This window comes from Simochromis diagramma, unplaced genomic scaffold, assembly GCF_900408965.1.
Source record: "Simochromis diagramma unplaced genomic scaffold, fSimDia1.1 OVJJ01000612.1, whole genome shotgun sequence".
NCBI classification, from domain to species: Eukaryota; Metazoa; Chordata; class Actinopteri; order Cichliformes; family Cichlidae; genus Simochromis; species Simochromis diagramma.
The window spans coordinates 505,179-628,594 of NW_024387419.1; the positions used below are offsets into that span (position 1 = coordinate 505,179).

The 123,416-nt window shown below is 41.2% G+C and overlaps 1 protein-coding gene across 1 annotated transcript; it reads left to right on the forward strand.

Moving 5' to 3' along the window:
- The first annotated feature begins 9,919 nt into the window (after positions 1 to 9,919).
- Positions 9,920 to 107,287, forward strand: shroom4 (shroom family member 4). Its single transcript, XM_040012579.1, has 12 exons — positions 9,920 to 10,232; positions 46,263 to 46,414; positions 79,098 to 79,316; positions 86,635 to 89,527; positions 94,327 to 94,388; positions 96,948 to 97,727; positions 99,220 to 99,876; positions 101,322 to 101,451; positions 101,552 to 101,653; positions 103,324 to 103,494; positions 103,621 to 103,763; positions 104,295 to 107,287. The coding sequence occupies exons 1-12, from the start codon at positions 10,110 to 10,112 to the stop codon at positions 104,455 to 104,457; spliced, it is 5,595 nt and encodes a 1,864-aa protein (XP_039868513.1). The 5' UTR covers positions 9,920 to 10,109; the 3' UTR covers positions 104,458 to 107,287.
- Positions 107,288 to 123,416: the final 16,129 nt, after the last annotated feature.

A 123,416-nucleotide genomic window follows, 5' to 3' on the forward strand; every position in this document is an offset into this window, starting at 1 on the left:
TGAGTGCTCACAGTTGTTCTCACAACTAATGAATAAATAACCTAAAGGAGATTGCATTGAAATGTTGATTATACCTTTATGTGAAGAGATACTCAACTATTTAATTAGACATTAAAGCACAAGTAGAGGATAAAACACTTTCATTTCCATTTCGCAATATAAAACCTAGAAAGACATAGTCAGTAATTTTCTGCTAACAAACACATACACACCCCTGTAGAGACTCCGTTTGTAGCTTCACTTTGGCTCCACCTAAAGGCACATTAAAACATAGTTTAAAAGGGAAACCCCACCAGTGAATTAATGAAATTGTTGTTTCTTCTGTTCATGTAAAAGAGAAAGTAAACTTAAAATTCTCACAACAAATTATTACTGCAGGTTCAGACTTGAAGTCAACCATCATGCCAACATTACAAAACGCAGCAACTGCAGCAGTAAAATGCAGATAAAGTATCCTAAAGGAAAGTTTCTTCATCTTCCACTGAGCAGCCTCTGCGCCAAGATGTGCTCACATTTAACAGGTACTAGTTGTTGTGTTATAGCCTATTGTGATTGGTCAGAATTGTGATAGTGATAATTTAATAAATGATGCTTTTTACTTATTTAGAAAGAAAAAACACATCTAGTCATGTGTTTATTTAAATATTTATTTTGAATACATTGAAAATAAAACCTATGAAAATACTTCTTGTGGGAAGTAAAGGTGGGCTCTGGCCATAGTAGGAGTGGTGTTGCTTCATGTAATGAGTAGCTCTGAAACAGGTTTACATGCGCCTGGATTAATGCATTGCTTACCACAAATATATTGATGAGTCAGAGTCAGACATTTGATCAAGAGACAAATTCAAGGGCTGAAAATGAAACAAACACTGAAGTGCAAAAGTCTGCAGCTGTTCAGTTGGAGACTTGAGGCAGTGTGGAAATGAACAACTTAAGACCAGATGTAAACATGTTTACAGCCTGGTATCAAATGTGCCATTAGGTGGAGCCAAAGTGAAGCTACAAATGCAGTTCCTACAGGGGTGTGTGTGTTTGTGAACAGAAAATTACTGAGCATGTTACGTTTTTCTAGGTTTTATATTACAAAATGAAAATGAAAGTGTTTTATCTTCCAGTTGTGCTTCAGTGTCAAATTAAAAGTTGAATATGTTTCAAACATTTTAATGTGATCCCCTTTAGGTATATAATTAGATGCATATATCAAATTGTTTTCTGTCTGTTGTTTTAATTATTATTGAAGCCAATTACACTTAACAAAAATATAAACGCAACACTTTCGTTTTTGCTCCCATTTTCCATTAACTCAAAGATCTGAAACATTTTCTACATACACAAAAGGCCCATTACTCTCAAATATTGTTCACAAATCTCTCTAAATCTGTGAGACAGCATGAATATTGGACAGGTGTGCATTAGACTGCCCACAATAAAAGGCCACTCTGAAACATGCAGTTTGGTCACAATGCCACAGATGTTGCAACTTTTGAAGGAGCGTACAATTGGCATGCTGACTGCAGCTCTGACTGCAGAGCTGTTGCCCATTGCTGTTACCATAAGCCGTCTCCAAAGGTATTTCATAGAATTTGTCAGTACATCCAACTGGCCTCACAACCACACACCAACGCAGGACCTCCACAACCAGCATGCTCACCTCCAGGATCATCTGAGACCAGACACCTGGACAGCTGCAGTAACAATCGATTTGCATAACCAAAGAATGTGTGCACAAACTGTCAGGAAACCGTCTCAGAGAAGCTCATCTGCATGCTTGTTGTCCTCATTGAGGTCTGGACCTGACTGCGGTTTGTCGTACCTGACTTGAGTGGGCAAATGCTCACATTCAATGGCATCTGGCATGTTGGAGAGGTGTTCTGTTCAAGGATGAGTCCTGGTTTTCACTGTTCAGAGCAGATGGCTGACAGCGTGTGTGGTGTCATGTGGGTAAGTGGGTTGCTGATGTCAGCGTTGAGTATTGAGTGGCCCATTGGGGGGGTTCTGGTATGGGCAGGCGTATGTTATGGAAAACAAACACAGGTGCATTTTAGTGCTGGCACTTTGAATGCACAGAGATACCGTGACGAGATCCTGAGGCCTGTTGTTGTGCCATTCACCCACAATCAGCTTTGAATGTAAGAATTTTCTAAATGAAATAATAAGGCTCGTTATTGTTAGACAAAAGCAGTCTGTGCACAAGTTTAAACATAACATTCTTTCTGGGTTCAGCTCGCGGAGGCAGCAGTCTGACCAGAGAAACCCAGACTTCCCTCACCCCACCACCTCCTCAAGCTCATTTGCAGGGAAACGGAGACATTCCCAAGCCACCCGAGAGATGTTAATCTTATCAGCAAGCCCTGGGGCTTCCTCCTGGCAGGGGATGCCAGGAATACCTCACATCCGAGCTTCCAGGAGTTCGAGTAGTCAGATGCCTGAACCACCTCAACTGGCTCCTTCAGTTGTGGAGGATCAGCAGCTGTACTCTGGGCCCCTCTCCTCACTGTATCTCAAAGGGAGAGACTCATAGCCTCGGCCAAAGACTCATACCCTGGGCTAGCCTAGCCTACCTACCTTGAAGAGGTACACCGGAGAGATAGAAGGCAGGAGAATAAACCAGTTGTTCTCCACAGCACCAGCCAAGGTGTACTCTCAGTTGCAGGGGAACAATATGAGAACAGCACCACCAAGGCTGGAGACGGAGCAATACTGGAAGCGTTTATTGTTTATTTATAAGGAACCCCATTACCTTCCACAACAGTGGTTGCTAGTCTTCCTGGGGTCCAAACCATCAAATAAAATATCGCACAATAAAGTGGATCCAAAATATCCACATAATTTGGCTCTTATATCCACAGTGAGGTTTTACAATTGTGAAAATATGAGCATATAAATATCAATAACACAGAGACAAAATACACAATTTTCCATTGCAAATGACATTGCCCTCTTACAATATTTACAATAATTAAAAGCTGTGTAAGTAGGCTTTTAAGGGTTTTTTGAAATTATGAATAGAAGCCAATTCTCTAATTGCACAAGGCAACTTATTCCACTTAAAAGATGCTCTAAATATAATAGAGTTTTTCAAAAGTTGCTTTTAACTCAAGGAATTACTAAATTGCGATTTGCTGAAGATCGTGTAGTATGATTATGTATTTCATCGGGATACTGCAACTGAGCAGAAAAAGAAATGTGGTGTGTTTAACTGTATTGCTTTCTTTATAAATACAAGTAAGCCATAGTATAATTTAGCTTGTACAGGAAGCCAAGAAAGTTTATCATGCATTTTATCAATATTTGTATGGCATGAACACCTTAACACTAATCTGGCTGCCTTATTCTGGATTAACTGAAGTCTGTTCAGATCTGTCTTCTTAGCTGCTGACCAAATGATTGAACAGTACTCTAGATGAGATAATACTAGTGCATTAATGACATCTTTCATAATTGAAAAAGTAATATAAAAGGAGCATTTCCTAGCTATAGCTATGCCCTGTCCCATTTTCTTAATAACAGAGTCTATGTGCTGAGACCATGAAAGATGCTGATTTATGGTAACACCAAATAATTTAATCTGGGTGACCTGTTCTAATACCGATCCAGCTATGGAAAGATTTAGTTGTGGGCTGTTGACTAAGCGTCCTCTACTTCCTATTAACATGGATTTGGATTTAGACACGTTTAAAATCGTGTTGTTTTTACTTATCCAGTCAGACACGTTCAGCAAATCTTGTTGTAATACGGTGGTCAATTCGGAGTTGTCACTGGCTGAATAAAACATGGTGGAATCATCAGCATACATTACAAGATGAGATTTATCCAGGACGTACTGTCATGGTCCTGAGTCTGAGGACTCGGTGTTTTGTGTTTCTTTATATTATTCTTTGTTCTCGGTTATTCTGTTTTGTCTTTTGTTTAGGTTTGCTATGTGTTAGTGTTTTTGTTTCATGCCTGCCTGTGTTCCCTCTGTCTGTCCATGGTGTTATTGTGTCTGCTCATGAGTCTGCCTGTCAAGTTCAGTGTCCTGTCTGGTTCTCTGTGTCTGTTAGTTTCCTGTTTTATTCTGAAAGTTCATGTCTCATGTCAGTGTGTTCAGTTTTACCTCTCCCCTGTCTCGTTAGCCTAATTGCTCCCAGCTGTGTCTCCCTCCTGTGGCCCATTCCCTGATTACTCCCCGTGTATTTAAGCCCTGTGTTTTCCTGTGCTCTTTGTCGTGTCGTCTGTTTAACTCCATGTCAGTCTGCATTATTCTATGTTACCTGGTACTCATTCTGTGTCTCTCTGCCATCTCTCTTTGTGCATTTTGCTCCTCCTCCCGTGAGTGTCTGGTTTAAGTTTTGTTCGTTAGTTTTCCCAGTTTAGGTTTGTTTACTCCCCGCTCTGCTCTTCCTGTTTTGTCACCTTCTCACCGCTGTAAATAAACACTCACTCGCACCCCAGCCAGTACCTGCATTTTGGATCCTTTTTTCAATACACCACACGACTGCCCCCAGCCGTGACACGTACGGCAAATCATTGAATCCGATTAATCTCAACAGCTACAAATGACAACATTGCTGAAGTCTAAATATTAATTCCGGGGTTCGGGGACCTTGGTTTAACAATTAATTTGTCAGATTTCAGGACGGCAATATCACCTCTGGCCGCTCTCAGCCGTGGTAACAGTTCTTTTCTCTTTTTCCTGATGGACTGAAAATCCTCGTTGATGTAAAGACTGGTATCTTTCAGCTTTCTGGCAGATGAGAGAATTAATTGTCTATCTTTAAATCGTTGTAATCTGACCATAATCTGCCTGGATCGTCCATTTTCCTTGTATGGACCAACTCTGTGAGCGCGTTCAATTTGAATGCTATCACTGTCCAGGCCCAGCTTGTTCTTCAGCATGTGTCGGACTTTCTCCTCTGATCCTTCCCAAGTTTCTGCTTTTTTATCTATTAATCCATCCACCACAATGTTGTTCCTCCTCGATTGATTTTCTAAATAATCCATCTTGGTTGTTGATTCTTTGCGTTCCTCATGTATGCTACGGACTGCCGATTCAAACTCTTTTAGCTTGCTTTTAATGCACTTCTCTTCAGTTTGCAGCTCAGTGAAAACCCCATCCGTGAATTGCAGGCTGGATTTAATTCATGTACACGAATGCTAAATGCTGTCCAACCTTTTGTTAGTTCCATCCATGATTAATTGGACAAATATCTTAAAGCTATCTTGCTGTTGGTGAATCAGATCTTTATAAAACTCCTGTTGCTGTTCCAGTATAGCGTTCAGCGTGCTAACACTGACATAGCTGTCATCCTCTGCCGGTAGCGCCATAACGGCCTTCGGGAGCATATTTACCAGGTCGTTTCACCTCCCCACCAGTGAAGATCGCTGTTTCCAATTCCAAAACTCAAAAAGGTCCAGTGACAGGTAAGAGTGGCTTGCTTGTTGTTCTTCTGAATACAGATTGAACAAGAGCAAAAGGCACGTGTCAGAGTATGAAAGATGCTGAGGGAGTGTGCAACAAGTGTCACTTAGTGTATATGGGAGAAAGACACAATCCATAACAGCAATGCTCAGTGGTTAGTGGATCTGAGAGCAGACCACTGCAACTTCCCTGAACAGGGTCCAGTAACCAATGAACCAATGTATGAAGAGTTGGACAGCACCAGGCCCCGATATGGTTCAAGCCTACAGGCTGAAGAAGCTGACTGCACTCCATGAGCATCTGGCAGCACAAATGAACCAGCTGCTAGTTGATGAGAGACACCCAAATTCATGGGCTGCATCCTCCTGAGGACCCGGCCTTCGCGGTCTACGTGGGCCAGGTCCTCAGAAGGTCGGGTAGGCCAGAAGTAAACGGCTGGGGAAATTGGACGGTCTAGCCTTCTGATTAGCGTCACCGCTGTCTCGGTGGAGTTTAATAAACCCGGCCGTCTGCTCCTTGCTATCTAAAATATAACAGGTCACTGGCGTAAATTCTCGACTGTCTCACACTTCGGTTTAATCAGTTTTCTGTTTGATGTTTATTCAGCTGTGTAAAAACCAAGGAGGAGGGGGATTAATAACGTTTTATTTTATCTAATCTAATAACTTTAATCTCAGCCAAACAGATTTACTCACAAACAAACAAAACACTGAAAAAAAGCCCAACTATAACATTTTAAGGTTGTCTAAGTGACTTATATATTACGTTTAACCCGAGTAGCGAAAGTCTGCGGTGATCTGAAAATGATGTGCCGGGAGTTGTGCCGTTCTCGGCGGCTTCAGTGACCCTCGAGCTCCCGGCTAGCTATCGAGCTGGTGGGTAGCAGACGTCTCCGAAAACATCGAAGCACTTTTGCAAATATGCAATATCTTGATAAACCGAGCAGATATTTGATGTTTACACAGCTACTTTCTCGCCTGAAAATATGTTAAAAGTTTATTTTGTGACCCAGAAAGAATAGTATAAGTAATTTTAAAACTTAGTAGCGGTCGCCATTGTTGGAAACTGGAGTTTGGCTGGGCCACGCTATGAATTCTGGGATATGGTGGGCCACGAAGGACACACCCGACCCATCCTTCAAATTCGGGGAAAAGGACGCATTTGTCGGCTGCATTCAGAGGAGTCTACGAATTTGGACAGCCTTCGGCGCGTCGCTGTGACATAATCGGTCTACAAATGCGGCCTCAGGAGGATGCAGCCCATGAATTTGGACATGACCCCAGAATGGTTAACTGAAGGCCGGACAGTCCTGATTGTCAAGGACCCCCAGAAGGGACCGGTCCCATCCAACTAACGGCCAATAACCTGCCTCAGCACCACGTGGAAGCTCAGATAGATGGATATATGTAGAGAGAGAGAGAGAGATATTACACACTTCTGAGCGAGGAAAATCTGAATAATAACATCCTGTTTCTGTTTGAGCCTCAAACGCTAAACCCACTAGAATCAAAATAAATGAAAGAAACACGCACTATAAACCATCTCCACTTGCGCCTTCTGTTTTTTAAAAACTTGACCTCACATGAAAGCAGCACTTACCACCAAACCAAATATTCCAGCTCAGAGTTTCTTAGAATAAAACAAGGCCGAGAGGAATCTGACCAAAACAAAGTCCTCGTGGTCTGGATGAAAGGTGGGATGTCTGGGCATGTCCACATCTGTTGCCTCTGTTTTCTTTGATTCTCTATCACTTCTCCTTCGTTTGTTCTTTCTATTGAAACACAAAGATAGAGACTCATACACACATGTAGTTAAATGCGTTGCAATTTGGTGGCATTCCACAGCTGTGATTATCTATAGTCCAATTATTTCTGTCTGCAGGGAGAGAGTGGGAAAACTTCAGGCTACGGGGAGCAGATTGGAGACAGGAGCATGGCTGCGAGATCAGACAAGAGCGCATTTGTCCAAAATAATTGTTTCTTTTCAAGTTAAAATACAGAAACTCTGCAGAATAATATAACTGTATAATACATTTTATGTGTTGGAGCTACCAGTTTTGATAGCATGTACACTGAAAACCCTGAAAAAATACTGTACAGTGTACTATTTCTAAAGTAAATACATTTTTTTCTTTTTTAAAAATATTTTTAACCACAGATTCAATTTTTGCAATTTACCATACACAGAAAATCTCATAAACTTCTGCAGGAAAAAAGATAATGTACTCTTTTTTGCTGTGTAGTTATTTTCACCATGTGTGATACCTAATGTAAGAAACTTTGGGGATTATTTGAGAGCACAATTATTGTTTGGGTATTGTGTCAATGAGGAATAAAAGTATCTAAATGCAGTTCATTAGTATAGTTTTACCCTTCACTTAACTTAACATTTCAAACATTTTTCATGCCTTTTAGTGGCTTCTTTGGCTGTTTTCATCGCTTTGTATGATATCTGTTAGACATTTTCAATACATCTGACTCAAACTAACACCCAAAGACGCATGGGAACATGTTTATTATATTTACAACAACTGTTTATGTATAATATGCTAATTTTAACCTTTAGATGTGTAGTTAGGTGTATTTTCCCCCATGCTAGACTAGGCTATATACCAATGTCCATGTGTGACATTTTTTCATGACACACTTTAACAAGATGTTAAACAACATGCTGTGTGTTGTTCTTACACCACAGCTTTGACTGGTGGTGTTTTCTTGACTGATTGTGTCTTAATACAGCTGTTATATAAGAAGACTGGTAAGAATTTAGAAAAATGTGGGATGTGATTAAATGTTATTGTTGGCCTGCAAACCAGCATAATTAGGTGCTCGTGTAGGTCTGCAGAGCTTCAGGGTGGAGGGTGGAAAGTCTTTGTTGTGATAGGAATAGAAGTCCGTGAACAGAGTTAAGATCTTTTCATAACAAGCCTAACTTGGAAGTTACCTCTTCAACTATTGATATTGAGCAGGAGTGTCTGTATGTCTGTCAGCATAATGCAGAAACACAACGGATAACCTGTAAGTGTTTTTAAACTGCACTCAGAGATTCCTTTCATAACTTCAAAGGACTGATGACTGAAAATAGTTTCCTCCAGCTGCAGATAAGAGGGCTTTTCAATATCTGGATTGAGTGCTAATTCACACTTTTCCCATTCCTTTAGTAAGCTCAGCCTCAACGGGAACAAGATTTTAAATTATAATGTGCAACTTTTTCTACACTAAAACAGAGAAAAGGATATTTTTTAAAAGTTATTAATTAAAACATATTATTAAAAAAACATATTTAACTATAAAAAACTCATTAAATACAATGTATATTAATAAAATAAATAATACATATGATTAAATATTTACTTTATTAAATTAAATATATATTTATTAAAATAAATAGAACTTTATTAAAATATCTCAAATGTTTCCAGCAATGTCCAGACCACATAAAATAATATATATATATTTTTTTAAATTATATTCACTTCATTATGGTATAAAATATGCTTTATTATGTCACCCACCTGCCCATGACTTTCCTCTCACATTGAGGAACTTTGCATGTCACTTGAATGAGTGACTAAACGTTTCTCCTGCTAAAAACGCTGCATTCAGACGAACAAAATCAACTTTATGGGATTCCTTGGCTAGTAAATCAAGACAAATTGAACTTAAAGACGTCTGTACTTTTTCTGTCTTTCTCAATATTTGCTAAACAAAAGTGTTTTACATAGTTAAAAAAAAAAAAAAACCCAGCTTGGTTGAAAGCCACATCGCCTATGACTGCCACAAACATTTATAGGCAGAAAACATATAAATCTGTAGTAATCTTATTAACATAGTCCATAATAAGTAAGTCTTAGGAGTGATTTCCTTTGATATGGCTACAATCTGCTCTTCAGAGGCCTGCAGTATTACGTTATACAGCAAAATTATAGTGAAGCAGCTCTCTTGCATTAAATCATGCAATTATATGTGGAGATGGCGGCTTAAAATGAGCTGATAGTTTTCGCAGCGTATCTCCTGTTTCAAATAAAAGCCCAGGACTGTCCTCTCGTTCTGCTGCTTACCGCCTGATGCTGTTAACAATACAGCGGGAGGCGCCCTCACAACTTCTGCCTCTTTGGCCCATCGTATTGGAAGATACGTCCGAAAGCCGCTCTCTCATTGGCCGAGCTTTCCATCGGTCAAATCGAGGCGTTTGGCTAGTGGGAGAAGTCCCCGCCTACCTCGCGTTGTAAAAGTTTTCCCAAAGTTTGTTGCCGTGGGAATTTTGTGAATATTAGACCGGAAATAGGTTGTGTGGATATAAAAATAAAAGCTAATTTAATGTGAAATCTTCGCGTTAAAAGCTAAGTATATGAGGTGGTATTACCAAAAGATGATTATGATACGTTATAACACAAATCTACCTTTATAAAATTCGACTAGAAGTCACTTTGTGGTCAAGTTAAACATTTTAACCGGAAATAGAAAGCGACATTTCACTGTAATTGTTGCTAACTTTGAGCCCCGCGTGAAAACTTTCTGCCCTCCCCCTTTTGCACTCCCTCCCTCCGTCCTTCTTCCCCAGCCAATCCATCCGTTCCTCGTTGATGTTACAGCGGTGATGGAGAAGCGGAGTTACCGCCACCGGCGCCGCTAACCTCAGTAACAACACAGACAGCAGGACGAAGAAAACGAGAGGGATAACGGATACACGGAGCGGAAGGATAAGGATGGAAACCGTGGAGCAGCTCGTCTCCTTCCACCACATTCAGGTCCAGTTGAGCGGGGGCGCGCCTTGGGGGTTCACGTTGAAAGGAGGGCTAGAGCACGGGGAGCCGCTCATCATCACCAAAGTGAGTGACCATAACAACTGACAGCGTATATACGTGTGTTTGTGTGTGAAAACTCCCTGTTTGGACGGGCTGAAAGTATGTGTAAAGTCGCTTATGCTGCACTGTGTTAAATGCACGATGCGTTCTGTAAAGTTTTCTGCACAGATTTAGACCCTTGGCTTGTTACTCGTATGCCACTGCACTCTCATTGGATGTAGGGACTGGATTTCATAAGGATGTGGCTGTTGCAACAGGCCTGACCCAACAGAGCAGCGGTTGTGGTGGTTATTGTCGCAGGTCTGTGTAGCTGCTCCCTGGGTTGCTGGTTTGAACTTTCCACTGAAGTGATTGTGCACAGCTTAGTTTAAAGTCCTGCTCTTTTTGTGAAGGAAAAAAACATGTGATTCTCCAAGGCTAAAGCAGATATCCGGTGCAGGTTGATGTTTCTCAGCTGTCACTGTCTTTGATTCCCCCCCACCCCAACACACACACACACACACACACACACACACACACACACACACACACACACACACACACAGAATGTAATGCCACTGTGCTTTCAAACCTGGAGGTTAAAGGTTCCTGCCTGGGGGGATCCTGGATGAAAGGAGACTGTTCATCTTCTTCTTACATCATTTAATGTGAGGTAAAGACGCCCAAGTGTTGACAGATGTCATACTTTAGATGACTTGGTCTGGGCCATAAATAATCCAGCGTGAGGCTGTTTGTGGGATGTGGGAATCCTTGTAAATGAAATCCTGTGATTCTCTGAGCTCATTGCATGTTCCTCACATGGTTTCTAAGATGCTTTTACTTGAGTTTGCACTGGTGCGGTGTGATGTTGTGTCCGCACAGATTCAAGAAGGCATCTAAAAGTATTTGGTTGCGTTCCTGCATCCACAACTTGTGATATAGCCCCAGCCTAAATCACAATACTTTAAGGAAGTTTGTTACAATGATATTTATGAGGATATTTGTATGTTTTTGCAAACAAACAAAATAAAGGGCATTTTATCTTTTTTAATTTATTGCCTCGCCTGCAGCAGCAGTATGATATACAGTGACCCATCTAACCATCCATCCATCCAAAGTCAGATCGCAGTAGCAGCAGGGTATTCCAGACATCCTTCTACCCAACTAAACTTTCCAGTTGCTCCTGGCAGATCCTAAAACGTTTCCAGGCCTGACAAGCGATATATAATATCTCCAGTGGGTCTACCTCAGGATCTCCTCCCAGTTGGGTGTCGCCAGAAAAAAGAAAACCTCTAAAAAGGAGGCATCCTAACCAGCTGGCTCCTTTTTGACACGCCCTCTGGACATCTCTAAGGCTTAGCCCAGTCACCCTATGTGGAGGAAACTTTTCTGCGTTACTCTCTTGGTCAATACTCAGACTTCATGATCCTCGGTTGGGGTTGGAACGAAGACGGCCTTTTGGCTCAGCTCTCTTAACTGCTACGGCAGTCTGCTATGATGTCTGGTTTACTGCTGACACTGCGACAATCCGCCGGTCCACCTTCCCATCCCAAGATGTAGAAAGCTACTCTGTAAGGTTTGTGCACTGAAAGCTAATCAGCTAAGTTCAGACAGTTTAATCCATTTGCTTATTCTTAGGCACAGAACAACAGTTGCCTTTTTCCCCCCCAAAGCACATGTCCCCTCTGAAGAGTCTTAATGCACTACAGAATCTATTACTTTGTGCTGTCAAGTAAGATGAACGAAAATGTGTAATAAATGGTGGCGGGCTGCATCATCGCCGAGAAACGCCACCTATCTGAAAGAGATGTTCAGCAAGCTAAAAACAGCAGTTTTACCTTCAGGCTTTCAGAAGCTGATGTGACCTCATGCTGCGAGATCAAGTCGCTCTGTGGGGGCAAGGTTTCCTCCCAGCCTCTCGTCTCACAGTTTGATGCCACGGGTGGTGAGCCGGTAGAACCGAGGAGGGCGTCTTTGAATTACTACAAGCAATTATTGCTGTGTGTTCTGCTGGGGGTGGTCCGTGCATAAGTAGGACATGCAACCTCTGCTCCCAGTGCCTCTCGTGCTCTCTCTCTCTGTCTCTTTCCCACTCTGCTGAGAAGTCACAGCAGCAGCAGTGGTAGTGGTGTAAATGTTGGCTGGTGTGCGTCTAGATTGACCACAGTGGGGGAATGGAAAACCTGGCTCAGTCATCTGGAAACACAGTAACATAGCCCCTGGGAAAATGTGACTGAGACCGCTAAAGGAGATAAAAATCAAAGCTGGGCTCTGTGGCTGTTTTGTGTCTGGTGGCGAGCTGACACTCACACACAGATGGATACACAATAAAATCAGCTCGGAAGGTGAGTGACGGACAGGGAAGTGTGGTGCTGAAATGTGTTTGGGATGTTTAATGATTAAGTGTTAAGTCCTTGAAGGAAAGGGGAGAAGGACAGGCAGAGCGAAGGTGAAGCTGAGGTGTGTGAAAGGCGTGAGTGTGGAATGTGTTTTAGGGTCAGGGAGGGCCTGCACACAGAGCGTTACGGTGTCTGTGTGGACCACAGATTTAGAGGGATGAGCACTGTGTGAGCCTGTGACTTTCTTTATCTTATCTATTTGCTGTCTACAGATTTCTGTTTTACAAAATAATCTTAAGTCAAGGTCCCATTCCAGCTTTCTAAGAGTGATAACAGCCTGTGTTGTGATTGTGCCTCAGTACAAAGCAGCAGGTTACAGGCTGATAAATGAAGCCAATGCCTAAAGACAAAAACTGCAATTCTTCCAGTGGCCACTTGAGGCTGCTTTGAAAAGTGTATAAATCGCCATAGACTCCCATGTTAAAATGGAGCAGAGATAAGTAGATTAACAGCGTCACGTGAAAACTGGTTTGATCTTTATTGCTAGTTTCTTCCTTTGTAAGAACTCTGAGGGGGTGATTTGTTCCTTTTGTTAACGCAACTTAGATTTTGTTGAGGCTTAAACGTTATTGATCACCTTCGCTGAACTCAACGTCGCTGTGGCATTTTAATGAAATTACATTGTTGATACATTGATGCGTTGAGCATGGTGCAACTCTGGCAATCTGTTGCACACTTTAGAGTCACACCAACCAGATCCTGAAGCAGGTGGAGAGCTGGGACTCGTGCTGCACAGAGCTAAATGCTGGCTCCGTGACGTGTGAAGCGGGCGTCTTATCTGTACAATCAGAGGCTCACTGGAGGAGAACAAGAGTTCAGTTGTAGTAGTCAGCTACAGTCCAGCATGGTGGAGTTGGAGTTCGTCTTTGGGTTGAGGAACTTGGTGGAGAGGCGGCTGATCACTGTTTTGATATATGTTGTCAAAAAGCGAAGCATGGGTGCACCTTCTTTCAGTTTGCTTGCTTTTATGCTGAATGCTGTTGTCCCCACTATCCTCAGCTCCTGCTTGGGGAGGGTTCCCAAGGCGCTCCCAGATCGGATGAGATAGGTAATCCCTCGGGTGTGTGTCGGTTACAACAGTATACCTATATTTAACAAGCAGTTAATGAAAAACGAGTGAGGCAACAATAGGTCATTAAAGCGTTGTTTGTTTCAGTCGGATCTTCTTACAGGCTTCTAACATTTAGAAAGTTTCCTTTTCTCAGGATTTATGCCTGAAAAGTTTTAATGTGGATACAAGTGTCATTCAGCAGCGTGTCTTTATGGAACAGCCTGGTGCCCTTTTCACAGTGTCTGTGTTTTGAAGAATGTGTGTGTGCTGCAGGAGGGGGAGGGTTGGCTTCTCCAGTCTGAGACAGCAGAGGGATGTAAGCCATTTGGTCAACATTTCACCAGGAGCATAACTAATTACTACTCTCTGTGGGTGTGTGTCTGTGTGTGTGTGAGTGTGTGTGTGTCGATTTCCCAGACTGGAATACTATGGTGTCCTTTCAGCCAGTGATCAGCTGTGTGATGACACGGTGAGTTTGAGGTTTTGTTTAAAGTTGGTCGGTCACTCGTTGGCTTTGCTGCTCGCTCAGCCGTTCAGCGACTTGGTCTTTGAGCCTCTTACCAGTGCTTTTCAGCCAGTCGGTCAGTCGAGACATAAACATGCTTTGGTGAAAATAGAGGTGAGGAAAAATGAGTCACGGTGCATCTGGGAAAGCCTAAAGGCGAGTCAAAAGCACTTTATTAGTTTGTTTCTACATCTTCATGTGTTTAATTGGGGCCAGGGCACTGACGGTGATGGTTTCTGGTTATGTTGGTAAGTAAATCAGATTTTTGAGAGCCTATAGCTCAATAAAGGCTTGCATGTTTTGATTTGGATGACATCCAAAGAAGACCTGTTTGTCTCTCTATCTGGAATCAAACTTGCAACCTATTGCTATAGCTCAATGAAGTAGAGGGAAATGGTGAAATTAAATAAAATCTCAATAAGTGATAAAATGCCATGTAAAAAGCTCAACATACTACAGTAAGGAGTGAAAATAGGAACAAAGTAAACAGAGGTATTTTAGTTTGAAGCTGGAAAACGTCCTCCATGTGGTAGGTGAGCTGAATCGGTGTGCCAGAGAGGAAGGGAAAACAAAAGCTTGAACGGTTAAAAGCCTTTTCACCACCTCATTATTTTAATCTTTCCACTCGACTTTTAAAATAAATACAAAGCCCGTGAAGAAGTCTTAAATTAGCACCTGTTGGCTGCGGACATGATTTAACTTGGCGCACTTCAATGGTGCACAGAAGAGAGAGTTCAAGAAGGCCCGCCAAGTCTTCGACAAACACACTGGTTATCCATTAAAACGACGTATTTCTGACAATAAAAATCCAACATCAGACACTTTTTCAAACTTTTTAACATGTTGACAGAGCGTCGGTTTATTGCCAAGCTTCGTTTTTCAGGTATTTTTAAATATTGTTTTTCAAACAAACCACACGTCATAGTTTCCTGAGAAATGTAATAATAAAATTCAGTTAGCGGAGATTAAACTGAATAAAAATGCACAGAACGCAGCCAAAGAAGCATGAATTTTATTGTACAAATGATAGAAACTCCTACTTACAGTCACACAGGTGTGTTTTAGGGTGACGTATCATTAAAAGCCCTACTGGTTGTCAGACCCGTATGTTGTGCGACATTTGTTATGTCCTTTGTAGTTTTGGAAGACTAAGTGATGAGTTCCTTTCATTTTTGTGTTTGACAGAGCAGCTGCCGCGGCGCTGTCAGCTCGCTTTCATGTGTGGTTTTATGATCTACTGCGAGCTCTCTGCTGTTTCTGTCTCTGTGCCTCCTCAACAGGTTTTTTTAGGCTGCTCTGCGGTGGCTGACCGTGAGACGACGCTCCAACGGGATCGTTGCACATCTAAAAGAAATCCATCTTTGGCTTTAAAGATCTTGCTTTGGTCACAGTTTGAGGGGCGGTTTTAAGTTATAGTGGCTAATTGAGTCTTTTTGCATACAGCACGGTAATTGGTTATGCTCAGAATTAAATTTAATGGCTCATGTTTTCAACTCTGCTGAGGTTTTTAGATGGATACCAGTTGCCCACTTGACTGCTGTGCTTTAGATTGTTTTTCCCACCGAAGCTCTTGCACACCCGACATGTTTGCTATCTAAAAGATCTCAGACTGCATTGTGCAATTTAGCATTTTTACCCAAATGCCTCCAAATTTTGACCTTATATCAGGTGCTCCATTGCAGACTGTGTAAGTCAGGAGGGGCCAAATACAACCAGTGAAACTCTCCTTTCTGTCAGTGCAAAGAAGATTAACTACACATTTAATGCCTGAGAAATCTGAATGTTACCAAAGGAAGGGCAGCAGTTCATCTGTTTTTCTGTGTGATAAAGAAATCTTGCTGGAGAAATAAATCTCTCAGCATGACTCTTTGAGCTTAAATTTTAAGAAACTTGTTTTCTTTGGACAGAAAAATGTTTGTATTGTCTTTCTGAAATTTGACTTTTTTCTTTGAAAAAAACTTCTATAAAAACAGAAATTTCTATAGTAGATAGTGAAGAAACATGAACTTTACCATTATTTAATACTACTATTACTACTAACTACCTACTACTTAATTACTTTGGTGTTTACTTCATGAGGAGGATGTTTCAGTTACCGTAATTGTCGGGCTATAAGCCGCTACTTTTTGCACAAGCTTTGAACCCTGCAGCTTTTAGTCAGGTGCGGCTTTTCTATGGATTGTCCATGATTTTTGTGATATCGTAAGAGGATTTGTTTTGTTTGTTCCGCTGTTGTACGGCACTACGTTGCCTGGCGGAAGGGCATGTGATCAGACACACAGTATCGGGGTTCAAGAGTGGTATGTTGATCACATGTCCGTCTGCCAGGCAACATAGTGCCGTACGAAGTAGCGTGAAAAACAAACTTCAAAGTAGCGCTATGCGTTCAGCGGGAGGCGTGGATGACGAGCGGCGATAAACTTGCGAAAAGCAAGTTATGCTCAACTCCACCAGTGGATTCTGACAGCGTGGAAAAGTGTGAAAACATCCACGATCACCAACGGATTTCGAAGGGCTGGACTGCTGCATGATGGAGAGGAGGACACCGCCACGGCCCTTCAGAGGGTGTTCGACTCTGACACTGACAACGAGGATTTCTTTGGTTTTGAAAGTGACAACAAAGGAGAGAAGCGGAGAGTGGATGACGAAGCCATCCTGAGCCTGTTCGTTTCCAACACTGGAGAAGAGGACTTTGGTGGTTTTAGTGCGCAGGAAGAAGAGAAAGATGGTGGTGAATGACTGACTTTTCTTCTTGTTAAAGCCGTGTCACTGCACCTGAGCCTAAAAGGTAGTCCAATCTATTTTTCTGGTGTGCTGAAGGTTATTGTTATGTACCACATTTGTTACTCATTTATGAAGCACAGTACATGTTTCCTACTTGTAATTACCGCTACTTGTACGTATACCTAAAAAGTTATGCAAATATGTACCCATAACTTGTTCTTCAAAATATTAATAAAAGGGGTGTGTCTCCAAAAAGCCATCTCTTTCCTGACAATTCCCTTTGTGCATATTCTCTTACATATGATAAGTCAACATTGAAACACCTGCGGCTTTTAGTCAGGTGCGGCTAATGTATGTACAAAACAGGATTTTCCCCTGATTTTTAGCTTGTGCGGCTAATATTCAGGTGCGCTTTGTAGTCCGGAAAATACGGTAATTTATAAAGCAAAAAAAGAGCAAAAATGTCAAAAATTCATTGTTTACTGTCTATCATATACAAATATTAGCTATTTTTTTGAATTCATAGCGTAATCTGCTTAATGTTTTGACCGTTTTTCAGACAAATCTGTCTTAATGAGTCAAACCAGACTGGTTGCAGTTTAAAAAACAAACTCTGCTCATTCAGGTGGTATTTCTTGATAATAAATGGAAGCTTTCTTTTAGCCGGGGGGGGGGTCTTCAGTTCCTTCAAAAAAACACGGTCACTGAGGGTGTCTTTTACTCAGATGTACAATAGTTGTACCTTTTAATAATAGAATTTGGTCATTATAAAGAACACCTGAAGACCGGATTCAGATCACAGACTAAAAGCTACTTTCAGTTGCTCCCTTATTCACAAGGGGTCACAGCAGCAGGTAGCTCTGCATATTTGATTTGGCAGTGAGTTTTATCCCGGATGCCCTTCCTCACGCAACCCCAAAGGGATTTGTGTCTCCTCCCGAGATCGAACCAAGCTGTGGTCAAAGCGAGCAGACATGATGCTTTCTGTCTCCTGCTGTCGTTACGCTCGGTGTAATGCTAGTTTGGAAACTTTTACTGGAACATAATGTGTTGTCACCAAGGCCATTAACATTATTTCACTTCATCTGTCTCTGGTTAGTTCCACACGTGACGTATGCGTGAGGACAAGTAACAGGAGGTGCACTGAGACTGAGAGAAGGAGAATCTAGCCTGAATATAAATACAGTAACAGCAGGACGCAGCAGCGGAGATGCAGGGACAAATAAATACACCGTGTGCCAAATTATTATGCAAATTGTGTTGAAGTGTCATAAAGATTAAATAAGTTGTTTTTCAATTAAACCCATGGGTGGAATTGTGTCTCGGGACTCTTTGTATCACTGAAAACAATCTTGGACACCTGTGATCATTAATTGCCAGGTCAGCCCAATTAAAGGAAAAACTACTAAAGAAGGATGTTCCACATTATTAAGCAGACCACCATTTTCAAGCAACATAGGAAGGAAAAAGGATCTCTCTGCTGCTGAAAAGAGTGAAATAGTTGAATGCCTTGGACACGTAATGAAAACCTTCGATATTTCACGAAAATTTAAGCATGATCACCATAATGTTAAGAGATCTGTGGCTGAGCCAGAGCACACATGGGTTCGTGCAGATAAAGGCACAATGAGGAAGGTTTCTGCCAGACAAATAAATCAGATTAAGAGAGCAGCTGCTAAAAGGCCATTACAAAGCAGCAAACACATATTTGAAGCTGCTGGTGCCTCTGGAGCCCTGCGAACATCAAGGTCGGTTGTTTGTGACACCGCCCTCTGGTAGCACTTAACAGCTACAACATGTAGATAATGGTCTACAAAACTGTGTGTAGACCAGGTGTCCCCAATCCCAGTCCACGAGGGCCGGTGTCCCTGCAGGTTTCAGATGTGTCCTTGATCCAACACAGCTGATTTAAATGGATAAATTACCTTCACAACATGTCTTGAAGTTCTCCAGAGGCCTGGTAATGAACTAATCATGTGATTCAGGTGTGTTGACCCAGGGTGAGATCTAAAACCTGTAGGGACACCGGCCCTCGTGGACTGGGATTGGGGACACCTGGTGTAGACTCAGCAAAGCATAAACGCACAGCCAGGTTTGAGCCATTACAAGTGCTGATTGGAGTGACCCTCCAGCTCCCAGTGAACAAAGATAAAAAAGGACTTGAAGTTGTTGCTTACGCTATGAGAGACTTGTGACTGACATCACTGAAATTGAGGACCTTCAAAGCAACAACCTAACCAGGTTAATTTTGGGAAAACACTAAATAGGAAGGACCTGAGTGAACAGATTAGCAGTTACAAGTCAATAGCCTTGTCCAAATATATTTTACAAGATACAGTTGGTCCCAAATACCTTCGTCAACAAGCCCTCAAAGATCTTAACCACCATCAGGGTCCATCTCACCCTGTCTTCCTCTGTCACACCAACCCTCTGCATGTCCTTCTTCACTACATCCATAAGTTTCTCTGTGGTCTTCCTCTTTTTCACCTGCCTGGCAGCTTCATCTTCAACACCCTTTGTCAAATATATCCACTGACACTTTCTAACTTTGTCTCCAAACTGCTCGACCTGAGCTCTCTCTCTTACATGCTCATTACTGCAAAAAAACGAAAAACTGTAGAAATAGTTTGAAGGAAACGCTCTCGATTAAAATTTTAAGAACGAATCATGTGAATAAGCAGCTGGGGTAATACATGACCACAGTCTATCACTTGAGGGTGAAGCACGCCAAAACAAAGAGTAATTCAAATTGCACGTTCAGATTGGTCTGGTGTTCCTTCAGTTGTCAGCCTAGGAAAAGAGTTAAGAGCCTGTACTGTTCTGGGAGCTGTACTCTTGCTTGTTTACGGTCCATTTTCATTGTGGTCCAGGTGTTGCATAAAGCTGGGTCTCCATTCCCATCACCATCTCCAGTCTCCTCTCAGTCAGCCCGCAAACTCTCGGCCAATCTCCCAGGCCGCGCAACCACAGAAACCAGCAGCGCTGCACTGACCGGCAGCAGGAGGTAGCTTTGGTGCTGTTTTTTCCAACGGCTGAACTCTGACCGAGCTGTTTTTAAGTTGGGCTCCCTCAGAGTAAAATTATGCGGAGCTTTGTGGAGTCTTCACAAACCCAGCGAAGACCATGATATGACTCCTGCAGTGGAGAAAATTTCATTGGGTGTTTCTTTATTTTTATCTGATTATCACCCTACTGGCTGGTCATGAACTCGTGCCTGTTTTTGCACTAATGCCTCACATTTTTGTGGATCTGGATGACTTTTGAAGTTAATCAGGAGTAATTAACAAAGTTTGGCATTAGCACGGTAGTGTACTTAATCTGCTATTTTCACAACAGTTGAGATCATAAGGAAATCTGGGAAGCACTTAACTGATCCACGATGCTTAAAGTTGTTAATCTAGTGCAGTTGAAGCAGAGCAGGCAATGGCACATTGTTGCAGGGTTTTTGGCGCTTTAAGACCGTCTCATCTTAATCCATACTGTAAATCAGTACATGTTGGCACAAAGGGGTGAGCCTCCAAAAGAGTTTGATGTTTTTGATTTGTGGCTAAGAGGGATTTTTCTCCTTCTTCTTCTACTGCTGGAAATCAAGCTGCGTTTCTTGTGGGGAGCATTCCAGCACAATGAGTTTCAAAACAGCAAGAATCTGAGATTCCCAGCTGATATCTTTCTTGTTTTGCTTTTTATTTTGCTGACGACAGAAACAGAAAACTCAGGGATTTTTACAAAGGAATGTTTTGACATTTGGTCAAAGGTATGCAGCCAGCTGTCTTGGGGTTGTAAACAGCTGGGGTGTGTGTGTGTGTGTTTTCCCCCTGCATTCCAGTAAAGGTAGCCTCCAGTAGCAGTCTTCTCAGAGGGGGGTAGATAAAGATGCCATCAGATAGAGATGCTATTGTACCTACTCTGTGTGTGTGTGTGTGTGTGTGTGTGTGTGTGTGTGTGTGTGTTTTTTCCTGTCCACTGCCCTGCTTTGCTAACTGTCCTACCTAACCAAAAACATATGTTGTGCAGTAACAGCGCACAGCAGCACAGTAGAGTGCATTGATGAGAGGGCGGCAGAAAAAATGTGGGAGTATTCATGTTTCCAGCAACTTGTACTGAGCTTTACTTTATGAGGGTTTTTTTTTTTCTTTTTTGTTCATTTATGAAGCAAAAGCAGAGCCAAACAAATCCACTTTTTACTGCCTATCAGATATGAATATTTTTTGTTGGTTTTCAGCTTTTCTTCTTAGTTTTTGGACCATTTTTCAGACAAAACAAAACTGAATTGAGTCAAAACCAGACCATTGTAAAACCAAACTCTTAACATTATGAAAAAATACGCTATAATTAGTGAAAATGAACAACATGTTTTAATTTGACACTGTAACAGTTTTTTCTTATGATTAGTTGAGTTTCCTACATATAAATGCATGCTTTCAGTAACTTTCCCTGCAATTCTTCCAACATAACATGGCCACTGATGGTGCCATTCCACCAAAGGTACACATGACATGATAACTTAAAAATCAGATTGAGAGAAGGTGAGATAACTTTGGCTCTGTGTAAGCACCTGCACACACAACATGCTAAAGTAAAGCTAGCCAAGAACTCTGAGTGATTTTAAAGCTGAGTGCATTCAGACTCCAGTCCAGCAGCTTGGAAAGGAATCGACTTGACTTAAAGTTTCATAAAGACATTTTCACCTCTCATCCTCTCACGACAGACTGCCACATTTCAAGTGTGTATCTAATGATTAAGGTGCAATAGTAAGGACACAGCATGAGTTCACCTTTCTGTTTCCTCTCTTATTTTCTCATGCAGTTACTTCAGCACTGCATTGCTCGCTCTGATATTACGGGACGAATTCTTGATATTCACTCGAAAGCTCATGCAAGAAACTGGTATAAACACCCCGGTTTTCATGCCTTTTTTTCTTTGTAGGTTATCGTGTTTCACAGATGACTTGTAGCCACACTGTGAGGCCTGACCACAGAAAAGAATCCAGATGGAGTTAACACATGAAATGTTTGAGATAAACGGTTGGTTGAGGGAAACATGTAGCTTTTGAGTAGGTGAAGTTGTAGACAGCTGTGTGCATGTGTTTGGGCGGGGCTGGAATGCTTCTGTCTCTGATCTGTGGAGCCTTTGGTGGTTTCTTTTAGGCTACGTCTGGAGGCGCACACACACTTTGTAGATATGTGAGGTTCTGTGCTGACATAATGAAGCCCTTACCTTAAGCATCACAAATAAGTGGCCAACAATAACCTACACCTGAATCATAAAACAGATCCCAACGTAAGGGCCTGCTAATGAGACCAGTGCTCACAAAGATACACGAAGAAAACCCCTGTTTGTGTAGTGAAACTTGCCCTCGAGCAAAATTATATCATTGCAGTTTCGAGGCTGCTGCAATTCTTGTTATTTTTGTCAGGCATTCCCCCTTTTAGCCCCTCACTTGAGGGGCAGGACACACACCCACACACACCTCAGTCATCTTTTCTTAGCTCAGATTACACATGAAATGTTGATATGATGGAAAACAGTTTTTGACAACAATCAGTTGAATTATAATCCGCCTTATTAGTTTTATTTTCACAAATGCCAGCAGGCTTTACAGCTGCAGTGTAAAAAGCTTTTAAATCATCATTCTCACAGCTCACCTTTACGTTCACCTTTATAGAGCTTCAGTAAACTTCAACACTATTAGTGCCCTGTCACCTTAAACACGTCATGCCTACAATCATGAGGAAGTCACAGTAACACTCACTCCTCTCCTGTCAGGGCCCTGAGAGCTCAGCGCTCCTCTGTTTGGGGAAAACACATGCAAATAGACGAAGCACAAGCAAATTAGGCTGTTCTCCAGTTGCAGCGCACCCTCAGGGTGATTGCAGTCTTTATCGCTTACCTACAGCAGTCTCATTTTAGTGACTTTGTTCTTGTTTAGGATGCTCAGAGAAATAAAAACAAAATTTTTAAAGTGTGCTCTGTTATCAGAATTCAGTCATAAAATCATAATGCAGAGCCCGGAGTTAAGCTAACTGTGCTGAGATTCAGCATCAGAGCTGAGACTGAGGTTGAAGCAAACAGAAACAAGTCACGTGCTCACAGTGCACGCAAATGTGTTTCCTTGGCATCTGGATCCCACAGAAGAAGACACAGCAGTGCTGTTGGTGAAAGAGAGAGACATAGGTCATGTCCAGATTCATGGGCTGCATCCTCCTGAGGACGTATATGTAGACCGATTACGTCACAGCGACGCGCCGAAGGCTAGGTTACTTGGTTACTTGGTTACTTGGCCCACGTAGACCGCGAAGGCCGGGTCCTCAGGAGGATGCAGCCCGTGAATTTGGACACGACTATAATGAGAATATACAAATGAGGGGAGCACTGAGTCATGCCTAACCTTGTTTCTGAAACAACACACACAAAAGGGCACAAAAGTATGCCCTCCCAAATTTAACCCCTCACACTGCAGATAAACTCCAACACTGTCCTCATGCACTGTGGCCAGCGGTAAAGCAGCAGCTGGAGAGCTGTCCACCTGCTGCTCGTTCGAGTCACTCTAAAATGACTCTAAAGTGAGACAATCAAGGATCACCATAACAACGACCTGGCCAATGAGACAGCTGATAGGAAAAACATAAGATGGGAAGGGCTGGGACTAGCTTGTTAGAAGCTCCTGAACTTTGAAATTAAGTGTAAGGATGGTGACATTCTAATTGATTGATTATTAAAAAAGAAAAAAAAAAGTACTTAAATGCTGCCTGAGTAGGTTTGGCATTTGTTTAAAGCAAACTGTGTGTAGAAACACTAATAATAATGTTTAATTTAAATTACTGTCAGCACTGAACGAGTGGACAAATATCAGCTGAACACATAGGGGGTAAAGACTAATGTTTACCTGTTTGTTTGTTTGTTTTGTTTTTTTTTCTTCAATTTTTTCTTTGGTGTTTAGCTAAAAGATCCACCGTGTCACCCTCAAAGTGGTGATGTCACCATTTACTCCAATGCTGCAGTCTGCTTCCGGACGATAGTGGTCACCACGCAGACAAAACCTTTGCGTCAGCCAGAGCATCAGCATCAAGTCAAGAAGTCAAAGAAAGTCTCATCTGTTGTGATTTAAAGAGCACAGAGATTCTCTGAGCTTCTGCACTGACATATCCTTAAAAACCAATCATACACACTGAGGTCCAGGACCAGCTGAAACAGCACCAGCAAGCGGATGTGATTTCTGGTATGTACTGCTGTTTAGGAAGGCAACAGCAGTAGGTGGCTTCACTGTGTACTGGTTAGTACATTCGTTGAACAAGCAAAAGTTTGATTCAGTTTGGAGACATAAATCAGTCAGGAAGGGCGTCTAGCATCAAACGAAACTGCCAAATCAAACATGTGGTGCTATCCTCTGTGACGATCCCCTGCGAATAAGGGACCAGACGAAAGGGGTTTGTCACACAGACAACATTAGTTATTTTAACAGTTGGAGCTTCCCATGTCCCAAAATATAACATCTAATATTCTGCATGCAGTCATCAGGTTTTTGTTGTTTTTTTTTTTTAAAGCAAGTTTTGGCAAGCCAGTTTTTAGCTCCTCCAGTGTTGGCAACTCAAGGCCCACATATTATTATTATTATTATTGGTTTTTTTTCAGTAACATGGTTAACCCTGGAGAACCCATGGGGTCAAATTTGACCCCATGGGTTCCCTAGTAAACGAATGGGGCCGGATCTGACCCCTTGGGTTCTCCAGGGTTAAAATATGTTTATTTTTGGAAACATGACCTGAAATTAGAAGCTGGAGATATTAGTGACACCATTAGCTTATTCTAGCCATTCATTACTGCAAACTGAACCCTTGTAAATGTTGCTACTTTAAATGGACAAAACAGGATATTTATAGTGACGAGTTGCATTTGATTATCTTTTAACAAAATCTGATTAACTAACCTATTTACTAAACTAATCCGATTTTTAGTTTATTTTAGGCTTTAGTAAAAAAAAAAACCCACTGTAAAAACATGTTTTATGATAGTTATGGTGATTTCCCTTCCTAACCCTGGTGACATGTTAACAGATCCAGCAGTTAACTGGCTTTTAACAGTAAAAAAATTAAACTTAAACGACTCGTACTTCTGGCGCTGACACACAAAACTCTTGTTCATTAGTTGATTAGTTGCTTTCTGTTATAGTCATTGTGGACAAACCAAGACACTGAAAGTGGTGAGAGATATTTTCTGATCTTCAATAGACCAAACACTTGATTGACAAATGAGTGAAACAATGGTCACATTAATGGACAGCTGCTTTCTGATCGCAGTCCCAGTTGTTTCTGGTTGCGGTCCCAGTTTACCTCATTTCACAGTTTATTGAAGTGGATTGCCTTGATTACCGCGTTCCTTTAATCCCACCTTGTTCTTGGCTTTCGGCTCCTTTCTATAACATTTTCCACCGACCGCAGCGCAGCTATTTTCCTCAACTCTTAGAAGCAGTTTCCGAGCTATTATGTCGGATTAAGAAGGGCTGTTACAGGAATAATTTGTGTGCGTTTCTCTGCGTCTGTGTTTATATGTTTACAGTTTATTGCAGCGTAGCCATGCCCCAAACCGAAGAATGTACCCCACACACAAATTCCACCACGCAATGCGGTCCATACTTGTAGCTAGCCCGGCGAGGCGACTCCAGTTTGAGGTCTAAAATGACACAAAACTCTCTTTGTGCGATTGCTCCTCCATCGTCGTCCCTCCTGTCTCTCATCGGTGGCGTCTGAAGGAAAAGTCCTTTCATCCCTTCGTCTTGCTCCTCCGTCCTTGTCAGGCAACGTGGGTTACTTAGAGGGATGTTAAGTGGGATTTCTCCCCTCATGTTCTATCTTCATTGGAAATGGGACGAGTGGAGCTTCTGAGCAGGGAACCAAAGTCTGTGGGTGCAGGGTGACAGTGGGTGTGTTGCATTCCTCTAGGTTAGATTCATCTGCTGGGTTTCAGTTGGAGTCTGGTTTCTGAAAGCTGATTAAAGCTGCTGATAATCAATATTCGCTGTCACTGTGCCCAAACAGACAAATGAGAGGGATTGTGGTGTCTCAAGTCTATCTTTCACATTAAAAACAAAAATGCCTCAGACAACATTTGGACCATTGTGGGAGACAAAATAAATACTGAAACAACTCCTGCTGACACTAAAGCTACAGCTGTGATAAATTTAATGACTAAAATAACCAAAACTTGAAAATATTGCAGGTTCTGTTGTTGTTGTAGTGGGAAAAAGTGGTTTTTGAATGTTAATTAAATCAACCAGTCATATAAATACATTTTTTAGAGGAAAAGATGAAAGACTACACTAGACTGCATCTTAAATTATGTAGTGGTGTAAAAACAACCTTGCATAACTGTGAAAAATCTCCATCTAATGTCTCCTTTTGTGTGACAGATGGTGCAAACGCCCCAAATTTAAATTATTCCTTTTGGGAACTTGTCTTGAAAAGGGAGTTATTTGCTGATTAACTCATCATTGCAACTCTAGATAAAATTTAAACTTAGCTAACTGCCTCCATGAGCCTCAAAGAGCAGGTTTTAGATGTAGAATTATGAGTTCAGTCATTTCACTTGACAGTAAAGCTTGCACATGTACCAATTGTAAGGTTGGACAGGGATAAGAATGATAAGAAGTGATGTATATGGGAGTGAAATGTAGGAAAGATGGATAAACTGGACCAGACAGATGCTTAGAAATGTAAGAAGGGAGGAAGATGGTGGATTAAGGAGGATAAAAGGGTGAATGAAGAGTAAAGACAGAGGCAGGATGTGTCATGCCTACAAATATGTCAAAAAAGACGTCAGCTAAGAAGAGTTGATTTAAGTGGAAAAAGGGGGAGACCGGGGTCGTCTGCAGTCCCTTTAGCTGTAGGGTGATGAATGGATAACAGACGGATGGAGAGATAATACATCAAAAGATAGAGGTGGAGAAAACTGCAGAGGAAGGAGCTGAAGGTTTCAGGTTTCGGGATACACTTTGCTAACTATCTACTTCTATGAGTCATTGAACACATCTCTGGGAAACTCACATAAGGTTTGGTTTGTGTCTCTGAGACAAGAGTTTTTTTTTTTGGACCTTTAATAACATATAATAACATAAAATATTTGACTTTAGCACTCAACTCATCTTTCAGCCACAGCAGCTGTACTTGATATTTTGGATAAACTGAGGATTAACTGTTATTTATAATTGCAACATCCCCAGCTTGCAACATTTGAATGTAAAATGTGTACTCAAAAAGAAAGTTAGAAGCCACATTTGGTTAAGGCCTTGGTCACACAGGCCTAGAGACCTGTAGGCAACCATCTGGCAACCACCAGTTGCCAGGGAAACATGTATTCCCTAACCTGTTGCAAGTGGTTGCTGGAGGTTGTTCACAGTTACTGGCTGTCAGAGTGAAATCTATCGCTTAAATTCACAGAGTCCTAGAGATTGGTTAGTTGCCTCCTGGTAACCACCTGCAAAGTGTTTATTCCCACTGGTGGAGGTTGTTAGCGATTGCTAGCATGAAGTTATCACTAAAGGATATACAGAGCTGAACTGAAAACCTTCTTGTGATTGCTTTGGTCAGTTTACCGTGGTTGGCAGTAGTTTGCATTGACGATGCTTACCTGTCAGTAAACACAAAGTACCTGTGAAGTGTGGCACCAGAAGTGAAGAACTGATCTTCAAAGTGGGCCATGTGCCCCCCTGGTGGGCTGTGGAGGTACTGCAGGTGGGCAACAGTAATACCAGAAATATTCGTTAACTGCTGGTAACAGTAGGTGCTTAGTTTGTGATATTGCTCATTATTCTGACCTAATATTACTAACCTTGCATTGAAATTTGTATCCCATGGCAGGTGGGTCACACAACACTTGCATATTCAAGGATGGCATCACTTTTATTTTGATGAGAGTGAAGATTTCAAATTGGATGGTCCCCAGGGGATTATCTGGTTGCCAGAAGTATTTGCTCGTCTGCCTTTACACTCATATGAAACCACCCTTTGCCTCTATAACAACTTCAACTCTTCTGGGAAGACATTCCACAAGGAAATAACCAATTCCGTGAAGTTCTCTAAGCTCTCTGTTGAGCAAATCTGAAGGCTACGTGAAGTTTGGAGGTCTGAATCGATTGACTCTGCAGAAAGATGGTGACCTCTGCACATTGTATGCCTCATCCACTAACCCTGCTCTGTGATTTTAAGTAGCCTACCACTTCATGACTGTCATTTCCAATGCTTCCACTTTGTCATAATACCACTTACAGCTGACTGTGGAATATTTAGTAGTGGAAAAATTTTCCGACTGTTCTTGATGCAGGTAGCATCCTATTACGGTACCACGCTGTAGTTCCCTCAGCTCAGAGAGCGATCCATTCTTTCCCAAATGTTTGTAGAAGCAGTCTGCATGGCTAGATGGATGTGATACACTTGCAGCCATGGTTATGACTGAAACACCTGAATTCAATGATTTGGATGGGTGAGTTAATACTCATGTCAAAAAATTGACATTGACAATGAGGACTCAAAAACTTACCTTTTTAGTTCTTAAATAAAATTGTAAAGGTGTTTTTTCTTACCCTGTAAGAACATCTCATGCTTTATCAGATATCCAACAAACATAAAAGTTATGATGTAAACTCATGCATGTTAGATGCCACCTTAGACATTGCTGCTACCCCATGATGGAAACAGAGTGTCAGTGCTCCTAAGGAAAAACAGAAAAACTGAGGTGTTGTTGGCCTTCAAAACAAATAAACAGAGCTGTGGCTAGCTATCAAAAAAAGTTTCCAAATAGTTTTCCATTGGTGGTTTTAAAGCAGTAAGTGTTAATTGGAGATGCTTTAAATCTGTCTTCAGCTGTTAAATGAACTGCTCGAGACTGTTTTGTTGATTTTTGAGGTTTGTTTTAATCCCCTGATGACAGGTTTGCTGTGAGTAAGTCGTTGCCAGCTAATGATCGTTTTCATTTCCAGATGAAGGCAAACAAAAAGAACCATTATTCCTCCCTAATAACCTGGGACTTAATACGTATAAGAACTCAATCTCTTCTACTTGCAAGATGCCAAAAAGCTTCTTCATCTGTGATCAAACAAAAGCTTTTGTGATTTTGATCTGATCGTCAGCGAAACAACATGTTGTGACTTCTATAAAATCAATCAATCAATCAATCAATCTTTATTTATAAAGCACTTTTCATACAGAAAAAATGTAGCACAAAGTGCTTTACATAGTTATACAAAAAGAATACTTGACTGGCAGTCCAGAGAGAGAAGCAGCTTTGATGTGACAGGAGTAAAAGCGTATACAATACACCCTCTATCTGTGGTGCTCGTAAACACACAAAGCACATCCAGTGCAGAGAGTGAGGAATCGCGGGTGGGTGTAGGTAGGTGGGGGTTAGAGGCAGGTTTCAGTGGAGAAGGGCAGGGTCGTTTAGTGCACATTAAGAAGTTAATCTTTCACTCATATTTAAGTGTGTGTATGTCAGAGAGACACAAAGAGTCTCTTTATGACACTGATGGATCAAACCGGCCGGCCTCTGGTCCCACCAGGCTGCCGAGCCCTTTAACCTTTGCTGCTGTGAGCGCTGGTCACCGGAACTAATGGCTGCCATACTCCACCAGAAACACACAGCCAGGGGGGTGTGTGTGTGTGTGTGTGTGTGTGTGTGGACAGTTTAAATATCAAAACTCCATAAAGACAGAGGAATAACCTTTCTGTGAGTGTGTAGAATATGACAATCAGAGGTTAAATGTATCCATACAGATACAGTGTGTGTATTTAGGAAACATTTGAAACGGCCAATCACACTTTTCATAAATTGAGTCGTATTTTATAAATGTGTCTGGGATGTGCAGCACCCTGCACTGTGTGTATCATTGCACACACACAACATCAGATTAGATTGCTGAACGAAGCTAATTTTAATCTGGTTATATGGCGGTTTATTCTGACATAGCCTGCATAGATTAGTTCATTTTCTACATCAGGGGACTGGTTGTCAATGGTCTTACCTTAGAGGCAGAGGCGCTGCAAACAGGAAAAACTGTTTTTCCCGTGGAAGATTGCTGTGGATGTATGCATGGTTGTTTTAAGTCTTGCATTTAAAGCAGTCTGCAGTGTCACAGTGATTACTGAACACCACGCTGACCTTCTTATTATCTTCTTTTTTTTCGTTTGCTGGTGTTTAGCTTGAGTCTCAGTTTGCCGTTCAAAATTGTGTGCATGTCTTCCAAAAGAAGAGTTGAATGACCAGAGGAGCCACACTCTGTGCTTTGTGTATGTGCTATCACCAGTGTGAGGGTGTCCTCATAAAACCTCTGAGCTGAACTGTTTTCATTTGTTTATCTGTGTCATCCCCATATCAACCTGAGCTCAAATCCCCATCCCCAAAATGGACTTTCCCCCGTTTTGGTGTGTACATATACACACACGTGCCTCCGTCTGTTTATACATCTTTGTGAGGACCAAAAATTGGAATGCTACCATACTTGTGGGGACAAATTGCCCATCCCAGGAGTTTGAAGGCATTTTTAAGACTGTGATTTTTAGTGTCAGGTTTACAATTAGGTTATGGTTTGGGCCAAGAGTTAGGGTAAACGGAAAGTATTTTGCCAATTAGATGTCCCCACTAAGATATGGAAACGTGTGTGTGTGTGTGAGAGAATCCTGAAGGTGGCACAGTCACAAAGTTTTTGCTGTTTCTTTGTGCGTGACGCTGTCACTTCAGCGTGTGAGTGCCTTTAAATGTGATAGTTTGATTGTCAGGATTGTGGTGGATTATGGGATTTGGAGGCTTGTTGTGCTATGATGATGTATAGATGTTGATGACGACTGAGGGTTAAAGTTCGACAGGTTGGGTCGGGGGTTAGCGTGACGCTGCTGGGCTTCCTGAGGATTGTTGGGCCGTGGAGCTTTGATGTGGTTCACAGCTCGGAGACTGTAATGAGGGGCTTGCTTTCCCAGATTAGGCGAGATTATGACGGCTTTACTGGAGTTTAAAGTGGTAAGAGCATCTTTGGTGTAAATGCTTGTGGGGGAATTTCCAGAAGTCACCTGCCAGTCAAACATTATGGGCGGCACATTTCTTCTTGTTGTCATCCTGTTTACCTAACAGCACTGGCACTTTCTTTTGTTTAGTGATCCTCTTGGTTTAGGTAATTTTTTTTTATTTTTATTTTTTTTAAAGGAAAAAAGTTCAAATATTTATGCAACAAACTACCTCAAACTTTAAATCCTAAAGCAGCTCTTTAGTGCAGCCTTTTATGGGTGAAAACTGTTTATAGCCTCATAAAACTCATAAGAATACAGTTTCCCCCCATTATTTATGCACTTTTCCTCTATTTGCCCTTATAAAAAGTGAAATAACGTGAATGTTAAAGCTTCTGCAGAGACGTGGGACTTGATGATGACATTTAAACATCCTGCACGCTTTCCACTTTTTGTATTTTATTTCTCATCATTTTTAAGCCATCGCGGCGCTCGAGCTGGTGACTGTGTTTTCGTCCAGTCACATCTTCTTGGCATTTCTTCAAACGTGAAGAGTTGCTCTTTTTTTTTTTTTTTTTTTTAATTTGAATTTAAAATATTTAGTCTCCTCGCGGGAGTACAGCTAATAAAAATATACGAGTGGGGAGACCCACCAGAAAGTGGCTGCGGCACATTATAAATAATTACTGAAAACGTTCTGGATTAAAAACAAACAGAAGAAGCCACCAAGTCGGATCACATGTACATATGTTTGGATGTAAGTGGAGGAATGTGCCAACTGGTTTCAATAAATGTCACAGACGCACATCTCATGGCACGGCAGAAAGTCCACAGTGTTTTGTTTTCCACAACCTGTTACTAACGTGCTCCACCGTGAAAGCAATTTAGCCGCAACTGCGGTTATTTGGTGGGTTGTGTGGCGTATACGGAGCAGTGTACTGGACCACAGAGGTCTTTACAAATGAGTGAAAGAATGAGCTGTTCAAAAGAGCTCATTGAATTCGAGCGCACTGCCGCTGTTGCAGCAAGGCAGTTTGTGAAACTAGGTACTCCAAAATCAACTGTGAGAGGTATTATTGCAAAGTGGAAGCGTGTAGGAACCACAGCAACTCTGCGAAGTTACGCAGAAAAGTTACTACGAAGTGACAGGTCACGTTAAGTCTGCAGAGCGCCAAATTCCTCTGGAATTAACATCTGCACAACAACTGTGCGCTGGGAGCTTCATGGCTGAGCAGCTCCTGTCTGCAGTGTGTTGGTGTCCCAGTGCTATTGTCAACATTATGTATTGCAGGGGTGTCAAACATAAGGCCCAGGAGCTAGAATAGGCCCGTCAAAGCCTCCAATCTGGTCCACTGGACAGCTTTGGAAAATGTGAAGGAGTGCATAGCTTTTGAATTTTTTACAGCTTTTCCTACTGATAAAGAATCACAGGAAGTTCCCGTTTTTCCTCTATAGAAATGACTGTATTTTATATTGTCGGCCACTTCTGCTTCCTAAAAAAGGTGAAGATTCAAGCCTGCCTTTGTGGTTCAACACCGACTCTAGCTTTCATCAGGCCTGCAGATGCCTGGAGTAGGTCAGCATGAGCCTCTCTGTGATTTTTGGAGGACTTCATGCTCTGCTCCAGAGACTGAAGTGCGATGACAAAAGGAAAACTACTGAAGCCATAATTGAAATTAGAGCCTCGTAGGATGACGCAGAACTTTGGCACATGGAGGAAACTTGAGGTTTAACGTTAATTCTCGTTTTTGGTGTTTTGAAGGTGATTCAGTTGTTGCGGAGGTTTCCATGGTAACTTGTGGTAAATGATAAATCAACAGGTTTGAAATCACAGTTTCTAAAACTCTCTTACACACTCACATGCACAAGCAATAATTTAATGGGATAACAAATATAATCCAATAGATTCTCCCGTTTCTTAATGATAGACTTGTGACACTGATAAGTCTGCTAACTTACTCAGTAAGCATTTTTGTTGGCTTCCTTTCCGGCTTCAGCTAAAGCTAAACCTTGGTTAATGCAGCTCAGTCTTCCTGAGCAAAGAGCTTAAAGTGTACACACTTCCACAGAGCTTTAATCCTCTAGTTTCACTCACTCACACGGCTGCACTTACCGTTTTCACTCTGCATTGTATGTTTAATCTCTTCATATTATTGTAATATTATATTTTTATTTTCCTTTGCTTCTAGAAGATGTATTCTTGTTGGGTAAACACTGGCCCGTAAACGTGGCTTGTAATCAGACTGCTTAACCCTAGGTGATTTTCACTTCCTTTGTTGCACGGGGTCTACATAAATAAATTCAGGTGCATCAGTCGATTGGCCAGTTTCCAGCTGATCGTCCGTGATTGGCCAGTGCCTTCCAGACAAGATTGCAAATACAGGGATGAGGATTGAGCAAAAAACACCAGACAGGGAGAAGATGAGCCACATCTTTGTTAATCCACTGATTAACAAAGATGTGCGTGATTCGCTTCCTGTCTGGGCTTCGTCAGGTCCAGGTCAGTTAACCAGAGTTTGTCCAGGACTCGAAGAAGCATTTCCCCTCTAAGAGAAGCACAGAGAGAGAGACGACTTATGTTCACAAGTGAGAGGGCGTTTGCTCACATGCTGCAGTTCATCCATGTGACGGAGCTCGCAGGATGTTTCTGTGGTTTCGAGTCTTAATTCAGGATGGCAGTGATTAGTCAGTGTTCAGATTTTGACTGACTTAAAAATAACCCAAAAACGCATTGGATTTCCTTTTTCCTTTCTTTTACCTCTTTCTTGTTGCCTTCCTCTCACTCTTCTCTTGTTTTTCCTTTCCTCTGCTACCTTCTCACTCTTGTTTTGAATTTGATCCAAATGTGTCCGTGACCCAGGGCTCCCTGCTCTCCTAAACAGGCCAAATCAGTAGAACCTCACCCATAAAAGGACGTGCCTGACTGGGGGGGCATTGTCTTGTTTGCGCCCTTGGGTTCTTCCATGGAAAAAAGGCCATTTAAGGACAACACCACGGATCAGTGGAGCTAGACTCCCGTATACATCATGCAAACGCACACATACGTGTGGCCGTTGGCGCTTTCGGTGTGAGCGTGGGAGCTATTTTTTTTTCCATCCCTGCAGCTCCCCTCCTCCCCACCCTGATAAAGGAGGCCTTGTGTGGGTGTGAGGAAGGGAGGAGAAGCTCACAAGGCTCAGAGTGGAGGGCAGAGGTTGATGAAGGGTGTGTGCAGCTGTATGAGAATGAGTGAGGGGAAAAAATGAACATAACATGAAGTGCTGGGGACGCAAGAAGAGAACTCTTAAATATGCTTGTAGTAGTGCTTTAAACCTGCGGGACTCACTCTGGGGTCACAACTTGAAAAGGAGGGGTCCTAGAATAAGAGTTTTCATGTTTTCTAATGCATTTTCTTCTATTCCACTAATCCACGAGTTAAAATATTCAAATATAGATTTTCTTCACACTGCGTCGTTAAAAAACCCATCAGCTGGTGTTCTCCTGACTCTAATGGCAGTGGTAAATGGAGAACAAGCTTATTGATGCTGTTTGAGGGTAACTGAAGCTTCAGTGTTCCACTTCACGTTTATAGAGACAAAGAAACAAAGAGAGGGCCTAATGGGAACAAAACCGTAGAAGTTCATGATGTTACTTGGCTGATAAGGAGAAAATGTTTGTGGGTTTCTCAAGCTGCTTTATTCACCACTGCCTAAAGGTTAGCTAATGGTTGTTTTCATCATCATTCAGTTTTTCAGCTGTTTATTGATTAATTAGTTCCTCATTTGTCTATAACAGTGATCAGACTTACATGTTGGGTTAACTGGTGATTCTAAGTTGGCCACAGGTGCAGATGTGTGATAAAGAAAGCTTTAAGTGGTTAGTAAGACAAGAAAAGTGCTGTATGAAAATCAGTGAATTTTCCCAAAGTATGAATAAGTAATAGTTAAAGTATATAATATGATTGTATACCTAATTTTGCACTTGTATTAAAAAGGTGCAAATTGTCAGCTTGAATAGCTATTGCCTGTCAAAGGTAGAGGAGCAGTTCTTTGGAGCAGTGATTTCCAGTGTGGGGACTGAAAAGTCACATTTAAATGAAAAAACTTTTAATTTTCAATTCTGGCATTTAGTTGAACATTGCTAATAAATATTTAAGTTTTTAATCTTTAACTTGTTATATATGTTGTCAGTAGTGCAAAAGAACAAAAAGAAGCATTGTCAAGTGGTAGTAAAGCTTTGAATGGAAACATCATAACACCAAAATGAATCAAATGAAAAAAAAACCGCAATGAAATAAATTCCTGGATTTATCCTGTGCGGTTGCTCAAATGACAACTTGTGCAACTCAAAGGCACCAGAAAAGGCTTTATTCTTTATCTTCTGTGAGTGTTGGGAGTTCTGGAGTCTGTAGCGTCTTGCTTATTTTCTTCACAGTTCTTGATCTCGTTGCGGAGGTCAAACACAGAGTGACTCAGACTTGTGGCTGTGAGCAGCCCCAAGTAGTGGAAAAGAAGGTGGATTCAAATGTTATCATAACAGGAAATGTGGGAGAAACTGGCCTCTACCTTCAGAACTGCAGAAAGAACTGGCAGCTCCCTCCGAGTCATGTTTCCACGTTTCAAACTGCTGTTTCCAAATTTACTCCTCAGTGCATCCGCAGGCATTCGGCTTGGGAGATGGAGGAGTAAACAATAGCAGAAGCTCAAAGCTGGTGCACAGCAGGAGGTCCTGAGAGGGGGTTTCTCGTCCCAAACACCCCCCACCCACTTCCAGGGTCTTTGTCCTTGGGATCCACTCAAACATGATTGGGGGGGCATGGTTCATGGAGGGTCTTGTGTTTACCTGTCATGTTGATGGCTCTATTTAGGGCCTTGACACGGAGGAGACGCACCACTGAGCATCATTCAGTGCGTTTCCATGCTCACAAGAAACCAGCTAAATCATCGCCTTTCCTGCCATGAGGAAGCAAAGTTTCTGCTCTGATCAGTCATAAATGGAATAGAATAGAATAAAACAGAATGGAATAGACAACTAGTAACAGTAACAACTAGTAACAACTAGGAGAGATTTGCTGAGTTTGGGCAGCATGTCAAAAAACAGGTTGGACAGTTTGACAGATGACTATGTTTGCAGACGACATTGTGCTCTGTAGTGAGCGTAGGGAGCAGGTAGATTATAGTCTGAAGAGCTGGAGGTATGCACTGGAGAGAGGAGGAATGAAAGTGAGCAGAGGCAAGAGAGAACAAATGTGTGTGAGTGAAAGGGAGACAGGTGTAACAGTGAAGATGCAAAGAGTAGAGGTAGTGAAAGTGGATGCGTTAAAATACCTGGCGACCATCCGAAGCGTCAGACAGTGCACACGGTAATTTGTGACAGAAGGACAGCAGGAAGAGTGAAAGGGAAGTTTTACAAGATGGTAGTGAGTATGATGTGTGGTTTAGAGACAGGAGGCTGTGCTGGAAGTGGAAGAGTTTAAGTTTCTCAGAGTTTCATTGGGAGTCAGAGAGGAAAGGCTGAGATGGGTTGGACATGTGCAGAAGAGGAATAGCGGATATATTGGATAAAGGGTGTTGAAGATTGAGCTCCAGGCAAGAGGAAAAGAGGAAAACTACATGGAACGAGAGCATGCAGAGGGTTGGTGTGACAGATGCTGGGGATAGGGTGAGATCCAGGCAGACGGTCTGCTGTCATCATCATAGTTTTTACAGCTATTCTTTCATTTTTATAACTCCTTTATGAAATTGGCCTATTAAGCCTATTGGCTATATTAAGGCTAGATGCCGGATAAACAAGACAATTATCAATATATTGCATTACATAATTGGAAAAGCGACTTCGTTGTTATCATTATTTGTCCTCCTTGCAAAAAAAGTTTTCAGTCACAAAATATTTTCCATCTTTAAGTTAAAATTCTAAAAGTGGCATATTATAATCACACAATGACCAACAGCACCACACTAAGACAAACGTTTACAGGTCATTCTGCAAAAGGATTTCATCAGGCTCGTTCAGCTTCATGTTTGCGCCCTCATCCTCTCCTTGTGTGTGTTCTTGCATGTGAATGTTACATGCACCTCAAAACCCAGCTTCTGTGTCATTCAAACATATGACACATCCACTCCGCTCTCAGTCCTCCCTAAAAGCAAAAAACCTTAAAAAAACCCTGTTTTATTCTCTCTGGACGTCTTCGTGTAAACAATCGAAGAGTGGTTTCCTTCTCTCGCTTCTGTAGCCAGCAATGAAAGAAATGACACAGCTTTTCCCAGACTCTGCTGCTGCGTGCCAGCGCTTGTTTTTTTTTCTTTTTCGGAGCATCTTTGCTTTTACACACAAACTTTCTTAGAGCTGCTCATTTTCTCTGTCTCGTCCTTTCTGCAATTTGAGGTTTTAAATGCACGTGTTCCTGCACCGCCTCGCCCATGGTAGGCGCACAGGCCTGCTTTCAGAGGACCCTGCGTTGACATCTATTTAACGGTAACCACCTGCAACATTAAACCAAGTCTTCCCCATAAAAAACCGTAATGATTAACATGATGAGGCCAAAATAAGCCCAGTTATGCCTCCACGACTCGGCTAATACATGTGTTTACACATGCACATGTGTCTCCTGCTGGTTAATATTGAAGTGCACATGTTTGCTGTGTTAATCATCTCACACACACACACACACACACACACACACACACACACACACACACACACACATGAACAATTTTGCAGTTAATGATCTTCAGTCTGAAGCTAATCGTTCCAGTTTTTGATAAAGGGACTGTTGTTCAGCGCAGTCAGGTGATAGCCGAGTGATGACAACCTGTGACTAGCATGTGGGGGGATTTCCGTCTTTTTCCAGGGCACAGCAGTGGGCACTGTGCCACTGTATAAACACACACATACATACACACACCTCGAGGCTGTGAAGTCACCACTTGAATCTAAATATAAAAGGGTGTGTCTGACCTGTGTGTGTGCGTGCGTGTGTGTGTTTCAGCTCACAGAGAGGCCATTCTTCTCTGACTCCTCAGTGCTTGGAGTGACCTCACCCTGTCTGGACATCCCACAGCAGTACACACACACACACACACACACACACACACACACACACACACACACACACACACACACACACACATACACTGCAGACATGTAGGTCAGACTGGAGTGAAGCTGAGCTGTGAAACAGCTGAGAGGAGGCGTATAGATACATACAAAGTGAGGGGAAAACCCTTTATCGAGCAGGGTGTGACAGATGAGAGATGTTTTGGCCTTTGTGTGCAGAGTGTGTTTCTGGAGCTGTTTCACTTTGTTTTGGTTGTTTTTCTACTGTTTGGCACATGCATGATGGCACGCTGGATCATCATTTCAAACAATTATACATGAGTAAAAGTTATTCAGCTGCGGGTCTTCTTCTAGACCTTGTCAAAGTGGTGACAAACCGTCACCCTCGAATGAGAGGAAATTGGTTCGGATGTTCAGGAACAAAACAGAAACCACCAAGGTTTCTGTTTTTAAACAAACAAACAAACAAACAATAACACCTTCTGTCCAGTTTCTATGAGGGAGAAACTGTCCAAAGAAATCAAAACGGGGACCACACTATAAATGTGTATTTCTGCAAGAAATTAGGACATTTTAACATTGAAGTCTATGGTGCCTCAAGTGGCCACTTGAGGAACTGCATTTTACAGTTTCGTTTTCCTCCCTCTTCATAGCTCATCGTTTGCTACAGCTTCTGTGAAGGACTGAGAGTCACTCTCAGACAAAATGAGAGCGCCGCTGCAAAGAAAGAAGTGCAGCATCAATGTCAAAGCCAGATTTGTATTTTAAGTTGACATTTGATTAGAGATTATCAAGCCAGCGCCTTGTATCTCCAGGAATGTTGCCTGAGTTTGTCTTCATGAACTCTCGATTAAGGCGGATCCTAAAGCCGACGTCTTCGTGCTGTAAATTTTTGCTACCGATCGTCGGTCAACCTTTGTGGAAATTTGGCTCTCTGGCAGGATGACGTGAAGCACCTAGAACGAAAAGCTTGTCATGAAACGAGTTCTGGGTAATGACTTCAGCCTCCCACACATCTGCCTGCTCTGTGCGTCATAAACTCTCTTAATACCGCTCTCTAATTATGCCCCACAAACCCACGTGCTGGGGTTTAGTATGTAAAACCCACAGGTGTGCGCGGCAGATTACAGCACGCCGCCCTCAGGTCGTCTCCTCCCTCCCCTGTTCCTTTTCCTCCTGCTTCCTTTTGCTCATCCAGCCTCTTCTTCCTACCTTCCTCATACCTCCTGTCCCCCCTTACTCCTTCTCTATCTACATAGCCTATTCTCTTTTTAAGTTTCTTCCTTATTAATTATCCTGCTGTTATCTGTGTATTTTTCCTTCTTTTTCTTTCATCTTTTTGTCTGAGTTCCCATCATCCCATTTCTGTATACTTCTACATCCTACATCCAGCTCTCATGTCCCTTCTTCCACATTTCTTTTTTTTCCCCAGTCTTCCTCCCTTATTCCTTCATTTATTCCTCATTTTTTCCTTAATCTTTCTCCTTTCCACCCAAACCTTTCTTCTTCCTTCTACTGTTACCTTTGATTACATCCTCCTTAATTCCTTATTCCACTTCCAACACACATCCTTCTTTTAGTCCTTTCTCTATTCTCTTGTAAGTTCCCTTCCTCTGTTGTTTTTCCTTGTTTTTGTTTCCTCTCTTCTTCATCATGTTTGGTTCTGATCTTAATCATCTTTTCTTCCTGCCCTGTTTTTCACTTCTGCTCTTTAGCCTTCATAAGTTTCCCTCCTTTTGTTGTTCTGTCCTGCATCTTCTTTACTTTGTGTTTTTCTACCATTCCCCCTAAGCTATTCCTTCAGGTTTTTCCCATTCATTCCCATCTTTCTATTGCACTTCCTCTCTTCTTCTTCTCTGTTTTCCATCTCCCTTTCCTTTGATACTTCTTTATAACCCTCTTTAAACATTAACCTCATTAGATCTCCTTCTTCTTTTGTTTTTCATGTAGTTGATTTTTTTCCCTCTTCATCTCCTTTCTGTTTGCTCTTCATCCACCCCTTCCCTCCATCCACCTCCTTTCATTTATTCTCTTTCTATCTATACATCTCACTTTATTCCTCCTTAGTTCCCCTTCTGTTTTATTTCATCTGTCTACACTATTTCACCCTCTTGTATATCTCCCCCCTCATCTTCATCTCTCTTCCTGTTTATATTTCTTCAGGCACTTACCTTTTGGCTTATTTTAAAAAAAAAAAATCCTTTTTCCTTCCCTTTTTCAGCGCATGCTGCCTTGCTTTCTCTAAAAATCTTGTCTTCTTCTTCATCATATTCCCATCCTACGTTTCCCCCTTCCTCCTTCCTCATTACATTCCTCCGCTCCTCTTTCATCCATGGGAAAATGACAGATTACTCCTGAAGCTTAACGGCACACTGATAGTTTTAGCAGAGCCAAGCGTCGACCAGAGTGTGTTTTAATCTTCCACCAGCACTGTTTATTTCATTAGAGTCCAGCATTTATTACATTGCTGGATAATTAGGGGTCATATTATTGCTGTGTATTTGAGTTCCTAAACCATGCGTGTTGTGCTTTGGACTGTGTGTGTGTGTGTGTGTGTGTGTGTGTGTGTGTGTGTGTGTGTGTGTGTGTGTGTGTGTGTGTGTGTGTGTGTGTGTGTGTGTGTGTGTGTGTGTGTGTGTGTGTGTAACAGTGATCCTCATTGTAAGCAGCGTTAAACATCCCAGCACTGCAGCCATTTCTGCCCCTGGTTTGTTTTCATAATGAAAAACTCATTAGAAACAAGCGAACATAAGTACTGTGTCACATGGGTTCAACACAGCCTGGCGGCCTTTTTGCATACGTGTGTCTGTGTGCGTGCATGTGTGTGTTCTGTATTTTACAGTAATGTGTGTGTGGAAGTGGCTTCAGTAGACACAGTTCAGTGTGATGTACATTACATTTCACCGCTCCCTGTGAAAATGTTTGGTGTTCTCACCTCTGTGTAGGGGTCAAAGGTTAACTTCAGCTTCAAAATGATGTCCTGAAGCTGTTATTGTGGTTTTAGCCGCTTATTAATTAATTGTGCTCTTTATTTTTTTGTTTACAGTGGTGCTTTGCTGTGGCATAAACTCTATAAACTATTTATGTTTCATAATCAGCTTTTTATTAGCACGGTTCAAGCGTAACACACTTGAGCTTTTAACAGCCCAGGGCTCAGATGTTTTTAAAATGTTAGACTAGGTAAGAGTCAGTCTGTACCTGAAGTCTGGATTAGTTTTTCACTGTAAATAATCCAGATCAAAATCTTGTCTTCCTTTCATTTAATGATATTTATCCCTGTCTGTCAGGGATGCTCAACATGCTTTTACTGAGAACAGTTTAACATTCATCCTACAGCTTCCCTGTGCCTTACTTTCCTGTAACCCTAGTTTTATAGGGTTAGGCTAGTATAAATGATCTAACCGAGTTTCACTAACCATCCGTCTTTAGCTGTCAGTGGTGCCACAGGGTTTGTTTGCTTTTTGGGGACTGAAGAAAAGTTTCAGTGGTTATAGGTCGGGAGGTAGAGTACGTCATCTGTTGATCACAAGGTTGGTGGCTCCATCCCTGGCTTCTCTAGTCTGCGTGCCAAAGTATCCTGGTGCAAGATACTGAAGTCCAAGTTCTTGCATCCATCAGTGTGAATGTGCGTGAATAGAAAAAAATGCTTCCGTGAATGTGTTTGAATGGCTAATTGAGACATGTTGTGTAAAGTGCTTTGAGTGCTCACGCTGAGTAGAAACGTGATGTATAAGAACCAGTCAATTTATCATTTGCCCTTCCTTTGGTCTTTCTGTGAGGAGTTTGCATGTTCTCCCCGTGTTTGCGTGGGTTTTCCCCGGGTACTCCGGCTTCCTCCCACAGTCCAAAGACCTGCAGCTTGTGGGGAAAGGTTAATTGAAAAATCTAAATTGCCCATAGGTGTGAATGCGGGAGTGAATGTGAGCGCAAATGGTTGTCTGTCCCTGTGTGTTGGCCCAGTGACAGACTGGCGACCTGTCCAGGGTGTACCCCGCCTCTCGCCCTATGACAGCTGGGATAGGCTCCTGCACCCCCCGCCACCCTGAAAAGGATAAGCGGAATGGATGGATTTATTGAAACGTACATGGAAATACAGGTAACAAGGCACAAGCAGAGTTTGTAGATTTCTATCCAGTTTGAAAGTCATTATTAATAAGTCAATAATACCTTTGTTCTTCAACACAGCCCAGACTCTCTTAGGCAGCTTTCTTGTAATTTCTTTAAGTAGTCTTCAACAATAGTTCTCCAGGTTTCTTAAAGGACAGTCAAACCTTTTCTTTGGATGTTAGCAACGTTTAGATCAGTGGTTCTCAAACTTTTCACAATGAGTACCACCTCATAAAATATGGCTCTTGAAGTACCACACTTATGACCCACCCAACTCCCCGTTGCTGGCCGCGAAGGATTACCGCTCACTCGCAGAAGAAGTGGATCGGATTCTCCTGGCTACCAGGAGTTTCGGCATCCAGGCGATAGTTCCCGACTTACTGATGGCATCTCCCGCACCCCCACCGATTCTCCTGGGGGCCTTTGACTCATCGATGGTGGCTAGGATCTCGGCACGGTGACACTGTGGAAAAGGGCTGCGTTTTTACCATCAACTTAACAGCGCCGTGCTGCCTTTGCAGTTTCAAGGCCCAGGGAAACGAGCCCGCAAGCACTCTGTAGTGGCCACGACAGCTGGCGATAAGCAAAGGCTGCTCTTCATAGAGGACTCAAAGCTCTTGTGTAGTCTTTGCATACCTCCACAATGGTATATTATTTAATCTTTAAAAAATGGAGACTTCCTGCACACCACCAGAGAGAGTTCAAGTACCACTAGTGGTACACCTACCACAGTTTGAAAATTACTGCTTTAGATGATCCCAAACAGCTTCAGTAATGCTGAGGTCCTGGCTCTGGGGAGGATAATGTTTCACAGTGTTTTTCTTTCCAGTTATGTTTCTTTAATGCACTGGCAGTGTGTTTGGCAACTAATCAGATAGTTTCAGCATGGTATTACAGGATGGGTCACAATCTGTTGATGTTTTTGTGACAGGCTGCTAATAATAAAATGCCTAAAGATACAGTTTAAAATTGGTTTCCTGTGAAGTTAACTGTTATGTGCAGAATTAAACAGGTTCATCTCTTGAGTTAGGTGCCCTTTGTTATCCTTGAATGATTAATAGTTAAATATTAAGTCATAAAATTATCCCTGGTCAGGTACAAGGAAAGGACTGAAAGTGAGTGAAAAAAAGGCAGCCAATGCCAAAAGGCTTGAGCACTGTTGCTTGAGACAGAGTCCTTGGAAGCAAATACAAAACAGTAAGGAGTGTCTTAAGACATTTGCACGGTATAATTTGACAGCCAACCTGGAAAACCCTATATAATACTTACCTGAAAAAATTCTGACTTGAGAGAGTAACACCTCAATCTGCCGACCTGACCCAACCTTCATCACCATTGATGTTACTGTTTTAGGTCCTTCCACAACAACTGTTAATAGATGCTCCAGCAGGGTTTTCCAGGGGGGTGTTTTTTGTCATCTGTTTGCTATAATTAGGGGTGATGATAGAAAACAATTTCTGGCATTGTTCCTCTCAGGTATGATAAATGGACACAGGCCAATGCATATTAGAAAGACCTGATGACTTACCCTAAGTCACTAAGTCATCATTCTTAAATTGGACTCTTAAAATAGTTTTAAAACAGCACGGAAACAGAGTGCTACCAAAACCCAAAGTTGTGATAAAAGTGTCCCTTTCAAATGTGACTAACTGCTTAAAGTTTTTCATGTTTGGATGAAAATATTTAACCTTTGAAGTCGATGACAGCATCAGACCCAGGAGAGCTCGGCAGAAAGAATGAGTTAATATGTGAAAGATCTCACTTTATGTTTGAGTTGGCTCACAGGGCCGAGTCCCCCGCTGCGTGTCTGTAAAATCCTGAAACCGTGAAATCAGACCTGTGTTTCCATGACACGCATTCCTTTGATTTTTTTTTTTCTGAAGCAGTAAAAGCAAAAAAGTGAATGAATGAATGATTAATAAAAGGAGGGGCAAGTCTGCTCTCCGTTTCCACCCTGGAATATATTCCTTTACGTTTGCCCCGGAGACATCTTTAAAGAGCATTTATTCTGGGTTAATAGTGGAATTCACCTGGGGTTGATATCTGAAAGTGATGGATAATAAAACCAGCTTCTAGCTGCCTGGTGACCTCTGACAAAGCCAAAGAAGAAAAAGGATTTCAGTCACTATTTGAGGGTTGTGAAATTTGGGGGTGGGGGGCGGCCCGGGATTATTATGTATCTAATGATTATTATTAGATACATACCAACAGCATTTTATCACTTATCTCTGAAACAAAGTTTTGTGTTCCCAGATTACCCAGTATCAGTGTCTTTAGTTTAAACACATTTAAATTAAGACAGTGGTTTGTGAACAGAAATCTGTTGCCACCCTCACTTGTGCTTATTGGTTTGTTTGTTGTTGTTTTTTTGCAAAACGGTACATTTTTAAAACTGTTTTAGCTCAAGAGGCAGTGAGAGAAAAAAATGCATGACAGTGCCAACATACTTATAAAAGATGACAAAGTGTTTGAGTTGACCGATTAACACACAACCCAAAACTTGACGACCTCGCCTGTGCATCACCTGTAACAATGGTTTTTGACACCTCAGCATACGTCAATAAAGATGTGGTTTAATGACCTTTAGAATAGTTTCCAAGGGTTTTCCAAGTGTAGCTGCATAGGCAGAGACCACCCTCACTTAACTTCTGAGGCACACCCAGTCATTTTGTTGTATAAGCAGGACTAAAATATGACAAACCAGATTGGCCAACAAGTTATCCGGTTGAGAAAATGCAAGATGAGATAAACGTTCAAACTTTCAAAATAAAGCTTGTCCACTGATTCTGTTCTGGCGCGTTGGATTGTACATGATGGTTGGTCACTAAAAGACTTCCTCCCCCTCTAATGCAGCGGTTTCTGTGAGGCATGCAGGTGTGGATGCAGACAGTCAGCTGAAAAATACGACGTAATCATTAGAGTGCGTTCACACCTGCACCACTTTCTGTTTAAAACGAACTCGGGTTTGTTTTACTCCTTGCTGTGGTTTGTGTGTGGAGATCGGACAACGGCGACTGCACGGACTCTGTCAAGTTTCGAATCTAAACTCTAAAACGGTTCGTTTATAGAGAGAACGTGGTCCAGCCTCGACTAAACTACCAGGTGTACGTCGCAGGTCTGAGCAGAGTAGCAGGTATGCGTTGCATCGGGGATGCCACAGAGTACTGCAGACCTGGAGAGTACACACACTGCAGCAGTAAACCATACAATCAACCAATGACTTCCTGCATTTGCTTTGTTCACAGCTAGCCAATAAGCAGACATTCTCATGTGGTTTGTAGTACAGATATCATGAGAAGCGATCCGGTACTTTGTGATGGAAAAGTTCTGACAACTTGATGGTTTGATACTTTTTGATGTTTTAAGAGAATTTACAGTAATGTTTCCGATGATCGAGGAAACAACTGTTTTATTGATGCTCCCAGGCTGCAGCATTTTTAAGTGTAGGTAAACAGCGCGCATTTTCCACCCTGCTTTTCCAATGAGCTACTGTCACTGATGACACACTATCTATGTGGAAGCGTTAGTACTACTGAAACGAGGTGCCAGCAGAAGCGTTATAGTGCATTTGCAGTGACATGCATATTTCTTCTTTGGATGCATGAGCATGTTGTTCCAGTACTTCTCTAAATGTGGGAATAAAACCGCAGCAAAAATAAATGACAAAAAAAGATCCGTCCTGATTTTTCTGTCATTGTTGGCCTGACTGTCTTCCTGCCGGTGGTCCGCTCAGTAAGCAGGTCATTTGCCCCGTCCGTCTGTGTGTTCCTGTCTTTTATTTCTTTCATGCTTTTTCCTCTTCGTGTGTGTGTGTGTGTGTGTGTGAGATTTATGGCTGAACTGAAACCTCTCACCACACTGCACCGCACAATCGTCAATGTCTCACTTCTCTGCAGCCTAAAAAACACCCTGAAACATCCCAGCAATGCATTAACGGCACAGCCTTCACCACTGTGTGACCCGCAGTCACCTCTGTGCCAAACACACACACAGAGTCTATTACAGGGGAATGTGATGGGTTTCTGTGGGATGTTTGGTTCGGGCTGTTTTTGGAGATGCTGTTTAGGGTGAAGTTGCCAGGGGGACAAAGACAGTTTAACAAAAAATGTCTTCAAAATGGGCTTTAAAGGAGTCGTTCTGGCAGCGCTGATGTGTCTTTGAGTGACTTTTTTATTATTAGAATGATTTCTTTTTTTCTTGAATGTCCTTCTGTTTGCCTTCCAAGTGTCCTCTTTCATCTCAACCAAATCGTGTCTTTGTCTGCAGATCGAGGACGGAGGGAAGGCTGCCCACTGCAAGAAGCTGAAAGTTGGTGATGAACTCATTAACATAAACGGATCCCCCCTCTACGGCAGCAGACAAGAAGCCCTGATTCTCATTAAGGGATCCTACAGGATACTGAAGCTCACAGTCAGGAGGTAAACGCTGTGAGAACTACACAGATCCACGAGAGGTTCATGCTAGGGTTAGCAGACAGAGCTGTGGGTGGAGATGTCATTTGACAAAATCAGAAGCTACGCATACCTCTCACACACACTCGGATTCGGCGCTGCTGCAGAAGCAGCTATACCAGCATTCGTGAGAGTTCATTTATTTATTTAGTTCGTTTATTTAAATAAAAGTTTGCAACGGTGAGAGGAACTGAACAAGAACAAGCTGAGATAATATTTTAATGTGTAATTACCTCTAACAAAGAACCTCGGCGAACGGGCTCACGAATGAGGTTATCACTGCAACATCGTCCAACAAAGTCCCCCTGCAGTTTTGGTAAAGATAATGACTTTGCTGTGATTCTTGGCTGTATTTACATGTGAGATTGTGCTGAGAGAGAAAGTCAGAAGAAACAGAAAGGCTCTTACTTTGTTCTCAGAGCGAGGGCTTCATGTGTTTGCAGCTGCTGAGCAGTGGGAAACCAACGAGTGCAGGAGATCGGTTACAGAGCAGCACTGTCAATTTTTTTACCCGGTGCTCCTTTTCTGGGGAAGAAAGCTCTAAAGGGGAAGGAAAAGGCACCAGTTGGCAACAAGGAGGTGACCTGAAGGGTCATTACTGAGTAAGGTTTGTCAAAATAAATCAAGACTCAGATACTAATTGATTTAACTAGTTTATGTCAACATCATTAAAGTACTGAACAGTTACCACAACTCTTAACCTGGTCAGTGCATATTTTTGAAGTCAGTACACTTCACCTTTAAGGTAAAGACCCTACAATATTAGAGAGAAACCCCCAACAGTCAGACTGTCCCCTATGAGCAGCACTTGGAGACGGTGGGAAGGAAAAACTCCCTTTTAAAAGGAAGAAAGCTGTGGCTGAACCAGGCTCAAGGAGGTGTTGCCAAATGTTGTGACTGGTTAACTATTATCAGTTACCCGATAGCCACATTATAGTATCGTTAAGATAGTGTGCTTCGGCTGCGGTTAATTTACAAAGGGTCATTACAGCAGGTACCACATGTTTCATTTGGCTCGTTTTATACGATATTTAGATTGTAGTATTGGTATTTTAACCTTGTACAATGTACATTCACGTGCTTTGCAGACTGCCGTGTGCATGCTGTAACAGTGTACTATCACCAGGGGGCAGTGTCAAAGGAGTAATGCGGTTCACTCTTATGATATTGCCGGGCCTTTAGTTTGGTCTCTGCAGCAGGGGCTAATGTTCTTCGTCTTAGAAATGAGATGATGTGAAACTCGAGCTTAAAAACATTTAATACGTCCTCTTCAGCCGCTGTCATTGCCCTTCGAGGCACTTCTTTGTGTTTGTTTTTGTTTTTCGGCTTCTTTTTCTTCACGGTGAACAAAGTTGTCGCTTCCTTTCTCTTTTATTTTTCAGCCATTCAGCATTCGGCCTATTCACAGCATCATTCCCGTCAGCCTCTCTGCTTTTATTTTGAGGCATGTCAAGCTCCCAAGCTGAGATTGCAGATTTCAAAAAATAATAATAGTTTAAAAAAACAACCATAATAGTTAAATCAACGGCACTCGTACATAAACTTCATCAACAAGTAATTTCGTGGCTTCACAGTGAACGTTGGCTCATTCGTCTTCTTTGACTTGTTGACCCCTAATATCGTGTTTAGTTTGATTCTCAGCATTGGGAAGGAAGGTGAGGGAGGAAGTCGCCGTCCTTTTCCCCGGTTCATCGGCACCTAAAAGCCGCGTTCTCACACTTAAGATGTTTTTCACGGGAAGTCACCTTTGACTTTCAGGGTGTCTGAAAGGAAACCGATGAGCAGTGAGGGCTGAGTATAGGTGACTCTGCTTGTGTGTGTGTTTGTTGACATCTACACCAGCAGTTGTATATCCTTAGTGCTTTATTTAAAAGTCATAATTGCCGTTATTCAAAAACTCACAGGACTGTGTACACATCCAGAAGATTTTAACTGACACTTGCTCTGACTTGGACTTTTGCATTCACTTCATGGTTGTAACTCTTGACGTCAACTCTCTTTAAGCACCGTTTATGGTCCTTTCCAGAAAGAACAATCTTGCTCTATAGCAGATAAATCCCACCTGTGTTTTCTGTTTATCATTTAGGTACTTTGCGTGCTTGTCAGAGCTTTCTGCTAAAAACAGCTACGCATTGTTTCTCCTCAGAACTTTAATGTTTGATTCATGGGATGTGTGGGGTTGTGTGTAGTCTAAGGCGCAGGCTCCAGCGCAGCTCCTGTACCCTACACTGTAGCTTGACGTGCACCTTCACAGAAGTGTAACTGCAAGTTGAAGTGGTGCACACTCCTCAGCAGCTTGAAAGGTCTGTTTAGGAGTAATATGCAGTGTAAACACGCTGTATTGATTAACACAAGGATACACCTTATTGAGACATAGTAAAAGGGTAGAAATTTGTGCACAAAAACACACAGACACACAAAGGGCAAAAAAACATTGTTTGTGTTTTGGCTTTGGAGCTGGAGCTAATGACGGGAACAGTTTCAGCCCGTCAACTGAACTCCAGTTGGCATCTTAATGTGGATTAAAAAAGTGCAGGGGGAAAAGAGCAGCAGATCTGAGCTCTGGCATTTAAATTGTCAGGAGCTGGACTCAACCGATTGCTGCTTTGATTGAACTGTGAACTTCAGCTATTTATCAAGTTCTTTTACAGTGAGTTCAGATATGAAATCTAATTTAATTTGCGTGTCAGGTTTTTGTTATCACTGACGTTTTGACAGTTTTGAATATCAGTATAATAAATCGACGCAATGACAGGAATTTTAACTGTAATTACATTTGAATTGTAATTATTTCTAACAAAAATAGTTTTAATTCTGAAAACACACCAGGGATCAGCGTGCTCGAAACTGTTTTTAGATGCTTGCTTTTGTGCTTGTGCTGCACAGCCATCTGTCTTTCGCAAGAACCAACAGTAGTCCGCAATCACGCCCGGATCAAAATCTCCCTGATATCAGTTCTCCATCACTTTTCTATCTTACATCAAATCTGTCCTGCCTGCTAACATCTTCAAGATTTGGTGGAAAAACACTTGAGGTAAGTGCGTCTTCAGTGTCATTCTGGCACTCATGAGCTGCTATGTTTTCATTGTGTTATCCACAAGCTCAGCATAATTCTCTGCTCTGTGATTGCCAACAAAATTCTGGATAACCTGTGTTAATGCTTCCCATTGCTGCTGATTCAGGACCAACCTTACCTATACTTGGCGTCACTTTCCTTGAGACCAGACTTATTTCTTGAATGCTGAAGGGCATCGCTATTTCTGTCCAGCCATCCTAAGTTGTCCAACAGTTGGCATGTCATAACTGGGGAAAAAAATAAAACAAACCAAAAAACAGGTAATGAAAATGAGTTCGCAAGTGATGTCAGCAAGTAAAATTTGTTAAAGTACAGTTGACTCCCAGCAGCAAAATACTGGTTGATCAGTGTAATAAAGTGTTTCAACAATGGGCGCTCTGTTACGGGGTCGTTCGGGGAGGCCGTACCTGTTTCTATGACTGCAAACAAGCAATTAGTTCAGAGCACACAGAATGAGTAACTGGAGTTGAGTTAATGGCTGGCCTGATACTCTAAAATGTTTTGACAGATTAGTAATAGTCATACTACCATTTGTATTGGTAAATGTCATTAAGAATACGTTCATTTGAAACCTTTTTAACTTTAATACTTCTGACCCATGTGATGACACGTCACAGTCTTATCAGCGATTTGATTTGGGGATATTTATTCTGGTACTTTTGTTGGCTTGATTGACTTTGAGCCTACTTTGAATAACCCTTGTTTCTCTCTTCCGATGTGAGTAGTCTCGCTCATATTTCAGGCCTGCTTTTACAACAAAATGACCGGGTGTGAATTAGTGGTTAGTGAGAGTGGTCCCTGCCTATGCAGCTACCCTTGGAAAACCCTTGGAAACTGTTCAAATCGTCATCAAAGCACATCTTTATTGATATACTGAGGGTTCAGAACTCGTCTTTAAGAGTACAGGGGAGCTCATCTTTATAGGGGAAAGGGTTAAGGGCTATTTGTATAGACTAAACCTATATGTTTCATCTTAAATTGCTGCTCAGACCAATTTAGCAGCTAATAATATCAACCAGAGCTCTGAGAATTGCATTAAAACAACAAAAATCGGACATTTTGCCAAATAAATGAAGAAACGAGCTGCATGTTTTTCCATAACATCTGAAAAAGTTTTAAATTTAAGCTGTAAATATCCAGAAAGTCTGAAGCTGCTAACTTGGCAGTACATCTACAGCGTATCTATGTAACCGATCAGACTGTTAGTGTTGAGTGTTTAGCATATGTGTGGACACATGTCGGCTCTCACACAGCTTTGGGAAAGCCCCAGCAGTCAGACATGCAACACATACCAGACACCAGCACCCACTGTGGGTTTCACTGGGAGAGTTCTCATCGCCAGTTGCATTCCTAAAGACATTTCTGTCTGTCCACTGGTCGATCTGTCAGCCTGAGCCTGCTGAATATGATGTACAGTGTAGTACGCATGTGGGTGTAAATACTGTTGTGTGCATGCCTAACACAATTAATCCGCCTGCTGCAGAAACAGGAGCAGAAAACCCGGAGGTGCTGGACGGCTGGTCTGGTTTCAAGGCCAGAACAAGGCGCGTTGCTGCCAAACAGCTGTCCGAAGCTGTCCAAGGAGACAAAGCAGTAGTTGTAACACCACTAATATCTTGGATTTACATCTTAAGTAAGTTAGGTAGTATGGAAAAATCAACGCCAGTGTGAGAGAAAAGTTGATAAAAACAACAAAGCGTACGGAAACAGGGAAAGCTTTTTCTTTTCTCTCCCTGCAAAAAAAGAAACTATTATATATAACCATGTGTTAGATTTCAGCCTTCATCCACTAAGTTGCAACAGTAAATGTACACTTGGAAAATTTGCACATGAAGATGTCATTAAACTGAACAAAACCTATGAAGTAATCCTTCTATCTAAAGCTCAGATCCTACTCTTATTTGTTATGAAATTTGCATGAACAATATGTCTGCAAGCTCAGTGTGGATTGTGAGTGAGACTGGACAGATCGGTCTAGTCTGGTGACAGAAAGAGATCTGAGCCTGAAAGCAAGCATTTCATCTACGTTCCCACCCTTGATTTATCATTGAAAGAATGAGATTGCAGATACAAGTTGTGGCAATGAGAACTTAGAGGCAGGATGCGGAGATTGGCCATTTGGTAGGGGCTCAGAGTCAAGCGTGTATTCCTCCACATCGAAAGGAGCCCGTTGGGGCGATTCACGCATCTGACTAGGGTGCTTCATGGGTGAGGTGTTTCAGGTCATTTTCTCTTGGCTGATTTGGGGAAACACCTTGGCCTCCCATCAGAAGGGCTGGAGATTAATCTTGGCATCTGTTGGACTGTTGCATGTTGGACCTGGATAAACGCAGGAAGATGAAAGGATAATGTTTACAGTGTGGGTGACGGCATAATATGCAGCAATTGGCAGGTGGAGGAAATGATCTTCCTCTACAGGCGGTCTGTGCTCAGAATGCACATGATTTTTGCCGTTACAATGGTCACCATGTCTGAGGAAGCAATTATAGTCAGAAAAGCTCACCGTTTTATATCTGAGAGATAGACTATACATTAGTGAAGAATGGCAAATTAAACCAAAGTGCATGGAGTCTTTAAGAAGGATTTCTCTGCAAATTATGTACAGCAGCTAAAAGAAAAAAAGTTCCACCTAAACTTATGTCCACCTCTGTTTTTGTATGAGTTAGAATTATAAATCGTCGTTAACAATGGCCATCCTCCACTGCAGTAGTATCATGCAGTCTGCACCCTCTGTTAGAGCTGGTCTCCTAATTGGTGGGAACACTTTTATGTCCCAGAACAGCTGAAACTGTGGCCAAGAAATAGGGAGCCTTCGGTTAGAAAATGGATGAATTAACTAACTGAATGAACTTTAATTAAAGTTAACGTTAAAGATTTCCCCCCTCACCCTCTTCTCTGACTGTTTGGAGCTCAGGTGGTTAAAAATGTGGGCGCATCTCAGCTTAAAACTCATAAAACAGCATAGCCTTGTAAAGATGACATTCAGTATTATAACCTCCTTCAATCTGTGCAAGCTCCTCTGTATGAATCAGCATTTCTGTGCCATTAGCCTGCGTGTTTCTCTGTCTGTGCCCATAAAGAGGTATTATTTGTTTTTTTTGGCTGGAGTGCTCTTATTTTGGTCGCCCACACATAAATTAAACCCCCTGTGATTGACACGTTACTGACACTAATGACCAATCACAGCCTCTGTATTAGGTGGGACTGTGTTGCACTTTGACCCTGACGCTGTGCCAGTCACGTCACCCGCCTGCCAGTCTGGTTTTAGTCATTACTGTACAGGAACAAGGAACCCTCTGAAAGTACTGCACACACACACACACACATACTGGCTGGCCAGGGATGATGAAATGCTCACATTTGCACACTTGGCTCTGCTTGTATACTTTTAACAGTGGAAAAGGGCCCTTAGTCAAAAGCCAAAACTCATTACCACCTCTTTTAGTAACACATAGGGGCTGTTGGTGCAGAGATGTAAATGGATGGACGTTCGTGTTCCTTACTACTTAGTGGGAATGTGTAAAAAGCGTGACATGCTGTGGTTTGGTGGGACAGATATTTTTGGCTTGGACTCGGTGATGCCAAAAAGTGGCTAGCTGAACAGAAAGTCCCTCTTTTGCCATTAGATTCACATCAGACTAATTTAGTAGCGTTAAAGTGTTTGTATGAATACTTGAAACTGCAAAATGTGGAAGATTAGTTCACAGTTCATAAGTTTACAGTTTCAGTTAACTCAACACCCATTTTTTGTGTGCTTTCATTATTAAAAAAAAAAGAGCAGAACAGCAGTGTTTTCCTGCACATAGATGTTGCTTCGGCTGGTCACCAAGGTATATAAAGGCCTACCATTTATTTATTTTGTGTGGCACATTTGGCATTTTAGCATCTTTTTATCCATTGGTGCCACTGGTGGTGCAGTGGTTTGCACAATTATTGGTTTATTCTAGCTGGAGACACAAATCCACTTTGGGGTTGCATCAGGAAAGTCATTCGGTAAATGAAACATGCCGAGCTGCTAGCTGTGGTGACCCCTTGTAGCAAGGGAGCAACCGCAAGTAGCTTATAACATGTTTTTATCCACCAGAGTTACAGGTAGTGTAAAAGTATGGACGTAGCCACTGTAACGTTACATAATGACTTTTGGACACATTTTGAATCCTCCATGTTAGTGTTTTGGTCACAACATGTTAGTTTTTAGAAGCTAGAATTTACTATATTTGGATAAGAAGCTATTGTGCTAATCCAGTGGTTAGCTAGCTTGCTTATGTCCCAGTTACACAGACCTCGAGACTTGCTGGCAACTACTTGGTAACTACTGGTCATTTTGGAAAAAATAAGTACTGCTAATGGTTGTAAGTAGCTGCTGTAGCCCCATTCACATGGGCCTAGAGATCAGTCAGTTGCAAAGAGGTATACGAACTGTATGTGTCGTTTGCATTGAAAACGACACGTTGTAAAAACGAGCAGTACTTATAAGAAGCTGTACAAGCTGAGAATGACAGCTGAATAGTTTCTGAAGTTTGTGTCTTTTTCTCCATACAAAAAAAGATGAGGGCCTCATCAAGCACAGGAAATGTTTCAGGTTGATCAGCGCTTTACAAGCTCATAGTCTGACAAGGCCTGAACAGCGCCCTCTTCTGGAACCTAAGCTTGTGCCCGTTTTGTCTTTTTGCTTGGCAACCTAAAGGGAATCTTTCAACCAATCATCTTGTTTTGTAAAAATTTGGCAAGACTACATATAATTTACATTTCATTTCTTTTTTCCCCACCAAACTAAAGCACTGCTATGTTTTTACATCTGTATGCACATGTGTATGTGTTTAATAAAGGTGAGAAATTATCCTGCACACTCGTTCTGTTATTCTAAGCTCAATTAAAGCTCAAATGGTCTAAACGGCCTTACATGGGGAGTAATATTGTGGATTATAATGTGCTCAACACGTTTGCCTGTGGAAACATCAGGAAGTCACTCACCGGGGGTCCCCTGTACAGTAGTGGCCTCTGAATAAATGGTCTTTTCAGCCGATGGGGCCTGTGGGGAAAATGTACACACTGTGGATTTAATTATGAGATGTAAATTCAGTGGAAGGAAATGTGGAGTTGGCGAGGAGAGATGATGATTTTGATAATAGTACTTTTGTGCAACTTTTTTTGCACTACTTCTTTTTTTCTTTTTCTTTTTTTTGCTAAACTCTGCTTGGAAAGCTTTGAAATAGAGGCTTGTGTATGATTTACAAAAGGGCGTATTGTGTCTGACAGCTTTCCATTGCATTTACAGTAAGGACTTCACTCTCGTGCCTGTCGGCTGCTACAGAGATGTTGCATTTAGTCTGTTTTCTATCTGTTTCTCGCCATTCTTAGCGCCATTGTTTATTCTTTAAATAAAACACATTCAGATCAGACTTACTACATTGTCCTGTTGCTGAAAGAGGAGCAGGCCAAAGGAAGGCCCACAGGCTAAATCTGGCAAACCGCAGGATTTTACTGGCCTGCCCAGCAGTTCAGTGGAGGGTAAGAAAAGGGGAGTGTGTTTGGGTCCATTTTAGCTTTTATTTTCAGGAGTGATGCTTTATGGCTCCTTTAACAAGCCAGCTGAGGGTGAAAGAGACCCACACTGTTGTTAACTGCTGCTGTATTTTCTCTTAATTAAGACAACCACTGTCTTAAAAATGCTTCTTTTAACAGAAAAGCAAAAAAACATGAATTTGAACATTATTTTATGAAGGACAGGGCAGTAAAGAGCATTTTTGTCCTTAATTACCCCAAAACAGCCCCAGAATTAGCCACACTATATAATAAAAATCACACTAGCATACATGAAGACATGCTTATGTAGATATGATCATCTGCAACATATTATATAGGGGAGTTCTTCATGTGAATTCGATATGACTGACATATACTTCTTTTGATATGTCAAAGGAGGGAAATGCCAGTGTAAATAACAACGCTAGCTATCCATATGGAAACAGTTTGCTTTATAATCTATTTTACATAAATGTGAAAATAATTTTCAAAGTGAGCTCCATGTTGTAATGAGCGATTTGGATCATAAACTCACTAGAAATATTTTTACAGAGATTATAAATCAAGAATGAAGCCAGTAATTTTCCCAGACGTCCGTACAACCTGAAGTCTCTGTGCAGCTAGGGGAGTCGCCCCCTGCTGGCCATTCAAAAGAATCCAGGTTTAAGGCACTTCTGCATTGGCTCCACTATGTCTGTCTTTTATGAACAGTCTGTAAATATCACCTGTTCCACCTTCCACTGTGGAAATTACCTGCGCCTCTGTACACCTGTCTTACTGGACTTTGATGGCTTTCAGTAGACATTTTGAAGCTCTTTTCTAACTCACAAATATGTTTTGCATAAAAGGTTAGCTTCATACATCTATAGGAACATCATTTCCTCTGCTGCGGTGTTGTATCTCTTAAAAAATGAAATGAACATCTCATTCACACATTTTCCTACATAAATGAAACATAAGAGCCTTTTTTAAGCGTCTGTGTTCTCTGATAAGAATAGTTTTCCGTTTCTACGCTTGCCAGCCCTCTGCCCTCCTTTTCAAAGTGTTGTCACCTCGGAGTATTTTTGTCTCTTTACATATTTTGGGGTGTTTTTAAGCGAGGGATGATTTTTCCAATATATTTCTGGAAGTGAAGTTTGGGGATGTTTTGTTGGCCCGACCTGGAAATGTCTCTTCTATAGTACTTCCTGTTTTCAGAGACCTTTTGTTAATTTCAGCTGCAGTGTGTGTGAGTGTGTTTTGGCTTCCCTCAGTGGTGGGCAGCCACGGAGCATGCAGGAGGACATTCTTCAACTTTTGGATCATTATTTCCTGTTCTTCCCAGAGTTTCCCGTCCCTGCTTCCTGTCCAGCTAATGTGTTAGCAAGATTTGTGTGTTTACTTGTGTGAAAAGCAGCGTCTTTAATGGGAAGCGGACAAAGATCAAACAGTTTATTTACAGCGACTGATGGAATAGGAAGCTCCTCTGTACATGCAGGTGTACATGCGCCTATGTTTATATTACATTTGCCAGCCATGATAACAGTTACATGAACCCGGAAGAAGCATTTAAAATGTTAGTTTTATTCGACCATTTTGATGTGTGCAACTGTAAATGGAAGCACCAAATCTTTAGAACTTCAGTACCAAAAAACCCGTTTAGGGGGCGCCAGTGAACTACACATAGCATGAATCTTAACTGGTGCGAAACAGAAGCGATTAATTCCACGTCAGTATTTATAGAGTCAAACTGCTTGACTTTCTTTGTTGCATCTCACTTAAGCTATTTTGAGTGATTCCTGTACGAAGAATATGTATCTGTGTGAATTTAAGAGGAAAAATCATTTAATAAATGTGCAGCAGTAACAAAATATTTTGGTAAAAGAAAGTACATTTTATCTGTAAACTCACAGTGTCTTCAAAGTCTGGATAAACCAGTGTCACAACGTAAAAATGGATGTAGTCTGCCTGGTCTAAAAAGTGAGCCTGCATTCTTTTTCATGCCCAGCAGGGGGCGACTTATCTGGTTGCAAAAAGATGGGGAACGTTCATTATTAGAGTCTAAAAGCACAATTATCCAAAGTATACTCAGTGACTAATGAATGGTACATGACTAGTTGTTACCCAGTGAACACGCTGTGTCTTCAGTTACACGTAAACCTCTCATTCCACGTCAGGTTTAACAACCAAGCTGGTGAAGGCAAAATTTGGTGCTTTTTGCTTTTAAAACACTTTAATTTAGATTCTGCTGCTCAGCGGGTGGCTCAGCTCATCCCATATAGCCTCCCCCACTTACTCTGCAGACAGCTTTGCAACCACCTCCCCCTCAGGCCCGCCTTTCATACAGTTGATGGCTTATCTGTGCTGTGCTCCGGTCTTACTGCTGCTTTCCACGTACAGGTTTCCCTTTATCAAGCGAAATATGGGAGGTCTCAGTATAGAGACATAGAGCTCTTTTTCTCTATGATTTTGTAATAATGAAGAAGACTAATATGCACTGTAGAGCAGAAAGAGCCAAAGAAGTAAAGCCTCGGTTTGGGTTCAGGTCTGTAATTTGGCAGCTTCGGTTGGGTCTGGGTGCTCTGGTTTCCTCCCACAGTCCAAACATGAATGTTAGTTTAATTTAATTAGAAAGCCATTGGTGTGGATGCAGGCATGAGTCTGTCTCTCTCTGTGTTAACCTACCTTTTGCTCAGTCTCTCCGCACAGATCAAGGTTATCTCGCTCTGTCATACCCAATTTCATTTTTATATACGTCTCTATAAATGCTCTGTCATACTCTGTCAGCAATCTGGTAAATGTCTAAAACTCATAGAGATGAGGCGACAGAACAACAGGAAATACCCACCGACTCAGCGAGGCAAAGGCTGGAGTTACGTGGCAGAAGGAGAATACGTAAGGAAATTAAAATGATAATTACAAGAGAGCCTGACATCACGTTTGATGATTTTGACAGCGTAAACACGACTTTATGACAAAGCCCTTTCATCTCGACTCACCCTTTCATCTGCGCTTCACATTAGTCAAACATTTGTTTTTAACCGAAGGCCGCAGTGGGGAGGAGGGAGAGGAGATGAAAGAATGGAAACAGGGAAAGTGGTTGGGGGAGAAAAGAATCCGGGGTTTGTGGGACTTCTCCGGTATTTAGGTGAAAGAAAATGCTGACATGTTTTGACATGATTCCTGACTCAGATAGGAACGTGAGAAAAGATGACATGTAGCAAAGCTGCAAGGTTTAGGCCATTAATTTAACACGAAATTAACTAGTAGTTAAATCAGGTCATATGAGCTCAGTTTGTGTGCATTGTCCCTGACAAATAAATGGATGGATGGATTAACGGGGTGGCTGTCAGGAGGTAGAGCAGAGCATCTACTGATCGGAAGGTTGGTGGTTTGATCCCTGGCTCCAGTCTGCATGCCAAATTGAGCAAGACCACAGATGCATTGGGCATTAAACCAGATGCTTCCATCTAGGTGTGAATGTTAGCTAGAAGGTAAGTAAATAACTTACTCTTCTAGAAGAAAGTGCTTGTTTGAATGGGTGTGAATAGCAGGTTGTAGAGAGTAGAAAAGCACCAAGTCCATATGTATATCAGTCTATTTACCATTTACAAATAGACAGGTAGATCTGTCAATAGACACATAGTTGATGCATGGATCAATGGAAAGATGAAGTGATCAATTGATTGATATGGATATAAATAGGTAGATGAATGGATGAATAGATGTTAGCTGGATCGGTTAGACTGATGGTAGATGGACTGATAAGTAGGTAGGTGATGATATATGATAAGTGGGTTGATATAAATTAATAGATATATGGATCAATAGATCTAGATGGATTGATTGATGGGCTGTAGGGCTGCCACGATTAGTCGACTAGTCACGATTACGTCCACTATCAAAATCGTCGACAACTAATTTAATAGTTGACGCGTCGTTCGAAGCTTTGTAAGATCACAAAAGACGCAGGAATAAGTAGTAGGATTTAAGAGTGTAATAACGGACTGAAGCAGAAGATGGCAGCACTGCATGTACAAGGATGCCAGCTGCCGTTAAACCCCGAAGAAGAAGAAGCAGTGTCCCAGAATTCATAGCGCAGCCCAGCTCAGTTTACATAAATGGCGGCCGCTAGTTAGTTTTAATATTACTCTTATTATTCTTTCTGGGTCACAAAATAAACGTTTAACATATTTTCAGGTGAGAATGTAGCTGTGTAAACCTCAAATATCTGCTCAGTTTATCAAGACACCACATACTTTCAAAAGCGCTCCGACGTTTTCGGAGACGTCTGTTACCCACCAGCTCGATAGCTAGCCGGGGACAAGGCTCACTAGAGCCGGTGAGAACACCGGACTCCCAGCTAATTGTTTTCAAACCCACCACTGTCTTTTGCTACTCAGGTCAAACATGTAATATAAGTCACGTAGATAACTTAAACATGATATTGTTTGGCATTTTTTAGTATTTTATTTGTTCCTGAGTAAATCGGTTTGGCTGAGATTAAAGTTATAGTTTTTACACAGCTGAATAAATGTCAAGCAGACAACTGACCATCAGAAGTGTGAGATGCTCGAGAATATACTCCGGTGTCCTGTTATATTTCAGATAGCAAGGAGCAGACGGCTGAGTTTATTAAACTTCATCTAAACAATCTGCAAATTTCATTAAAATTTAATAAACTATCATCTTGTCTTTATTTTTAGTTAGCACATACCTTAAACACTTAAAGCTGTAAGCTAATGATAGTTATATAAGAGCAGATGCTGCTGGTGCAATAAGCTGTACGTTTTACGTCCAATGGATGATGATCTGATTAGTCAACTAATCGCAAAAATAATCGGTGACTAGTCGACTATCAAAATAATCGTTTGTGGCAGCCCTAATGGGCTGGTAGATAGGTTGAGGTCCGTAGATTATGAATGGTTGTAAATGTATGTGAATAGGTTGATGACAGCTAGATAGGTCGATGGCTAGATAAATCAATAGATCCGCGAATCAATATATGGATTGATTGAACTGGATGTGTGGATGGATGTGAAGGTTGATGGATGGATTACTAAATATCTCTAACTGTGCATAGAAGTGGTAGAGTGTGCCGAGCCTATAATTATATTGTTTTATTTTATTATTTGACTAAGCCTCTCCACAGCCGCACTGCACATCAGTTCATTCACATCTATGAGAAGATAATGGCTTCAATAAGTGCTTGTTAATTTGAACCAGCTGAAACCAGGTTGCCATCTGCTGGCTCCACTGTGGTTGTATTATACATAGTGTCTCTTACTTTCTTTAATAATCATTTTTTACGTCAACTGTTCACAAACAGAAGTCAAGTTTGGTGTACTTTCATGTACATCAGAAATGCTCACATGGGAAATGAGTGAATTATCAAATTTAGGTTTAGAAACTAACTCATGCAGAAAATGAGACACAAAATTGTTGCAGATTAAACTATATCCCGAATTCGAAGAAAAACTCCAGGAAATGCATCATTTTTAAACATTCAAAGTTTGCAAGATGATGAGGAGCAGAGGATATGTGAGGCACAAAGTGCTTGGTGATACTCCAACCTCAGAAAATTAATGGAAAATGTAATAGAGAAAAATAATAAAGTAGATGTGGTGAAACTTTTTACCTAACTGGTAAAAATAAATAAAAACTAGAAACTTTACAAAAATAGAGAAATGAAACAACGTTTTTGTGTTTAACTAACTACAATAAAATAAAAGTACAGAAGAATTTTAGTCTTTGCTGGTTTCAGTTTTGTTATCACAGCGTGCCTCCACTGTGAATCAACCTTTCCCAATATGCCTTTACTCTGAACTTCTTATGTTTCACCCTTCAGCTAATACCTTTATATTATAAGGTTTAAAAAGATTAAATCTAACATTGAAACTAGTACAAACTAAGCTAAAACTAAACATTTTTAAACAATAAAAACTAAACTGAAACTAGCAAACCTACCCTGGAAAGTACCTGAAATAACTGAAACTAATGTGAATTGAAAATTTAACAAAAATAAAACAAATATTTTTTGCAAAACTGTATTCACTAAGGCCTCAGTCAGGTACGTCCAGAGACCCTTGACAATCTCTAGTCAAAAAAATGCTGTTTCCAATGACACTGGCAGGTATGGTTGAAACATTACGGTTCTTTGTTGTGCAATACAATGCAATTGGCCCATATCCTGCTCTGTCTCTGCTGTGGGTTTATTTTTCCAGATGAAACCTTCAGGATCATTTAACTCCTTAAAACGTCAATATTAATACCAGAATCGATGTGCTTCATCAGAGTACAGTTAAATAATTAAATTTCAGCTCACAAAAGTGCCTCTAATTGTGAGTATTAAGCTCTATTAGTCTTGATTGTTTTGGGGGATTGTAATTGAAGTGTGTTGACGGGTAAAAGAGGACATGATTACCTGGACATTCCCAGTTAAATTAGCTGTAATGTCAGTGATATCCTGCCTCACCTGTATATTTAGTCTAGCTCAATCAGTTGTAGTGTTGTCTGAATGTTTTACAGATTAAAACAAAATCTTAAGTTAAACATTTCGCTTCCTGCCTCGCACTGCTGTAATCTCTCTGATTTTGTCCGGGGCCGGCTGTTTTAGCAGTGCTACTCTATTTCGCAGTTTTGTTTGTTCGTGTTCATTTGAAACATTCTTCCTGGAAGAGAGTTTCTCCTCTGACAGCCCGGCTCATCTCGCTCTACACAGCGAGCGGTTTTGTTTCTTTTGTTGTTTTTCTTGTTAGTGAACGCTTGTTTGACTCTGTCACAAAGGGATTTGTGGGCCCAGACACACACACACACACACTCAAACATACTCTATTCTGAGGGGGAATTTTCCACAGACAGATAGCTGGTTAAAAAGTACACTCACACACACACATCCCGTTGTTTTCCTTTTTTTTTTTTTTTTGTACCACATGGCCCCTGGAGACCGGCGTAAGACTGAGATCTGCAGTGCCAAGAACCGTGAAACACAATAGTCTGCCCCCCATCACTCCTTCCCAAACTGAACAATAGACATTCCTGGCATTCCTCAAAAACCTCTTCCTCACACGCACATAAACACACACATACATACACTCTGGGTCTGATTAGAGCCCCAACTGCAAATGATTTTGGATCTGACACTGTTTAGCATGAAATATCGACACTGTGAACAGAAGAGAGCGTGTGTTTATGTGCTTTAGTCTGAGGGTTACTGCTCTCCTGCAAAATGTTAAATCAACAGGATGGACACCACCTTTTAGGTTGGAGTTCACTTTACACGAGCAGAGTGGCATGCAGAGCTGGGACTGAAACTGAAAGGTCTTTGTGACAGTGATGGTCAGATTAAAACAATTATAAAAGTAGCGCCCTGCAGAAAACTGCAGGTAATTGTGACAATCTGCCAGCAGCCCTAGCAGCTGGTGGTTATATCACTATCAGAGTAGCTTTGTGTAATCCACTGTTAAAAATAATCCCTATTTAACCAAAATGTGGTTGTTGTGAAGCCCGTCACTTAATCATTTGTTTGAAGCACGTCGTTATACCTTCTCCCGCTGTGACCAAAGTATATTCTGATTGGCTGCCCCTCGCAAACAGAAGGTTTAAACAGGAGGTGTGTGTCGCTGCTGTGCTTCGACAGCATTCAGAGTTCAGTATGGACTTAAACAGAATATTCAGAGCAGTCTAAAGCCTGATTCAGAGAAGTATGTTAATATTTTCTCTTTAACCTGTTTAGACGCCAGTATGCTATGAGGCTCATTTGGTGGCATGGGTTCAGTACGCCCCAAGCTACTGCTCTCTCTCCTACTTTTCCTGCCCAGGTAAGAACTATATCTTGACTGATTTGAGAACCAGTTTAAAATAATTTCCAACCAGTCGGAGACCCATGTTTTGGATTATATTCTAATGAGGTATTTCTCTAATATCTCTAATGAGATATTGGAAATGGTGATTAGCTGCCCTAACACTGTGTTGTATCAGCATTAACATGTGGTTGAGTCTCTCCTAAATGCGTGTGGTCTGCTACAGTTTATCTGTCTCCTCCGGCCTGCTTTTTATTAACTGGCCCATTAAACTGTGATACATGACACTGGTTTGACTCCCGCCAACAGACACACACACACACACACACACACACACACACACACACACACACACACACACACACACACACACACACACACACACACGCAGATGTATACACACATACACAGATGGACAATGTCGTCTCAAATTAAAACAAATTCCTAGGGGCCAATGTGGACACACATGAACCAAGACCTTAAGTGTGATCAGCTCAGCTCCAAACTTTAATTTTGGTGATTTCCCATAGCTCCTAAAGTTTATGTTTAGTCCATCAACAGCCAGGGAGGTAGTGGTAAAAGATGGAGAGACACTGTGATTGGAAACAGGTTAGAAATGGAAGTAAGAAAGCTCAGGTTGTACAGGAGCCATACTAGTGAACATGATGCTTTCAGGCTTTGGCTGAGGCAGCTGAGACTCGAGTAGGTTGAGTGGTGTTCATTGACATGCAGTGACAGATGAGCCATAATGTAGTATGTAGTGAATTTACTGTTTTCATTTTTATTTTGTAAAATCCCTGTTTTACTTCAGTAAAAATAAAATGTAAATAAAGTAATAATAATAATAAAGTAGTAAATAAAGTGAATCCAGTTAAAAACGCCACTTGATTCAATTTAAAGATGACTTATTTCTACTCATTTTCTGCTCCATATTTTTTTATTCTTGCACGCTATCAGAGAAGCTTTGCATCAGTCCAAAATAATCTGTATTCATCTTATACTGGGTCATGATGTAACTCCACCAGTTCATCCTCTGAAACAAGTCGTTCCTCTCCTTTAAAGACACTTTCAGCCTGACTAAGAGTGTCAGAAGACTCACAAAATAATCCTACAACTATTCCTAATCTCCCTGCCTAAACACTGACGTCAGAAATAAGCCCCTTATTTCAGTTTTTAGATCTGCACATACTTATGTTGTCTGGTGTCTGTGGCATCCTGCATTTAAGTAATTATGTGCAAACTTGTTGGCTTTGAAAGTGACGGTGGAGCTGCTGTAATGTGTGGCAGTAGAGAAGAGCAGCCACACTCCTGACTGAAAAGATAAGCCTGACTGTCATTCACAAGTTAGTCTGCTGCAGAACACATTACAGAGCCAAAGCTTTTTCACATACTCATTAACTCTCAAATTTAACAATCTGATGCTGATTTCAGTTAATTTACATTTCCTCCTTGCCACTATGGATATTTGCAGATATGGGGCATTGTGTTACAGTTTGCAGGATAGCGCAAAAAGTCTGTCATCAAAGCAAACTGTTTTCTTAAGAATCTGCTGTAGAGGAATATTTTTTAAATGCACACCCTCCTTTACCCTGCTTGACTCTAATGGGGAGCATAATTTACAAAGTTAACTTCCTGTTGTTCACGAAGACTTAAAACTAGAGACTGAAACCAAAAGCTTTTAAGGTCTTAAATGATGGGAGTTAAAGGCTGTTTTCCCATTCATCTCTATACAGCTGGACTTTTGGAACCAGAGCCATCACCTGGTCGCCATTAAAAGGAGTGCAGGTTTAATTCACTTCCATAATAGCTTTACTTTTAGATCTGGAAGCTACGTGCTCTTAAACGCACATTATGCTTTGACAAATTGAAAAGTACTTCTCCATTGGTTAATTACATGGCAATACAAGTTAATGTTTAAAAAGCAAATCTATATATTCAAATAGTTATTAATTGAATCCCCTGAGCATTCATTCATACGAGGAAATGGTTTAAAAACTGCCCATAAGTTAAAGATAAGCTAATGTACAGAGCAATGATTTTGATAGGGTGCAAGTGTTTAGGTGATAAATTGTCATGGAAAGATCAGAGGTGATAAAACTAGTCTTATCCTTTCATTCACAGTAAAAAACCTGAATTCAAACAGGAAATGTTCTCATTTTCTGTGGCATCAGTTAGTGTGTCTGAGGGGAAAAAACAAGTGGAAATGCATTTTGTAACTTGGAACAGGATGTGTTTGACGCAGAAGAACTTTATACACGTAATCGGTTGTATGAAGACACCTCACATGGTTGTTTTCTGATGATTTCTTTCCTTCGCTGTTCTTTGCTTGAAATATAAATACAACAAGTCAGCTAAGAGTGATTTCTGTCTCTTAAGGTTTAGGCTAGCACTATATAAGCTACTTTCAGCACTTTCATTTGAATTAACTGCTGCGTCTTTCAGTATTTACTGATAGTTTCAGATCTTATTACCTGAACTTTCAGCATTTCAACCACTTTTCAGATTATACTTCGTCTGACATTTCGACTCTCTTTGGCACTTAAACAGTGTGAGTACCAGACAGTTATTCAGTGTTTAAACTTCAGCTCCCTTATATGTCTTATCTTAAGCTGTTACTGCCATTCGAACACATTTCATAACATAAGAATCTGTCATTTAAAGTTTTACTGTGCATCAGCAGGAAGGACCTTTTACTTCTTAGTTACAAACCACCAGTGTTGGTCAAGTTACTTGAAAAAAGTAATCAGTAACTAATTACTGATTACTTCCCCAAAAAAGTAATCCCGTTACTTTACTGATTACTTATTTTCAAAAGTAATTAATTACTTAGTTACTTAGTTACTTTTTAAAAACACGATTTACAACCTGAATAGGTAATAAAGCGATAGATCTTTCAGCCCAATTCTACTTTTTCTACATAATCCATCATACAAAATGTAATCAAATGGAAACGTCTCTTTTTAAAACTTGTTTTGTTATTTTTAATCTTTTGACTTAATTAAATTTTTGCTTGATGCATAAAATGCAACATTCTCTGACTGGAAGAAATTTGTTTAATATTTAAACCTATTTTCTGCACATTCCAGCACATAATTATTATTTTTTTTTTTGTTACACTCACTCTTTCAAATAGATGCAAGTAAAACACAGCAGAAAATAAATAAAATCAAAGACTAGCGGTCCTTTTGCTCTATTTTCACCTGTAAAGCAGGAGTGGGGTAGGTGGAGGTTTACCCTGGTGCAGGTGTGCCGCAGCGGTCAGTGGAAGAATCCGTGAGTTTCTCTGTGAATTTCCCATTACGTCGTTGCGCACTCGGTGCTTGCTTGGAAGTTTAGGGTTGTTTTTTCGCTGTAAAAAGAAGTTTTCTTCCCACGCACAAGGGACACTAATGTTTTTGTCACTTTTTATGGAATCAAACTGAAAGTAAGGTCAGTACTTCCACGCTTTAAACGGTGCACGCTCATACTCTCTCCCGCACTCGATATATGATCCATTGTTGATCTGCACACAGCTGTTGTCACGAACGTCGCACTCGCTTACATCACTGTCATGAGACATTCTCGCAAAAACATCACGGTTTTAGTAACGCAGTAACGCAGCGTTCCTATGGGAAAGTAACGGTAATCTAATTACCGTTTTTGCAATAGTAATCCCTTACTTTACTCGTTACTTGAAAAAAATCAGATTACAGTAATTTGTTGCAAGTAACGCCTTACTGCCCATCTCTGCAAACCACAGTGATGTTCTTTAAGAAAAATGTTGCTTAAACTTTTCCAGATTGTTGAATGTAGTAAATGGTAGCATAACGCTGATTTCAGAGACGTTTCAGCAATATACACAGGAACTGAAATTAACGGTGTTTAACTTAAGGATTGCACCACTTAAATGTACATCAATCAGATAAAACCCAAAGCCATTTGTTATTGGGATGGACTTAAAATGACAGTAAAACTGATAAGTCTGCATGTAGCTAAGGCATTGAGCCTGCGTCATTATTTACCAGAAGCAGATTTATTTTCATATATTTCTGAACATTAAAAAAAAAAATCAAAATTTGAGTTGGCACAGTGGACTAAAGAAGTCAGAAATTAGTCAAGGACAACATTCAACTCTTAAAGCTCATTTTCTGTTCAGTAATTCATGTAAATAACTGTAATTTGGCATCTTAATCAGAAAATAATGGTCTTTACTATGTTTATGCTTTTTTTGGGAAACTGGTAATTTGAACATTCATGGATAACATAATGGTACAGTCCCAAACAAAAGTTTAAGACCACTTGAAAAATGGCAATGGGTGGATCTTAACAAGGTTCCAAGTAGAGCTTCAACATGCAACAAGAAGAAATGGGAGTGAGATAAAAAAAAAATTGAGCATGCAATTTATTGAAAACAACACTTAAACTGAATAAGGCTGATTTACTGCTGATGTCACACTGTCATGACATTCTGATGGCAAAGGCAAAAAAATGTCCCTTTTTGAACATGGTTGGGTTGTTGAACTGCATAAGCAGAGTCTCGCAGCACACCATCGCTTCTGAGGTGGGACACAGTAAGACAGTCACTTGGAATTTCTTAAATGATCCTGAGGGTTATGGAACGAAAAAGTCAAATGGAAGACCCAAAAATTTCACCATCACTGAGCCGGAGGATCCAATTGGCTGTCCGTCAAGACACTGGATGATCCTCGACCCAAATTAAGGCCGTTACTGGTGCCAACTGCAACCCCATAACCATCAGACAGCATCTGAGACTGAAGGGCTTCAAAGGCCTTATCTCCTTGAATGTCAAAGAACTGACTGTTTGGACCAAGGAAGAAAGTTTTATTCTCTGATGAGAATTTTTTTTTACCTTGAAGGTCCTGATGGTTTCAAACAATACCTGCATGAAAAGCAGATCCCACCTGAGAAGTTTTCTACGTGCCACAGTGGAGGGGGCACCATAATGGTCTGGGGTGCTTTTTCCTTCAGTGGAACAGTGGAGCTTCAGGAGGGCTATGTCCAGATGTTGCAGAGAGCATCTCTAATGACTTAGGCCCTCATCTGTGTGGTAACGACTGGGTTTTTCAACAGGACAGCGCTACAGTACACAATGCCTGCAGGACAAGGGACTTCTTCCAGGAGAATAACCATCCTGCATGTTCCCTTGATCTAAATCCAATTGAGAACCTTTGGGGATGGATGGCAAGGTAAGTTCACAAAAGTGCACAACAGTTCCAGACAGTGCATGCCCTTCGTACGGCCGTCTTCACCACTTGGAGAAATGTTCTCTCTCACACCTCATGGAATCACTTGCATCAAGCATGTGATCAACAATAATGGTGGAGCTACTCAATACTGAGTTCATATTTGGAACTTTGATTAATTTTTGGGCGGGTTTACAGGATTTTTTGGAGGTGTGCTCTTAAACTTTTGATCATAGCCTGTTTAAGCCTGTTTAAGCGTTGTCAGTTTAAGTGTTGTTTTCAATAAATAGCATGCTTAAATGTTCTGTCTCGCTCCCATTTCTTCTTGTTGCATGTTGAAGATCTACTTGTTAAGATCCAACCATGCAAAATATGATTTTTTTGCTATTTTTCTAGTGGTCTTAAACTTTTGACTGTATTTTAGCTACTGGTGAATTAACCATTAAAGAAACATAAAATGGTTTTGATAATTAGCAGTACTGTTAATTGAGGCCCACTATAGCATAAACCTTCACATTGGATGGTGACCTAATAAATGCTTCCATTCCAGTCACTGTTATGACCTTTATACCTTCATGTTTTCCAGGTTTCAGACCATCATGTACATGGCGATGGGTTGAAATTTGGTGCTTTTTAACTCCTTCAAAGCTTCACAAGTATATGAGAGTGCTACAATCTGAATCTTTTAGGGCAGAAAAAAATACATTTAAGCTCAGTTTGAAATTCTGCTTAAAACTGTAGTCAAATCAATTTTATACCCCTCTCAGTGTCACAATCTAAAGGGGGTCACAGTTTTGTTTTTCTATGACCAGTTTTGAGTACATATATCATGGGATACATCGGGGTTTCAATAAGAAACTGCAGTGGTTTCATTTCTTTAACAGAGAGTAACAGAAACCAACATCGGTACCTTGGATGTTTTTTCTGTTTTCTGATAGTTTCACTGGAGAAAACTTTGTGAAGTGCATGTTGGATAAACTTTACAAGTTCATACCACGACGTGAGATGGGTTACCAGTAGGGCTGCTCAATTAATCGAATTTTAATCACGATTACAATCTGGGCTTTCAACGATCATTAAAAATGACTGAGCCGATTATTAGCCCCTCCCTCGTGCTTTACTCTCGCGCTGCTCCGTGTGGCAAATCGAGCGCACCTCTCTGCATTTCGAACATGCATTGCAACAATTAAGAGGACCCGAGGGAAGCTCGGAAAGCTAAGCAGAAGTTATTTGGAGAGGAGAGTGACTGCCATTGGTTGAAAAGAGAGGTAAAAAAAAAACTTCAGTGGTGTGGAAACATTATGGGTTCGCGGAGTCAGACGTGGATCAAGTAGACATAGTGTGTAAACTTTGCTACGGTGTCATAGCTGCACCACAGAGCAACACTGCAAAGTTCACTAAACATAGATGTTTACATTTTTCATTTATTTTTTATATTGCAAACATTTGCACTGTTATCAGTATTTGCACACTATTTTATATTATTTTTTAAAGTCATTATTCAATACATTGTTATTGTTAACCCTTTAAATCCCTGTAGAACCGGAACCCCGTAAACTAGCGCAATAATTTGTTTTGCATATGAAACCGGAGGAGTTGTACTTACATCTTATGCCATCAGCTTGTCCTAGGTCACGGTTTCCTTCCACATAAAGCTTTGCAAAAATTGAATAAAAAGCGCTTGCAGGAACAAAAACATAATATTCCAGAAACACGCTTTGCCGATCCGATCAGCTGTTCGTAACACTTCCCACATTGAAAAAGACGTCAACGCGAACTATCGCATGTCCACCATTTCTTGTCCGAAACCGGAAGTGATGTCATTTTCGCGGAAAATGTAGTTTTTTTTACTTGTAGGCCTTAAAAGCCTATACTGGTGTTTTTATAAGTCATGTTTGACTCTATACTTTTCTGAATAGTTTCTGTGATGCTTAGAACTCGAATTGCACTGCTGGAAATAGTTTATTTTGATGCACATGCTGTTTTCTTTGCAAATTTGCATCATAGGATTATTTTGTGTTTTTCCTGCAGTATATAAAAATTGCTGTATCTACAAAATAAAACTATGAAGACACTCAAAATAAATTTCCTGTGGTGGGAAACTATTTTTTGCAACTTTTTTGTATTTAAAGTTTTGAGGGATAAGCCTCTTAAATTTCCCCAAGTAGAAATATATGTAAAAAAAACAAAAACGATTTTCAATTTTTTTGTAGTTTATTGCACTTTTTTGCAATTAATGTAATTACTATGGACTTAATGCATACATATTATTAAAATATGGGCTATAACAGTTGTGTTGATGTATAGCAACTTGAAATGCTCCCAAAAATGGCACTACAGCATGTAAAAAAGATAATAGAAGCTCTGGCGGACTTGGTTCTATGGTAGGTCTTAAAGGGTTAAATAAATATCGTCAAATAATCGAGATCTCAATTTCACTAAAAATAATCGTGATTATCATTTTTGCCATAATCGAGCAGCCCTAGTTACCAGTCAAAACAAAGTTGCATCATATGAAAGGTCTCCTTCTTACCTACATTCTGACACTAGACTCATCTTGATTCCTTCTGTGTTAAAATAATTTTCTAATGTAGTTCTAACAACAGGAGGCACTGATTACTTAAAAAAATTGAATTAACCAGTAAAATTAGATATTGGTATTCTGTTGTATTGAACATATTATCTTATTTGCTGTAAAAAAAAAAAATCCTTGCTGGGGGTTTTATTTTTAATCTAACTGTGCTTTTATCTTGTGAGTCAAAAAGTTAATTTCAGACTCAGCACGCACACAATCGAAGGGATCAGCCAGTAACAAACAGCACATTGTGCTGCAGAGGCTAAAGTGGACTTCACCCTTCCTGCCATCAGCCTCTGGTATGGGCCTAGTCTCACTGTACTGATTACCTGGTATGCGAAAGCTGTGTGTGTATGTGTGTGTTTAACCCTTTGGAATTAGCCTGCATGTTTGCATGCGTGTGTCTACGCAGTAAATGCATGCCTACGAGCGGGTACCAGTCAGAAATCCATAATCAATGGTGATGAGGGGCTGCAAGGCAAACAAACAAGGGTCTGATTGCATGCAGACACACACAAGAGAGACCCATTAAGCAAACAAATAGATTCTTATCATGTGAACACAAAGGGGTTGGAGGAGGTGAGCTTGTTTAAGGCTTTCTAGCATAGTTGACCCTTGACCCTGACGGAGCAGACAGGGAATGTAAGGAATCTCCCCACATGCATGTACACAGTGTGCTTTCCGTGGGGTCTGCAGGAGATATACGTCTCCGGGAAGTCCTTTGAAGCCCACAGAGGGCCTCATGTTATTAAGTATCAGCGGTTGTGTGCTTGGTTAAACTTTAACACCGTTCATGCTGGACACTCACCTCTTGCTGTTTGCTCTGCAAGCTTCATGTCTGGTCAGTATTGAGGGGATAGTGACATTGATACACTTTTAGCCAGACACCGCTAAGGTGAATTTACCCTCTGAAGAAAAAAAAAACAAAAGACTCTTTTATAAAAGGTGCAAATAGTCACAGTGACCACTGGTTCCTGTTTTTGAAGCCTGGATCTGAATGCCATCTTAGACTTTGGATATCAAACATAAAAAGTGAGCGATACTGCATGCTCAAAAGGTATACATTTGTCAATCACAAAATAGACCCAGTGTTTCCCAGTGTTTGGCACTCACCAAATAGGTTTTGTGCTCACACCAAAAGGAAATTTTAACCACTTGCTTCTGTGAGGTTTAATGTACGCAGGCATAAAGCACATTATTGTTGTTTATCAAATGGCTGGAAATAACAGGAAAACGGTGACTAAGTAAGGTAACGAAGACTCGTTATGCTAAGCAAATGTAGGCCAATCAACTTAAGTACTTACCTTAAGTGAAAGTATTCACCTTTCAAAGACTTACTCTGAACCAGTAAAAAGCCTGATTTTACTCTAAATTGGACCATAATTTTCAAAATCAACATCATACCACGTTAAACAAGTCTTGAAGCTGTGACTGGGGACCGCAAACTCACAAGGAAACTGTTTACTGAGGTCATAAATCATGTGAGAAGCACAATCATTTCCCCATAGACATCTATATAGTCAGACTTGATTGTGCAGCCACACTGGTTGCCCCCTGTGGGTCATCAAGAAGAATGCAGATTTGAGGCTGAGTTTACCCTCTGAAAGATCATCTTTATATAAACTTCGTGGGTGTTTGGCTTGGTTCACCTGTTACTGGAATCAATGGATGATCATAATTTCTTTAAGCGTGCCTTGGTGGTCTGTTGCTGCGCAGAGCAAACAATCCAACAGTTTTACATTTTGACTGCAGGTTAGTTGAGTTTTCCTCATGGTATCTGTAAGAAAAAGATATGAAACCCTCATAAATATAGCTTTCTACATCTCTCTTATCCAACACTGTTTTCATTCAAACAACTGGGCGAAATTTTCTCCCCAAATCTGAATTGGTTTAAAATGAAAAAATGTTCACTTTGACCCACAAGCTCCATTCAACCTGAAACTTGAGTAATCAGTTGATAGATTAATCTGAAAAAACTTGTTGGAGGATAAATCGGTTTAGTTTTTTTTTTTTTTTTTTTTTTTTTTTTTTTTTTTTTTTTTAAAGAAAGGAAAATCCAGACATTTTCTGGCCTCAGCTTCTTAAAGGCAACCACTGTAATTTTAACATCTGCTTAACATCTGGCTTTTGGACTGTTTATAAAGGCAATTCAAAGAACCTATCAGAGGGTTTTCTGGCTTTTGTGAATTTGGGATTTTCCAACATTTTATAATCTAATTGAAAAAGTAATTTTGGTATCATCATCATTAGCTTTAGTTTAAAAGTATTTCAGCTGTCATGTTATGTGGATTTTCAATTGTGTATTTTAAGTATAAATGGTCTTTCATGCTTTCCTCTAGAAGTGCATGGTTGAGAGTTGACATGAAATGAGCGATAAGGCAGTACATTAACGACATGCATGATAAGTTCCCAGCTAGAGTCTAAACTGGGAATGCCGTGATGGGATTTTTATGTGGTTGGTGCTTTTTTTTTTTTTTCTAACAACACTTGAATATAATTTAAGCTACTAGAAGCCTACTGGGAACAGTTAGGTTTGTTTCTTGTTCTGTTTTTTTAGTATATCCAAAACCCACTCTCCAAAAAGAATCATCATAAGTAAATTTTATTTATATAACATTAAAAATTAAAAACCAATGTGCTTTAAATGAAAAAAAAAACAATGTATGAAGATATGATTGCAATGCATTTGTTGTTGTTGTAACTCATTTATACATACTGTAGCAAATTGTAAATACTCGTATTAAATTGTAACTTAAAAATTACATTTTAAATGTATTAGGTACAACTTATTACAGCTTATCTAAGTGTGTGTCTGAGACAGCTGTACTCGGCTCTCTGCTTGTTGTACTCCCAGAAGTTCTTTTAGCAATCACAGTTTAAGGTGAAACTAACATTGAATGAGTTTGTTCTTTTACAAAGGGGCAAAATTGCACCACTGCAATGGAAAAAGGTACAAACCACAAGACAAAACTCAACCTTCGAGATCATAATAGCTCCTCCCCCCCTATTAATCCTGTTTCCTGAATCACTGGGAGCCAACATTGAGACAGAGGCTAGAATTTGACCAGTTTTTTTTCCTCCTGCCAGCTGCTCTGTCCTTTGAGTAACACTACAGCGCAAAGTTTGAATTGCAAAGGATAATATTTCTTATCAGTAGCACAGTGTTTTCTCTACTGTCCATCCATCACCACCACTCATTGTGTTTGTCTATAATTATTCTGCAGACCTCTCCATCCTCTACTACGTTCCCTTTCCTTCACCACATTTTGTTTTTCTCATCTCTCTGCCAAAGTGTAACCCCCCCATGTCTCTGCAGCACTCTCTGCTGTCTTTACTCTTTCGATGTCTTTTTCATGCTCTGCAAACACACGTGTGCACGAACACACACACACACACACACACACACACACACACACACACACACACACACACACACACACACACACACACACACAAGGAGGAAGTACCTCTGAACACCCCCGTCAGACAATAACAGTGTGGAACTCTGGGTATTATTCTAGCAGCCGTGCGCTACTTTATCTGCCCTCCACAATACTTCCTCCCTCACTGACTCACACATCCTGCCTGAGAGGGGGTGAGAGAGGCAGGGAAAGAATGAGATGGGAGAGAGAGAGGCAGGGAGAGGGAGAGGGAGGGAAGTAAGGAGAGAAATGCAGATTACAGGAGGGAGTAATAGTCATGTTTTGTCTTCCAGCAAGAGGAGCAAGGGAGGAAGTAAAGAGGAAAAGGAGGGAGAGGGGAGATGAGGCTTGTCGGTTGGTTTTTCCCTCCTGGTCAGAACCTGCCACCTACTTTACCTCCTCAGATGGACAACAAGCTCTCTGGCTTGGACTCCACTTTCAAGTCACACATCGACTCTTATCAGACCTCAGCTGGCTTGAGGGCGAATTTCTTTCCAAATTGTGACCATAAAAGCAAGAGAGTGTTGTGTATGGGACTTAAAGCAGCAGAGTGTCTTTGAACTTGAACTGTGGCTGTCAGGGAAGCTGTGAAGAGACCCGATCAGTTTGACAGTGGACGCTTCAGCTTGGGGAGTCTGGTAAGTTTGACAGCCTTTGTGCAACATTATTTTCAAACTTACGAGGAATAATCTGGACATTTGCATCCTCAGGCTCATTTCAAAATCACAGCTTCTTGTCGCTGTGAATCTTTAAAGAAACTGAATCCGTCCTGTCTCCAAAGCAAAGTGTCTTCAGTCAGTTTCAGTCCTTACTTGTTTGTCCAGCCGCCTTTCTGGCATTCGGTCTGTACTGTATTGAGACAGTGTGTGTGACTGAGATTATGCGCTGTGACCTTTGCGGTATCAGTCAGCTGTTGCCGTTGCTGACCATTAAGTGGGACATTCCAGCAGATCCTCTAATAGAGGCTCATTCAGAGTTGAGAATTTATAATTTCTCGGCCTTTGACTGCTGTCGCCAGCTTGTCTTCTTTTCGTCTCCTTGCCACTTCTCTCATTCCGTCCAGCTCTTCTGTTTAAGATCCTAAAAAAACCTGCATAACTCCCAGAGAATACATGTTGAAGTAGAAGCTCGCTACGTAGAGCCAACGTGATTGAATTTCTCAATTGGTTGCGGTCGAAACGGAACAATTATCATCTGTTATCTCATTAACTTTGACTCCACGTCAAGGACAAGCTGCTGTTCAGGGTGTGCCAGGGAATTATTTGAAAAATGTGCTTCATGTGATTCCTCTTTGCTTGTTGTTGCCAGTTGGGGGACAGGTAGCCAATTGGGTTACAGTGTCAGGAACAGGAAAGTGGGAGTTCTGTGGATTTATTATTAAGCCTGTTTCGTTGATCCAGATCTTTCAGTCACCGTGGTTAAAAGGACAGTAAGAGCCGGGTCCTTTGTGTGTTTCCTGCTTTTCATAAATAAAAGAGTCCCTGTGGATGTTACTATAATAATGTTACTATAATGTAGTACAGGTCTTGAACAGTTTTGAGTAAAATAGGTTAAAGTTTTTGCCTTTTTTTTGGCCAAAAAGTCCAAATAACAAAAAAATAAACAGTTTTAAGCAGGGAAACCGGTTCTTTCACTGGGACTTTTTGTTCACTTCCTGGGTAGCTGTTTTTCTTATGGTCAGTTTCTTGCTGTAGCATGTATATACAGTATATATATACCCTTAGATTTTCCCTGCTGTTTTTTTTTGTGCATTCCCTTACATCCATTCCAATAGTTCAGAAACTAACCCTCCAGGAAATAGAGCGAGATTACCCATAATTCTGTGAAGCTGCAAGAAAGCATCTGAGAATGAACAGGGGAACTCAACGGATATGCAACTGGCCAATCATGGTCATTGTGGGCTGCATTGATGCGACATGTAGATTTCCATGGAGGTCCATGTCAGATTAGGATGTAGGGCTTCCTAAGAGTTTTCAGTTATAAGATACCTACGGTGTACATTTAACACCAATGTTTAAGTCCTTTGTGAGTTGTTTCATTTTTTCGTAACTGACATAAACACAGCTTTTAATTTAAACCCTGTGTTTTAATAATTGGTTTAGGAAACTTGAACTAAACACAGTCTTCTTCATTTTAAATAATCTTTGACCAAAAATTTTCGTAACAGCTTTGACCCTTTTCTACCACTGTAACATTATCAGAAGAAGTACTTGTTATTGCCCTGTGATCGGGATTAGAGGGTAAAGGAGGTTGTGCTTTAACCTCCTAAGACCCGAACTCTTCCACGGCATGCATTTTTAATTTCTCTGTGATATTTGAACGTATTGGGACCTGATGAATGTAAAAACAAAGAATTTGCAAAATTTTTTTTTTTAACCTGATTTTTGTTTCTAAGAGAAATGAGATCCACATATGAGGATATTCATTTAAAATTTCGATAGAACAGTAGCAGTATAATGTGCTCGTAAGTGGATATCAGGCCGTTGTAGTCAAAATTGAGTATTTTGGTCTAAATAACCCAAAATGTGATGTTCACATGTGTGGACGCCAGGTCCTAGGAGGTTAATGGCGGCTTTTCCAAAGCTGTAGAATAGCCTCACGGTCAGTTTCTATGCTGCATGGAGACTTACAGAAATTATTCAAACATATGTTTTCTCAGTTTTTTTGTGTTTGTTTATTATTTTATTAGCTGAGATTTATTTTTTTAATAATATTTCATTAGTCATTCATCCAAGTTTTGGTACTGTGAAACTTTCTGTTTTGGTTTTGTTTTAAGCTGTACAGCACTTTAGTCAAGTTTGTAAGAACACTTATGTATTCCTATGTTGGAGGTGCAGCTCTTCATGCTGTAAATCCCCTAATTTGATCACTGCTGCCCTCTTGGCTGCTGCTCTCAGGCTTTTGGAAACGCACTGATTGGCTTTGTGGTTTTGGAGAGCTTTTCCCTTCTCCCCTGCATTGCTGCACAACAGCAGATCAGCGCTCTGTTTTCTTTTAAGCTGCAAGTCGGCACATTTTTCCTTTCTTTTTTACCCTTTGTCGTGCACACCATCTCCATCTGACTTTGGCATTACTTCATTTGATTTTTCACAGTAATCAATCTCTGCAAAGCTAAACTTGGAGAAACTGAGGAGGTGGCAGTGAGAAATGGGGGGGTCTGTCAATGTTTGTATTTTGTTCAATAATGGTATTTTGTCTGGTCAAGTTTGGATAGTTCCCACACATAGTGCAGCATACACGTAGGAGCGTAGACGCACATACGCAGGCTCTGCATAAACTTTCTCAGGGGATAATTTAAGGACATTGTCAGCAGAGTTGAACAATCAGCGGGTTCAGATAGAAATCCCTCTTACGGAGCCAGAATCAGGAAACTGGAGTGTTTATTTTGGAAATGGGTCTCCTGCCCCTGCTTTATCATAAACAATAATATGCAAAAATGGTCCTTTCCTTTCCCTCTTGGTGCCAGGATCTGCATTCTTCTCCCAAAACTGTACTTCCCTATGTTTTTCCAAAATAGTCTAATTTTACATTTTTTGTACTTTGTGCTTGATGACCTTAATAGTCCTCTCATTGGAGTGTTGTTGGGAATTAAACTTTGGCCCTTTTTTGTCATAATTATCCACCATGTCATCCAGTTGGTATTTCGGGTGTTTTCAAACTCACTTTTAAATCTTTTGGGACAAGTCAAGCTCTCGAGTCAAAGGACGAAATGCCAGTCACGGTTGAAGTGTATTTGAAATTGGAGCGAGCCAGTTTTGTGAAATTTTAGGTTAATTGAGTTGTTATTTGACTGATGATGGCATTTTTCAATGAGTAGGTAAAAGAAAATGTCAAGTCAAACAAGCCGAGTCAAAGTCAGTGGCAAAAAGTCAAAATGAAGTAAAATACAATAAAGAAAATCATTTCAAATTGAATTCTATGAGATTTTCTTTGATTTAAATATCCAAAAGCGTCCTTTTGGTTCCAAAAACTCTTCCTTTTTACTAAAGCTTATTAATTGTTATACTCTACATCTAAGATTTCTGCACCAGATACTTGAACCTTTTGTCTTTTTTAAAGTCAGTTTCTCACTGGGTGAAGTCTCTCAGCAAATTCCCAGCTTTTCTGACTTCAGTTTGATTCAAGCTCACACCTCTTAGTTCCTGTTCTCTATAGAGGAACTAGGAGTATGTTATTTCCATCCAGCAACAGTATTTCCAAGTCAGTGTTATTCTTAAAGATATGATTACCACCATAAAGGTCCATTCAAACTTGAGGAATGTAACATTTCTAACTGCCTAGTCTTCTCACTCTTTTTTTCTGCTCAATCAGCCCATCTTGCAGTCTGTCTGCAGGGGGGCTGAGCTGAATCTGGCGAGCATATGTGATCGGAAGTCTGAACAAGGGACTTAGTGAATATCTTGGGATACACTGGAATGCCTGGCTTTAGATCAGACTGGAGGGCTTACTGTACACGTTAGATGAGTTTTTAATGGACATAGCGCTGAAGTCCAAACAGCTTGCGAGGAAGCCGTTTCCACAGAATTTAGGTTGGCACGGCGCTGCCGCTGTAGGGATACATTTTATGTGAGCTCTTACGATCCAAGACACTTAGGCTTGTGGTTGCAAACAAGCATGTCATCTTATACATTTTGCCTATATTAATCATATTCAGACATCCTGCTTAGAAGTGGTGGGTAAAAATGATCCCATAGACATGAGGTAGGTAGGAAAAAGGAAAACCGGCCCTATTAAAAACAAGGAAATCACATTAGTTGCCAGGGGAAAAGCATGTTTCACATTTATACAGACACACTGGAAGCATCCGGGCGGGAAATACAACACCACAGCAGCTTCTTTATGTTTGACCAAAATCTCAGGAGTCCCCTAAATTCAACTGGCCTTCAAGTGGTGCTAAAGGATGTTTCTGGAGGTGTTTTAGCAGAAAACGCAGTGTTCCTGTAATACAGGGACACTGCAGTAGGTACCATTGAACTGCCGGTAAATTGGCTATCAGGGCCCTGTTATTTCCTCTCTGATCAGGTGATTGATTGATTAAACACTTGATTCTCACCTGTGTTTTTTCGTTTTTGTTTTTTTCTCCACAGACGTAGTGTCCCTTTCATCAGGCCTCACTCCTGGCACCTGGCAAAGCTGTCGGAGCTGCCCTTCCCTCCCCCTCCCCCTCCCCCTCCGTCCCCTCCTCCAGCACCACCCTGCCTCCCCACTGCCGACTCCCCACCTCTCCCCCCTCCTCCACCCCCTCCACCTGCCATGCAGCTCCACCCCGGCCCTTACACACTACCCTGGCACACGACTGACAACAGGTGAGCTAACGTGTGAACAAAGTTTTTATGTATCTTGTAAGTAGGTGGTGCTGTTTATTTGCATTTTCCTGAGAGGTGGGGAGTCGGGGTCCCTAATTTTTTCTGACAATTTTTCTAACCTTTAGGTTTCATTCAATAAAAGCCACCATAAAAACGTGGGTTTTACTCAATGAAATCTTCCGAGCTCATGTAAAGTTCTGTTTGTGCTCTACGGGGGATTTTCTATATTTGAATGCAGTTACATGATTATATCACTACGGGGAATTGCTTTCATAATTGAATATATTAAATGTTGAAGCTTGCAGTTATGTAAAGCAGTAAAAGATAATGGCCTTACTATTTTCAGTGATGTAAGTCTCACATATGTAGAATGTGAAAGTAGCAGGAGCTTTGTTTGTTTGCTCGAAAGATGATTTGAGCAATAAATCACTTGGTTTAATCAATATTTACATACTTTCGAAGTGTACTATATCGCTTAAGGTCGAGGTAGACATTCATCATACTGACTGATATTGTTGATAGTGACATTTGGCACTGGACTACATAAGTCTTTATAGCATGAAGTCTGTGAGCGTGATGTTTATGGGCCTCAGGGTTTCCAGTGGTGCACAAACCCAGTGGTCTGCTGGGTCCGAGCTGAGCCCCGTGAGGGAGTCGAGATGTTTTTTCAGATATAAGATACAACACAAGAGCGTTTGTGTTCTAGCTCCATATTTTTAACATTGGATTCGGTTTTGGAATAGATCCTATAGTGAGCCTTAGTGCAGAGCCTCAGTTCATCATCTAGCTGAAATAAGCTGTTTTAGCACCTTTGTCTTGAAACTAACTTTCTTCTGATTGGCTCAAAGAAAGGGTTGAAAGCAAGTGGGAGGGGCTTTTGTATTTTAGATTAGATTAGATAGATTAGATAAAACTGTATTAATCCCTTGGGTGGGTTCCTCCGGGAAATTCAGTTTCCTGAGCAGACAGACGTTGCATGTTACAGAGTTGGAATACCAAATAAAGGGTATTGCTCCATATTTTTTGACATCATATGGAGCCAAGAATAGAAAAAAAAACTGTGCAGTGGCACAACATGCAACACACACAAAAAATGGCAGGTGTAAAATGGGCCTAAGCAACTGAAGAGGTCAGAGATATTCACTTTGTTTCCCTAATGACTATTAATGATAATAGACCTTTTACCGATAAGGTTTATGCAAGATGTTTTGACGTAGTCTTGACGCAGTGTGTTTCAGATGATCTCCATGTAAAGCTATTGTTTATATGGTGCGCTCAGTGATATCTCTGATTTTAAGGTTCTTTTGGGATTCGTTTTTCTCCTGGCTTTAATTTGTCGCTTCCTCACTGAGGGGAAGAGTAATTACAAGCTGGGGAATATAAGATGAGCATCTTCATCTGAATTACAGCAAATCAGGTTTTACTGCTCCACCAAAAACATCATACTTTATATTAGTCATACAGTATGATCCCATTATTTGCAAGTCCCCACCTGGGATTTAAAAAAAAAATTGGTCCCTGTGACTCTGGCTGTGCCCCTAAAGCCAACAATTGTCAGGAAGCAGGTGACATCACTGTTTTAATGTCAACATGGCCCACACAGGAAGCAGGTCTATTTTTGGCTTCTATTTAAACATTCCAAAGCAATAACCAATCAGATCTCTCTGGTGACCAGCTCTTTGTTCGTCTGCTCGTGGGGGACAAGATGTTTTCTGCTGCGGTGGCAAATCCATTCAGAGCCCTTGGGGTTTTTAAAAGTGAAAAGGATGCAACAACAAATTCAGATGGATTTTGTTTTGTTATTTGGCCTTCTGCAGTTAATAGTTGCAGTTTAAATCAAGAAGTTTTAAGAAAGATGTAGAATAACACTAAAATGGGGTGGAGTGGAAATTGGTTTAAGTAATTCACCTTTCCAGTTGAGATGTTGATGAAAAGCAGAGTTTTTAAAAAGTGGTGGTGTACACTTGAGTTTTGGACACCAAACATTTCAATGCTTCATGAAAGAGTCACACTTTTTCCAGTGTGGTCTTTTTCACAGCGACTAATCCAAATCACACAGCAACGCATTAATGGCTAACCTTGTTTTGCTGATGGGTTTATCTCAGACGCCCTCTCGGCTGAACTTTGGTGTGTTTTCAGTATCATATCTTCCTGCCATGTGGTGTAATTAATCTGTACCAATTACAGATCTTCGGACTCTAGCAATTGTTCATTGAGCCATGAGATAGTAGATAATTATGTCATTAAGCCCAGCTTTGCTAAACCTCTAAATTGTGGAAGTATTCAGGTTTCTTTTTTTTACTACTAAGTCATAAAAGTCCTGTATGACTCCATTCAAAATTACTTCTAAATGAAATCCCACTTTTCATGGATTTGATGTTGAACTTATCTGGCTAAATTAAAACATGAGAAACATGGTGCTGAATGACCTTAAACTCACTGAATTCAATATCTACAGCATCATTTTACAACAGCCAGCCCAAAAACATCCACAGATTCCCATTTTTCTTTTAAAAGAATCACAGTTTGCTGTCATTTTAGGTTAGCATAAAACAAGTCTTAATATGGACTCCAGGATGACAATTTTGCAATCGTTAAAACTGAATATTTGAAGTCAGAATAAATGCCATCGTCTATAAAAGAATATAGATAATAATGATCTTTTTAAATAGTGATTCTTTTAAGGAATGTCAGTACATTAAAAGACTTTTGAATGTTTCAAACTGGTTTAACTCTAAAATAAAACAAAAGACTAGGAAATTATTTACTATACCTGGCCACCCATTGACCGCCCGATGTTAAAACATGCAGCACAGACAGCTTTTTATCCATCATTTGGGATCTTGCAATGTTCAAACTCATGACAGAAAAGATTTGTTTGTGCACATAATTGGAATAATAAGTTAAACAGCAGTCCAGACTCATTACTCATTCCCCTCCAAATTCATTAACATGAAGCTGCCTTTTGTTGAGTTTCTGGCCCTCTGACAGTGTTTTGCCCATGTGCCCATATAAAATATCAGGTGGGAGACCATTCTACATAAACTATATTCTTTGTAGCTTTGCAGACACGTGACAAGTCAATGTGATGTTTTCTGACATATAGATATCATGGTGCTCATGCTGACAATGTGGGATTAAGTGACTAAGGTCCCACTTACACAGGCCTAGAGACTGATCCATGACCATCTGGAAACCAAGAGAGAAAAATTAGTGTTCCCTGATCGGCTGTGAGTGGTTTCCAGAGGTTGATTGCAGTCGATGGGACTGCTCAAGTCCCAGCCACACAGATTTTCAGACCAGTTAGTGACCCCCTGGCAACCACCTGTCACTAAGGAAAAACATGTGTCACCCAACTGGTTGGCAGACCTTCTTGTGATTATTTGATTGCTAACATATTGCTGTGATCATAGTTTGAATTTTCACCCAGCGAGAGCCAGAAACCCCCAGGAACCACTGCCATCCAGTTGGGGACTACACATTTTTTTCCCCATCAACCGCTGGGTGCAGCACATCCAATATGGTGGCCAGCTGTCAAGCAGCATGTGTAAATGACTAATTATTTAGTGAAAGTGCTACTTTTTATTGAAAATTTCCCTAATCAATGAGTATTACTTCAGCTCTGAGTCTAACCATGAGATTTTTTTTTCTGCTACTGTAATACATCAGTAACAAATAATTGAATCGGATAGTCAGGTTGAATAAAACTCTTTGTATTCAAGTATGATCTCACCAAGCTACACTGTAATCCTTCAAAGAGCACACGGAAGTCCCCTCCGCCTGTATATTGACTCACAGTAAAAATAGCCTTTATGTCTTTGTTTGTCAGTTGTTCTCCTTTTGATAGCAATCAGTGATCTAACGTACCACTGTTTTAATAGTCCCACATGATGTGTGCGTGTGTGTGTTAGTGTGCGTGGGGGGTTCTTATTCCCACAGTTCTCCCGCCTGATCTCATCAGTCGGATGAGGAGGCAGCTCCCGGCATAACTCTGGACAATGTCGTGTGACTCCCAGAAAATGTGGACAAAGAGAGGAAGACGTTTAATAAACTGTGTTTGTGTGAAGGAGAGTACATTTTGTACAGTCCGTGTGTGTGTGTGTGTGTGTGTGTGTGTGTGTGTGTGTGTGTGTGTTTTATTTTTGCTCTAACCATGTGTAAGCAATAAGTAAAGTAGGGATAAAATATCTCCAGCTTTCACATTTACAAAAGTGTGTATGCCTTTTGTAACTCTCACATCGTGCGTTTGTGTATTTGTGCGGGTGCGTCTTCGTCAAACCTCACACTCACATGTTCCACATTGCTCTGATTGGGCAGGAGTGACTGTCATTTCCTCTCCAGCTCCCGTCTCATTTCCTCTCTTCCTCTCTCTGTCACCCAGGTCAAACCTATACAGAAGCCTCTCCTCTCCCATCCATTGCTCACTTCCCTCAAAGACTGTTTTCTCATGCAGATAATGAAGCGTACTTTCCACCCTGCCAGTCGGAGTATTGTATCTCACTGTTTTACACCCGTGATCTTATTGAGGGATTTATATACTTATATTGCACCACTCCCAGGGCTCCCATTTATGTCATTCTAGTACTGAACGCTTGAGACTGATGAACATGCCTGAACATGTCTGGATGGACACTAGAGAAACTGCAACGTTGGCATTTCCATGTTTGCTTTATTTTGCAGAGCTGTTATTTGCTGCTTCAGCTTAATGGTGGTTTCATAGCATTTTCACATAACACATGAAAGATCTTTGGTTTGAACCTGGGAGCTGGCACAGATCCCTGCATCAGAAGTGGCTTCTGGTGTAAAAGTCTATCAAACCAAATATTCAGTTCAATTGAATTTTATTTATATGGCACAGTAGCACAGTTCCCTCAAGGCATTGTTTGGATCCGCATATCCAGATATGCAGCTCTAAACAACTTCTGTTATACAGCATATTAATGAGTTAAAGGTCACTAATTTTATTATTGACTTTAAAGTCTTGACTTTATTACCCCATGATCATTATATAAAGGACATAAATTCCTCTTCATGTTCCAAAAGCCAGTGAAGTTTTAAGAGTTGGCTCATATAATTCTTACATTATCCAGCCATACTGGAAAACTGTAGCTGTCAAACACAGAAACATTGCTTGTCTAATGTAAGAGACACCATGTACATAGAGCCTACTGGTAAGAGCATGGAAAGGAAAATGACCTATACGAGTACTACAAATCATCAAAACACTGGAATACATGAGCATAAAACTTGTATTTAGTGTAAAAGAGTAAGTTGAGGTTGAATAGTTTACAACTGAAGTTTCTGAAGCAAAGAATTGTAAACCATAAATACCACAAGCAGCAGCCTGGAGATAGTCTGCTGGTTGTCTTGCCCATGTTGGTTTGAGATCAAAGCCCTTCAGAAATCTCTGTCTCCTGTAACCCCTCCTCTGTCTCCTTGGCAACTTTCCCCATTGTTTGAATAAGACACCAAAGAAATAACAAAAGGGTGAGTGACCACTCTCTCCTCTTTACAGGAAAAAGAAATACCACAATAAAAATGCCTGCAGGTTTTTATTGGAGCCTTTATGGCACTGGATTTGAACCAAGCGCATGAACACTGGGTGCCCTCAAAGCCCGCTTGATAAGACAATATGTACGAAGTGTATTTTTCTATCTTTGCTGCCTAAGCTCTCCTTTTGCTCCCTGTAATTCTGTCTCGTGTGGTTTTCTCCATGAAGTTGAGATGGTTGGGAATTCTTTTGTTCTTTTTTCCTGTGTGTCATTTGGGGGAAACGGGGTCATTTTTTGGCCTAATAAACAGTCGAAACTACAAGGGGGGCCAAAGAGCTCGAGAGGATGATGTGTAACATGGGTCACAGGTCAAATTCAAACCCAACATTGCGGTTGAGTGGCGGGTAGTTGAGTCCATTGAGCAACATTTGATATACAGTACATATGACATTTATTGCATGTCTGTCTGCCCTAGAAGGGATACCTCATCTGTTTCTCATCTGCCTTTTTTCTCTCTCTTGATTCAGCTGGGGCAGTATTTTTTTCTTATCTAAATCAAATGTGCTAGGATAGATTATATTGTACAGATGCTTCTCTTTTTTGGCTATATATATAGTTATTAGAAAGTAAAATGTTTTTTAAAAGCTATATATATATATATGTGTGTGTGTGGGGGGGGTAAATATTGTGCACTTGATGTAAAGAAGTTGGGACAGGGTAGGACAAAAATCGGAAGAAAGGAATGAAAGAGGAAGATGAAAAAGGATGAGAGGAATCAAGGAATGACTTAGACATTTTGACTGTAGGCAGCGTGAGTTGATGAGGAGGAAATCCCTCTCTGCCTAAAGAGGCTTCCTCCGAGGGGCTTTAAAACGCATGGGGCTGCCGTGGATCTTCAGCTCACCACTGATAGAAAACAGATCCACCAGCTGTTCAGTGGAAATGTTGTATGGATGGGATGTGAAGGGCGGGGTAATCGAAACTTACAGTATATGAAAATTAAAGATGACTTAGTATATGTAGCTTTTAAAGGCATTAACTGTCTTGTCAGTCAAGAAGTAACATCATAGTGTTCTGGAAACCACATGAAGTTGCTTAGAGAACATTAAAATTTACTTTGATTTTGATACTGTATTGACCTTCCTCCGCCTTTCCCTGCAGTTGTTACAGTTCAGCTCCCCAGCAAAAACCTTTAAACTACTTTAAATGAAGCTGGTAGGGTCAACCCATCCAGGGTTTGAGTAAATGAGGTCATTTTTGTGTGTTGGAAAACCCAAAGGGTAAAGTTTTTAATCTAGTAAAAATTCCTAAAACAGGAGTGAATGTTAATCCCAACCTAATCTTTAGATGAGTCGCCAATTACGTGTTGGATGTGAATTGTTCGATAATTAATAATGGCAAGTAGCTTAACCCTAAATCCGTAATGCTGTTTAACTATGCTAATCAAAGAATAGTTGAACAGTTCCCCAAAACTCAATAATACCAATGAAACTACCTCTGAAGTCTTCAGTGGTAATGACCCCAAGCCCTAGATTTAACCCCACCCCTAACCCTATGACCCCACCCACACGTACATCGATTATTTTGCCATAATCTTGACAGCACCTTAATCTGGTGAATAGAGAAATTTTTCAAAATGAATACAGAAAAGTCCTTGTTTTAAAAAAAATACCTTCTGGAAAAAATCTGGATAGTTTTTGATGTGTTGTTCAAAGATCAAGTTGGCATTTGTTTGCTTATTTAGTCTGCAAAATAACCCAAAGCACCACCCAGTGTCTGTTTTTGAAACATTTCGTTTGACCTTCTGCATCTCCATCTCTCTGCAGTGATTTGTCCATGCAGTGGAGTCAGCTGTCCAGACCTTACTCCTCCACTGACCGAAGCAGCTCCCTGGGCTCCATGGAGAGCTTGGACACACCTACACCCACCACGCAGCCATACTCCGACTCCCATAATTCACCAGTCGATCCCACCCTCTTCAACAATAAGAGAGACTCTGCCTACAGCTCCTTCTCCGCCAGCTCAAACACATCTGACTACGCGACAGTCCCTCTGAGACCCGGTGAAGCCAACTCAATGGATAACCTCTTGTCTTGTCAAGGCTACCCTGTTAGAGACACCTCAACCCTTTGCGAGTCACCTAGTGAGGGCAAAGATGAGGCACCGCTGATCACACAAAAGTCCAGATCACTGACTAGGCCGAGACCAAGGCCCATCGAGGTAAAAGAGAGACCCTCGTCCTGCTGCTATGAGCAGGAACGGAGGGGTGGAGGCTTTGAGATTCTAAGAAATGGAGAAACAGGAATGGAAAGAAAAAGGAACCCTCCTCAGCCTCCAACCAGAAAAGATAGTTTTAGAGCAACCCGGAGTCATCCCAATTCCACCAACCCACGTTGTGCTTCTGCTCCTATTGAAAGTTCTGGTGTTTCTTCTTATTATGAAGAAAACAAGCTCTCGCTTAATCTTGAATCAGGAATGCATAATGGCTTCCCTGCACCAGGAGAAGGAGGTCAAAGTGGGAATTTTGAGAAGGATACTTTAGATACGCACTGTATCCAGACGGAAGATATTAGATTTATAAAATGTGACACTAGTGCTCATAAAGACTACAACTCAGAGAGCACCTCAGAAAACCTCTCTGAACCACTGACAACTTCCTTAAATCCCAACCTCCCCTCTGATTCTGACACCTTGCCTGCAGAAGCCTCCACCAAGGTTCAAGAGCAGTCCCGTATCTCCCACACTCAGACCAAGCACTGTTCTACTGTGCTACACAGGCACAGCGCTCCCGAGAAGCTCCTTGCTACACAACTTCAATTGCTGCAGTTTAACAGTGACAGCCCTTCTGTGGAACCATGCAGTCTATCAAACCCTTCTGAGCCCTCTTTGTCTCCCTGCAGCAGCCAGTGGTCCCCTTCATCACTTCAGCCAATGAGTGAACACCAAGAAGCTTCTCAAAACCACCTTCATGCCACGTCAAACAAATGGGGAGGTAGCCGATGCTCAACCCCAGGATCTGTGTTCTTCGAAGGAGATGGTGATGACAAAGATTCAAGAGAGAGGCTGAATGTGAATGGCGGTTCTCTCACACCGGATCAGCATCACTTGCCATGGGGTCGCTCTGTGAGCGTGCCAGGGGAGAGCACAGGATCATCAGCACAGGAAAGACTGAGCTCTGAGCAGATGCTTGAGCGGGACTTTGAGCCTCTTAGTGCTGCTGCAAGTATGGATACCTTACTGGATGAGCAAAGAGCAGTGGACAGAGGAAAAGGTGAAGAAAAAAAACAAGAAGTTGTAGAAGGTGAGGCAAGTGCAAAAAAGTCCAACTCTTCCAGGAACCATCGAAGGAACCGCCGGCGAAGCGAGAGATTTGCCACCAACCTGCGCAATGAGATTCAGAGGAAAAAGGCCCAGCTTCAGCGCAGTCGAGGTCCAGGAGGGTTACTGTGTAGTAGAGAAACTGTCCAGGAGGAGGATCCAGATGTCAATGAGGAGGGAGATGCAGAGCAGCCAGCCCAGGAAGACTGTGCCAAGACTACATTTGCCACTCCTTCTCTTCCCCAAGATTCCCAGACCTCAGAACCAGTCATACCATCAAACACCTCAAGTGAATCAGACCGTGATGTCTTAAAGACTCAGTCTCCATCCCTAACCTACCCTCAGAACAATAGTTTATCCAGGTCTGTCCAAATTCTGGACCCAGGCGCCTCGAGTTTTGGTGTTGGCATCCGGGTTGTGGAGGAACCAGCTCCCGCTGGCAAGGCCCGCCGTTGGCGTTGGACCCCTGAGCACAAACTCCAACCAGAACCTGATCAAGACAGACAGTGCAGAGTTTCCAATGAGAGCGTTTTAGGAGTAACAGGGTCTCGTCATGGAGTTTGTGCTTTCACCTCATCATCTACATCAACATACAGCCGCTCGTCTTCAGGTTCTCGAACCGAGGATTCTGATATCCTTCCGTTTGCAGATAGAATGAAGTTTTTTGAGCAAACGAGCAAGGGCGTGTCTGTTTCAAATGCCCTGGGGTCTATCCGGAGCACCAGAGGGGGAGAGCCTCCAAACCAAAGGAGATATTCCTATCAGGGGGGACCACAGGAAAGCTCCCTGCTTTCAAATACTGTGGAGGCCAGGAGGCAGTCTGTGAGTAACAGCAGGGAGAGGCGGAAAGAAAAGGAGAGGGAACAAGCGAGAGAAAGGGAGGAGAGGTTGAGGGAGCGAGAGGAGAGGCTAAGAGAAAGGGAGAAGCAGCAGGAAAAGGAAAGACAAGAGAGGGAACTGGAAATGGAGAGGGCAAGGATGAGGGAGATGGAGCGGGAGAGAGAGCGAGAGGAGCGGGTCCGACAGTGGGAAAGGGAAAGGGAGCTCGAGCTGGAAAGGGAAAAAGAAATGGAGAGAGCGAGAGAACGAGAGCGACTCCAAAATCAAAGAGAGAAAGAGCTTGAGAGAGAAAGAGAGAAAGAAAGGGAAGAAGACTGTCAGCTCACCTCTCATCAGGAGTTTTATCGTAGCTGTGGCTTCACAGTAAAAACTCAAGACTTCCAACAACACAAGGAGAACTTCCACAACTTCCAGCCCAAACCTCAGATATTCTCCCACAGCCAAACCCAGAGTCACGTCCCACGATCAGCTTTTTATCCAGTCAGCACCCCTTCCCAGCGACCAGAGAACCGACAAGCTCTGCCCCCGGGATTCTCAGCACAGAGCTACACATCTGCAGAGGTAAGAGGGATGCTCCAAGGGTCTACTCCATTTTTTTTTACCTTGCCCCAACTAAGTGAGCAGGAAACATGGTAATACCCCAGATACGACTATACAATAGCATCAGCAAAGTAGAATTCATTTACTGTCCCCTTTTAAAAACGAAACAACCCTCATTGACTTGTTCACTTCATATTTTGCCTCTGCCTCACCTGCAGTAACCCTACTACTAATGGTTGCTTTATGTTGTAAGGTGAAGACTCCAAAATATTAGAAAGAAACCCCAATTAAATTACCTCCATGAGCAAGCACTTGGCTACAGCGGCAAGGAAAAACTCCCTTTTATCAGGAAGAAACCCCAGCAAAGTTTCTACCTCCATATTTTAATTCTTGGCCTCTGTTAAAGGATCTCTGTGGGATTACAGTTTAAAATATAATAATAAGGTAATATAATAATAGTAATAATAAGGTATAAAACATCTAATTTTCCTATAGGAAAATTACAGGTGAAACATTTAAGAGCAGTTGGAAAGAAAATAAAAAAATATATATATAACAACAATAATAATAATAAACTTGACCTCTGAACTCAAGGTCAAGGTCACTGAAATTTAAACTCGTCTGAGATTTTTAATAATTACACCTATGTTATTATTTTCCGGATTCTAGGGTAATTTCCTTATGGAATTACCACATTCACATGATTTTCAGAAAACTTGACCTCTGACCTTGAGGTCGAGATCACTGAGATTCCTGCCCGTCACATGACATGTGCACCTAACCGTGGCAAAAGGTTAGTCTACAGCGCTGATTTTGTTTGTAGGGCTTTTTAAGGCCTTAAAAAAGCACCTTAGTTAACATTTAAACTAAGCAAAACTGTTATTTTATGCTTGAGTAAGTTAAACCTCGCTTTAAAATAATGGTTAAAAATACTTATCTCAGTCAGTCAGACTTTATGATTTTTCGTTGGGTTGAATGCCAATTTATTTTGCTTTTTTGTGTAAAACACCTTTTTATGCATTCACAAGTGGCGCTCAAGCTAAACCATTGTTCGCCATAATTACCAATAAACTCATTTCTGTGTTAACGTTGCGTTATCATATTGAGGCGATGATCCTGAGAGGCAGCCTGCCTAAGCTGAATCACAGCCAGTGTTCCAGCAGCATTGAAACTTAGTACCTCTTTAGAGAGTGAAAAGTAAACTTTTCTGCTGGACCAAGCTGAGATGACCACCGGAGACCGAAAACTATCTCGCTCCTTTCAACCAGCACCACAAAGGGATCGAGTGGCCTCGCTTGGATGTTGGAGCTAAGTGGCCGCTCGGTCCAAGTGCTCCGCGGTTGAACAGTGGGTTTGAAGCCGAGCCTCTTATCCTGCATGCGGTCACAGTCTGACATTCTCATTCAGCGGATTGTTGCAGCAGAACTTAGAGAGCGAGAGAACGAGCAGCGGCGGGACACTTGTGTCAGCGATAATAGCGGCGTAGGGTTACATCTTTACCACAAATTGATCCGACTTAGGGGGGCACAGACCCTCGTCTGAACTTTTGCTTCTTCTGTGAACTCCTGCACATTCGTGCCCTCATCATTCGACACCAAGCAATCCACACTGACATTTGTTTTGGACTAAATGTACTTTGAGTTCAGCATATGTTTGGTTCAGGACACTTCTGTGAGGGTACGCCACACCAAGGCCTCCGGGGAGCCGTGAACCTCGGCCTCCTCCGTGTCGGCATTCTTCTCAAGTCAAAGGTTGCCGGTTAGATGCCACAGCGATAACCCCGTGTGTTTAACTGTGCCGCTGACAAGGTCCATTGTTTTTTAGTGGTAACAGATGTGCTAGATGGGTGATAAGCGGAAACCCTAATATCCAGGTGTCGGTGTGACGGTCAGCCTTAAAATTCACTCATTTCACGCAGTTCCCTTTTGTATTGAGAAGTGAGGTTTATGCTGTCATTAAGGTGTGTGTGTGTCTGTGTGGTCATGTTTGTGTGTTTTGGATACAGGACGGAAACCAAAATCTTTGCGGCCGCTTTTATTATTTGTGGTCTGTCGCTGAGTGAAAGGAGGCCGGCTGCGCCTTTAAATTCAATTGATGTTTTACAAAATCAGATTCCTTTTTTTTTCCTTCTAATTTTACCTCCCACGTCATTACAAAAACACACAATGTACTCTTTGAAGCAATATATCCTTCCCCAAAGGCCATCAGTTGTTATTTATACTCAAAATGAAACAAATTCATGTTAATCACTGAGCTGGCAGCGGATTACGATCAGTTGGAAGACTTGACTTGGTTACGAAATTATTTTTAGATGAAGATGTCAATCCAGCCGTGTTTCCAGCTTAATATTCTTCTATCAGTCTGTTTTTAGCTTTGGCATGATTTTATACACGAGGTGATGGGGAAATTGGACGAAGACCAGCCATAGCATCCACTGGGGGATGTCTGCGAGGTGGGAACAGGGCGAGGCTGAGGCAGCAGTAGAGTCGTGAGCTTTGAGAGATCTGCACGGTAGCCACGTAAAGAATGATAACGAACCGAACAGCATCACCAGGAAGCAGACTGGGTGGGAGTCGATGACAGGTGGACAAAAACTTTTTTACATCCACCACAGTGGCAGAGCTACAGAATAAAGAATGTAAACAACCTGGTTAAATGACAGCAGCCGTCAGTTGTTCTGTGTCCAGAGGGAGGGCATGGGGTCTACTCCACAACATTTATTTCACAGCTTAAGCATTATTCTGCAGTTTCAGACTTCCTGTATAAAAATGTTTATCTTGTATAACAGTTATGGCCAAAACGTGTCATAAATAGTGCTAAGTCCCTTTTAATAATAAGTCAAAGAGCCATCCAAGTGCTTGTGAAATAGAGCTTGTTATTAGTTGTTATCTTTTGGTTTTATGCTCTGCTGACATCAAGTGACGGCCAAATATGTAAAATTCACTTCCAGCTGTGCCAACAGAAAAACCATCTGAATGTTCTGATTTGCATCACAGACAGTCAGAAAATATTCCTCCACAGCTCTGTGTGTGTGTGTGCGTGTGCGTGTGTGTGTGCGTGTGATGAGAGTGCAATGAGTTCGCTCACTGTTTCCCTTGTGTAGTCACAACAATTTTGGAAGCTTCTAGAAAATTGTGCAAAAGTCTTAAGCCACCCCTTCATATGTCTTCATATTATTCCATCTGACACCTGAGTTCACAGCCTGAACTGTCTTAGGCAGCTAACTTCTTTACGTAGTCTTCAGGAATAGTTCTTCAGGCTTCTTGAAGGACACTCAAAGCTCTTCTTTGGATGTTGGCTGCCTTTAGATGATCCTACACTGCTTCAAGTATATTGAGCTTTGGTCTCTGGGGAGGCCAATCCCTGACTGATGGTGTGTCACTTCTGGGTTTTTCTGTCCAGGTATGCTTTTACTACACTGACAGTGTGTTTGGGGTCATTATCATGGTAAAAACTAATGAAGTTGTTGCCAGTCAGACACTTTACAGATGATATTGCATAGTGAATCAAAATCTGATGGGACTTTCTGTCTTCATTATTCCATCAATTTTGACAAGATCTCCAACACCACCAGCTGAAATGCAGCTCCCAACCATGACAGAGCCTCTACCATGTTTTACAGATGGCCGTAGACCCATCTCCTGACTTCCTCCATACATATTGTCAGTGATTTGAACCAAAAATGTAAAAAAAAATGGATTCATCGCTCCATCAGACCTGTTTCCACTGATTTTCAGTTTTCAGTTTCTCCCTGTTTTGTTTAAGAAGGTCCACTGAGACATTTCTGATGAGGCTTCAGTGAACAGTAGACGGATCAACTGAAGAAGGCCTGGAGAGTGATTGCTCAAGACCAATTTTAAAATAAGTCCGGCTCCTTGGAAGCAAAATATGTTTATTTTACTGACATGCAATAGTGGCTCTGACTGTAAAATAGACAACAGTGCAGGAGATGAAAGGAGCGATCCATCCTATCTAAATAAAATCTTAAGTGAACAAACAAATCTACAAAAGCTACATGTACTACAAACAGAAACATCCTGCAATAAAGCGAAGATGAGGTTAGCAATCTCTTTAACTGCATCCCAGGAAACTGTTACGTGCAGGGAGAAAAGGACCCAAATGCAAAGCAAAAACTAGCAGAACTCAAACACAGAACGACAACGAGGCACGCAATCCAAGCAGAGAGCAGGAACAGTCCATCAAAAATGCTGTCCACAAAGAAGACAGCCAGGGGAGTGTACTGCAAAGGATGATTCACAGCAAACTGACTTCAGGGTAAACCCTGTGTTTTCAGTGTTATGAAGGTCCCGCTGCCTTCCCTTCCATTACAAAAAGCAGCCTTACTAAACAGTCCTCACTCGAGCACATGTGATATGATGAAGAAAGAAAAGTTATAAATAGGAAGACAACAAACAACTCGGAGTGGAAAATGTACAGATGAAGAGATTTACAATTAAATCACACAAAAATACACAACAAATGTTAATATAATTGTTAAAAGTCAGATAGACAAACGCGTTTTTAGAAGACAACTTAAATAAGGTAGAGATGGAGAATATATTAAAAACAAAAGTGCATTTGAATCTATATAACAATAAAAAGTTGACTCATTGTAGTTCATCAAGTTTGGTTTTAGACTTATAAATGCTTCACGCTCAGCACAAGTTACCTCCACCTCTCTAAACCCCGTCACCACTGCAGGGTGGAGTAACACACCAATTTCCCTTCAGCTGGGACGTGTGCTGAACATCACTCAGCTCCAAATTGAAGCCTTCCTTCATTCCTTTGGTGTTATTAACCGGCATTAAATCTCTCCACAGACTTATCCTGCCAGGCAGCAGGAAACAAGCAAGCTCAACAGGAAGTACAGCCTGACCGAGAGGTGAGCCGCTTCCTTCTTCTCCCGCACCTTTTTTTTTTTCCTTCTTCTTTCTGACCTGGTTATCTTCACGTATTTGCTCACGGCCTTTCTTTTCACTCGCTCCATCCCCTGTGTGGTTCTCCGGAGGCGTTTAGGTGCGGTCGGGCCATTGTGCACTGGCGGGCGGAAATCCCACTCAGTCATGCCCGGCTGTGATTTGCCTGTAATGAGCTCTAAGTGTGTGGAGTAATCACGCGTGCTCGAAATGTGACCATAATGATATGTGGTTGGATGTATGTTAGCGGGAGGGGCATTTAGGACGCATAGTGCTCGTTAAAGGGCCTCTGCTCGGATTTGACCAGAGACCGAAACAGCTCAGTGAGCATGGTATGCACAAAGGAAACATTTACTGTAATTGAACCACTTTCACTGTCTCTGTGTTTTTGTTCCTGATGTGCTTTTTTCAGGAATACTCCCTCTGGAAATGTCCATCTTGTCTTTTGTTACTCGAACTTTGATTGTTTTTATTTAGCAGTTTATTTTAACAGGAAGACTTAATTTTGGGGGGCAAACAAACTGTTTCCAAAAGCATTTTCAAAACTTTAACAGTATACACACTTTACAAATAGAGCACAATGTCATCAGAAGAATTAGTGAAAAACGTGGCATTTGGAACCAATTCAAAACAAAATTTTCAACCCAACCTGCTCTAAACCACCTTTTCTGTTCAGTTTGAAGGTTTGAAGCTCGTTTTCTCTCAGCAGCAACTCCTGTATTTCAGTTTTAAATAGAGGATCAAAGATGCATGTGTTTTGTGACGTGCAACTGTAAGAAACTCCTGCCAGCATGCATAAAAGCAAGCACAAGGCTCACGATTTCAGTCTGTATAAGTGCAGTCGATAACTGGCAAGCACTTCATTTTATTTTTGCTTCTTTGTTAAAGAAAAACATCATTACTTAGGGTGTAAATGGTAAATGGCCTGTATTTATATAGCGCTTTACTTAGTCCCTAAGGACCCCAAAGTGCTTTACACAACCAGTCATCCACACATTCACACACTGGTGATGGCAGCTACATTGTAGCCACAGCCACCCTGGGGCGCACTGACAGAGGCGAGGCTGCCGGACACTGGCGCCACGCGGCCCTCTGACCACCACCAGTAGGCAACGGGTGAAGTGTCTTGCCCAAGGACACAACGGCCGAGACTGTCTAAGCCGGGGTTCAAACCAGGAACCTTCCAATTACAAGACGAACTCCCAACTCTTGAGCCACGATCGCAACAAGATTGACCATTTTCATGATCTTGGTGTCAAATCATACATATACGTTCACTAGACCCTTTATTAAGTACACCTTGCTATTACAGTGTTGGACAGCTTTCGCCTTTGCGGCTGCTTTAATTGATCATGGTGTAGATTCAACTAGGTGCTGGAAACATTCCTCAGAGATTTGGATCCATGTTGGCATGAGAGCATCACACAGTTGCTGCAGATTTGTCAGCTTCACATCCATGAGGAGAATCTCCCGTTCCACCACATCTCAAAGGTGCTGTGTTAGACTGAGATCTGGTGACTGTGGAGGCCACTTGAGTGTGGTGAACTCATTGTCATGGTCAAGAAACCAGTTTGAGATGATGTGAGCTTTGAGACATGGTTTGTTGTCCTGCTAGAAGCAGCCATCAGAAGATGGTACACTGTGGTCATTAAGGGATGGACACGGTCAGCAACAATGCTCTGTGGGGTTTAAATGATGCTCAGTTGGTACTAAGGGGACCAACGTGTATCCACACACTGTTACACCGACACCAGCTTGAACCAATGATACAAAGAAAAACCTCAGCATGCCATCTAAATGTCATGTGAATTGTAGCCCCAGTCTCCTGGTCTTAGCTGACAGCAGAGGCACTCTGTGTGGTCTACTGCTGCTGTAGCCCATCTTCTGCATACCTTGGATGCAACGAGTGGTTACTTGAGTTGCTGTTACCTTCCTATCGGCTTGAAGCAATCTGGCCATTCTTCTTCACCCACCCACTGTTTTCCTCACTGGACATCTTCTCTTTTTAGACCATTCTCTGTACACCACAGAGATGGTTGTGTGGGAAAATCCCACACAAATCAGCTGTTCCTGAAATACTCAGACCAGCCCGTCTGGCAGCAACAATCATCCCAAACTCAAAGTCACTTAAGTCTCCTTTCTTCATCATTCTGATGCTCAGTTCATGCAGTCTTTGGACATTGTCATAATAAATGTTTTTTGCAGTCATTTGGCGTTTGAACTGAACTGTTTTTGTTCAAATTTAGACAAAAAGAAACCGAAGAAGTTTTTAAATTGTAAATTTCAGGCTTTGTCAAAGTTGGAAATATAGAAATCACAGGCAAAGGCTGAAAATTCACGTGGCGTGAATGTGAGAAACAGCTAGGCTAGTGTTGACTAAGCCTTTCATCCTCAGCTGAGCTCTGTTACAAGGAATTTGTGTCACGATGTTTCTGAGCTCTTCCTTTATCTATAAGCTTGGCTCACTCTCTATTTATATATAAAATAACCTTTCTCGTGTCACTCTACTTTCTCCACAACAAAAGGGACTACCCAAGCTGGAGGCGGGAGTCCAGACCTCCAGAGAACATCGGTCAGTACCAGCAGCCTCGATGGGGCCTCAGACACACAGACAGCAGCACCGATGACCACAACGGCTACGCTTTTGCACCTCCACCAGCTCCTCTTTATCTCAGAGGTCGAGCCATGTCCGAAAACGACCTCCGCTTCGACAGCAGCCAGCGCTGGTCCCCTTCAATTTCCATGGCAACCAGCCAGACCCTGAGTGAGGTGGAGGAAGGCAACATGAGACGTGGAGATGCATCAAGTGTTTCCAGGCAAAACAGGAAGAAGACACCCCCTCCTCCAAGACCACCACCCCCAAAGTGGGAGCAGTTCCACCGCCGGCGAGCGTCTCACCACGCCCTGTTCTCCTCCTCATCTGCTTCTGCTGCTCCTCACTCCATCCCTGCCTCCTTCAACTCTCCAGGGGCTCACTATTCAGCCCACTCGTCCACCTACGTCCCTCCACCTGACACCTCCAGGCAGAGGTCCTTCAGTCTTCCTCCAGAGAGGCAGGAAGTGGTGGAGGGCGGGTGTCCGAGATGCAGCCGCAGTCAAACCCAGGAACGCACAATCGCCCCGTCCAATCAGAATCAGCCTCAGTTTCAGGAACGCCTCATTACCGTTGCTCCGCCTAGCCCCATGTTCTCCAGGAGGGGATTCAGGCCGGTGGCTCCGCCCCATAGAGAAAGGGAGGCTGAATCACCTCTGCCGCCTCCACCGCCTCATCCTCCTTCAGTAGCAAAGGAGAACAGTGTGAGCAGGTGAGACTGGAGAAAATGCTGATGTTTATAAATAACTTTGTTTTTTTATTAAATGTTGAATTATTTGTTTTAGAAAAGTCAGAAAAACGAGAAGAAAAAACTTTTGCATAACAAAACAAGAAAATGATCGATTCCTGTTCTCAGGCATAGAAAACCAGTAAAGATCAATATTTGATGGGCTAATATCAGTCACTGTTAATATTTTAATCAGTGTTGGGCAAGTTACTTTGAAAAAGGAATTAATTATAGTTACTAGTTACTTCTTCAAAAAATTAACTGAGTTACAAGATTCGAAAAGTAACTATTGCGTTACTTTAAAAACATCTTTAACCCTCTGGGGTCCAGGGTATAATTGGCCATTTTTGACTACTTTTGATTTTCTCTCTACATTTTACCTTTAAAAACTATTTACTTTGCTTTGTTTGGTTTCATTCTTTTCAGCACAACCTCACGTGTGTGAAAGTACAGTTATGTTTTCATTTTGACATACTGTATTGACACCATTGATCTAAAATCAGACAAAAAACATAAAATCCAAGTAGAAATTTACATTTTTTACTGTAACAACCACTTTTTTAAATAACCATTTCAAACTATTTACAGAACAATCAGCTGTTCTGCATCAATAAGATGCCACAAATTATTTGTGCCACTCCAGATATTTCTGTCCACTATAAAGGAGAACACCACAGCCTGATACCTGCAGGTCTGACAGCAGCAGGTGTATCACTCCTGTTTCTACCTGGAGACAGCAGTCAGCTCATTGTTCTGACACACAATGCAAAACTATCCACAACACTACACACTAACTACACAAGACAACACATTAACTACACGCTCCAAACACGCTAAACGTCACAAATCTCTCACATCTCAAAACTCGCTGTCTCTCTCTCTCTCTCTCTCCCTCCCCCTCTTCCTAAACAACCAAATGTCACTTTGCCATATCATTTTTTTGATTGGTCGACATGGTGCATTTTTCCACCAAGACGAACGGGCTGTTTTTGTTGTTGTTGTTTTTTTGCTCATAAGCAGAGAGTGCTTGCTGCGCTGTCCTTGGACAGTAAACGTGATGAAACTATTGAGGAAAAAACTATTTATTGTTTATCATGACTTTGGTTTTACGTGGCCTCTCAACACAATTTTAAAACTGGTAAATATCACCTTGTTGCTTTTGTCATCTTAAAGTGGTCATGTGATTGGCTTACCACGACTACTTTATTCTTCCTCAGTCAAACAGCAGCACTCATGCGCTTGTTTGTCCCCTGAGCTCCAGGTGTTGTGCCAGAAAGTGATCGTCGGGCAGAAAGTGATAGCCGAACGCGGGAGCGCGCAGCTGCTTAAAGCTGTAGTTCCCAGTTTACTTACGTAGACAGCTACTTCCGTGCAACTGTAACACCGTTATTCCCATCACTGATTTTAATAGACTCCTAATTCCTGTGCTTGGTTTACTGATGTGTCAGATTATTTTAATTCTCTTGTTTCTCTGTAGTTCATCTGCGACGGATGTCAGCTGCAGCCCAGACCACAACAAAATTACAGTCAAACCTTACAAACAGCAGCCCAGCGTGAGACCTGGAGCCGAGTGGGAGAGAGCTTCAGCCCCCAGGGTTCACAGCGACACGGCGACCCCTCCCATTTTAGAAAACGGAGGTGTCATCGAGGCTTCCGATAGATATGCCAGTCGAACCGACTGCGAGCAACTTCGTGTGGACAGAGGCTTCCAGATGGAAGATCAGCAGAAGATCCTTGAAACAGGAACCGAATCAGAGACGACCCTCAGCCCGAGCCCGGAGCACAGCCTGGAGGCTGACCTGGACGTCCCCCTAGAGACCGACATCGATGACTTCCAGGAGGAGGAGCTTCCGGGAGAGGACATTCCCATCACAAGCGAGCTCCCGTGCTTCGCCCTCCCTGTCACGGTCCTGGAGACGGACATCGACACGCTCCCGGATTCTGAGGCATCGCCGTCAGGCAGGACAAGGGCGGAGAGCAGCTCCCTGGAGGAGGAGCTGGAGGGTGGGGAGAGCAGCAGCAGAGAGGGGCTGAGCCTGGAGGAGCTCTTCCCCCAGAGCAGTGAGGGCGAGTCGGGCACAGAGAGCTGGAGAGAAGCGCAACCCGTAGAGCACAGCACAGACAGCCTGGATAGGTATGAGAGGTGTGTGTGTGTGTGTGTGTGTGTGTGTGTGTGTGTGTGTGTGTGTGTGTGTGCGTGTGTGTGTGTGTGTGTGTGTGTGTGTTACACAGACCATTTGATTTGTACAAGACTTAACTGTTCTCATCACTAAGCTCATTCTGTTTCCCACAACCTTTCCAAAAGACTTGGTTCTTCTCTGTTAGGTTTACAGATGGTTCGTAGTCGCAGACACAGGTGCATGATGGGTAATTAGCACCACATAGAGCGCAGACGGGTTCATTTTTTTTAATCTTAAAACTGAAAAATCAACAAAGAAACATTTATTTTTCATTTTTGTCTTCACTTTTTTTAATGAAGTGTCTTTATTGTCACTGTACAGCAATTTTGAATGCAATCTCAACAGTCCTAAAAAAAACATATAAAACTATATAAGATTTAAAAACAGATTTAAAAAGGGGGAAAAGCATAAAAACAGTTTTTTTAGTCTGTTTGCCCTTTTAATTGCTCTGCCCCACCTGATGGTCACAGATTAAACAGGAGCTGACCGGGCTGGGAGAGATCTGTGATGATATGATTATGATATTAGGCTGTCTGAACTGTGTAGGTCCTCACAGTTTCCAATCATTTTAACCCTTGATAACACTGATAACCCTCTGGACCTTTTTCTGTGCCACCACACAACAAGGAAACCCCACGTGGAAGCAGTATGTTCAAATGCTATCTATAGAGTTGAAGTAGGAAACCAACAGTCTCAGAGGGATGTTCTTCCTCCTGAGGACACTCGGGAAGTAAAGTCTCTGCTGTGCTTTCTGGGATCAGATCCTCCTTGATGTAAACTCCCAGAAACCGGACGTTTGTGACTCGCCTCCACATACTTCCCACTGATAATTAAAGACAGCACCTTTTGTTACGAATGTGTTTAGGAGCAGGTTGTTATCTCTGTGAACGGGCACAGTACCCTTCTTATCTTTAATTTCAACATCGTACGAACCTTTCCAAAGGCCTGGATTGGACCCTGACGAAGTTCTTTGACTTAACGGTGAAAACTTTTATTTTAGCTTACCTGTAGTCCAGACAAAGCCGTATAGGTGGAAGCGGGTCAAGTTACCCAAAAACGTAGTTAAAGTAATTGTGAAATTCTAAGTCATGGATTTATTTTTAATATTTCAACCCACTATGTTGAAAAAGAACTCCCCTAAGCATTACACAGTGTTGAAAAAACAAAAAAAACTTCACTGTCCTCTCATTTGGCTTCATGTTTCACAGTTTTGGAGCAGAGTTGTGCCGAGATGCCGCTCGTTAATGTCTTGCCTCATTAAACCCACGTAATTAATTGCACTTCTTTTACATGCACCTGTAATCTCCGTGTTTTTACAGCTTTGTCTGTTTTGCACCTCTTTTTGTCTTTTATCACTGTGGGAATAACATAAACTCCCCTGCCGGTGCCTTCTCCACAGGCGGTCAGGAGCTAGCTCCAGCTGTTCGTCCTATTACAGCACATCAACGGCCAAGGCTCAGATCCTGTCGCAGATGAAGGACTTCACAGATAACAGAGAGCGCGACAAGGATGACGAGCTGACCTACAAGGTAATTCATGCGACTGCTGTTTGAAGAACGGGTGTGGTGGAGATAAAGGGAGAGGACCGCTCCTGGTTATTGGGCTTTAAGTTCTTCCTCTGTTGTGTAGAAACAGCTGATGGAGAGCCTCCGGAAGAAGCTGGGCGTGCTGAGGGAGGCTCAGAGAGGACTGCAGGAGGACATCAGAGCCAATGCACAGCTGGGAGAGGAGGTAAGGACGAACTCATTCACCTGGTCATTATGTCAGCACAGAACAACACACTTATTAACATGTACTTTTCTTGTTCAATCAGATTAAAAGAAAAGTACCTTTTTCTTTTTAAAGCAAAGCTGTTTATTGCTTTGTTTTAGATGGTTTTGTGTGGTTAAACACACAAGAGTGGTTAAACACTCTTGTGTGTTTAAACACAAGAGATCTAATGTGCTAAGAAGAAGTGTGATGTGTAGCGCTGCAGTAACTGCACAGAGACGAAGCTGATGAAAGAGCTGTTGAAGCTTGGTTAAGAAGGGAGTTGCTCATCAGCGAGAGGCAGTTTGCCTTCACTGGCTTCAAGAGTACTACAGATGTGATGTTTGCTTTCTTGTGTTGATGGAGACGTGCAGAGAAGGTCAAAAGGAGCTGCACTGTCTTTGTGGATCTAGAGAAAACATATGATAGAGAGAGGAGCTGTGGTCCTGCATGAGGAAGTCAGGAGGGGCAGAGAAGTATGTGAGGGTGGTGCATGTATGAGGACAGCGAGGAGGTGTGCGATTGGAGTGACAGATGGGTTCAAGGTGGGGGTGGGATGATATGCACGATCTGATATCCTCATGTTGGTGTCGTTCCTGATTAAAAAAACAAAAACAAAAAAACAACTAATTCTGGTCCAGGTTCACCATTGCAAGTGACCAATCACATTGTAGTGATAGGGGTTAAGGTTAACCAAACTATATCCTTAACCACAACTGCATCCTAACCCCCGCCCTGAGCCTGACCCAGACAGCCTCTCCTCCTAAGTGTATGTCATCAGCATTTTTGTTTTCTGTGACATCATAACAGTGTGATTGGTCAGATGCAGTGTTGATCCTGGACACATATTATGATGATCCAGGAACAACACCAACACAACGATCACACAGACTGGGATTATAATAGTGATCGGCTCTGAGCCCCTTTTTCTATTGACTGATGGGGACAAGCAGGAGTCTCTGCGGACTGTGATGTTTGCAGACGACGCTGTGATCAGTAGTGAGAGTCGTGAACAGGTGGGAGAGATCCTGGAGTGGAGGAGGTATGCTTTGGAGAGGAGGGGAATAAAAGTCAGTGGAAGCAAGACAGAATCCATGTGTGTGAATGAGACGGAGGCAGGTGGATAGGTAAGCATGCAGGGAGTGGAGGTAGAGTTTAAATACTAAGAAAAGAGGAAGGCCACAGAGAATGTTTATGGATAGTGAAGGAGGACGTGCAGATGGTTGGTGTGACAGAGGAGGATGGTAAGGATAGGGTTTGATGGAGGCAAATGAGCCACTGTGACAAACCCTAAAGGAGAAGACTTTTAAGGAAGTGTTTAAGAAACACGAATGAACAGTGCAAATATAAGTGAGTGTAAGAGTGTGGGGACCTTTAAAGCTAATAGTGTTCAGCCTGCTAGGTTTTTTTCTTCACTTAAATTAGCACATTGTGTTGGATTTTCTAACCAATAGGAGGCTACAAAAACCAGACAGGTTTATTTGAAAAGTTTGTGGCAGTTATTTTTTTAATAGCATCTTATGGATGCAGAATGAAGAAGCGTGTTGATGCTGGGTAAGGTTTCACATCCACTGCATCAGCTCTGTGTGTCATCAGCTCTGTCCATCACGTCACTGACTTACAGTAAATCTGCTCTTCCTGTTTGCTCTCAGGTGGAGAGCATGGTGGTCTCCGTGTGCAAGCCCAACGAGGTGGACAAGTTCCGCATGTTCATCGGCGATCTGGACAAGGTGGTGAGCTTGCTGCTGTCGCTGTCTGGGAGGCTGCTAAGGGTGGAGACCACGCTGGACACACTGGACCCTGATACAGAGCACCACGAGAGGGTGAGGGTGATGAGGGCGGAGAGAAACGAGGACAAGAGCAGATGTAGACAGAGTGGACTTGTAGTGCATCAGGGTTTGTTTTTAAAATACTTCTATTCTCCCTCTCCCTCGCTCTCTGCACTGCAGCTCCCCCTGCTGGAGAAAAAGCGTCAGCTCATGAGGCAGCTGTCCGAGGCTCAGGACCTGAAGGACCACGTAGACCGCAGAGAGCAGGCTGTGAGCCGCGTGCTGGCCCGCTGCCTCTCTCCAGAGCAGCACAGAGACTACAGGTGGGATATATGCCCAGTGTGGCAACATAAACAAACCCACAGTAGCCGGTGGAGAGTTCTGGTGAGAGCTCACTTTTCTTTGTAAGAGTGTAGTCAGGAGTTCTGGAATGGGTTCATCTAGAGACTGGAAAGTGTCACAGATCCTGCAGCGTCTGGTGAGTTCTCTCTGGACCTTTGAAAATCCAGTGGAGATGGTCTAAAGTATCACGCCAGACCGTATCCAGGTCGCCAAGGGAAGTCAGGAAGCCAGATATCTCTAAAAAGTCTGGGTCATGTGCATAATGTGTGTTATGACCTGGGTTATCAGTGGGGTTGTCTCTGAGCATGCACCTGAGCTCGTGCAAACCATGGGAATCTGGCTGCTTCACTAAATATAAGCTGAGCTCAATACATTTTCTTGTGTTGAAGGGCAGCGTGTAACAGACACTAAAGCATGTTAACTCCATAAATCAAAGTATCAAAGCTCAACATTCTACCCCAAACGTCTTAATAATATTCACTGTGGGTTTTTTGTGTTTTTCCCTTCGGCAGCCACTTTGTGAAGATGAAGGCCGCCTTGCTGGTGGAGCAGCGGCAGCTGGAGGACAAGATCCGACTGGGAGAAGAGCAGCTGAGGGGGCTGAGGGAGAGCCTGGGACTGGGGCTGGGGCTGGGAATGGGCATGGGCATGTCGATGGGATATGGACAATATTAGGAACAACAAAGCTTGAAAGCGGAGAAGAAGGAAGGTTTTTTTTTGTAGACTTTACTTGGATATGAAGAAAAGGAGATTTGGTGATTACGATTTCATCTGTCTGAGAAAAGGATGCCATCTTGATCAATTTTCATCGTGAACCTCCGCTCTTATTTTGAAGGAAAACTGCATCACTTGTTTTGAGACCAAGTATGAAACCATTGCTAGGAGCTGATTAACTTGGAAATAACTGGGCTGGCTCCATCTGCAGATAGCGAAATCGTCTCCTTGTCTAAAACTGACTGCCTCACAGATTTCTGAAGTCTTCATGTAGCTTCACATTTAGCACATCGAACTGCTTTTTTAAGGATTAGCAGACCTGTACGCAGAGAATTCAGGTCCAACACAAACAGCTGAATCAGCACCCTGCAAGGCTCTAAGTAGGTGAGAAGGAATGGAGGTCTCTCAACAACAGAGACCAGGAGAGAGGCACGAGTCCAAGGTGTCAAAATGAAAAAAGACGGGGGGAAAAAAGACTGTTATTATCATTAACTACAGACTGCAGTGGATGGATAAATCTAAAGATCTACCAAAACATATCAACAATTAATCTCCAGGATATGCGATCTGAGAGCACAGAGCATGCTCAGTGTTGGAAATGGGGGGCGATCTGTGAGTGAAACAGCTGGTGAAGATTCATAGTGAGCGGCTTCTCGTGGACCGAACGGACACGTGAGAAAATGTTGTACCCTCTGCTTCACGTTATGAACCACGTACTGTAACATTTATTGTCCTCTAACCAGTATCGCGCCACGCTGCCAAAGACATTTTTGCTTGTTGAATGTGTCACTAAGACGCTGCTCACTTTGTTGTTGTTGTTTTTAATGTATTTAAATCTCCTGGTTCAGAGAATTAAAGGATTTTTTTGGTGCTTACCTTAACCACACTAAAGCCAATATTGTGAAATGCCATTTGCAGGATTATTAACAGCTAAACATGTCATTTCTACAGCCTTCAGCAACACATATACTGTTTTATCTAAGCATCATATTGTCATATCACTTTATATTCTTTTTACTGTAATGTCTGTGGCTGTAAACATGTGTTACTGTGTGGAGTTTGACACTTCACTGACTTGTTCTGCCACGGAGTGACCGTTATGTACAGAAGATGCGTGTTTATAATGTATATAGCGGTTTTGATATTTGAAATGACTGGAATAGGTTGTAAAAGATGAGAAAGAAGACCGGAAGGAGTTGAAGTTTACTGTATATTTTGGCAGTGGATGAATCCAGTGTTTGGTTTGTGTTAAACTAAACTTTGTGTATCCTTTTTCATTTTTTCTGTCCAATAAGCTTGTTCAAGCAACTGTAAAGTTTTAAAAATGTTTCTAAGTCCACCATTTTTGCCCTAAAATTTGTATTCGAGTCCCAAATGTTGTATAAATTTAGGCTATTTTTGATAAGAAGATTCAAACCCTTTCAGTATATATAAGGCTACATCTAGCAGCCAGTTAGCTTAGTTTAGCATTGATGACAAGCCCGACTCTTTTTCTGCCAGCAAAATTAAATAATTAACACATTGTATTTTGTTTATTAATCCATAAACAAAGGATTGAAAGTGTGAAAATTGCAGTGTTTTAAAGCTCTACCTCTTGATGCTAATGGAGCTAGCATCTTGGTATTTAGGATTTAGCGGCTAATTGTTTTAAGTTGTTTATTTTAGCCTTGTTTTAAAGTTCAGCTCAAATTAAATAAAACCAATCTAATCAGTGAGTCATAAAGTAAATGTTAAACACCAATTATTATAAAAACATAAGGTAAGGTATCACAAATGATACTGGAACAAAAGTGTAAAGACCTAGCTAATCTTAACGTAATTGTTTTAGCTTGTTTTGGTTTTGTTATAACTTTTAGGTTAACCACAAAAAACACAAAATAAACCATAAATAACCAACCTAGATACAATGTGTTAAATATTGAGCTTTAAAGTGCAGTTTGTACACATTAAACAAACAAAATGCAGTGTTCCCTTGTTTCAAGTCTTTCTGCTAAGATAAGCTAAGCTAACATGCTCTTGGAAGTAGATTGATATATGTAGTGTCAGTTTTCTCATCTACATTTTATCTAGAGAGCAGATACAGCCCATTTTAAAAACTGAATTTTGTGGTTTTTGTTGACAAAATGGAGAGAATTCAGCTTTCCTGAAAGAGAGAAGAACTTCTAGTTAATTGTTTATTGTTACAACCCTCCATTAAACTTTAAAACAACTTCTGTCTTGTAATTTGGGATTTGTTGCCAAAATCCAATTCCAAGCTTTGTCCGCTGGCCTAAACCTCAGAAAGGAGTCCAGACCTGCCTGTCTGAATAAATACAAATTCAAAACTAGAAGAGCAAACCCCATTCCAAAGATTTCTAAGGAAAGTGATGCTGAAGGGAAATGAAACGGCTCTGAAACGCTTTGGTCCAATCTGTTTGATCATTTAATTATTGATCAACTGAAACAAAGAACAAACCTACATTTTATTCCATTATCATTTCATTTTCTTAAGATGTCCAGTTAAACTTAAAACTGTGTTACTCCCATGTTTTGTACATATTAAATGTATCCCTACTCTATAAATTGACTGGAAATGTACTGATTTGAAAGGAGAGGGACAGAAAGTTGCTTATTGGACCTGAGAAAGAGAATAATTCTTCTGTTCATGTTTCCATCTGTCATTTTGATTTAATACAAACCATTTTTTGTCTCTTTTTGTAACATGCATTACTGAAAAGGCCTGTTTTATAACTGCAAAAACACTCATCTGAGGAAAAAGTACCATAAATAATAATAATGATATTTTAAACCAGCTTTGGGTCTCCTGCTGTGATTTATGCCCTCATGGGTAAAAGCTCTCTTTATATCAACTTGTCCGGTGCTGAAATGTGTTTTCCTCTCGGGGCGGGGCCATTCTTCAAATGTGGTTGGACGAAATACGGCTCGGGGTAAATGGAGGTTGACTGATGACGAGGGGGAGTCATTCAGCAGCTCTGCAGGATCTGGGGAGTTCTCCTGAAGGGAAATGATCTCTGTGTCATTAATATTGATGCTCTGTCTAAATTGCTGAATGGAGCAGAGGCCAGGAAATACAATATTAACGTACAGTGTCGTGAGTTGTATGTTTAAGGAGCAAAACCGCCCCAGTTTAATGTTTTGGTAACTACCAAAATTATTTTTTATATTGGTTTAATGGTTAATCCACCAGATACACAAGCTATTTAACTAAAATGATGTTCTTAATGTTAAAATATAATTATTGTTATTAATGAATTCCGAAAATTACCATTTATAAAAAAGACCAAACAAACTAAAGTACATTATTATTATTATTATTATTGTTATTGTTATTATTTTGTCCAATTGCAGTTAATTACTTGCATTCCTGAACAGAAAAAAAATTGTATTTGTATTCAGCGTTTTCATAAAAGCCTAATTTTTATGCATTTGCTACTACTAAGGTCATGTGGTTTAAGGTCTTTTGTCCTACTCACTGGAAAGTGAGTGAAAATAAAAATGGGTGTCATTTTACAGATTCTGCACTAAGGTCCGTATCAGTGAAATGCATCCAGATTCTGCTCTTTTTCTGATTCTGCCCATTTCTTCACTTTCCCGATGAACTTGCATTTAAATCCAGCCCTCTGTACTACTGCAGTCTCTGTCCTTGGAGCATCTTTCTCCCTCCCCTCTTTCTTTCACATAGTGGTATGATCCTAGTCTGGCTTGGAATGTGATGATGATGATGACCACAGATGGGCAGTAACGCGTTACTGTAATCCAATTACTTTTTTCAAATAACAAGTAATGTAAGGGATTACTATTGCAAAAATGTAATTAGATTTCTGTTACTTTCCCGTAAGCACGCTGCGTTACTGTGTTACTAAACCATCGTGATTTTGTTTGTGAGAGTGTCTCATTACAATGACGTAAACCTGGGGCGATTCTAGGATCAGAGCTTAGGCGATGCTGAGCACCCAGAGAACTGCCCAGCCAGGCAAGATGAACTTTACTCGTCACGATGAGACTTCTTCCCTTTCTCTGTTAATCGCTGCATCCTTAACCTCCTAAGACCCGAACTCCTCCACAGCATGCATTTTTAATTTCTCTTTGATATTTGGGCTGATTGTTTTTACATTCATCGGGTCCCAAAGTTGTTGTTTTTTTTAACCTGATTTTTGTTTCTAAGAAAAATGAAAGCCATATATGAGGATATTCGTTTAAAATTTCGATAGAACAGTAGCAGTATAATGTCCTCGTAAGTGGATATCAGGTGCTTGTAGAGCAAAATTGAGTATTTTGGTCTAAATAACCCAAAATGTGACCCATCACTGTTTATTACATTTTAGCACAATTTAATCCCCACATTTGTGAAAGAAAAGAAAAACACTTTTTTTGAAAAGTCTGTAACAAAACCATCAAATCTGATAAAGGTTATTTAAATGCTGCAAAAGAAGAATGGATTAGAAAAAATACATATCCTAACCTTAATTACTGGGGGAGAATAATGAATGATGCTCATAGTGAGTAAAAAGTAAACTGAGTGCATTTTTTGGACAGAGATTCACTTTTAATGTGTATGTATGATATAATACAGATACATAAAAAAAATACACTCCAAAAATAGAAGAGTCCATGAAATGTACAAATGTGCAAAATATTAATAAAAAATAAATAAAAATTGAGGCAACTTTGCCTATAGTACAGAGTATAGAATGTATGAAAAGATCTTTACTGCAGATACTAATTTTACTAATTTAATAATACTAATTTTGTGTTGCAAGATTTATGAGTTTCATGCTTTCATAGTGGTACTTAGGAGAGCTTGACATTTTCTCAGGTGGTACACACTGTAAAAAGTTTGAGAAACACTGATAAGGTAAGTGCATGTGTGCTTTTGGAAAACATTTAAAGCTGCAGTACAGAATCTTTGAAACAAGCTTAAAACATTTTTAGAATATAAACAGAGCATCTGCTTCTCTTTACAGCGCCTCACTCCACCAGGGCCGTTTGGCACTTTCTGATAGTGTGCAAATGTGATGTATGTACTGCGGCAGTCATACAGACAACTGGACGGTCCAAAAGTTGGCCTACCTATTACTGGCTGAGGTTTTAGTAGAGTGGCTGAACTGCATAAAAATATATCATTAATTTTAATCTCCCCAATCAATTATAATGTTATGTTGGAATGTTGTTAAAGAGGGTCAAAAATACAGTTTCTGTATAGCAGCTTTAATATAGGGAGGACACAACTTCCAGATTGTGTGAGTAAAATCAGTTTTTTTCTCCTTGTCAGTTTAACAGTTTCTGTTGTACCTGTCACTGTTCCCTGTCTGTTTTCTTACCTGGTTCTTCCTGACCTTGTACTTTCTCCTCACATTCCCTCTTTCCTCTCTCCCTCTTTGGACTGACAATCATACACAAATAGATTGTATTCAATTAGAACATATATCAATTATGAACCTGGCTGTCTCTCTGTACACACACACACACACACACACACACACACACAACACACCACACACACACACACACACACACACACACACACACACACACAACAGGAGTTATAAGATTAATGAGCATCCAGTCAGTTAGTTAGTTACTTTGGGCACATGCACATATGACAAAATAACCAGCTTCTCTCATTCCATTTCAAACAGTACAGTGGTAACAACAGTAGGCCATGGACAATTTTAAGCTTTAGATTTTAAATAGGCTATGTTTCAATGGGAGCAACAGGACGGTCGAATGTTGCTGATTTATTTACTTTATTTATTTGTGCTGTCTTTTACTTGCATCTATTTGAAAGAGTGAGTATAAACACAAATAATTACTTTATTTTATATGCTGGAATATGCAGAAAATAGGTTTAAATGTTAAAGAATTTCTTCAAGTCAAAGACAGTTGCATATAATTCCATTTTTGCTTAACGCAATGTGCATAAAAATAAAAGATTAAAACTCATAAAACAAATTTTAAAAAGAGGTTTTCAATTTTATTTTATTTTATTTTATATGATGGATCATGCATAAAATAGAATTGGGCTGAAAGGTCTTTTGCGTTATTGCGTATTCAGGTTGTGTATCATGTTTTTGAAAAGTAACTAAGTAACTAATTACTTTTGAAAATAAGTAATCAGTAAATTAATTGGATTACTTTTTTGAAGATGTAATCAGTTACTAATTACTTTTTTCAAGTAACTTGACCAACACTGGTGATGATGTGCCCATCAAAATGAAGTCCTACCTCAGCCTGCTAGTCGCTTCAGTTGCTAGCTGTGATGTGACATATAAAGGGTTGACCGAGAATCTGAGCCTTGCTTATAGACTAACGACTTGTCAATCACGAGGTAAAATGTATCTTTTTTATCCTCCTCTCTGACTCTTCAGGGGATCATATCCTAAAAGAAAACTTGATGTTTTATTAAATATTAAATTAAATATAAACTGTAAACTTGCCAGATCACTGAGAAAATCATCAGCAGGGTCATCTTCCCAGATTTTACAATCTGAGTCGCCTAATGATGGCCATCAGAAATATGACTTCAAATGTTAATGTGTGCAAGTCTTTTCTGCTGGTTCTCTGTTTGCAAGTGAGAAAAACTAAATAAAACAAAACAATATGTACATAGTCACACAAGTATTATGAATAAGGACACCAAAAGAAAATTATTTTGATTTGAAAGGATTTTAATTCATTTGCGTAAGTTTTTGAGCAAATAATGGATACAAGTAACAACAGCTTAACATTTCACTCCTCAGAATTATGTAAGAAGTGTTTGATTTCTTAATGAAAATCATCAGGTCATCAATAGGGATGGGTATCGAAAACCGGTTCTTGTTGAGAACCGGTTCCCACTGTTTCAATTCCTTGGAATTGTTTGCCATTTTTGCAAACGATTCCCTTATCGATTTCAGTCGCCCCAAATGACGTCACCACATTGCGGAGAGTCATTTACCTGGCAGGAAACATGGTGCCTCAAACGCTCAAAACTTTGGTTTATACTTTACGAGAATGGATGACAACAGGGCAACTTGCAATACTTGCAAAGTAGATGTTTCATTTAAGGGAAGAAACACTACGAATATGCAAAAGCATTTGCTCACAAAACACGTGATGACCTTATATGAATGTCCTGTTTTTAATTCCGCTCTGGATTCGTGAATCTCAACCCAGCAGCAGCGGTAACATTTGCACGTCCTCTCCCATTAATGCAGCAGGTAAATAATCAACTAACAGTGCATATTATGTTAGTGCGATCTGCCTTATTACAAAACCTGCCATTACTGTGCATTTAGGTGACCATGATGAGAGAGACAGACAGAGTCTGGCTCAGATGCTGGCAGTTCTCGCTGCAGTCTACCGGTAGCGTCTCCTTTCAGGCCAGGATAGACGAATGTCACCGAGCAGTGACTAAGTTTGTGGTCAAAGGCTTGCACCCATTTGCCACAGCAGATGCCCCGATTTAAAGTGAATGTGTTTAATTGTAGGCAAGGACATTACTGGATATTCTTGTGTAATTGCTACAGAATAATTTATGTTATACTTTGTTATTGCTACAAAAGAACATTTATTTTATTATTTTACATTTACAATGTTTTTTCCTGGGGACCCTGTGACACCCCATTGAAGAGCCGTAGGCTGGATCTCTTAAGATCTCACTGTTCTTTCAAATCTTCTCTATCAATACCCATCCCTACCAAGTACAGAGAAATGCAGGGCTTCAAACTAAAAGTTTCCATTTTGTCGGTGACGAGAAAAGTGTGGTTCGCTTTTACATCACAAAATGTTAGAAATATGAGCCATTCATAACAGGCTGAAAGGTTGGGAGTTTAAAATGCAAACCAATGGAAGCAGAAGTAGAAGTCTATAATGTCACAGAGCACACGGTGTCTCTTACTGTGTAGTACTGTGTAACCATTGTACACCAGAACTTTAAAAATCTATAGTGTGTGAGGCTGTGTAAGTTAAGGGTGGCTCACCCTTGTCGCCCGTGTGTAACAAACCATCTGTTGGGGGTCACGGATTTGACACCTTAGCGTTATGAAAGTGGGGAAACATACTCCTGGCTGAGCATGAGATTAATGCTTACAACTTAGAATCTCAGTTCTAAATGAAATTCAAAATGTTTTTTGTAAGTATGGCTAATGTATAATATGACTTCTAAGGCATACACACACACACACACACACACACACACACACACACACACACACACACACACACACACACACACGAACAACAACACAGAGAAGAAGAAGAGGACGGTGTCGTTTACCACGCATCATAAAAACACAATCATTAATCTTCCAACTGTCTCTTTCTGTTCTGACTTTAGAGTCTTTGTTTGTTTATTGAGCCGTACTTTGGGAGTCATACTGTTGTGATACTGGGGAGAAAAGGGTAAAAATCTAAAGAGCGCGTGAGACTGTTAGCTTTGTTGTCTGGCACTAAACTTTTCTGCAATGTGTTAGTAAAGAGTGACTTGTACTTCTGGCCCGTTAAGCAATGGTTTAAGAAATTTCACTGCAAACTATAAAAGGAATCTGGGTTTAAATAGAACACAGCAGTGTTGGATTAAGTGTAGGAAACACTAGTGTAAGGTGTCTATGGAACAAATCTCCTTCAACGTTCACATTGACCAAAGTTGATGACTACAGGCATTTGTCTCAGTCAGCTGATTGTGTTTAGGGAAAAAAAGCTGCTAAATACACTGAGATTGCTCCACATTGTTAGTTAGTTAACTCTGGATGTCTGAGGGTTTTGTCAAATTTGGGGTGAACAAAAAACATGTTCTCTCGTTAGCAGATGTCTGCGCTGTCACTTGTCATGAAAATGTCCAGAGTTAGGGTTCAAGCTTCCTCTTCAATCACCATTGATCATTAATTGTGACCACAATAGATTTGTCACATTATCCCCATAAACAACCTGCTTTTATAGAAATCATTGTGACACAAATATTTAGTTTCTTGTTTCACAATGTGCATGAACTGAAAATCTTTAGTTTCGTGTTTATAAAGTATCGAAAAGAATACATTTATTCCAATCTATGAAATACACTTCTTGTAAAAATAAAAAAAAGAAGCTGATTGGAAATGCATTCAAAAAAAGCTCCTGCCACGATCTTCCTTCTGTGAGCGCACGCACGCACGCGCACACACACACACACACACACACACACACACACACACACACACACAGATCATTAATACAAAGGATTGCTGCAGCTTTTGGATTTTCACTCTTTGTTGGAATTAATATGTACAGTTGCATAAAAGTCATTCCAGTTTTTTGCCTTTAAATCTACGATACCTTTCTTGTTCAAATGGTTTACTGACATAGTAAAGAAGTAGCCGGGGAACAAAGTAAGTATGAGCAAGAATAGTTTACGGGCACTTTATCAAATAAAGAGGATTTCACCGTCTGCAGTTTGTGGGAAAAAAAGGTGCCACATTAAAACAAATCAGTAGATGCACAAATTATGGATACAAACTGGTTTCAGCTACAGAGGTAGAGGTACACTTCATGCACTTAAAAACATACAGTTGAAAGGCATGCATTAGAGTGCATTGGTGCACACTTGGGCATCTTTTATTTAACATGGTTATGCCATTGTGATTTTTTTTGCTATTTAAATATGCTCAAAACTCTATCATATATTTGAGATATATTTGACGTATATGCTTGATATCCAGCTAAACACTTGAAAATATATATTTTTAAATCAGTAACTTTGCAAATTTAGAGGAAATGTTTTTGGAAAACAAATGAATCACGTTTTAAACACGGTTTGAATAATTAACGCTGGCAGACAGACATTTATGAAGCAGACATACTTATCAGACATGCTTACCGTGTGAAAGAACCGCAGATGTCTTGGAGCAGAGAAACACTCTGCATTGTTGCTTTTCTCTTTTGCATAAGCAACACCCGACTGTCAGAAACGCTCTGTGCGGGTAGCAACTTTGCTACCCAAAGTCGCACGTCCAGACATCAACCGGTCTTCCCACCGGCCGGCTGGACCCTCAGCTGGGATCTGCAGCACAACCTCGCACTGGCCACTGGGGCACGGCAAAACTTGTACAGTGGGGCAAAAAAGTATTTAGTCAGCCACTGATTGTCATCATTTTAGGTGGGGGAACTTGCACAGAGGTCAGTAATTTGCACCAGAGGTACACTTCAACTGTGAGAGACAGAATGTGAAAAAAAAAATCCATGAATCCACATGGTAGGATTTGTAAAGAATTTATTCGTAAATCAGGGTGGAAAATAAGTATTTGGTCAATAACAAAAATACAACTCAATACTTTGTAACATAACCTTTGTTGGCAATAACAGAGGTCAAACGTTTACTATAGGTCTTCACCAGGTTTGCACACACAGTAGCTGGTATTTTGGCCCATTCCTCCATGCAGATCTTCTCGAGAGCAGTGATGTTTTGGGGCTGTCGCCGAGCAACACGGACTTTCAACTCCCGCCACAGATTTTCTATGGGGTTGAGGTCTGGAGACTGGCTAGGCCACTCCAGGACTTTCAAATGCTTCTTACGGAGCCACTCCTTTGTTGCCCGGGCGGTGTGTTTTGGATCATTGTCATGTTGGAAGACCCAGCCTCGTTTCTTCTTCAAAGTTCTCACTGATGGAAGGAGGTTTTGGCTCAAAATCTCACGATACATGGCCCCATTCATTCTGTCCTTAACACGGATCAGTCGGCCTGTCCCCTTGGCAGAAAAACAGCCCCATAGCATGATGTTTCCACCCCCATGCTTCACAGTAGGTATGGTGTTCTTGGGATGCAACTCAGTATTCTTCTTCCTCCAAACACGACGAGTTGAGTTTATACCAAAAAGTTCTACTTTGGTTTCATCTGACCACATGACATTCTCCCAATCCTCTGCTGTATCATCCATGTGCTCTCTGGCAAACTTCAGACGGGCCTGGACATGCACTGGCTTCAGCAGCGGAACACGTCTGGCACTGCGGGATTTGATTCCCTGCCGTTGTAGTGTGTTACTGATGGTGACCTTTGTTACTTTGGTCCCAGCTCTCTGCAGGTCATTCACCAGGTCCCCCCGTGTGGTTCTGGGATCTTTGCTCACCGTTCTCATGATCATTTTGACCCCACGGGATGAGATCTTGCGTGGAGCCCCAGATCGTGGGAGATTATCAGTGGTCTTGTATGTCTTCCATTTTCTGATGATTGCTCCCACAGTTGATTTTTTCACACCAAGCTGCTTGCCTATTGTAGATTCACTCTTCCCAGTCTGGTGCAGGTCTACAATACTTTTCCTGGTGTCCTTCGAAAGCTCTTTGGTCTTGGCCATGGCAGAGTTTGGAGTCTGACTGTTTGAGGCTGTGGACAGGTGTCTTTTATATACAGATGATGAGTTCAAACAGGTGCCATTCATACAGGTAACGAGTGGGGGACAGAAAAGCTTCTTACAGAAGACGTTACAGGTCTGTGAGAGCCAGAGATTTTCCTTGTTTGAGGTGACCAAATACTTATTTTCCACCCTAATTTACGAATAAATTCTTTACAAATCCTACCATGTGAATTCATGGATTTTTTTTTTCACATTCTGTCTCTCACAGTTGAAGTGTACCTCTGGTGCAAATTACTGACCTCTGTCATCATTTTAAGTGGGGGAACTTGCACAATCGGTGGCTGACTAAATACTTTTTTGCCCCACTGTAAGTCCAAGTTTTGGTCTTCACTGCTCCCAGAGAATTAACAATTAAAGAGAGGGATCCAACACGAAACTCAAATCAAACAACGCAGTCGGAATTGTCCACAACCACGCTCAGTTTCACAAATAAAAAAACTTGCACCAACCGTACTGTTCATAGACACAGGAGGGAAAACTGAAAACATCCCAGAAACTGAAATTGTAATCAATTAATCACACGAAAGCCGCCTCTACGTCATTTTGCAAAGTTCCAGAGCCTTTATACACAGCATATGCCAAGCAGACTCATAAATCATATGTAGCCTTAGAATTAAACATCTACAGTTTAAAGAAACACACAGGTCAGTGCCTCGCTATTGTCTCTAAACATTAAGATCCATAAAAAATCAGCTTTATCAACAGAGCATATAAGACCAGCATTCACAACAGACCTCTGCAAGATCTTCTGCTAACTCACGACCCACCTGGCAGTCGCACTTCCTGAGCTAAACTGCTCACATCTCCGCCTGGACGCTGGTTCTGTCATCTGGTTGCTTCCTTTCCATCATTGGACTACACCTGCCTGCCTCCCTGCCAAGTCCCTCACTCAAAGTATATTCTGGATCCTCTCTGGACACTCCTCACCCGGAACCCCTTGGACACCCCCTCCTCGCATGACACTTTAACCTGCAATGCGTAAGCCCTAACCTCCATAGTCTAATCCTTCAGCTGTGATTCACTAGACTGCCACTGACTACTTGTCTCCTCTCATTATAGTGACTGCGTACCTCCATCCAAGCCGCTGCCCCTTTTTCCATTCCCAGGATCCATCCATGAAATCTTGCACCTAGTCATAGCACTCAGAGTTCCATGTTCACAGTTTGGCCTCATAGTTCTCAGTTCATAGCTTCCACAGTTCATAGCATTCATAGTTTCCTGCTTTGTAAGTTAACTAGGCACTGTAAATAAAGCACTGTGTTCACGCCCGTTTTGCCTCCCTCTGTGTCTGCATGAGTCCACACCCACAGCCTGGCCCTCTCGGCCGTAACAGGAGCACGCTCTCATTTCACAAGTTGGCCTACATTTTCCAGAAAGTCAGCGCAGTTAAAACCTGTAAAAATATTGAATTAAGAAAAAGGTTTCACACCATGTTTCATCAAGTTAAAAACAAATCCAGCAAAGCTGCTTCTACAAACATTTATCTTTCAGATCAGTGTCTAAAAAGCATCATTAAAAAATATGATCCTGCATTTACAAAAGTATCTCCTGTTTGTATAAATTCACACTGAAAACCAAAATACACAGCGGTTGACAAACAAAATTAAATAATGCATTGCACGTCTGTGTTTTAAATATGGTATCGAAAGTCAATGCGTATATTGTCTAAACAATTTGAAATTTAGACGGTCAAATACACAAACTAACGAACGTGGTCGCAGGTGTCAGGCTTAACCCCAAGGAAAGAGTTTGTTGGCTCTTATCAGCCTTTATGCCTGTTCCCACCCATCCTCAAACTCCATCTCCCCCATTTCTCGAGATACACGGCGTCATAAGCACAAACCTTGGGGAAGCTGCAAGTTCGGCTTAACTAACCCATGAAAATCTGCTTGTAAAACACGCAATTTGCCGTTTCAGGGCGCCTGTCTAGAAACAAAGTCTTTCTATAAGGCTTATCCATGTTGTTAGGATAAAACAAAAAGATGAATTCACACTGAATTATCACTTAAAACAATCCGCAGGGCCAGCTCTGTTCTAGGATGCCCTCTGGACCCAGTGGAGGTGGTGAGTGACAGGAGAATGGTGGCTAAGCTGTCATCCCTGTTGGACAACATCTCCCACCCCATGCAGGAGACTCTGACAGCACTGAGCAGCTCCTTCAGTAGCAGGCTGCGGAGCCCACGGTGTGGGACGGAGAGATTTCACAGGTCTTTCCTCCCCACTGCTGTCAGACTCCACAACAAAGACTTTTGCAGCTGATCAAACACACACATGTGCAATAAGACTAAGTGCAATACTGTTTTCTGACAAAGTTGTATTTTTACTCAGTTGTATATAGCATTTTTATTCTATGTTTTATCATATTGTATATTTTATTTTATTTTATTTTATTCTGTACAGTTGTGTACAGTATCTTATTCTCATTGTATTCCAGTGTTCTCTAATTTTTGCTGTATAACTTTGCACTGTCCACTTTCTGCTGTGACAAAACAAATTTCCCACATGTGGGACTAATAAAGGTTATCTTATCTTATCTTATACTGTATAACCAAATAACCCATCATAACCAAATAAGGACATGCTTACTGTGTATATTTTCCAATTACTGTGCAGCTGAGAGAAGGAAATAAGTCAAAAACACAGAACTTGAATAGTAAAAATGTCTTTGGCTGCTTACCGGGCTGCTCTGAACGACAACCTGAAAAGAAAACCCGAGACAAACATGTGCATTTGTGAGAAAGCGAATAGATGAAATTATTTATTCAAACAATTTCACAAAATGATCTCACTACGCTGCAACTTCTAAAATAATTCTGAGCTCACAATTTTTCTCACTGACCAATTAATACTGTTACACTCTAGTTTAATGTTTGTTATCACAGTACATGCACAATTTATCATATCAATACTGATAACAGACAAATAAGAAAACAGAGAAGATGGTTAAAGTAAACTCATTGGTGCCGTTTCTTTGTAATACAGGTTTGAGGGATGATCAGATGTGACATATGCAGTTACTCTTGCTGAACTGCGAAAAAAATAACTCATGACAAAGAAAACTAACAAAGATAGAACATAAAATATCTGCACTTTATAAAATAGAGAAACTGACTGAATAGAGCACAAAATGTTGATATCAAATAAGTGTGAAAATGAAACAGTCCAGTGGCTGATTTTCTTTGATTACATTTTAATAATAGACATGACTCTGAATGCCTTTAATGCTAAATGGACTCTTTCCTTGTATCCAGGTGAAACATTTCATTTAGAATAGTCACATTTGTACCTCTAATTAATCTCACACTTCGTCCACCCCTGATATAACCTGAGTAATGAGAAAATATCTGAAAAAAACAAAACATTTTTCTTACGTTTGCATAAGGAAATGATCACCACAGTGAAACCGCACGCAAACTGTTGGAGAGCCATCGTTATCTAAATAATATGATCAGCTCCGCCCACTTCTACAAGTTATCAGGGCCTCATCAAACAATCCAGTCAGACTTGTTGGTCTTTGTGGTTTTTGTTGAGAACAGAGATACATGTATTTACTAAAATCTTGTGTAATGTTTAAACCAAATTCTCCACCCAACTCCTTAACAGACTGTAACTGACCTCATCAGTTTTTCTTTTCTCCTCTAAGGACGTTATGTGTTTAGTAGCATTCTGTCTGTGTTCGTTATGCACACTTTTAAGAGAAAGAAGACACCTTTTAACACTGCTTTGTTCTATAATTTGGGTTCATTTTGTTTTTCAAAGGACTCAAAGCAGACACACATGAACAGTTTTAATGAAAACTGGCACAACAAACAAAAGTATTAATATCGCAAACTTCACTTAGTCACAAAGTCCAAACTACTCTGCTCTTTATGGTTTGGAGATAAGCTTTTGCAGACTTACCTCACAGTCACAAGTATTTTTATTCCTTTTTTATGCCTAAAGATGAATAAAATTGATCGTGCTCGGAGAGAGCTGTACAACACAAGCCATGACTACAGCCCTTTGCCCTTTGGGGGTAGTTGCACGTTCCAAGAGCTCTCGTTACCAATGCTTTCCAGGTCTCGTGAACTTTCTTTCTTATTGAATGCATACAATGGTTACTAATTGTTACTAATACTTTTGTATGATCACTCACGTGGGGTTTTGTAAAAACGAGCAAAGTGCAAAACTGAAAACTGCTGCCAACACATTTCTGGCATAGACTGCTCTGGGAGCTTTCAAACTGCTTCCATTTGAATGTTTTAAGATTATAACACTTTGTAGTCATCACAATATTAAGAATTAGGAAGGTATTATTAAATCCACAAGCCATATTCTATGAAGCCTTACTCCTCCCTAGTATGCAATTTATAAACCCCACTATAAATGTTTATTCTTGGCTTAATTTATGAAGTCAAACAAAGTGATTAACAAAGTATTTTCATGCACACACACACTTTAATGGGAAAACAGTTTTTAGCTGAGCTTTTATACATCAGGTTCAAGAGGTTTGCAGAGCAGGTGATGAAAGAGGGACACAAGGAAGCAGAGATGGGGAGAGAGAGAGCAGGCGACAGAGGAGGTGCAGAAATTTAAAAAGGAGAGACAGAAGAAGGCGACAGAGGAGGTGTAGTACTTGGTCAAGAGAAAGGAGGAGGTGACAGTGGGTCAGATGACCAAAGAAAGGGAGAGCACGGAGAAAGGCTGCACAGGAGGCATGGATGACCAGGTAACAGACATAAAAAAACGGCAAAATAATTGTGCACGCAAGCACACACTGTCAGAACACTGAACTGATCTGTATTTGGTTCGTGTGGTTTCCTCACAGAGGGTCATACGGTGAGGGCAACACTCAGGCAAATGGACATGTGAGCATGCAAGGATATATTAATAGATTTCTTTTTAATTTAACAATGTCAATAATGTTGTTAATGTGTGCAATACAATCATTTAAGATATAGTTATTTGAGAGAGTGACAAGTTTTCTTGTCATGTTTACCACGGGGACTTGAGCCCCATGTCAGGAACCAGTCAAATACAGATGACAGAGACAGAGAAGGATTTGATGTTTCAGACATCATCGTCTGCACAAAGCCTGCACACCCTGATCCCAAGTTTATAGTAGTGCAGAAGCGAGCTAAAAGTGTGTTGTCTTTTAAACAAAAGTGGTTCACAACTTTTCCTTGGTTGCATTACAGTGCCACTTTACAAGGGGTGCTGTGTTTTCACTGTGCTCTCTTCAGGTTCTCAGGACATGCAGAAAGTCAGGTACATTTCCATGCCATGAACATCTTTGCTCAAAAAGGGAACACTGTAGCTTCACAGCTTTCTTCAGCTGCTGCCAGACAACAGGAGGAACCAAGGTATGGATTATCAACGATTGTAGCCTCCATCAAATACTTAGCTCAGCAAGGTTTAGCTCTACCAGGTCATGTAGGTATAGTTTATTGGTGTCAATACAGTAATGCAAATGATTGAATATATAAATAAATAAGCAGAGTCACCATGTGGTATTTTTGCCATCTGGCAATAATTTCCTTAGGGATAAATAAAGTTGAGCACAAAGTTATGCCTATGCTCAATTTTGAGATTTTGTCATAAGAAGTGGTGGCCATAACAACTCATCTCAAAAAAATTGGAGACATGGTCTTTGTACTACTGTGTCAGTTTTAACAAGCATTTCTGAGTTTGGGATTTTTCTTTTTTTTCTTTATTTGAATATTTTGTTCTGGTTTCTGTTAATTCCTCCCTCAGTCTTCCTTCCTCTTGTATCAAGTCTTGTTGTATTACGTTTATTCATGTGTCTATGGGTTTTTCCCATTTACCTTTTGCACTTCCTAGTTCCCTTTGTGAGGTATTCATTTATTTTTGTAGAGGCTAAGGCTAGGCTTGAAGCCACTGAGGTGTTCGTTGGTGGGAGTGATGCGATGTCACTGGTATGAATTAACTTATTAGACTTGATACAGTCCAATAACTCCAGCCTTACTCATCTTGTCCTTTAGATTCTTTATTTCCATGATTTAACATAGCAGCGCAGCAAACTGTTTGCCTCCTTGCGATCAATAACACACCTGCAGCTAATTGTGTGTGTCCACCTTAAATAACTTACCATAAACATAACATACAGAGAAACTCAAAAGGTGACCTCTAGTGCCATACATAAGGCATCCCTGAGATCACCTCACATAAGTTCAGTTGGCCTAGACTCTAGTGCAACGTGTGCTGTAGAAGTGGTGAAAAATGCTACATTACAAAGGCTCCAGTAGTTTCTTCGGCAGACCACAAGGTGGGGCCCTCTGTCCATTTTAAAAACATTACATAGAAATGGTGAGTTTTATATTCTGGGTTCAAATATAGTCAAACAAACTGGGGGGAAAATAATTAATGCACTTTATCATCCTGACTGATAGTGAGGATGATGGCATTTATGAGGAGGTCAAACTGATCACTTTCCTGTGTGGAGAGAAAAGAAATAAACCTTTTTGGGGAAACAAGAGCAAAAGTTGTCTGTCTTATGGCTTCAGCTGGACCAGGATGCCAGAGGTTTTGAACCTGAGTTTTATTTATTTAACTACTTAACTATTAACTGTTATTAACTTGGTACCAGGTGAGTTAAAGAGACACTTGGAACCCAAATAGCTCGTCTGAATAGAAACTTTACTGTACAAATCCCAAAAGTTGATTCTGTTCATCTGGACGTAGCGTTTTCAGTACGAGAAACGTTTCATTACTCATCCAAGTGACTTCTTCGGTCTCAGCTGACTGCAGGTTTCCACAACCTTACAAACAGTACTTTTGCACAATGACTGAAACCAGCACCACTGATGAACAATGAGCTGTGAGGTTAGTTTTCTGATTAATATGCAAATTCTCATGACCATTGATCAACAACCACTGATCAAAGCCAATTGATCAAAGACTATTGATCATTGATCAATGACCATTAATCAATGGCTATAAGTACCATTCACAGAGAGTTGGGGAATGGCTGCAATCACAGCATTGTATGATGGCGAAAGATGGACCCTTAGGCCCCCTCTTCGATTCAGAGATGGTCTTTCCCTTTTCACGTAAATGGCCTCCTTGACTCCGCGCTGTCCAGGATGTGTACATCCTTATCCTTGAAAGAGTGTCCACTGGCCTGTAGGTGTAAACAGACTGCAGAGTCCTGGCCTGACGAGTTAGCTCTTCTGTGTTGTGCCATCCGCTTCGCCAGAGGTTGTTTGGTTTCCCCGATGTATAAATCATGACAATCCTCGTGGTACTTAACAGCGTGCACTATGTTACTCTGTTTGTGGACCCAATCCTCTTTTAACACTTGACACTCTTTCCTTCCTTGCACGTTTTGAAAAACAACTTTTCTACAACATTTCTCCATGTACATTTGTAAGTTTCTTCCCGATATTATATAACATAAAAAAGAAACACAAAAAACTCTGTAATTGTATCTATTAGAAGTTTTTCCCCAAGACAATTTACCAGAATCTGAATATTTTATTAATCCCAGAGGAAATTAATTGGTCACAGTTGCTCAAAGGCAGTAAGAACAGTACGGATAAGTTAAAGTAATTCATTAAAT

What these genes read in the sequence shown, in the direction of transcription:
- shroom4 (XM_040012579.1), top strand. Translation starts at nt 10,110, where the DNA reads ATGGAAACCGTGGAGCAGCTCGTCTCCTTCCACCACATTCAGGTCCAG. An exon ending in AAGTACAGCCTGACCGAGAG is followed by an intron (nt 94,389 to 96,947) that starts GTGAGCCGCTTC and finishes CCACAACAAAAG; the next exon opens with GGACTACCCAAGCTGGAGGC. An exon ending in ATACAGAGCACCACGAGAGG is followed by an intron (nt 103,495 to 103,620) that starts GTGAGGGTGATG and finishes TCTGCACTGCAG; the next exon opens with CTCCCCCTGCTGGAGAAAAA.